The sequence below is a fragment of the Pseudopodoces humilis genome, chromosome 1, assembly GCF_049639895.1.
Source record: "Pseudopodoces humilis isolate 2021_Gansu_Grassland_sample_001 chromosome 1, ASM4963989v1, whole genome shotgun sequence".
Lineage (NCBI taxonomy): Eukaryota > Metazoa > Chordata > Aves > Passeriformes > Paridae > Pseudopodoces > Pseudopodoces humilis.
In genome coordinates this window covers 147,581,198-147,692,537 of record NC_142200.1, presented here as the reverse complement: position 1 = coordinate 147,692,537, position 111,340 = coordinate 147,581,198, and the positions used below count along the sequence as shown (strand labels likewise).

The window sequence follows — 111,340 nt, the reverse complement described above, 5'->3', positions numbered from 1 at the left end:
CTCTCCTGCAGAAGTGGAGACAGCTGCTTGCCTCGGGCTTTCTGCATAATGGTTAAATGTTAATTATAGGAGAGCTTCAGGAGGCTGCTTGATCCCCAGGCACTCCGGGGGCACAATGAATTCTCATACTCTGGAGAGTCTGTAAACATAATTATGGGTCATTACTCGCAGGACCGAACCGGATTCCTCCTGCCTGGAGATCTGGAAGGGCTCTGCTGGCTCGTTCGGGGGAGCTGAGGCAGAGGAGCCCGTGCTCTGGACGCTAGAGGGAGGCCATGGCCCACGCTGGCACCCTGCGAGGGAATCGGGTGGGATGGGGAGACACGGCCGGGATGGGCCAGCAGGGCACTGACCGCTGCCTGGCATGGAAAAAACACAAGTGGGTTCTCCTCCTCTTCCCCTTCCTCCCTCTTCTGAGCAAGGTATACCAAAACCAGCAAGAATTTTGGCAGCTTGAACCTCTTGCAATGTGTTCTGAGTCCTGACGGTTTGGGACTTGGCATGTTCCATATGAGGGGAAAATAACAGTAGGAAAAATGATGTTTGTAATAGATGATTTGGTGATTTCCCAACAGGGAAAGTGCTGGTTCTGGAAGGGAAAGCAAACAGAGGAGCTGAATTTCTAAATTTTTTGAGTTGCAATAGATAAAAGCCATATTCCAGTTAGTGGTGAAAGATATTGGAATTGTTATTACCCTGGTTGTGGGGCCCTGGCCCTTTCTCTCTGCTTGGCTTGGATGCTGAGAGAAAGGGCCTCTAAAATAATTATTTTGGGGTAAAGTGAGGTAAATGCCCTAAAACATAAAATATGCTTTAAATATGTATCCTCTTTTATGTAAACCCCAGAGTTTATGCACTTTTACACTTTTATATCAGCCTTGTCACAATAACTTCAATTGTGACATTGTGAATTATACAAAATGTGGTTGTGAACCATTTGCCCATTTCAGTAGCATTTGGGGTTTCCTCCCCTCTTTCATGCCCAGTGGAAGGTCAAAATTTTTGAACACCTTTAAAAAAGGGATTTATAAAATTGTGATGTCACAGTTTTTTTGCTATTTTGTCTCTGTCCCTCTCTGAAATTCTTTTTGTTGAATCTGTTAGTCCCAAAACATTTATTTTTATATACATACATATATATTTATAATAATTTTGTGTCCTGATACGAAGGGGGAAAGCATCTGTCTTTATAGGCATTCTGAGAATAGACAATGTTCTTGTTTTTCTCCTCAAAAATCCAAACTTTTGCTACTTGTGAAAACATTTTAAAATAAATAATGAAAACCCAGCAGGCTGAATCTGCTTTGTGGGCATCGAAGAACAAAACTGTGTCTCAGAATGGAGTTTAAGTGAGGAATGATATGGGACAGTTATTTTCTTTTCATGTTTTCTCTAAGTAACTTCATCAGAGGGGTGGTTGGTTGTGCCTGGGAGAGAGAGAAATAGAGTTGTGTCATACCAGGAGGAAAATTTATCAAGGAATTGTACTTCAGACATGTGTTTCCTTTCCAGGTCTTGTTTTTTGTTTTGTGATCTGTGTTGCCATCCTGGATTTCTTCAGCCCTGGTGCCCATGAGGCTGGAGGGGACGGAGCCAGAGCTCTGCTGGGATGCTGCTCCTGTTCCACACCCTCTCTGGAGGCCCCAGCAGGGATTAGGACAGTGCAGTGATCCGGGGGATTCTGCCAGCTTTATTTCCTTTGGCTCACAGTCAGTCCAAGCCAGGGAAATAACTTAGAAACCCAGCAGCTGTTGGGCCAAGGCCCTGCTACAGGAAAAGACAAAGGATCACTGAATCACGGAAGTGTTGGTTGGAAGGAATTCCTGGAGGTCAAGGCTGAGCTGCTTTTCCCCATAGGAGGGGTCATACCCTAAGCCACTTGCAGGGCCATGTTCCCTATAGAGCATATGAAGTCGTGTCTCTGCTATGGCTACTATGAACATATGGACAGCAGTATGGAAATGATCCCTGGATAGAATATTCTAGACGGAAACTACAAGAGCAGTCTGCCAGGAGGGTCCCATTCCCTGGAAGTGCTGGCATCCCATCACTCCCAGTGCAGCTTTACACGCTCCCCTGCTCTGTGGTTTGGAGCAGTAAATGATTCTTGCCTGTATTTGAGCCTGAGCTCTGATTCAGGTGGGGTTGAGGGGTCCAGCAGCTGCGGCTCTTTTCCAGCTGTCATTCCTGTTGTGCTAAAGAAATATTCCCAGTCTTCTGTTTTACTTTGGTGCAAGAATGTTGGTGCCATTTCTTCATTTACTGGAGGACAGCATTTACCTGGTGAAACTGCTCCAGAATGTTCTCAGCTTCAGAAAGAGAGGGTGAGAGGTCAAGTATTGACCTCGATGGATCAAATTCCATTCTTCATTTCCACCAATGTGACAAGAGTTGTGTTACCATGAGGGAAGCACTGTTTGGTCCAGAGGGCACATTTACTGGAATAAAATTAGCATAGGGAAGAAAGTGTAATCATGCATAAAAAATAGCTGGAAAAATGTTGCTTGAGCATCCTGAAAACAGTTTTTAATAAAGCAATAAAATCAAACCCCCTAAGGTTCATACTGCTGGGAAACATGCTCAGAGAACTTATTATAGAGCACCTCTGTCAGACCATTTGGGGCTTTACAACATATGCTGTGTACAAATATTCACTAAAGGTAATTTTCTCTAGGTGTTACAACCATTTTCATATCCCCACTAGGACTTTGAGATGACTTTGAACCCAACCCAACCTCTTGATCAGCACTATCAAGCCCATCCCTGGAAAAACTTGTTTATTTTGCAACAAAATCTGCAGTCAGGGACTGAATAGTGTTGTATTCACTCTGGGGTTGTGTTGCACTGCGAAAGTTTAATTAATTGAAGCTGTGTTTAAGTCTTAAGCAGTTCCAAAGTCTGATTTACAAACAATGCATTTTCTGTTGTAGGGCAGAACCCAGCTTAGCAGAGCCTTCTCCTCCTATTCCCAGTGATAAAGCTGCTCATGCCATGGCAGAGGTTGGGGCTGTCCTTGCCCACCAGACAGCCTGATCCTTCTATCTCAGCTGGATAGATCATTCCCACAAAGGCAGGGGACACATCCCTGCAGTTCAGAACATGAAGGTTGTATCAGCTGCACATGGAGTTTCTCCTGCCTGGCAGCCAGCAGAAAGATTTTGATTCTTATTTCCCCAATTCCTAGTCTTGCTTAGGATTTGGGTGGGGCTAGACAGGAAGGACAGAATGAACATACCTCTGTTGTCCATGAAATACTTAACTAAGGCTCTCTACATAAGGTTCCTTGGAACTTTTTCTTCCTCCTGTTTCCACACGCTTCCCCACTGCCTTGGAGGGTGGGACAATGTGCAGTGTGTCCGGCTGAGCCCAAGGACAGCACAGCTGTTTCATTCTGTGTTTCCGAGCCTCCCCTTCCCAGCAAACACAGAGAACCCCTAGTGAGGAGGCAGGTGGCAGATGGCTGAGAGCACAGAGGCACTGGAACATGCCAGCATTTCCTCAACAGTCAAGCATCCAAACTCTCCCCCGACCAGACAGATTTTGCACAGCACAGTCCTTCTGTGCATTCCCGCAGGGAAAGAGCAAAGCAGCGTGTCTGGCTGGGTGCCAGCCTGCAGGAAAAGATGCATTGGGTCCTGCTGGCTCCTGAGGGGAGTGGCTGCTTATTCACCTGTGCCAAAGAGCAGGAGGGCTCTGCAGAGGAGGCAGTGACATGATGCAAGACCATGAGGAGAACTCTTGCTCCAAGCCCAGTGAGAACATGGCAGCTCAGTGCTACCAGACTTCTGTGGTTTCTTAATGAAGTCAAAGTCATGAGGTGATAAAATAGGTCTTTATCCACTGTTTAGAATGCCAGTCAGGAACTCACAGGGAATATGTTCAGGCAAATGTGGGGTTACCATGAAGTGAACTTTCACAAAGTTTTTGCAATATTTTTCTGGCTCTGATCTTCAGCAGTGTCTGCCTTCTGTCTGTGTCAGCAGAATGAGATGTATGAGCTGCAAGACCTGAGGTGTTTAACTGCTCATGTGCCATTTCTGAAGCTGTTGCCTCAGAAACAAATACAACTCAGGAAGGGAAAAACTGGGAAAGCAAACCTGGAGTTCCACGTGCTCTTTCCTGTCCTGCTGAGGTCATGGCAGACCCTGCTGTCAGCTTTACAGTGACATTTTCAAAAGTATTCAAAAATCTGTGTGACAGATTTAAAACTATGGAATCATGGAAGATTTAGTGTTTGATTTTTGGTAGCACTTGACAAAGAGACCCCCGACCCCTCCTCCCCGCAATGAAATATACAGGGAAATGAGATTTCAAGTGCTTTGAGCCAAGGAATAAATTGGACACTGGCCTTGAAATATCACTGTCTCAGTATCTCTAAAACCTTGCACAGGTATGTAAAGACCATAATAATTTTTCAGTATCAGTAAAGGGCTTTTGAGATCTTCAGAAAGGCAAAGAAAAGCATCACATTTTTTACTTTAAATCTATTTAGTCTTAAAATTAATATTCCCTGCTTTTCCTAACAGTTATTCTCTAGACTCTTTGGTGCCTTCACTTTTCCTAGCACTGCACCTGGCATCTGCTCAGCTGTGTTGTGTTTGTGAGCATCAGGAGTGGAAGCTTTTCAGGTTCCCTCTCAGAATCTCGCCTCATCAGCATGCTGCTCTTGCCAGATGGGCTTGTCTTCAGCTCCAAGACATGCATATTGATCAGTCATTTCCTTTTGTTACCTTGCATCCTGCCATTGATTTTAATTTTTCCCTACTGAAGAGGAAGCATTCAGTACACACAGAATTACCAACGATGAAATTTTTGCTTTCCACACCTTTTGCCAGGTGGTGCCTGTGCTCAGCTCTCCAGAGCTGTGGATCTCTCTCCCTCTCAGCCAGCAGCAATCTGCACAAATCATGCAGCAGTCAATTTGTGTCTATTAAATCAATTTCTGATTCTCTGTGACAGCTTTCCCTGCTGCATGATTTCACACTTCAGTGGTTTGTTTCTGAGGTGCCATGTGGGTTTTTTTCTTTTTTGAAGGGGTGATGGTGATAATCCATTTTGTTTGCAGATACCTTACTCATGTCTTCTCAGGTCCTCTTTCCTGCTGCTCCTTACGGGAGTTGTACAACTTCAAATGACTCCTCATGTGGCTCCTCTTTGGCCACAGGGCTGTTCCTGGGCAGTTCCCTGGAGCTTCCTGCTGCTAAAGTGGAACAGCTTCTCCAAGACAAAGCTGAAGCTTGGTCCTGTACCTCCCACCACTATGGTGCAAAATACCAAAGCTGGGAACTGCTGTGATTAATTAATTCCTCTCCTTCTTCTTTCCAAAATACCTTCTTAGATTGTTTCCATCTTTTAAAAACATTCCTGCCTCTCAGAGGGCTTTCATTACAAATATTTCCCGAAGGCCCTATATGGAAGGACCTTGGTCCCCTCCCATTGTCTCTCTGATTCTAGGTTTTCCTTTAGATACACAGAAAGGATCCTATTTTTAGCAGCTAGCAGTCAATGGCACAGGAATTCATGAGTAGGGAGGAAAGGATGTGAACTATCCAAATATATTTTTTTTTAAATGAGATCTCATTACATTCCTATCGCCACAGTAATAAGCCATGAGTCAGTGTTACACTGAACTACTAGACCACTATTGTAAACTCATGTCACTAGAATCTGCTAATGTGAGCCATAAACCTTGCCTGCCTTCTGCTTTGCTGGGTTTGAGAAGATATTGGCCATTTATACGGATAAGAACAGTATTCCCTCACAAATTTTATTCCCAGATGGCAAGAAGTGAATGAAATCTTATTCAACCCTATCTTTCTATTCCTAGGGTTTCTTTTCTCATTGCCCTTTCAGAGAACTCCTCTTACTTCACTGTAAAATTACAAAAGAAGTTTTATTTGATTTCTTCAAAGTTTGCCAGCTGTAAATTGGGTCCAAGCACTCCCAGGTGAGAGAGTGTCCATGCTGTACCACCTGGGAGCAGCAGTGTCACCTCCAAAAGCTGCTTTCTGTGCTCAGTCCTGCCATGGCTTCTACCAGGCTTATTTTGCATTTTCAAGAACCAGGGGAAAATCTCTGAAACACATTCTCATCCCTGTCCTGGTCAGCTGCTTAGAAAATGCTTTATGATGGAGATTTACCCACCACAGAAGAGGCTGGTGGGAAAACCTTTCTGTCCTCAGAAGCTGTGGAATTCCCAGGGTGAAAAGAGGCATGTGAAGTGTCTTTCATTGGCTTCTGTAAGACAAAGAGGTATGAAGAAAGCATTATTGTAAACCAGAGCAGAGCAAGGGCTGATTATTAAATGATGGCTCAGGTATGTGCTAATCAAGATCCTGTTATAATTATTTCTCAAGCCCAGCATTAATTTTATATTAGATTGGAAGGAGGAAGCAAAGCTTTAATTTGTTACAGAGAGGGTTAAATGGCTTTCAATTAATATACTAAAAAATTCATAAACTTAGAAGAGTAAGAAGAAAAATACTTGTCTTGGTCATAAACTCTTCGCTTGTTCCCTGGATCTTAAAATCTGGGATATATTTTCAGTGAAGGAAGTAAGAGAGCAGCACAGAGTTTCTGTTGAGAGGCAGGGTGCTGGGATGAGAAGTGTGTTTGCAGAGCAAAAGCTGGTTTCAGTAAACACCCTGTGAGAACCAGAATTCACCTGTAAGAACTGGGCCTTCAGCTACTTGACTTCAAAGTGACCTCAGAGCTGAATTTAAAATGGCTCAGTGATGAGGTGGAGATACAGGGTAGCACATGGGATCACTTAGGAAAACCTGCTGGTGTGGTTTAGACTGGAATTCAGCTTGTGGTTTGAAAACAGCTATTATTAAAAGCTTGCACCAGTTGGAGGGTTTGAAATCACTGCTCTTTCCTCTACTGCAGGGTCCTCACCTCATTTCTCCAAAGCAAAGCTGCCAGGAGAAACCCCTGGAGATCAAGTGCAGTGCCTGCTTTTGCTGGAGAGGAAACTGCCTTGTACTTCGTTTAGTAATCAGCTACAGTTTGATAGAGTAAGCTCCCTTCAATAAACCTGGAAGTGTTTCCATGAAGAGAGAACAGCAGGCAAATTCTGCAGTGGAACAAGGTCAGGCATTCTGCTCGAGGACACGGGCTTGCCCAGCTCCAAAGGCAATAAAACAGGCATTGTTGGGCTTCCCGCAGCCCAGGCCTGTACCAGGCAGCTCCACAGGCACATTAACTGCCATTGTTTGCACCAGCCCTGGGAGCCACTGCACTTACACACAGAAGTTTATGGTGCCTTAAAGACCCTTAAACCATAAACATGTCAACAAATGCCACGGCCCCGAACACCGCTGAACTGTGACAGCAAATGTCTGCATGGCTGTACTGAAAGAGAACTTTGACTTAAAGTCTAACAAGAAGAAAATTAAATATCTGAGAGGCTACATGACTAGAAAGATGAAATCTGCAGAGCCTCAGTACACAAAATGGAGTTTAAATTAGTTTTCTGCAACCCAAGCATAAATGAAGTTGTGATGATGATCATAGAATCATAAAATAGTTTGAGTTGGAAGGGACCTTTAAAGGTCACCCAGCCCAACCTCCCTGTAATGAGCAGGGACATCTTCCACTAGAACAGATGGTCAGAGCCCCATCCAACCTGGCCTTGAATATTTGCAGGAATGGGGCATTACCACCTCTCTGGGCAATCTGTGCCGGTGCCTCACCACCCTTATGATAAAAAACTTCTTTCTGATATCTCATCTAAACTGACAGTCCTTCAGTTTAAAGTCATTCCCCCTTGTCCTTTTGCAACCCTTTTTTTTTGCAGGCCCTGCTAAAAGGTTTGTTCCCATTTTTGTTACAGCAGAGGTGCTCCAGCATCTTTGTGGCCTCCTCTGGATTCACTCCAACAGCTCCACATCCTTCCTGTGCTGGAACCCTAGAGCTGGATGCAGCTCTGGAGGTGGGATCTCACCAGACTGGAGTAGAGAGGCAGAATCACCTCCCTTGACCTGCTGACAAAACCCATCAAGGACCCTTCCCAGGTGCTAAAGGTAGCAATGTCTGTGTGCTGAGCATCAAGAACCAACCTGGGAATTAAACATCATTTTTACAATATTACATGGATGGAAAAACCAAGCTAAGAGCTGGACAGTGCCAGTAAGTTTCACTGAAACAATAAGTAATTGGCCCAGAAAGGCAGGAAACCATGTGCCTTACGAGAAGGGGAGCATTTTGTGTGAGAGCATGCTTTGTGTGCCTGGTGTGCCAAGGCTTTGGCAGTGGAACACCAGCCCCAGGATATCAGTGAAATGCAGGAGTCAGGAGAAAGCCTCCACTCTGCTGCAGAATCAGTGGAGGACGAGGGCCCTGCCTGCACTGATCTGTGGCATTTTACTGGAAGTCAAAATATTCAGGAAACACAGCTCTGGAATTTATGTTTTTTCTCTGGGATTTTTATTTTTTTTTCTCAGGCTGCAGCCTTCCCACCTGAAAGACATCTGAAGTTTTTCCACTTCTCAGTCTCCCCTAAAGCCCAGTCCAGAGTGGAGGTGGATAAACCAGGAAGCTGCTTTACCACTTCAGATTTCCACTAAAATTTCTTGTTATTACAAAAGAGCACTTGATTCAGCAGCACCACTTCTCAGTTTTTTCCTAAATAGAAGCATTGCCTCTGTCCTGAGGAGCTCGCAGCCTACACGAGACAGGCAAAATACAGCAAATCAGGAAACAGAGGATGAGCAGAAGTGATGAAAGAGAAGGTGCTGCTTGGAGGTCTGAAGCTCGCTAAGGAATAAGAGCTTTGTGGAATCCAGCTTCATGTTTTCATCCCCCAGCAGACTCAGGTTGGAACAACCCACTAAATGAATGAGTGCAACAGCAAACCCTGACTTTTGAGAGACTCAAAATGCTGAGTTCATTTTAAAAAATAATGCAAAATTTATGAGACTTTGAGTTTATGAGTGAATGGGAGATCTGGGTTTAAAAATATGGAAATGCATTTTTTATGGCAGAGCTGGAAAACTAAAATGTAGCACTCATCTCTCTGTGCTCACGTGGCCACTAGTGGTCTTGCCAGTGAACATTTTAAATTTTAATTTTGATCAAAGCCTGTGGTTATCCCTAAAGAACATGTGCCCTAAGGCACATTGTGGACCTAATACTACCCCAGTGGTCTAAAGCAGTAAGAGATTTAGCATTGCCTTCAGGGAGAAGATTTTCAACCCAGAATAAGAGAATCCAAAAGATAGTTCTGAATTTAAAAGCATGTGGTAAAATTACATGTATAAGTCTCTTTTTGTTGGTGGTGCCTGGCTCAGATCCATTTTTAACATGCTGTTAGCTATCAGAAATACGACACTGGCTACCCAGGTGCCTGCTCTGGGGTAAAACCTGTTTTTAATTGCTATATAAACTCATTTTATAACATGGTTAAAAGATCACAGAGAAGGTTCCGAGCAGTAATTAAGGAATATTTAGCAAATATTAAAAATGGCTCAGCAGGGGAATGTTTAACACAGACAAGCAGGAAAACAAACAGCTTTTCAGTTGGAGGTTCTGCCTTATGACAGAGTTGTGGAGTGCCTGCACAGCAGTGAGCGAGATGGGGCTTTGGCACTTTTTGTAGAACACAAAAAAGAGTAGAAGGAAGGAGCTAGTGTCCTGCATTAGGGCATGAGTGAAAGCACTGTGGTCAGACCATGCCTTTGGCAGTGGCCCTCTACAAAGCCTGGTTCACCAGAGGCATCTCAGGAATTTGTCCTAATAAACTAAAAATACATACAACTGATGTTCTTTGACCCACAGAAGGGCCTGACATCAAGCCACGAGAACAGTGACCAGCAAAGAGGGATGAAACCTGATACTGAGATTCCAGTCGGTTCTCCTAATGGTTAGTCTTGCATTTTAACAGTCAGTGTTTTATCTATTTTCATGTTGGAGAAAAACAGTAATCCTCAAACTACAAAAAATGTAAATTCATATATTTAAAGAGACATCAGCCTTTGTGAGTGCACGGTGCCACTCACCCTTGCATTCCTTACGCTTTTAAATTTCAATTTGTTTTCCTCAATGACCACCAGATGTACTCCTGAATTCATCCAGATAAAAAAAGCTCAGGGTGCGAGGCCTTAAACCATAGGATGAGCGTGCAGGACATCTCCATGAGGCTGTTGGACATACCCACGAACGCTGGAACTGCAGCGTGGCGCGGAGAATTGCCCATCCTCAGGGGCTGCGAGAATACCAGGCCTCCTGATGCCTCACACCCACAAACTATTTTTAAGCGCGGAATGTGCATCCCTGGAGGGCCTGGGCCAGGCCCCGCTCCCGCCCGCAGCCTCTGCGTCCCCTCACGGCAGGATCAGGCCGGGCCCCGCGGGCACAGGGACCCGGGAAACGCCAGCGCATGATTGACAGCCGCTCGACCAATAGAACTGGCGGATCCGGCAGATGGCAGCCAATCGTTGCACTCGCTGCTCTTAAATCGGCTCCCGCTCCCGCCTTATGCCTGAGGGCGGGGACGATGTTCGCAGCCGCCATCTTGTGTGTGGCATCCCCGCCCTTTCCTTAGGGGCTCCTCCTCCGTCCTTCGCTTTGGAATCCTCCCTTACCGGCCCGTCCCCTGAGGCCGGTGGTGATAACCGAGCAAAATGTGGCGTAGTCGCTTTCTGGCGCCGGGCAGGGAGTCGCCACGCCGCGCTCAAGATGGCGGCGGGAGGCGCCCTGCCGTGGCGGGCGGGGCGCACGCGGGTGACGTTAGCGCTCCGGGCATGGGCAGGTGCAGGAGGTGGCGGCGGCCGGAGTTGGGCCGGCGGTAGCGGCGGGAGAGGAGGAGGCGGAGGAGGAGGGGGCTCGGGCTTGGCCGGGGTTCGGGGACAGCCGGGACACCGCAGCGCCTCCTCTCCGCTCCCTCGCCCCTCGGGGACGCTCCCCCTCGCGGCGCGGAGGGCGGCGGGCGCGGCGCGGCCATGGCCGAGGAGCCCAGCGCGCTGCCCTGGTCCATCAACAAGGATGACTACGAGCTGCAGGAGGTCATCGGTGAGCGGTCATCGGGGTGGGGAGGGGAGGTGCAGGGCGCCCCTCGGATGTGGGGATGTGAGTCCGCTGAGGGAAGGGGGGTTCGACCCCCCTCAGCTGAGGGGGATCCTGTCACACGCCGCGCAAAGGAGTAGGACTGTGTGGCTTCCCCCTCCCTCAGCCATGTGAGGGTGTGAGAGGGTTCGTTCCCCCACAATGAGGTCTGAAGGTCTGGGGGACCCTTCATTTGAGGGGGTCTCCCCCCCCACTCTGAGGGCTGTGAGGGTTTGGGGTGCCTCTCAGCTGGAGGGGGGTCCCGTCGCACACCCCCCGTCACGGACTGGGACTGTGTGACCACCTCCCTCTCCTCCAGCCACGTATGTCGGAAGGATGTGAGAGGATTTGTTCCCCCGCCTTGCGAGGGGCTCTGAGGGGCGTAAGGGTCTGTGGGACCCCTCTGCTGAGGCTGCTGCCCCTCCTCATCTGTGTGTGGGGCCCACGGAAGGGGATGCGGGTCTGCCCCATCCCAGGAGAGGATTGTGGTGGTCGCGGGGATACCTCCCTGGCAGGGGGCTCGTCCCTGGCCTCTGCTCGCTCCTTGGGCAGCGTCTGTGTCTCCTTGTGTCAGGACGGGAAAAGCCTTGCCGGGGCTTTTCTTCCCACCACGGTGTGGTTTGGGATGTGCGGGGCGTGAGGTGGTCAGCGGGAGTGAACTCCAGAGCTTGCGTGGGCTCTCTCCTTCTAGGGCACCGCGTTCATTTTTGGGAGACCCCACCTCTCAGCAGTTTCGGAGCCCCGCGCTGCTTTGGTCATTGCACGGAGGGTTTGCTAGAGCCGCCGAACGAGCCTTTTACCCTGGGATTTTGCTGCTGCCGTGCGTTTTCATTCATTGTCCTCAGCTCGAGGCCGCAGCCCTTGGTCTATCCATTAAATGATTTTTTATTTTTTTTTCCTTCTTCGCTCTATCTTGGCATTAAACTGGCTAGTTACTGAAAGCCTCCCGCTGTACTGATTTATTAGTTGTCTCGACCATTTTGTTGGGGTGTGTTTGAGGGATATATTGCTCTAGGGCAAGTGTGTGACACATCATAGGTGGTGCCACAGGTGACTCTAAGGTCAGTGCCTCCCGTCTCACCCTCCGGAGGCTCGGAATGAATTAGGAGAGTGGCAGGGCAGGCTCCCGGCCAAAGGGTTTTAGGAAGGAGGTTAATTCTTTGAGTAATCTTTGTGGAGTGCTTATATTTGAAGTTTCTGGATGACGTAGCACTGTCACTGTCAGGCTTTCCATCTCTGCCTCGTGGGGAGGCTTGTTTTCTGTTGAGGGTGGAAGAGTTAGTGAAAATGCTGTTTTAAGAGATTAAATTCTTCACATTGTTTAAAAGTAGGAAGGAACTGAAGTTGTGGAGTGGGGGAAATCTTTCTGGAAATCCCTGTTTCTCTGTGGGATCAGGCTTTGTCTTCTCCCTCTGCTCAGAGGAAGCAGCAGTGCTTTAGGAAGGAGACCAGTGCCCTGTAAAGACTGAGAAGATGTAATCCTACAGACCAACCCTTTAAATCTCTTCTGGAAAATGTGCCCTGGGGAGGAGGATGTTCAGCCTCCCTGAGGAGCAGGAGATACAGGTGTGGGGAGGAAGTGGGAGAACATGCCACCCGTTTCCTGGGGAAAGAACTGAATTTCTCTGTGTGGGAAATACTTCCTTTTCTTTTGAGAGCCTGCAAAGGGGTGCTTTGTGGTGGCACAAAGAAAGGATTTGGACCTGAGTAATCAAGGATAGGAGCGAATGCCTCTTTGTAGCTGGGGAGTGGGGTGGGATGGGAATGAAAGGGAATGTAAATACACTTCTGCTCTTGGGAGAATTTACTCTGGAGACGCACATCCCACAGCCTCAGACTACTGGGAGGAGCACAGAGATGTGTTGTCTCATGTTAACTGACAGAACTTGGGGAGAAATCTGGAAAAAGTGTTTAATTTCTTCTGTATCTTTTCCCAGTCCCTCTGCAAACTGAGTTTCTGGATGTTGCCTGCTCACTGAAAGATTGTGTTGGCATTTTGGCATGTGATGGAGTGTACACTGAGATGTGTATATTGCAAACATATGGTTTCTCTTTTTAACTTTCCTGTCCCCTGCCCCCCCTTTACTCGTTTCAAACACTGGTGTGTCTGCCAGCGGCCTGGATGGAGATGTGACGCAAGTTTCCTAGCACGTATATGATTTGTGGGACAAAATGTCACTGTGTTAACTGAGCTGGACTGCCTTGCCTCCTGCTTCATGTCTTCTGTAAACCTCAAGGGTTTTTTGGTTGGTTTTTTTTTTTGTTTTTTTTTTTTTCTTTGAGCTCACTTTATAACTGAAGTGCTGTAAAGGTTCTTCAGCAAGGAACAAAGAGATGTTCTGGTGTGGAAAGAGATGAACCTTGTACCGGTGCTTTTAAAGGATTTAACTTGTTTCCTGATGGAAAAAAGCATTACTCTTAAAATTTAGAGTAAATTTTGAGATTACCAGCTCAGCTGTTTTTCACATGGAATAATGGAAATCCATTTGTAATCCAGTTCTTTACTTTGTACTGGTTTTGCCTGAAAATAGCCATATGTGGCTTTTATTAGATGTGGATGGTTCCATACCACTCAAGTGCAGTAATAGAAAAAGCAAGTTTCCTACCTGCAAAGAGAACCTCAATAGTAAAACTACCTCCCTGATTCTGGCTAATACTATATATAAATAAAAAAGGATTACTCAGCATTGAGATGACTCATGCCATTATGAAGGTGTGGATTAATACCCATGTTAATTATGCTTGGTTAGTGTTAATAACTGCTGAGTAGCCTCCTTAGGCTTAAATAACTCCTGATACACTGAATCAAGGAACTTTGATCAGATGAGAACCTGATTTCATTTTAAAAAAGGATAAAATGCAGGTGGGTTAGAGGAAGCAATTTAAAAAGCATTTCAGTGAAATGTACTCCCAGAGTAGCGAGAGTTCTGCAGGTGAATAGGGCCTCTGGAGATGCTGCATTTTTTATCTAAAAAGCAGAATATAGTCTGTGCCGCGGTTGTGAAGGTGGTTGGTCTTCTGAGCGTGAATTGCATATAAATTACTGCAGTCTTCTTTTTGAAGCCTGAAAAAAATTCGACCTCATGCTGCTTGTGCTGATCAGATACTCACACATGTGAGTTCCCTTGGATCTCAAAATTCCTCTTGGAAATGCTGGTAGCAGGAGTGAAGTTGGTTGGAACTGGGTCATTCTCGTTTTGCTACTTTTTTGGAAAGATGAGAGCCGTGCTGACTGTGGCTGTTTGATTTAGGAGCATCCCCTTTGCTGCAAACAGCCCGTGCCAGAAAGCGGTGATAAATTAGTGGTGGGAGTGCTCCCGGGCTCTGTTCCTGTGCCCTCTCTCCCCTGACAGATTCCTTTGCAGCGTTGAGGACAGCACAGGCTGCATGAACAGATGTGGTGGGAGTTTCTTATCCCATCAGAAATCAAGCCTAAATTGAAAATTGAAGTCACCATTTAAGGAATGATTAGTTTTGTTAATGACTGTTTGAGTAGCTTTGGAGTTGGGCTTTGCCTGTGAACATGTTGATCTTTTGGTGCTGAATGTTTAGATTTTTATCTGTGTTCATCCCAGCCCTGTGTGGGAGAACTTTTTTTTGTGGGTAGAGAAGAACTTAAAATTAAGGTATCTGCTTTCCCAAATTTTATCAAAGTGTCTGTGGTCATCTGTTTGGTGCTTGTGTAGGAGTCTCATGTGCTGAGAAATCACAGCCATTGAAGAAGTGCAGCCTGGAGGTGCTGACCAGGAGCGATCAGGGTCTTTGGATGTAAAAACCAGACTGGTATGGGAGGCTTTTGTCCAATGATAACTTTAGGGGCTGGGGTTTTGTTGGTTTTTTTTTTTGGATTATGGTGTTCATTGCTAGCTGGCTGCAGCCAGTTTCACACGCCTGATACTTAAAACCCATTCAAGAAAAATGTTACACTGTACAAAATAGAACTGCCTGAGCTCTAAATGGAGTGTTTAGGATTCAGTCTTGATGCCATATGTTTTGTTTTAGCATTTCCTCATGGATTCCCACTCTTCCCCCCCAGCTTTGCTGAGCAAAATTGATTCCTACAATGTATTCCCAGAATTCAGGCTGGTTAATTCATTTGAAGACTTTCTTTGTGCGCTCATTTTTTCCACATGAAGTTGGTGGAAAAGCCTTAGTTGATTTATGTTATGTTAAAACTTACATTAAATTAACTTTGGGCAAATGTAGATAAGTAAAAAAAAATGAGTGGTCATTCATAGTACTTGGTCTGCTTGGGAATTGAATGTGAGATGCTCAGTACCAGTTTCTCTGCTGCTTGGAGGTGGACAGATATATCTTGTGTGATCCTGAGTGCAACAGAATATCCAAGCTGATCTAGGTTACCTTTCCTTTGGATACTTGACACATCTCATTTCTTTAAGACCTTTGATACTATTGCCCTGCTAGAATCTGAGCTGAATTGAGTCTCTTTTCACCTCTGGGGAAGTGAAAGCAAAAGGTGTTTGGTTGTGCATGTGCCTTTTTTTAGTGCCTCTGTTGTGTGTGCCCTGATAGGAAGGAGGATAAAATGCACAAGGTAACAAAATGAGGGCTTACAAAGCCAAGCAGTGATGAAGGAGGCTGGCTGGGAAGAATACGTGGTTGTTAGTCTTGCCTGCTGGTTGGAGGGGAGAACAGAGACAGATCCCACTGCTTTCAGCTATTCCGGGGTATTAGGAAAAAAACAGCATGCAGGGTGTTTCATGTGGAAGAGTTCACACTTTCCTGGGTTTGGTTTCTATGTAGCAGTTGCTTTCAGTACTGTTAGGTACCTGGACCCATTAATGTTTAACACTTCCATTTCTCAAGAATCTATTTAAATAGTTTCAATTTAATGCAAATATCTTGGTTGGGGCTGGGTAGTGTGGCTGTGCTGTGCTCCTGAGCACACCTGAGGGCTGTGCATGCTGCCTGACAAATGTATGCCTGGGAGGCTTCTTGCTTCCGCAGCTGATGAAATCTTGAGAATCAACTCTTCCCCAGAACGTTTGTCTGTTTAAACTTGGCAGCATCTCTTTTCTTTCTGAGTGTTAGCAGCTTGCCCATTAAGCCAGAGTCTAGAGATGTAATCTTTTCATAAAAGATGGAGCTCTTTAAAATGATGGCAATAACACTTATTGCTAATTGTATTGGTGCCCTGCAACAAACTGTGTCTTGGTCAGATTTTCTTGGAAGATTTCCCCAAAAATGGATAATATTCATCGTAAAGCTCTGCAGCAATAAATTTAGCTGTGGACATCCTAATGGAGTGCTTGTAAACTTGATGTTATTAAACTTTCTTAATAGGGAGAGACAGGCTTGAGAGCTTTGTGGGTGTAGAAGAATAGCTGTTGGAGCAGTGGAATTTGGCATTGCAAAATCTCTGAAATATCAGGATGCTGGGGCTTTCCAGACAAGTTCAGCCTATTATCCTGCATTCCCTTTAAAATCAAACAACTAAGATGCAGATATGAAGGACTTGGCTCTCAAAGTTGCTGCAGTTTCCTGTGACTTCACCTAAGGGAGTTGAGCCTTGACATTTCTAAAAAACACGTGAAACTCCGTCTCTCTTCCTGGCAGCCACACGGGAAAGTCTTGGAGACAGGGTTAGGTCCCTGGCTGACAGGCAGTCCAGGCTCTTAATCAGAAGGTCATAGCTCTTGGTGTGTGAGAAAAGATGGGGTACGTCTGGTGGGCAAAATAATGCATATACTAATGAAGGGAGCCAGACTAAGAACAAAATCCAACTTGTCTGGCTTGAGTGAGACAGGATCACTTTAGCAAATGGTGTAATTACAGCTGAATGGCAGCAGGGATACAGGTGCCTGACTGGGTCCACAGTACTGAGTGATAATTTCTCATGTTCCTCATGTGCATGAACATAAATAAAGGGACTAACCTTAGTGTGGGGTTCTGTCAGCCCTAAGTTTGATCCCTTAACTTGTTTGAGCATGTTGTTTTCCTTGAATCACTGCTCATGAGTGGGGTTTTCATGTTAATCATCACTGCCTGCATATTGCTTGTTTTTAACCATATTAGGTGGTCCTGTTGCACTGTACAAGCAGGTAGGGATTTGTGGTGATACAAGTGACCAAACAAAAAATCCAGTACTTCTTTTCACAACTACTCAACAGCTACAGCAACCAGCAAAGTTTTTTTCCCCAAGTCATTTCTCTCACCACTCCCTGAGGTTCTTAAAGATTGTTGTTTCTTGGTGTGCACCACTGCACGCAAAATTTTTGCTTAACATGAACTTTCTTGTAATTAAAAGAAATTCCATCCTGGAAAAAAATACTTGGTTATGTATCAACCTCCATCAAACTGGAGTCTATTGTGCCTTGCCAGGGTTTCTGAGACCTCTTTGGTTCTACACATTGGTAAGTCTGCAGGTGATGATTATCTTCCACTCTTAAATGCTTCACAGATCCCATCTGTGAATGAAGTACAGAGTAAATTCAGAGCACTGATTCACTTTCTCACCAAATTTCCATATTAGGCAAATCTTACTTTCACCTCCCATCCCTTAGTTTTATACAGCTTGTACTGCATGCATGTGAAACGACACCTTCAAAGTCTGGTAACTCAGTCAAATTAAAATGCATTTGTGAGGGAATACAGAAAAGCTTTTCTGAATGAGGTTTTAATTTTTTGCCAGATTTCAATTTTCTGCTCCAACTGCCTTATCTTGAGAGTTTGGGGCGGGGGAGAGGAAAAATTCTTGTTTTCTTTCATTTCACTGTTCTGTGCTAGACTGACTTTATAGCATTCTCCCCAATGGATATTTCCTTTGGGCAGGAAATGAGCCTATGTAAATTCATTCTGGAAAGAAAAGGTACAAGCAGCTGTTAAGGAATAGTGTGAATTGAAATACTTCCGTGATCATCTCTTACTGTAGTAAATTCTCCTTGGGTTTTGCTGAAGTTTTACTGGTTTATAGTCATGAATGGTAATTTAAGGACAAACTTTACTCTTATTGCTAGCACCTTGCTATTAATAAAGCTGTGTGGGAGGATAGTGTTCCCATTTCATCCATCCACAGAGTTGAATTAAGTTAAAACTGCAGAGTGAAAATTTGACCTTGAGTAACCACCTCACTTCTGGTGAGATCTGACTGAGCATGTGGCTTGTCCAGTGGTATCCTCTGCTGGCTTGTTGTGTGGAAGAATTGAAGTTGTCTTTTGCCTTAGAGCAGAGCTAATTGACAAATTTTACAGTTCATTAGAGGAGAGGGTGTTGTCCGGAAGGAAAATGTCTAAAAAACTAATTGTGAATGTGGAATTGTGTTGAGGTACTTGTGGCAGGGTGTGAGATTATTGCATCTTGGGGCAGTTCAACACATGCTTTCTAAAACTGAAGGTTTACTAAATATTGGATGAAAGCTCCATAGTTACTGTTGGACAGGTTGTGCATTTTCAATTTTGATTCTCTCCAAGTTAAGCTCTTGTTCATTTTCAGTCTTCAGGGGATTTAAGTCCATTTCCTTAGGTTCTGGGGTTCATTCCAGCTCTTCTGAAAAGGAAGCCTTGAAAACAGTGCAGAGGGTATTGGAAAATGATGGTATTTGAAAAGTGAGAGAGCACATTAATGGCTGTGGGATGAGAGCACTTACAGAATATTTTTCTTAACAAAATTATCGGCTCGGCTGTGCCCTGAGCTGATACCTGTTGAGGTAAGTGGGGTAACTGAAACTGTAGTTGGGAATTTCAGGCTGTCTCCAGCTTCAGAAAGGCAACACAATATTGGATTATCTTGATGCCTTGAAAATTCGTCAATTAAAGACAATACTTCTTGTTGTGGAGTAAACACCTTTCCTGCAAAATCCACAGAGATGGATTTTGTGATGTCAATTTTCAGACCAAAACCAGAAAGCTCCTGTCACTTATGTTCCTGAGACACAGAACTAGTGTGGACTCCCTGGGTTGTGGCACTCAGCCCCCTGCTCTGGCTGATGCTAAATTGTATAATCCCTATACGGAATTAATGAATGCTTGTGCTGGAAATGGCACATGGGGGAATTACCGACACACGTTCTGTTAAACACTCAAACCTCCCTGTGACCCTGTCATTGCTGGATGAAGCAGCTGCTTAATGGATTCCCCAGGACAGTGGGAAATAACAATGCCTTGTATTTCATGGCATGTGGCTGAGGCTTGATGCTTTTCTTAGAGTACTTGCTTTATGTTCAGGCTGTATCTGCAAGGACAATTCCCTTTGAAGGTGCAGAACCTTAGCATTTGTGCTGTCTCCAGACCTTAAAAGTATTGATACAAATGTCTCCAGTTTGTGATTCCTCATGATCTACCAATGGAAATGGAATTCTTTGGAAACTTGATGTGTTACGTCTTTACTTCCTAGGCCACTTCTTTGTGAACCTTTCTGTCTCTCACCATGTGGGGTAGTCATAAAATCATAGGGTCGTGGGATCATTAAGATTGGAAAAGACCTTTAAGATCATCAAGTCCAGTCAATTACCTTGTACCACTGTGTTCACCACTAAACCCTGTCCCCAAGTGCCACATCCAGTGTTTTTTTAACATTGCCAGGTGTGGTGATTCCACCACTTTCCTGGGCAGCGTGTTCCAATGCCTCACTGTCCTTTCAGAGAAGGTGGTTTTCCTAATATCTGATATAAACCTCCTGTGGTGCAACTTGAGGCCATTGCCTCTCATCCTGTCACTTGTTACCTGGGAGAAGAGACTGACTCCCACCTTGCTACAGCCTCCTTTGAGGGAGTTGTAGAGATCAGCAAGGTCCCCCTCAGGAGCAGCAAGCAAGTTGAAAGGTGAGTCCATAAGTTCCATCCTTTCACTAAAGTAAAAATAGTCATTGAGGATGCCAATTGCTGTCTAATAAATAGCTTGGTATTAACAGCTAATAAATACCTTGGTATTGACTTGCAGCAAGCTGTACTTCACTGGAAAAAGCATCTTGAGTATGAACAGTTTTCCTGTTGAACGACTCACCAATGCAAATCTTATTTGGACAGCTGAGAGGCCTGATGAACTGGCAACCTCAGCTCAGTTATTTGTCCAGATCCTAAGGCTCAGGATGGTTCTCATTACTCTTGGTTAAAGAATGTAATTCTTAACTAGTGGGCTAATTGTGTGTGCTGAACAGACTAGTAGAAGCAGAAAATATTTACTAGATCAAGATATTTTCTAAAAAGAAAGGATAATAGCCTTTGAGAGTGGATATATCTGATACTTAAAAGCTTATTTACCTAAAATAACCCTGGTACTATCAAACATCTGCACTGTAAGCAGACAGATTGTTCTGTTAAGTGGAAACCCGGCCAAATAAAATATCCTCTACAGCTGACAATTACATTTGAGACAGAGTTCAGAGATAAAGATTGGGAGGGAAGAAAGGAGAACACTGGCTTGGCTACTGTACCAGTGCTGGGTTTTGAGCCTTGGTAATACCTGATGACAGCCAGCATGATATTTACATTGCTGCATATACCATAAAGGCAACTGACAGTGATTAAAAGGGAAGGATGAAGCTTCTCCACTAAAGTTGCTGTGCTTGGAAACGAGATGTTTGAGCCTGCTTTCCATCGTGTAGAATTAACACTGCATAGCTGCAGTGCCCTTTAAATTAACCAGAGATGTTGGCACAAAATCAAATAAATATAATTGGTTTCAAACTAAAAATCTAATTTAGGCATGCTAATAGCATCTTAAGTAAATGTGGCAGGTCACGCAGAACTTGTGTAACTGGCCCTCGGAGCTTACTGTAGTTACTGCCATGGGGAAAATAGTCTCAGAGGTGTTCCCCAAATCACCTGGGTACCTTGGACAGCTGGAGGGTGTTTTATTAAAAGCATGATGGAATGTCTACAAGTCTGGACTGATTTGGGATATCATGAGGGCTCTGGGAGGTTAGGCATACAGCCAAGAGCAGCACCCTCTGCCACCCTCTCTTCGTGCTTTGGTGTTTGCAGTGGAAATTTTGGAGGAATATCAGATGGGCTGATACTCCTCCCTTGTAATCCTCCTTTCTGTTGATACCTTATGTGGCCAGTGGCTTTTCCCCTGGTCTTTTTTTTCCTTACATCTCTTGCCCTGGTGTGGAGTCTGGTGCTGGGTGGCTGCAGCTCTTTGTCACAGGGAGGGAGTGGAAAGCTCACCTTGGCTGCCTGTGTGTGGGCTGGTGACTCCAGATGAAATCAAACAGCAAAGTGACCCGGTGACAACTTTGTCACATATCTTGCTGACATGCTTTGCATGGCCAACGCTATTCCTCGCCCTCTGCTCCAGTCCTGGCCTGTTTAATATTGACAGGCTGACTGTTTTCTCACCAAGCCTTTCATTTCCCTGCTTAGTCTGTGAGGATTCTCAACCTGAATGTTTGCTGAAGGTGGAAAACAGATGACATCTTTCTGTGTTCAGGGCCTAAGAGATACTGAAAGATTTTTGAGAGAACAATGCAGTGTGGGGTGGGGTGAAAATTTCCATAAGACTTCCCTTCCTTTCTGCAGAAACTTTGGTGTTGTGTCGTTTAGATTACAGTAGCTAACCTCACTCCAGCATAGAATGTCATTTATTTATCTATAATTTAGACTTCAGTGGGGCCATGGGGAGATGTACCTTGCTTGGGATATTGCCCATCAGTTGCTGATGGCTCTGAAAATAATACCAGACTTCTTACAAGTGATTTGATTTGGGTTTAAATTCCTTCTTCTGAGTCCAAGACGTGAATTAAAGACTTGGGCAATAAGTCTGCAGCATCGAGTGTTTCTGTATTGATGGACCACTGGAGGGGAAACATGTTTAAGCAAGTGCTGGCACCACTGTGTGATTTTTGCTGGCTTATCATCCTTCTCCACTGTTCATGGAGCACTAGGAATCTTGAGAAATACCTTGTCTTACATGGGCAGAAACCTCTGAGTTCTGGACATGATTTTCAGTGTGGTTTTCAGTGGTATTCTCAACTGCAAGAGCTCTTGTCAAGATGGTGAATAGCTAACTGTCAGCAAGTTTATGTGCTGTTCAAATGTTTTGGCTCTATTTCTAATTGGACAGCAGACTTCCAGAATATGCTTCTCCTTATTTTCTGAACTTCCTTGAGCATGCTTGATTAATACTGGAATATCAGTTGTCTGTTGGACACTGCAGGTGCTGAACATAAATTGAGCAAAGACTCTCAGGCTTTAAGAAAGGCACATAATGGTGTCTAAATAACAGAAATCCCTTGTATTGTGAGTACTGTTTGAAATCTTTGGCCTCGCAACTTGCACAGAACCTCAAACTATTTGAGCTCTGGCTGTACTGGAATAAATTATCAGAGAGCATTGCAAAGTGATACACCTGGAATTTAAATGAAACAAACAGGAATTCATGAGCAAAAACTGCTTTTTCCTATTCCTCCTTCCAATTCTTCAGAAAAAGGTCTAGACTTTTTTTTCTAGTCATCAGATATGCTGATGTGAAATGGAAATCATTTGTATTTAAGTCTTAATTCTCTGCCTGGACTTGTTACCTCCCTATTCTTGCCCTTTCTCAGGGTGTTGTCCAGTACATGCCCTGTATCTTACTGTACCTGCAGCCACCTTTGGCTTGAACCCAGCTGAATGTTCCCAGCATTGGGCTGTGCTCAAGGTGAGCCTGAACTGGGAATGAACCTGCTGCTTGCAGTGATGCGAGTTAGGCTGAACTGAAGGGCAGGACGACATTTTGACATTGACCACATGGAAATGCAAAGTTTTAAAATGATTTATTTAAACCAGGGTTGAGCTGTTGTTCCTAAAGCCTTTTCATCATAAGTACAAGGCTAGCCACTGTCTTGTAAATGTGAGAGTTCAGCTGTTATGCTGCCTGCAGGGCTGTTGCTTGCACGTAGTGCAGATGTCTATATGTAGTGTGTACTTATGCTGTGAAATGTAGTCTGTGGGGATTGCTGGTTTTCCTCCACCCCCCCATATAGGCTTTAAATTTGGCTCCCTCACAACTTTGCAGTTAAATCTGCTTTTGCTTTCTGCCTTTGCTTATTCTTCTCTGATTTATTTCTTTCCTGCACTGTATTAGCAAGTGTTTCTCTCCCTCTTCTCTATACGGTATCTTTCCATTTCTGCTGTTGATCAAACACTGCATGACTCGAATTAAGAGAAGGTGCACCAAGTTAAACCTGGCCTCTTACTACATCTACCAAGGTTTTAAATAGGTGCTTGTGCTGTTGATGTGGCATCCTTTATCTTGTAAAGGAATGTAAAGCCTTGGTTCTTCTCTTCATAGGCAATGCTATTCACAGTAAGTTTTAAGGGAATTAATTGTGGAAAGGTATCTGGGAGTGAATGTGGCTGTGTTGGCCCAGCTCTGGGAGCTTCCTGGGGATGGGTGCATGTCTGCACTCCCATGTTACTGGTGGGAGAGGAGCTGTGCTCACTCCTGTGCTTTTGTAACTTTTTTGTGTCTTGGCTATGGATTATTGCTCTGCTGCTGCTTCAGTTTACCACAGGCCTCCCAACCAGGCACAGAGCAAACCCAGCTGAATTCTCCCTTACTGGTTTTGCTGCTGCTCCCGATGTCTCTAACAGCATTACTCAGAGCCAACTTGCTGTTTGAGCTTACTCTGGGCAGTGCTAGAAGCACCCAAGTGATATTTTTGCTGGTTTGGGGCTGTAACTCCACTTTTGGAATTGTTAACACTCTTCCTCCAGTCCCATGCTGAGTAGATCATACTTTGCTGTCAAAGCTTTTTCCTCTCCACAGGTAAGCAGACCTTTTGTCCCCTCTGTGGCAATATTAAGAGTATGTCTGAATCCTGTTACGAATTCCCTTTGGCTTTTTCAATGTTATTTGCAACTGTTACTGTAGATTGCATCTTCCATTTTGTAGTAAGAATGTGACATGCAGTGGGAAGATGGCTTGAAAAATATATTGAAGGACTATTAACATTGCATTACTTCACTTTTCCTGAATCATGGGGCTTGTGCCAGTGAGATTTTGACATTCAGTGGACTCCTGTTACCAAGTCCTGCTTGGGGAAAGGAGTATTCCCACCACATGCTGAGTTGGCTGGAAATTTGAGAGTAGGCTTCTTTTTTTTTGGCTTTTTTTTTTGCTCACTTGTTTTTAGAAGCAGTCCATTCTCTGCAAGAGGACTCTTCTCACCAGAAGCCTCAAATGAGGTGCAGAAAATAGAGGCATCACTTTGCCTTTGTAGAAAATGGACCAAACAATGCAAGATCGGTCTGAATTTGCAATATGGTATTTAATTCCCGGTTTAATTAGATCTGTATTTGCCCTGTGCTCTGTAAGAATGCATAAGAAGTTGTATTCTCAGTCTTGTAGCTTCTTGTTTTATTGCTGTATTGTCCTTGGAATGAGTAATCAGAACAGGGCTCCCACAGCTCTTTGGCATGAGGCTGTCAAAGGGTTGAAGCATCCGGAGATGGAATGAGCCTGCAGACACACGAATACCAGGCCTGGGTTGTAAAGCATTAAAGGTCTCCTGGGCTTTGGGGTACCTGGAACCTGAAAGTCATTGCTTGGTCCAGAGCAGCCTTGCTGGGAAGTGTTTTGTGTGCATTGTTCATAAGAGGAAAACCCGGGGGCACAATTATAAACAGAGCCTGCGTCACGAGCGGCTTTCTGGCACCACACTCCAGATAGTGGAGGATGGATTCCAGATCTCGCTTAAAAATAGAGAGGTCGTGTGTGTGGCAGGGAAGGGTGGAAGCACTGGGCAGGGCTGTGCAGAGGTGTTCAGCTGAGCATTGCCCCGTTGCGAAGGAGACTTGGGAATGTGACTTACCATGGCAGGTGTGGAGAGTGGGATTTCTCCAGCCTTAAAAGAGTTGTTGCTGTCCTCAGCTGTCTAGTAGGAAGTTCTAGAGGAGATGAAGCTGAATTGTACAGAGGTGCATGGTAGAAGACCAAGGTTGGGAGCAAAACTGGGAGATCTGATTAGTAGTTAGCAAGGGGATAAAAGGTTTACCATGTGGGTGGTCAAACACAGAAACAGCCAAGAAGATTGTAGAAATATCTCCTGTTAAAGAAAATCCAAATTAGAGTGAATTCAATACTGAGGAACCTGATCTAAGTTGAGATCCTTCCAGCAGGAGAATGGACTAAAGGTTTCTTCAAGTGTAAATGGTTTGTAATATTCATTTGACCCTGGGAAGGAATATTTCCTCTGCAGACGGGATTTGATACTGCAGTAGGATAGAGACTGATGCTCCAAGACTGTCATGGAGCACATCCTCTGTTGATTGTAACAGATTTGTGAGCAACTGAGTTACAGTGAAGGGAAACTTTCACATCTCTGAGGGTGCCTAAAGTAAATTTAAAGCTTGGGCAGCACTGTTTTGAGAGTCCTCCTTCAATTAACTACTTCAAATTGCTATTGCACGTGGTAGGAGAATACTATCCTTGAGCCAGGATTTGATGTTTGTCTTGTGACCATTTGGCATGAGTGTTCCATTGCTTAAGCAGATTTCTCTGCCAAGAGGATCTCTGGCTTCAATTGCATTTGCCTGGGAAGAGGCATCAGTGCAATTCATCCCAGTCTTACTGGGAGAGATGCAATGTCCTTATGTGGCTGCAGAGATTCAGTTAAATTGGAGACAAAGTGTGTAGGAACATGCTGTGTCCCCTGATAAGTCCCCTGTCTTTCCACTCCTCCAATTAGCCTTGAAATAATTGGTTTCCATTAACTTCAGCTGAGATTTCAGAGGGTTTGTCTTTATTTTCAAAAACAGAAGCTTCATGTAAATTGTGGAACTGTAGAAGAGATGGGATTCAGCATCCTTTGAAAGCTGATGCTGGGCTTTCATGGGGAGTTTGTTTCAGCTTAAGGAGTTTAGGCTGGAACTGTGGGTGCTGAAGGTATAGGGACCGGGGGTCCAGAGGAGATAACCTGGAAAATCAGGTTTCAGTAATTGAGTGCTTGGGGACTTTCTTATTTGGGTTATTTTAATCCTTTCAGGGGTTAGTTTTATTTCAGAAAGAGCCATTTAATCGTAGAAACATGAAAGAAGCAGGGGTTAGAAAGGGTATGTTTTCCTCTTAAGGCAGTGTTTTCTAAAGTGGGTCTTGACCCTCTTATGCAGGAATTTTGCAGCTGCTATCCTAAGGGTTGGAACTATATCTGAGAGCCTACAGAGGCAAAAGCAGGGGGTATTAAGCAGATCCTAATACCCATTTGGGGTCTCTTTCCTCCCCATCATCCTTCAACAAAATGATCTCCTGCTTTTCAGGAATAAAGCAGCAAGCATTTGGCTGTGCCTGTGTTTCATTGTTTTGCTAAGCCGTTGTGTTGGAAGAGATTAACCAGGGAGCAAATTTTCTCCGAAAGCTGATCTTGAGAGAGGCGGAGGGAAGAGCCTCAGCACTGACCTTGATCAGAGTGTCTTGAGGTGGGGAGTGAGTGGGAACCCAGCGCAGGAACATTAACCCTGTGCTGCCCACATCGTTGAGACTGCAGTTGGCTCTGATCGCAGCAGATCTGAGACTGCTGGGAGAGTTGGTTTGTCCAAGTTGTGCTACCCTGGCACAAGCTGCCCTTGGGGTTTTTCCTCATTGAAGGTTGTTCATAGCAGCCCAGGAAATCTCTTCCCTCTGTTGCTCATGTATTTGTTACCTGCTCTTAAACTTCACAAAACTTCATCTATGAGCTTTTGCTTTGTCTCTCTCTTGGTGTCATCTCTCCCTGTGCTTGTTTTCACTTAGGAATGTGTTCAGCATCCTCGCTGCAGCTTCTCTCCTTCCTTTGTCTTGCCACCCTGCCATTTAATAAGCAAACCGTGTGGCTGCAAAGCCTGAAGTGCCCATGTTGCCATGTTTTCTGAACTCTCCAAAGATGCATGGAAACCTGTCTTTGTTTGGTCCCAGAAGCACGGCATGCTGCTGCTGCCACCAAAGAGCAGCTTGCTTGTGGCACATTGTGCTGCAGCTTGGCTTAATCCTCGCTTGATACGCTTTTGAGATTTCATTGTTTCTCTATAATTAGTGCTACAGAGGAGCTGAAAGAAATGACGAATTAGCAGGAGAGGGGGGAGTGGGAAGAGCAGGTGGTGATCGAGCTAAAGAGAGCTGCCAGAAAAGTAGGAGCAGCAGGGAATTAAATGGGAGGAGTTTCGAGTTCAGATGATTCCCTGCCATGTGCCCAGAAGGATTTAGTTTGGGATTTCGTTACTGTTCAAATAATGCCATACACTCATAACAGATCAGGTCCCTGTAGGCCAAGGCATTGTCCAGCACTTAGTGAAAAGCAGTTTTTGCCCTGAAGTCCTAGTGAGCATTGATCGCATAGACTTGAGGACTGGAAAGGAGCTGTATCATGAGTGGTCCTGCTTTTAGTTAGGCTGCATCCATTGTTTCTGGTAATAACATCCAAAAAGAATAAAACACAAAGCTATTCTTTGTGTGGTGACTTATTTAAAGCCCTGGACTTCATCTTGCAAAGGATTTGGTTCACAGTAATGATGTTGCATCTGGATTGTAAGAAGAACCTGTCAGTCATGCTTACACAAACTGGGTTTAACTGGCACAGAAATCCTGGGATGTCATGATGTGGGGGGATGCAGGAGTATGCTGACGCTATTGAGTGTCTGAGATATCCAGAAAGAGTCTTTGAACACAGATACCTGTTCTGATGAGGACAGGTAGCTTTAGAGTTAAAAATACACACTGAGAAACCAACTGGGGAGTGAAAAGGGTTGTGTGACAGGACAGTCCTCTGAGGTGCACAGTCATATATTACAGCATCTGGCTTGTGTTTTCAGCCTCTATTACTATGCACCAAGACATCCAAAGAAAGAAATCATAGTACTGGTGTTTTGCATGTGTCAGCAGTAACATTACTTCTAGGATCTAACTCTTTCCAAAGAACTGATACAGTGTTTGTTTTTTGTTGACTTCCGAAAGGCTATTGCTGTAGGGAGACCAGCAGTGCTAGGAAGTGCAAACTCACTTCTGCCTTTTGTCACCACTTCTGTGTGTGCTGCTCTCTTTGTCTTGAGCCTTTGTGTGTTTACTTTTTTTTTTCCCCCACCAAAGAAGCAGCAGAAACAAAACAAGAGAAAAAACAAGAAGGTTTCTTGGGTGGAGAGGAGTAGGTCAGTGCTGCCCAGGATTCCCAGTGAGCGGGAATTCATTTGTGCTGGGACTACTGCTTTCATCCTGGATTCCTGCACCTGCTGAGCAGAGTGACTACAGGGAGTGTATGTGGAAGTTTGCTTTTGGGATGTTTGTCCTGTGCTTAATGTTGTGTATTTCACCTCTGCTATTTCACCTCTGCTTATGGCAATCTAACTAAACAAACTCTGCTGTCAAAACCTCCCCCCTTTGCTCTTTCTGAGCACTTTCTGTTAAATATCTGCATAGACCTATCCATCATCTGTCATTTGCTCAAGCACCTGCTTACAGTGCTCAAATGTTGTTTTCAAAGCCCCTTGTAAATATTCTTGCTGTTATTGCTGTCCTTTTCCTAATAACTTTGTTTTGCCTTGTGCTATGAATAGTCTCTGAAAAACAATATGTGAGCAAGTAATAAATGGCCTCAGTCTTGAACTTCTTAAAAACCCATTTGCCTTAGGAAATAATAAAGCTTTAGCAACCTTAGCAATTTGTGTTCTGCACACTTCTGCGTTTTGCCATTAAAATGTAAACTCCTGAGTACAGGGAGTCCTGGCAAGCTGATGCTGATGTCCAGGGTGCACTGGCCATGCCATATAAAGTGAAGTCAAAGTCCTGTAGCTCCTGTGTAGTAGGTGCTGGTTGAAGATTAGAGGAGCAGAGTCTCACACTTTAGGGCTTTTTAATTTCAGTGTGACTTGGAATGGAGCAGTTTTCCTCTTTCAGGGCTGGGTTTCAAGCTCTTTCCCTCACCTGGAATTTTATTTGGGTTGGTGCAACTTGGTGTGAGAAGACTCTTGATGGTGATTGTAGGGAGCTTCAGTAGCCTTTGTTTGAAAATGGAAGTTTTTGCCCCCGGTTTATGTGAATGTACTAGAAAAAAACCACAAAGATTGCAAAAATGTGCTCTACCTGAATTTCATAATCTGGAAGTAATTTTCATAGTGTTAAAAATAGGAGGATCTGCTAAAGTAGGTGTGTTACACCAAAATGCACAATAGTTGTTTTAGTTTCTCTTTATTTTTTATTAGCATTTTTTAGGTATTTGCAATAGGAACCTTTGAGTTATTTTCCACATATCCTACCCCCTTTTTCATTAGATTAGGTTTTACTCCTTTCTAGTGAAGTGTGCAAATGTTGGGAAATGATGAAGGTAGAAAGTAAAGCAACAAGGTGTCCTATTGATGAGGTGAATGTTGCAACAGCTTCTGGAGGTCAGCAAAAATGAGCTTAACATCAAATAGATTTGAAGTCTCACTATTGCGAAGTCCTTTTCATGTCAAAGGATATGATGTTGCTGAGTACTTTAAATCCAGAACTCCCCACTTGTAGCAGTTTGAAGGACTGTATGTTAAAATGTGGTATTTTTTTCCCTATTGTGGCTGCTATTTTCAACCCAGAAACTGAGGCAGTGTGAGAGCTGGAGCTGAACCTGTTCAAACAAAATCCACCTCGTGTCTTTGCATAAAATGAGGAGAGATGAGAACATCAATTAGTGCATAAAAATATTTGAGAAATCTCATTAGTGTCGGTAGCAAAGAGTGGCTTGTTTTGACACTTTGGGTGAACACATCAGGTTAAAAGTCTGTGTGACCTCAGCGGCATATCTTTCAAAAGTACATGAATAGAATCACTCTTTTATAAGGAAGCTGGAGTCTGGAGAGGGTTTTTGGTCTGCAGAGCTGTAATGATTCCTGGAAGGGATCATAAAGATCCACTTGTTTTTCTTCAGTATCCCAACACCTGGATATGGTGGCTGAGCCAGCCCATGGAGCTGCACAGTGGGGAGAGAGCTTTCACTGGGCTTCTACCTGGCTCTGCTGTCTTTACTATCTGGCACTCAGAATTTTGTTGTCTGGCCTCCCTCCCTTCCTGCTGAAGTCCGTAAGGTGTTGGTAACTCTCTCTTTTTCCCCCCAGGGAGTGGAGCGACTGCGGTGGTCCAGGCAGCCTTCTGCGCTCCGAAGAAGGAGAAGGTGGCGATTAAACGGATCAATCTTGAGAAGTGTCAGACAAGCATGGATGAACTCCTGGTATGCAATCAGAATTGTCTGGGGAGTTGTATTTCAGTTATTTATGAAGTATCCCTTTGCCAAGTGCCCTTAAAACTTCTTGAGGTGGGGTGAAGGTGAGGGAACTCAACTGACTTTGTTGAGCTCAGTTATTCTGGCTGTGGGACATGGTACTTAAAATGTTAAAAAGATCAGCTGTTGGAAAACTTCAGACTGTTTGTTTAGAGCTCAGCACTTTGTATAATCCCTTTGTTTTGAACTGAGTTAATGTGCAAGTGTGAAGCTCTGCTGTACCCACAAGAGCTCTGAAGTTTGAGGGGGATGCAGAGCTACATGCTTTCAGAACATTTAAAATTTAAGGGAATGGCCTTGCTTTCTTTTCCTTTCCTGAAGTTCTTTACATTTTTTCCCTTCACCTGTAAAGAGAAGAACAGAATTAATTAGCCGTTGTTCCTAATCACTTTCTGCTACTGATGCCAGCTAAAGGGATCACTGGCATATTGCAGGCTGCCATATGGAAATCCCAGTAATTCTGAGTTCAGGACAGGAGACAGAGTCCTTTCGAGCTGTAGTGCTGTAATTTTCTGCTGCTCTGTGCCTATTTTCTCAAGGTTGTCTCAATGAAAAACAGATTTTTGCAGTAGCTGTGGTAACTGAAATTTCCCTTTTCTCATCTGGGTCCTGTATTGATGGGCTTGGTTTTCTTCTGTTTGTGTGTGTGAGCTGGTGCCTCTGCAGTGCAGTGGTTGTCTCATTCACCTCACATCTGGAACAGCCCTGAATTTAAGCCAGGCAGACACAGACATTCTTGTGAACATTGAGGTGTCTCCACTAGAATGAGAAAGCTCCTGGGACAAAACTTTCCATAGTAAATGTTGGCATTATAGAGATAAGGCCTGGTATCATCTTTTCTTCTGATGCATCTCACTAGGATTTTTATAATCCTGCGTTGACTTTCTGTCCCCTTGAATCTCGACAGTTTCTGTAGTTTACCTCAGGCATTTGTTTTGGTGCTTGCAATTAAAAGGTAGAACAGAAACAGAGTTTGGGAGTCCTGCTACCTCTACATTTGTAAAATCTTCAGCAAATCACCTAAACCACAGTTTCAGTTTCCACCTAGTGTCTAGTGGTATTTTTGTCATTATGGGTATCTGCAAATCTGCCCTGGTTAAGAGGAAAGGCCCCATTCAGTTTGTCAGTGCTCCTGTGGAGGGTTGCGTGTAGGACTCAGGATGGTCTGTGTTCAAATCCTCTTATGGCTCATGCTAGTGTAGGAGTTCAAGATCTCAGTTTGTCCTTTTGTCCTTATACCAGCTCTTGGTATCCTTTTCAAGCCTTTTGTGTGGCTTACCCATACTACCCTGCCTCAGTGGTATTCCTGACTGCATTATCAGGATGTAGTAATTGACACTCTGATTCTTTGAGTAATTGCCAATTCTGGCTAAAAACATTAGGTTCAGAGACACTGCAGAGACTTGATGTGTAATTTTAGGTAAGTACTTCTAATTGCACATTTTAAGTCTCTAGCTGACCCATTCCTCACAATGATTTTTCCTGTTATGGGTGGGCCTGTGATGTATTGCTGTTGTCAGCTCTCCAGGGTTTCCAGTTTTGTGACTGGATCTGGTGTGAGTCCTTCTCTGGGCTTAAGTATGCAGCTGTAAGTATTCTTGAATTTAAAAATCATAGAGGGGTGGAGGGGCACAAAGATTGTTCTGGTCTGTAGCAGCTTCCAGGGGCAGGGGTTGCTGAGGTAGATGTGTTGTGTGAAAAAGTGTTTTCCCTGGGTTTGTTCTGAATTTGTCAGTCTGCTGGATCACCAGTGTTGTTTCTCAGTGCAAGAGCCAAAAGAATGGAAGTTCCTGATTTCCCAGCTCTGTATGCTCTTATCTTCACTTCTTTTTGTCTTGTTTCCATATCTTCTTCTACCCTAAAGCAAATATTCTCAAGTTTTATGGTCTTGCAGTCTCCCTTCTTGGCAGTTTTCCCAATTAAGTTTAATTAACTTTTCTGAGCAACTACTTTGTATTGCAGGGTTGTGCCTTCCCCACCAAAAAAACAAAAAAAATAACTGTAGATGGTTGGTTACAGGTTACAGTTGTTTTAAGAAGCAAATGCAAAGACAAATATGATGAGTTCACACTGGAGTATGTTATGCCCCCGCCTTGCTTTCTCATCTCCCCCAGTGCAGTTAAAATCACAAACTGGAGCTTTTGTGAGCTTCATTATCCTTCTGTTGCTCTGAGGCCATTTTTGCACAGCAGTTATGGTGAACTCTGCTTTCCTGCCTGGGGTCAGGAGGGTGCTCTTGGGTTACAGCACTGCCCACTCATTGGGCAGTGTGGTAGCAAAGGGAAAATTTTGCTTAAATTATTTTATAAATATTTTTCTGCCGTACCTCAGACCTGTAGGCTTCTCTACTGAAGCAAGCTTTCTTATTCCCAGAAGCTGCATAGCCAAGAGGGTAGAACAGTCTCACATTGCTTGGGAGAGGGTAGGGAGACCAGCAAACAGTACTGCCATCCTTAAAAAGGATGGTTTGGTTTTTGTGCACTTTTTTCAATGTCTGTGCTGCTTAGTGGCTTGCACTTGTAGTTCTTGGGATGGAGAAGAGGAAGGTTAGTATGGAATGGGAATTGCCAAGTAAGTGGCTCTATCACCAGCTGGATGGATGAGTGTCCTTGAGCTTCCTTTAAGCCTAGCTGGTGTCCAGGGGCCAGGAAATCTGGGACCACGTCCTTGCTTTGGAGATGGTCTGCTTAGAGTAAGTAAGTGTATGACTTGGCTCATTAAAGGTATTGATCTTGATCCTTTTGTCTCAATATACATTTGAGCTGTGTGGGTGGTCAGGAATAAACTGCACATTTTGCATATACTGTATGACATTCTAGGTTAATGCACTAGATTTATTTATTGCTGATATGGGATATGGAAAATGCAGGAAGGGCCAGTTTTGTTGAATCATGAGCAAGCCAAGTCAAGGGCATTCAGCTCTTCAGCAGAACTGCTAATTGCTGTAAAGAATGTAGACAGCAGGAGCAATGCTGGGCAGAGATGGGCCTCTTTCCTAACCGAGCTACTGAATCAGATGATGTTTGTCAGGAATTTATTTCCATGCTCCATGTTTATCTTTTTTTTTTTCCATGAACGTTTTTGAATGCTCACAGATCTTTCCTAGACTGCACGTGGGATTCAGCTGACAAAGAAGCGCAACGTAGCTTATAATGATTCTTGCTCAGGGATGTGACTGGGAGTGGAGTATAAGGAGAGGTGGTCAAATACAGTGATGTCTACAAATGATCTTGGACTTCTTGATTTATTTTACTGAAGTTCCACTTTTTATTTGTCTTGCAACCCACAGTAGTTAACAACCACACTGGTGTGGGTTTGCAAACAGTCTGCTTGCTCATGTGTTGTATTTCACAGCTGCGCACCATTCAGAGCTGTGTTTTGCTCTGACTCTTTTCCATTGCTGGTTACTTTGCTGCTGTTGCCAATTGTTGAAACACTGATGTAACATCTGCCTCAAAATAACCATGTCTCCAGCCTTTTTCTTGTATAAGTGTTTTCTTGTTTTAAAGAATTACTGATCTAAAAGGCCTTAAATCCCCTCTCTGTCCTACAAACTCTACTTCATTTTCATGCAATTAAAGCTGCATTTTCTTTCATCCAGATGGAGACTTCTTTCTTCATGAGTAGCAGATGACGTGGGTTGTCAGCTTAGCAGTTACCAGGAATGTTGAACAGCAGAGAGGGAAACATAAGCTATGGGATATTTCACATTGGGCTTTCCCAGCTAGGGGGAAATGCTGCCTGTTTATTCCCTAGGATGATTCAACAGGAGACAGGCTCAGGAAGGAGCATGGGAGATGTGGTGCTGCTGTTCCTAGAAAGATTCCAAATTCTTCCTACTCCAAAGACTGATTGCCCTGGGCCTGACAGGTTACACACAAGTGAAGGTACTATTTCAGTGCTATGGCCAGAGGGCAGTTAGGAAGGCTGAGGGAACAAGTTGAACTGCAGTTAAACAGAAATGTCCTTTAGAATTTCATGGAAATAACCCAGGAAACTTGCTGCCAATAACATGGAGATCAAACATTGTGTGAGATTAAATAAATCAGCCTATAGTTGAGAAGGTTAAATTAGATAGGATTTAAAAAAAGGATTATGAACTCCCCTGGTTTAAAGCATAAGCCAACTGTTAACTGCCCAGGCTTAGTCAGAAATCTACCCTATGGGCAGATAATTGTGTAACTGCTTGTTATAGGGTTTTTACACCTTCTTTTGAAGACTTGGACAGGATATTGAACTGCCTTTGATCTGACGGAGCATTTCCTACAAGTGGATTAACCAGACTAGAAGGTTGTTGGGAACAAAGCAGCAGATTGCTGTGGAAGTAGTACAGATGTTTCATCCATGCCTGTCATCTGATGAGAATTGCTGTTATAATTCCATTTCCAGCCCTGAGGACCTTCATAGTTGCTCCAGGGAAAAGAAGTCCCCAAGTGTCAGTGCCAGGGAGTCTGATAAATTATATATGGTTTCTGTATGGTTATTTGAACTGCTGTGTTACATGTTCCTTGCATGTTGGGATTGCAATTTAAGATTTAAACCTATGCTGGGTACAGCTTGGTTGTATTGTTTATCAAAGCAGCAACAACAGAAGTCTAAATTACTGGACTGGTTTAGGTTTTGTTTTGGGTTTTTTTTGTGTGTAAAGGTCACTGTGAACATCAGAATTAATGGTGGGTGAAGTCCTGAACATCGAATGTCATCCTTCACTTGGACTGAATGAGCACAAGATGGTGCATGTAAAGAGCTTTAGAGAATTTGCAGCTGTCTGTGGCCACTGATCACATTGAAAGCATTGCTGAGCTGTAAGAACTGGTATTGATATGAACAACTGTGAGGGTCATTGATAGGTTAGTTGGGGATGTGGATAAAGCTGGCTTGCTTGTATCTATGAGAGGAGGCAGTCACTCACCCATTTGCTTTTTGGCTGAAACCAATAAAAATCACCATACAGGAATTGCTACACCACAACAGTTCAGAAACACCTGCTTCCTTCAGTACATTTTCACTAATGCTGAAGAGTTTGAAAGAGGGAATGACCACTGAATGAGGCTGAAGGGTAGTCATTAAAATGGGCAACTGCTGAATGATTTGCATGGAACTGCTTTGTTCCCATCACTGAAGATTACTTAATGGATGAAGTGTGTTTCTACCTTTCAGAATTGTTGTTCTAGGGCTAATCTAACCCCTCCTTACTCATACCAGTTTAGCTCCTGTAGCCACTTGAGGCAAGGAGTTGAACTAGATAATCCAAGGAGTAGGAGTTGAATCAGAATATCTGATTTTGTCTTTTTCCCTCACCTTTTAAAAAAGTGTCTCATTAATTTTGGTAGAACATATTTGGTTTTATTTTTTATTTTTAGTTATTTTGCTGCCTCAAAAGGCAAATGAATTATTATTCTGAATTTTACAACATTTTAACGTTAAAAATTTCTCTTGGAGCAGAATGTGAATGGTTATGGCTGCTTGTAGGACTGGAGCTCTAAATCCTGCTTTAAAAGGATGAAGAGCAGCTTTAATGCCTTATCTCTCAGCTGAAATCTCATGGTATAAGATCTTTGCCAGCCATAGTTGAAGCACTGATGTTTTCAAGGGGTGATCACATCTGACCTGCTTTGATTTCTACCTCAGCCATGCTTTCCCTCCCCACTTCTCTTATGGTTGTGATTCCCTTCAAACAGGGTAGCTATGTTGGTAGCTCTCTGGACCCCTGAAGCTGCAGGTAGACACTTGAAAGCACTCTGCTGCTGTGCTATATCTCCCGAGTCCATGTCAACATGTAGGAAATAAAACTAAATAAAGCACAATTTTTTTCCTGGTATTTGAGAGCAAGTGCCTCTGAAGCAAGCCTCAGGGGCAGATAAACACAGGGTAAAGGGTGGTGATGTGAAAAGAAAATACTATTAAGAAACTTGAGCTGGTAGCTAAAACACAGCCTTACCTGTTCCTATTAATTCAAACTTCAGTTGTGTGTCACTGGGCAAATAAGCCCTCATCTAAAATAGCTGATCTCCAGAAGTATGTCTGACTTACAGGAGACCAATAGGTTGCTTATGATTCTAGATTGTATGTCACTGCAGTTTTATTACTGTTTTGCAAGTCTTGAAATCTTTCTTTTATTGCCTGTAGAAGTACTAGGAACATTTGTCAGAACTCTTAATGGAAGCTATGGAGGCATTTAGAGCTAATCCCAGTCTATTTGCTTTTGGTATTTGACAATACAGGTATTTTTAATATCTTGCCCAGGGTGACCGTGTAACCATTTCCAAGCCATTGCCTGTGTCTAGACATGTTTTTATCGGGAATTCATTCTCCGTAGCTGAGCAGAAAGCAGAGCAATTTATGGGAATTGGCAGGAAGGCTGTCTCTCATCACTGAAGCCATGGAGTGTCAGGGGTGTTGGGTGGAAGAGCTGCTTATCACTCACTGCATCTGTGGATGGCGTGGGGGTCTGTATCAAATGGATGTTGGCAGAGAGGGAATAAAGCAACTTTTCCACCTTAAAACTTGTATGAAGCAGCCAAAATAAGTTCTTACAGAGGTGTGGAAATGATGAGATTTTTATTAGCAGTCTTCCAGTATAGTTTTGATGCTGGGGAATATATGGGAAGCACAGTTGTAACTCTGTTATCTGGGAATAGCAGTCTTATTAGGGAGGTAGGAAGAGGAAACCTTTACCTGCTGTGACTTTGTTGTGTTTGAAGAGCCGCAAACTCTCCCCAAAGCTTTGGGAGTAGTAAAGCTGAGCTTACTACACACAAAGTGGCTGTTGCTACATTTTATCCCTTCCTACTGTAAATACGCTTTTGAGCAGAGTTGCCCAGTGATCCTTGAGTGGGATTCCTGCTTTAGCTACCTCCCTTCAGCCCCTGCACTTATACTGCTGGAGCAGACTGTGAATGTATGACAGAATTGGCTTGGTTTCAGTTATGCCAGGAAGCATTTTAACCACAAAGCCCCTGTGATTTGCCACTATCACTTAAAACAATTGTATGGGTTGAGCTTTCAGGATGTTGGTACCCTCTTTGGGAGAGAACAGGAACCAAGCTTTGATGTAGCCAGTGTGAGATTTGCCTAGAAAACTGCTGAAAATGAAATGGGGGTTTGTGGGTGGGAGGGAAAGTCTGCCTGGCTGCTGCTCCTTCTGATTGGTAATAATGTAAAAACACTGAAAATCGTGGGCTGTGATGCAATTAATTATTCAGAGCTGTGCTACACTGTGTGAGAAATGGATTAATCTGCCTCTATTATATGTCCACTGGCTAACAGAGGTGTTTAATTGCACAGATCAGGTTTGTGATTATTTATTTTTCTTCTTTATGCTTTGGTGCACATGACAGATTTGAATTTTTTTTGCTGTGTTTCCCAGCCCAGAGAGCAGATTGTGGTAGTGAATGAGAGAGGAAGGTCTTTGAAAATAATAATAAAATGGTAACTGTCACCAAATGCCTGAAAAATTCTGTAGTACAGGGCTGCTCAAATGGCAAAAATCTGATCTAGGTCTAGGATCTTAAATAAACTTGGTCCAGACTTTGTCTTATTGCCTTCTGTAGTCCAGTAGCATACACAAATATATATTGAATATGCAGTGTTTGTATACATTTCTCATATTACTCTCTCGATCTCCCAGGGAACTGCTTCAAAATACTTTGGCCAGTCTAGCTGAGAAAATATAAGGCCAACTCCTCTAAATACTTTTTGAGAGTGGTGGATTTGGGGCAGGTCTGGTTCATGAGATGGATTACCAGTCCTGCTTGTTGCTTTCCACCTTGTTTTCTTCTGGTACCACTTGATCTTCTGTAGTATATTTTAATTGTCAGAGAGAACTACCAAGAACCACAGAAAAACTCCACAGTTGCTGATTTATTTCCTTTGTGAAAAGTGACTTGACACAAGTGAAAGTTTGCAAGGAAGGGAGCTGGAGCTGTCAGAGTAAGAAAAATATATTGTTTTAGGCTATATTTGTTTTCACAGAGTTTTTTTTAGTCAGAGTATGCTACATGGAGATGAATAGCTTATTCCCCACTCTTCAAGTATCCTTTCCTGTTTAGAAGGATTCTCCTTTAATCTGCTTGTTAAGTTTCCTGGAAAGCTGGTGCCTCTCCTGGGGAAACAGAAAGAGGAACCAATTGCTTTGGATTCCTCAAATGCACCTACTCCCTGAAAAGCAGTGCTAAGTGGATAAATCAACATGAGCCTATTCCTTTGGAGCTGTGATTGCCAGCTCAGGCTTTGCCAAGGAGAAGCAGTGGCTTTACTCTGAACTCGGTCACAAGCAGAGCTCTGTACAGGAGCAGAAGGAAAATGTGCTGCATTTGTGGGGTGTCCTGGGCACAAGTGAATTCTTCTCAGAGCTCTCCCTTAAGTACTTCAGTACCAGGGAAGTTTTGTGCTTAGAAGGAGGGAAGGATCAGGGGGTGGAGGGCCCTTGCTGTCCTCCTTGATTGTGTCCCGTGCAGGAATGCTGTAATTGAGAGCAGAAGTTCAGGGTATGAGGGGATGAGTGTCTGGGGTGGGTACAATTTGTCAGGTTGGGGACTTGGCTGAAGCACAAAGGCTCAGCTGGATGCAGTGCAGGGTGCCAGGCTTGGCTCAGTGGATGGCATTTGTCTATGGACAGCCAAGAAACTGAGTCTTTTTGTCCAAACTGGTGATTTGTGCTTGCATAATGAAATTGGTCAGTGTTTTCTGTGGTGTTATTCTCTCCATAACCTGGAAAACCTCAACCCATAACCAAAACTAAGACTAAGCACAGTCAAAACTGAAAAACAATTTAATATCTCAACATATTATTGTCCATATCATATTGTCCTCGACTGCTAATAGCTACTGACTTTGTAATGTCAAAGTGATCTCTCTCCTTGTCCAGTGTGACAAAGGATATGGCTGTCCTTTGTGCCTTCAACCTAATTGAGCTTACCCATCTGCTTTCTTGTTGGGAAGAAACATTAGGAATGAGAGGCCTTTTATCCCCAGAGGCCAATATTTCCCTTTCTCATCCAAGTGATAGTCTTCAACAGATTAAGCATCTGTTGCATAGTGTTTTACTGAGAGAAGAAGTCAGCATGAACTTCCTAGGTCACAAACCAGGTTGAATTTTTGGGAATACTCAGCTCTAGTATGATGCAGCCTGAGTGTTTAGCGTATTTCTGGATTTTCTACATTTACCTTCTAGGTATCCTTTTTCTTTGCACCTTCTTTGTGTCTTGAGAAAGATAACTTCTGTGCCCAAGGAGCAATTATTGCTGTGTCCAACTGCTAATGTTTTATTTTTCTCTACAGAAAGAAATTCAAGCCATGAGTCAGTGCCACCACCCCAACATTGTATCTTACTACACATCGTTTGTGGTGAAAGATGAGCTTTGGCTGGTGATGAAGTTACTTAGTGGAGGTGAGTGGCCCAATTTCTTTACCCTAAAGACAACTTAAAAACCTGTCCTCTCTCCTTCTCTCCCTTCTTTACCTCTTAAGGTTCCCACCCGTGAATTAAAACATTTTGTAGAATTGTAGCATTGTTTAGGTTGGAGAAGGCCTCTAGGGTCAGAAGGTCCAACCATGACTCCAGCACTGCTAAGCTGGTAAAACCCTGTCCCCAAGTGTCACATCCACACGTCTTTTAAACACCTGCAGGGATGGTGACTCCACCACCTCCTCAGACAGCCTGTTCCAATGCTGAACAACCCTTGCTATGAAGAAAGGTTTCCATATCTGCCACTACCCTAAAGTAAATATTCTCAAGTTTTATGGTCTTCTAGGTGAAGAAATGTTTCCTACTATCCAATCCAAACCTTCCTCGGTGCAACTTGAGGCAGCTTCCTCTTGACCTACTGCTTGTTCCCTGGGAGCAGAGCTCAACCCCCATCTGGCTGTCCCCTCCTGGCAGGGAGTTGTGCAGAGCCAGAAGGTCCCCCCTGAGCCTCCTTTCTGCCAGGCTGAGCCCCTTTCCCCTCAGCTCCCTCAGCTGCTCCTGCTGCTCCAGACCCTTCCTCAGCTCTGTTCCCTTCCCTGGACTCTCTCCAGCCCCTCAATGTCTTTCTTGTCACCAAGCACCCAAAAGTGACTCCAGGATTTGAGTGCTGTGAGTACAGGGGACAATCCCTGCCCTGGTCCTGCTGCCACACCATTGCTGACCCAGGCCAGGCCCTCTGGCCACACTCTGGCTCATGTTTAGACACCGTCACCAGCACCCCCAGGTCCCTTCCCACCAGGCATCTTGCCAGCCATTCTTGTAAGAATAGTAATATTTGATTTCAACCCATTGAGCTCAGAAAGAGCTTCTTGTGTTATGTCCATCTTCACTAACACCTAACTGGCTTTTGAAAATCACTGCCTGGTTAACACAGAGCCAAGGAAACTTCCCTTTTCTGGATTTTTTTTCTCAGACACCGGAGAAACAGCTTTTTTTGAGAGAGTGAGTTTGAAAATTTTGTATCAGTAATGTTTTATTTGAAGTCATAATATTTTCCAGGATCTCTGTTTAAATTACAGTTGAAACAAGAAATGGAGTCGAGTTCTGGATGATAACACAAAGGGCTGTTGCTAAATCCTGGGCCTGTCTTTAGGAAGACTTCATTTTCCTGGCACTGCAGTGAAAAAGAGTTGAAAACTGAAGAAAAAAATAATAAAAAAAAATCCCTATTTTCTTGCTTTTAAAAAAACCTCAACCTGGCTTCTCTGTTCTTGGCTTAATTTTGTGGACTATAAAATGCCAGGAGATGATGTGGAAAAATCTGGCTAAACCTGTTTGCATTTTGCACAAGAGCTCAACAATGACTATAAAACATGTCTCTTTGAAAGTGTTCCTTAGAGAATTTTAGCAGTTCTGTTGGGGGAAATCAAATTCCATGCCAACCTGAAATCTGTCTTAAAGGGTTTTCAATGTTCCATGTGCTCATGTGTCATTAAGCAATACCCTCTGTTTTCTTAGAGAAACATGTAACAGGTCATTAAAGATGTGTTGAAAAGAATCCCCTGCCAGCTTATAGCAAGCATGTTGCTGTGTATATAAAAAGTGTATCTATGGGAAAGTTTCCACAACACGAGGAAATGGCATTTCAGGGGTGCTGGAGAGGCAGCAGCAATGGGTTTGGCCTTTTCCAGGAGAGTACACAACCTCTGAAGAAAATGCACAGCTGCCTCTGTCAGTTCACAGCAGTTTTCTGTCAGAATCGAGTCATGAGGAGACTCATCCTTGAACCTCCAAGTGTTGTCTCTGTTCTCAATTCTGTGTGGAGGTGGGTTTTTTTGTGTAAAGCTGGCGAAAAGTCAGACCATCATTATCAAGGCACCACAGATGTAAAGGCTACACTGGAAAATTTCTGGAAAAATAATTATTGCTTCAGAACCAGCCTCTTGCTGGTGTGAATGATGACCTGCTTCTCATTTAATATTCCCTTTGAATGGGCTTTTATATTCTTCAGCCTGATAATTGACCCTTGTGCAGCTCTGGCATTTAGTGGGGGACTTGCAGTAAGGCAGTGCTAGGAAATGTTCCTGCTTCTTATTCTGTTGCATATGTTGAAAAGTAGGGTCATACAGTAGAAGACAGACCAGTAAGAGTGTAATTCTTCCCTATCCTCAACATTTCTGTGAGTCAGTGTTAAATTTTCTCACTTAAAAGGAATCATTTGAAGGCTGGAGGAATTGCTAAAGGAAATAGAAAGCCCTTGAGAATGACCTGTCACTTCTAAGCAGGAGGATATCTTATGAGGTATTTTTCAGCTGCTTTCCTTTATATATTTTTTCTTTCGTATTTTTTTAGATCTGCACTTCAGGAATGTCTTATTAGATCTCATAGGCAAATTCTACAGCACAATCTTAAGGATGGAGGAAGAAACTTGTGATTGGAGCTTTCTGACTGAAGAGCTTTTTCATTCACTTTTAATGAGACTATTTTCAGTTGTTCTTAGGCTGAGTGATTTATGTAACAAGAGACACTTCTAAAACTGCCTCTCATTCCTCTGAGCTTAGTTCTTATCAGTAATAAAGTGGCTTGTTTTGCGGTCATCTGTCAGCCAGTGGGAAAAATAATGATCTGGGTTTCTCAACAGGAAAAAACTTTGAGCTGGTTTTTAAACCAGAAAACAAAAGCAAAGAAAAAACCTTCCAAAACAAAACCAAAAATAAACAAGCAAACAAAAAGTCCTTCAGCAAAACAGAGTACAGCCTAGCACTTTAATTTTGTTTAGCTGTTCAAAAAGATTTGTACATCCCAATATGTATGTATGAAATACATACTGATATCCATTCTGTGTCTTGATCACAGCTTTTGTACTTGAGAATTTATTCTGGGTAAAGTTCAGCATTTTATTGCCTCTTTTCTGTCAGTGTATGCTGGTGTGTGGTTTCAGGCTGAAGCTAGTTTTAATTTCACCCTACAAAGGCTGACCTTATTAATTTGATAAACAGCCCAATCTGTAATGCAAGCCTTTTTTGTTGTTGTAAAGTGCAATTTAAGTTATTTTCCAGCTGCAGTCTTCTGTTAAAATCCTAACGTGGTCATACATGCAAGTGTTTTAGAAATGTCTCTAAGGGAAAATGCTTTAAATCCACAAATTGCTGTTGTCTAACAGTGCCTTGCTCCCCTGACAAACAGAGGGTGCATTCAAAGGTGCCTTAATTACCTGACTGACATTGTCACTGAAACAGAACTATTTGTCTCCAAAAGTACTCTGTTGAGGGGAGATTTCTATATTTGAAAGTTGTCAGCAGTCAGGAGCTAACGTTGGGGAGCTGATGTGCATCAGAGCCCAGGCAGGCTGGTGGGAGCCGCTGCTCAGAGCCCAAAGCAGGTGTGGAGTTGCTGATGGCAGAAATGTGGCTGTGATGAGATGCAGACAAGGGGTGCTGGTGTGTCCAGTTACTGACAGCCTCTTTCAGGTCTGGTGATGTGTGTCTGTGTCAGGTTTGTGAAGTGTCTGCTGTTTCTGTTCCCTTCAGCAGAAATTGCAAACCCTTTTCTCTAATGATGGAAGATGTCTAGGGTTCTAAGCTTAGCAGTGTGAACTCAACACCCCAGCCTTTGAGTCCAGTGTTACTCCAAACTAAAATCCAATGGCTATTTCTAGACAACTGCTGACCTGCTCTTTGCCTCCCTGGCATTCTCTTGTCATGAATTTTACTCGTGCCTTTTTAAAGCCTGCTGAAGCCCAGTCCTGCTCTCACACTCCTGTGGCTTTTTGGTAGGAAGAGAAGCAGCTGTGCTTTTGTTCTTGTTCTTTTGCTGGTTGTGACCTGCTTGCTCTTCTAAATTCTCTTTTGCTTTTAACAAGAGCTCTCGTTTCACAGGTGACCCATGGCTGTAGATAACTCTATAAAAGAGTTGCTCCTATGAAACAGCTGGCTCTGGTGACTTGCTGCATCACAGAACAGTCTTTCCTGTCCTAGCCTGCAGCAGATGAAACCTCCAAAATATTTTTAAACTGTGCAAATCCTTTAAATACTGAAACATTTCCAGATAGGGCTCTTGGGTATTCTGCCCTTTTCAAGGCTCCTGATGAAAGCTGCTAAGGAGATTGCTGTATTGAAGTAGTTAAACCTTTTATTTTCTGAAAGTTTTTAAGATTAGCTAATCAACTTCTTACTTCAACCTTTGATCTGAGGTTCAGAATGCCAGACCAAAAGAGGTAGGCAAGTCTTGGTTCTCTACCAGGGAGTTGGGACATCTTGTTCTGCTTCTGCTGTCTTAATCTCTGATCTGCCCCTTCCTAATTCCAACAGAGAGTTATGATCAAAGCATAAACCACAGGTCCTTAGAAATCTTCATGTTTATGTTGAATTATTTTCTTAGGAGAGAGATATGCTATTTTTAATTCATCTGGAGGGGTTTTGATTTTATTTGTAGAAACACAATTTAATTTCTAACAATTAAGGATGGGATAAGTCAGAAGCAGGGGATGGCAGGGATTGTATGATTGCAGAATGTAAAGTGTGTAGATACATTGCCATTCCTAACTGTAATAAGAAAAGCATGAAAAATTAGTTTATCTTCAGATTTTCTTCTATAAATGCCTTGATCACAACAGCAATAGGCTGTTTTGCTCCCTTTATTGTATTATCTTGTTTTCTGCCTTAATCTTTCTATATTTCTTCTGCGTCCATGCACATGCCCTGGGGGAAGGAGGCAAGAAGTGGATGTTTCCTTACTTAGCTTTCCCTCTTTGGAGGTTTAACCAGGGTTAATGTCTCTTCCTTTGTTTTGTATAACTTGTTTCCTTTACTTTGCTACTTTCTAGCTGTATATGTATTTCTCAGTCCTAGAAGTCCTGAATCCCAGGAGTTCTTCCTTCTTGAAGCATTTTCTTCATCTGTTTGCCAGAGACTGACAAGGTGCAGAGTTAATTCTTGGCTCCAATGACAGCCAGGCTCACTGGAACCACTGGCTAATGCTGAGATGTCTTGAAAGAAGCAGCAGAGAATCTGCCAACTCCCCCTTCTCAAAGGTTCAGTTCAGCCTGTTCAGCATCAGTGTTTGTGAGGTTTGGGGCAGATTTTGGTTCTCACAAAGTTGTGTGATGATTCCCAGCAGTGTTTTCAAGCCTATTTTTGCCAGGCCTCTAAATGTCCAATCAATGCAGGTACTGTTACCTGCTTTTTTTCCTTTCTTTTTTTTATAGGTTGGAATCAGAGAATTAAAATTTCCCATTCTGCTTTCCAGACAAAGTTAAATGAGGAATTTTCTTTGCATTTAACTTAAAGTTTATCTTGGTTCTGTCACTTAAGTTATAATATAACATGCAAGATATGGTTCCCATAGCAACCAGCTCTGCTGTACATTTTTTCTTCCTCTGGGGGCATGTAAAATTCCAGCTGGAATACTCCTGCATTTATCTGTAATCTTGTTCCAAAGAAGCTTGCCTTTCTGCTCATGCCCTTCTCTGCTTCAGCCCCAATGTGCTGAAGCACTAAGCAGTGTCACTGATGACTGTGGATGTTTTCTTCCTCTGCAGAGGAGAAACGTCAGAAACAGGCTTCCTAAATGCCATTTCACAGGCTTGCTGGTGTAGGTGAGGTCAAGGAATCATGCTCTGGATTTGGAACAGGAAGCCTCACTGTTTATGGTAGTTTGCTGTTGAAAGTGAATCAGTGGAACAATTAGGACTTCTTGCCCCGAGGGTGTGATTACACAGAAGTTTTCTTCAGCAGCAAAGCTGGTTTAAGGAGTTCCGGGCTCTTTGGTCTCCACCCTGCCTGGAAAACTGGATTTCCAGTTACTGCAGTGATCCCTTTTTATAGTATGGCTTGGTAAGTGGGTGCAGGGGCACAATGGTGAGGTGGTGAACCGTGGAACTTTAATCTTTTTTTGTTGCTGTAGGTATCTTTGGAGTAGCACAGAATGGTGTTGAAAGAGTCCGTTTTACTGATTATGTGTGGGGTGCAAGTCAGGACTGCTTTTGCTGGGATCCAAAACTGTTCACTGCAAGTTGTCTGCCTGGTGTCAATATCCAAAACCTGAACATCTTTCTCTTACAAGTAGTTACAGGTTGGGCTCTTTCAGCTGAAGCTAAGTCTGTGTACAGGTTCCTTCTGACTTGTGCTGTCCTTAGGAGCTACTGCATTAGCAGCTTTTGGAGCAGACTTGGAAGCTTGTGTGTTTGAGCAGAAAACCACTTCCCCCTCAACTTCTGTGCACTTTGCACTGAGAAGTTCACTACTTCACTATGTAGGTGCATTTCCATGACCATTGGTATCAGAGTAGACTGAGACACTTGGATGATGAATGACAAGTCATGAAAAATGCTTTATCAGATTGCACAGTATCTCGTAGGCTTCCTGTTGATGTGCTGCACAGTGTATATTTGATGGGCAGGAATTTGTTTTAGCAGCATTTTTTCCATATCAATCACTAAATGTCTCCTTTCGTTTGTCTTCTGTTGGGCTTTGAGATCAGTTGCTCATCACCAGATTTCTTTAAACATCCTTGTTAATGACAGCATTATTTATATTTATGGTTAGACTCCAGTTCTGACCCTATTCTGCATCTTGTTTTGTCTTTTCTTGGTATGTGGCCCTTCTGGGCTTGGAAGAGCTTTCCAGTCAGCCTCAGCCAAACTTAATTTCTTTTTTTTTCTTTCTCTGACTTAGGGTTCACCTTCCTGTAGTGTGAGTCCGTACTTGCTACTTGTGAATTTTTATTAAGAAAAATCAGGAGGGAATTGTTGTAATTAAGCCTAATGCCACGTATAATACACACCAGAGTCCTTCATAGCATTATCTAAAATAGAGGTTTTATTGTAGGAAGGAGTCAAAGATATTTTGTCGTGGATTTGTTTTCTTCTTGAAAATCTTGTATCTGTTAATACAGAGCAGGATACCTTATTTCCAGTGTGAACTTCATCCTCTGGTCACTAGGTTGTGTCTTACAGTGAGATTGAGCAATTTGCACATGGAGCACAAATCCATAGTGAAACTGCATTTAAGCAGAGATCCAGCTGTGTTTGGATGTGCTCTTTCTTCCCCAGTTACTCCTGAACTGGTCTGAAGCTGGCTTAGAAGCTGGCAGTCTCTGCAGTCATGCTGGTGTCTCCCAGCAGTGTGGTCAGTTTGTTAAGCACATCTTCTGGTGTGGTTTAGGCCCCGGTTCCAGTGCAGCTGAATTAGTTTCCAGTTAATTTTAGCAGTTATTGTATTGCTGGATTGAGAACAGGCCACTGTGCAAAACAGTAATTTTCCCCTTTAGGTTCTGATGCCCTGATCTCTTGGTCCAGTATCCTGGAGTTGGTGTGGGAATTTGTATCCTGAGACAGTGGAGGTCTTACCCTAGTGCGTGTGTCACATACGTAACTGAGACCCCTGGGATCAACTTTGCATTGAATTTATCAGCCTAATGCTGTAATCCAGTCCTGGCCTTCTCACAGGAGGTGTTTTCCTTGACAGTGATATTCCCATGACTTCTTCTTTCAAAGTAGCTCCTGCCTTGGCTGTGGGTTTCTGTTTGGGGATTTGGTTATTCTGTAGCTCCATGCCAGGCTTCCTGAGCCAGAATGCTGGAACGCTGCATGGAGCAGTGCTGGGAAATGCACCTTGGCTTTGTTGTTTGTATTCCCTGGTGCTGTGCTTAATGAAGTTGTAGTTGAGTTGTGAGTCAGAACCAACTCCCCAAACTTACTGATTTGTGAGTTGGAAAAATCACAGCTTTGTGGTGCTGTGCGAGTGGTCAAGCCCTGAGTAGACAGAGAGGGATGATGCTAAGAATACTTTCTCCAGCAGAAAGGTGGCTCTTGGGTAGCTTTTCCTCTGTTTCCTGCAGTGGGCATTTTGCTGATCCCTTTTTGCTGTTCTCCTTTCTGTGGAGGACTGACAAATTCCCCCACTTCTATGAACATCTCAATGTGAAAGTAGTTTTAAAATAAATGTGCTTAAAAAGTGTCAGGCAGGACTGGGAGCAGATATAGCTTGGGTGTGAATCAGTCTTTTCACAACCGGGCTGGCTCCATGCATGCCCTCTTGTCTGTCTACCTTCCACCCCCCTTTCAGGGTTAAATACAACCTCTAACTTGGCTAAATAGAGGATTTTTTGACCAAATGAATTTGAGCACCATATGATCTGCCTCCTCATGTTCCCTGAGCCCTTTGCAGGAGAAGGGAAATGTTTGTGAACAAAGTCTGCTAACGGAGTCGTGGGTGGAAAGAGGACAAAACGAGTACGTGAAGAACTACATATTTTCACTGGACTTCTAAAACAAGTGACAGTTTGTTCTCCGGATTAAGGCACATTTCAGAGGAAAAACCTGGACAGTGGATGTGGAGGGGCTTTTTTGGTAGTTTGTTTTTTTGTTTTGATTGTCCAAATTCTTGTCCAGAGCAAGAATCCTCAAAGTTAGTCAGCACGTACTCTATAAATGTGAAAATATGGTAGGCTGAAGGCCAGGTGAGTCCTCATAACACACAACAGAAGATCCTTTTCTCAGAACATAAAGGTGAGATTTCAGTGAATCTCCAACATCTGAAATCTTAGCTTTCTTCAGTAAAGATTCTCTTGCTCTGATGCAGGGAGTCCAACATGACAAAACAACCTGGCTTACGTCCGGGTGAAAACTGTGGCTGAGACCCATGTCAAAATCCACCAAACATGAGTGTGTTTCTCTGCTTGGGTAGGGTAAAGGAGGGCTGAACACTGAGTATTCTTGCTTAAAATATTGGGGTGATGTTATCTAACTTCATTAATGGGTTTGTGGTTTTTTTTCATTTTCATCTGGGTTTTTTTTCTATATTTGTTAGTCTTCTGTGTTAAGATTGTCTCCTCTACAAATATTTTGAACTAAGCAAATATTTTTTTGGTAAGAGGAAGCTGAAGGTGCCATTCAGGGCAACAAATTTATCCCTCAATTTATTTCCTCTGGGTTTACTGGATGTCTTGGTGCCCAGGTGAAGGTGGTGCCAGTGGGCCAGAGGAGATGGAAAGTGAGAAAGAGTGGCTCTGCTGGCTACATCAAACTTTTAGATGAGCTCAGCATATACAGCTTCTCCCAATCTAAGGGACACTGTGCACCCATGTAATTTTTTCCTGTGCAGTTTGAATTGTGCAAAATGATCCTTTCCACATGGTGCTTGTATTCAGACCTTGCAGCCTCTGCTTTTGTAGGAGAGTCCAAAAGGAAAATACTCTCCTAAGTGAAAGCTGATCTGCACAATTGTTTTGGTGTAGAAATTCAATAGGGATAGTTAATAAAATAAAGAGGAAGGGTTTTTTTGTGTACCTGAACCTGAAGGGTGTGAATAAAATCAAACTAAAAACATCCCCACTGTATTTTTCACTTGCTTCAGGAATTTACAAGGTGAAACTTCTAATTCTCCCATGAACCAAATTCATAAGAGTTTCTGTTCTTCAGGTCCAAAAATAATTTTCTCTTACTTTATTGATTGTGAGTTAGGAAGAATGAACTTCTCTAAACTTTTCTAAAACTGAACTCAGCTTTTCTAAACTAGCTGAGCTAGTTCTGCGATGTTCTTTCCCTGTACATTTCCTGTTCAAAGACAAGCAAAGCTGCAATTTGTGCTCTCCAGTTGTGTCTGCTTTTCTCATTCTTTAAAACTTCCCAGTACGGCTGACATTGTGTTGTGCTCGTAGCTGTAAAAACCCTAGCAGTCCCTATCCAATCATTAAACCATAGAAACACAAGTTTGAAGAGACTAAATGGCACAGGCTTTGGAAAAGAGACTTGACCATCCCATGCTATAAAAATAAAAAGCAATAAAAAGTTCTGAGAAGTATCTTCAGTGCAGATGTAAATACAAAGGACAAACTGAGTATCTATGAAAAGCAGGGCCTTGCACAAGAGGCCTGGTGCGAGTCACTGGTTCCGTTTATTCCTGGGTGCAGTTTGAAGAAGTGGTTTGCTGTCTAAAGCCTGGTTTGTTGTGGAAGATGATGTAATTCACACCATGCTTGGGAGAGAGACTAAACATGCTTCTAGGGAAGGATTTAAGCTATGCCAGTTTTGTACACAGTGAAGAAGGGACTTATTGTCAGAATTCAGCCTCATTTGTTCTCTATTTAATGATTTCCACTTTTTTCCCTGTTAGGGTTGTACCAGCTCTTAGCAGATGAAATTTTTCCTGCTATTCCTCTGCACAGACTTAGTAGGAGCTGAAAAAGAGTGCCTAATTTTATCAAACTTGTTGCCTTCAGCTTGTGAGTCCTGGCAGCCCCCTGCTTTTTCCATTTCCCCCTTCAGCATCTCCAGTACTCAGCACTAAGCCAGCTGTAGCATCAATACTACTTAAAAACCTTTCAAGAGTCCTGTGTGTGTACATTTTACATTTTGGCTTGTTCAAATAGCTTCTCAGTTGCTTGTGTTCACAGGGGTTTTACAGCCCAAATTGAGGCTCTGCCCCCAGGGATGGATTGTTGCCTCTGCCTTCCTGCAGCAGAAGCTTCAACCTCTGAGTCTGATCATGACCATCACCAGTGAATTTCTTGTATATTAAACTATGATAAATTACACTTAACTGTGAATCAGTTCTTCTAGTTTAAACTAAGATGTTTAACTTTTCTCTAGGCTCTGTTTTGGATATTATCAAGCACATCGTGGCCAAAGGAGAACACAAGACTGGTGTCCTGGATGAAGCCTGTATAGCCACAATCCTTAAAGAGGTGCTGGAGGGACTGGACTACCTGCATAAAAATGGGCAAATCCACAGGTATTTTGTGTTTTTCTCACTTTGTGATAAAATGTTATTGAATCAGAGCAGCTGAGCACAGAGTCTTATCCTGTAACTTGCTAAGGGCAAAAAAGAGAGGAAAGTAAAGGTGGGAGCTTAATTAAAATGCAGAATTCAAATATCTATATTCTGGATACTATGTCTATATTCAATGACTAGGCCGAATATGGGTGAATTTTTGGGTGTTGAAAGTTCTAATGTAGGGAATCTTTTTCCAAATGTCAACATTCAGCTGCAGAGTGTACTTGATGGAAAGCTGGAAAACTTCCACTGGTTTTGTTTCTTGCAGAGCTACAAATTACCAAGAGCACTGCAAAGGCAGAGTTGAGCAATTGAATAAAAAGTCCTTCTAGCTCTGATTTTTTTTTTTTTTTTGAGGTTAACTGCAAGATCAACATAATTAAAATTGAATTTGAGTAATTTCATTAAAAAAAAAAAAAAGAAGAAATAAAAATAATGTAAAAAACTTCTGTAGGCAAAGCCCAGCTAACTAACAGCCTGTGATTTGACAGATCACTGAAATTCATGGGTTTCTGTGCTACTGTCTTGTTTGGGTTGTGTTTTTAAATCACATTTTCCTCTCTTCTGGCGTCAAGGTGTGGTGTAGTTCAGTAGGAGAAGATGCTGAGTTGGTCTGTTCTGCGTTAAAAAGACTGGGATTTTCAATCCTAAATATGTGCTGAAAATAGAATATACTGCTTGTGGGTAATATACACAGTCCCAGCCACAGACTGCTACTGGAACAGCCTCTTCTTTCTTGGGAATTTTGTGAGCTTGGTTCTCTTCTGGTACAATGCCATTATAAGCATTGCTGCTGCTGTGCTGGAGTAAGTTTCTGTCCTCTTATAGCTGCATATGAAGAGGTAATTTTTTTGCCAAAACCTTATTTTAATTAGAAAATACAAGAAGTATTCATAGTTTCAATCAAACTGACTGGCTTTTGTAGGTTATTTTGGATTAAAAGGAAAGAAACAGTTGGAAATAATTCAGGTGGAATTCTTCTCCCTAAGAGAAATCTCAAATTTCAGTTTCCAGTCTCAACTAAAATTCTGATTTAACAAGAATCATTGTCTTCATTGGAGACAGCTTTGATTTCATAGCTGGTTGCTTATTGCTTAACTTTGTGTTTTGAGATAACACTTGAGGCAGCTGTGGGGATTTAGAGTAAAGTCAAAAACCAACTTACTTGCCAGTTACATGGTAACTTTTCACTTTGACATAAGTAATTGACAGAACTGTGTTCATCTGTGACCTGCAGATGGTATGTTTGGCCGATTTAGTTATCTTCTGGTCTAGTGAAATTGAAATATATATTAAAGCAGCAGAAACTTGTTAAATCTCAGTTTCTCAGAAGAATACTGCATAATGTTTTATGTACTGAAGAGAGGTGGTTCTCCATTTGGCTGGCTGGAGTGGAAAAACAAAACTACTAAATGTGGTAAAGATTAGAGAGAATATATTTATGTGTGTGGTGTGAGTTTGGTTTTTTTTTTACTGCACTCAGCAAAAATACCGTGTTCACAAAATTCAAACTGCTGGTCTGAAGAAAATATGATTCATATTGAATCATTTGGAAGTGAACTGGATCAAACCTGCTTTGACCATTCTCATCCTGCTCATTGAAGCATTTTGCCCATACTTCAGCAAAGAAATCAGAGCTGTGTCATTGCTGCAGCTTAAGGTTGTGGTTGTGTATCAGCCCCTTTACATGTGTTTCATCCCTATATTTTGGGACTGTTCCAAAAATTGTGTAATATTTTATCATAGAAAAGGGTTTGGATTATCTCATTGTGCTGGGCACAGCGGTCTGGAAAATTTGGAGAAGTGGGATAGAGACGGAAAGTTGTGTGGTTTCCTACCTGTGATGCAAAGCTGTTTTGGCTGTTGGCAGAAGGCAAGCTGACATGCCTTTGAGGGATAAAACATGTTTCCTTAGTGGAGTTCATCATGCTGTGTTCCATTTTATCCAGATGTGTGTGTGCTGCTGAGGAAAACACGGTTTAAAGTTGTAGTGCAGCTGGGGCCTTTCCTCATCCGTAGGAATATCTGTATGGTTTTCTCATTTTGCTTAATGCTAGGGGTCATAATATTGGTCATGCCTGATGGGAAAGGCAGGTGGAAATCTTGCAGCCATGCCTGAGATGATCTGAGAGGAAGTGTTTAAAATAACTGAACTTTGGTCCCCTGGGTCAGCTTAAAGTATCTGGCTCTAAAGGAAAGCACATCAAGCTGATGGCTGAACTGCAGATACTGTGTCTGTAGCGTGGGGCAGCTGTACTTGGGGTGAACTTCGGGCCAGAGCAAGATCAGCTGTGAAGGGTCAAAATTGAAGTGCCTTAGTTAAGACCTGGAACAGCTAGCCCAAAGCAAGCAGCCATCCAGCAGAAAAAATGTTCAGCTGGTTGTGCTAAATATCCAAACTCTGCTCATGTTATGCCTTGGAGAAAACAACTTGATAAAATTAGAGACACAGTATGAGTGAATGACTGTAATTAGCACATCTGAAGTTGGACAGCCAGGCTGGTGGCACAGCCTGAAGGATGAATATTGGGTCCCAAATGTAATTTTGTGGGCGCTGTAGACCAGAAGTGGGGCTGTAAATCACCAGTGAGATCAGAGAACATATTTCTGTCAGTGAAGCTGCTCAATACTTCTAAATTATGCATCATCTTAAATGGGTAAATGAAGTTAACACGTGAAAAACTGGCTTGATGAAATTTTGCTGCTGCTGAATCTTTCTCTGCCTATGCCTGCCTTGAACTTAATGCCACTTCCAATTAAGGTTTGGGGAGCTGGCTTGGTGTGGAAGTGTAAATCCCTGCTTTGGACAGGAGAGGAGTTTGACAGTATTCTCTAGAGGAGATTAGAAAGCCAAATATCTAGTGAAGACTTAAATTATAATTTTTTTTCTTGTTTACTTTCCTAATTAACAGCCAGAGTGAGTCTGAAACTTGAATAGACACCATTGTTCAGGAATAAATGCTGAAGTCTCCCACATCGCCCAAAGTGATGTGGTTATTTTTTTGCTTTCATCTTGCAAGGGCTGATGGGAAGTGTCTGAGGCCTTATGGCAAAGACAAAGGAGAAGACAAAATCAATTTTATTGTCATGAACACTCTATACCACAGTAACAATTGACTACAAATGGTCCCCATATTCCTCCAAAATCACGAGTGCCTGCCTTATCTGGCCGTTGGCGGCTCCCTGCCTTCGCTGCCCTGTGCCTGTTCCTGTCCCTGGCTGCCTCTCCTATGCCAGCTGCTACTGTCCCTGTTGTGGTTTCCTGCGTAGCACGGTGATCCCAGGGAGGATTTGAAATCCCAGTGATCCGGCTCATGTTAAGTGAGTTAAGGACCTGGGCACCAGCCAGAGCGCTGAGGACAGAGGGCCAGACTCGGAAGCCCTGGGATGAAGCTGTCCTGGAAGAATCTGCTTGGGCACTTTTCTTTATGGAAGTCGAACAAGACTGACGTGCTGTGAGGGGTCGCTGCCAGGCTAATCTGGGCTGGGTGACACTCAGGGTATGTTGTACCTCTTCCCCATTTGGACTCTGATTCCTCTGTGTTTTTCGGGATTAGCAGGAGTTTGATGAATGACTTAGAAATAAAACTAAAGCAAAACCAACCCAAGAGGTTTTATTGCTTAAGAAAATTTATTGGAGGGAACTTCAAGGCTTTCTTTTTCAGGTGGTGCTGCGTATGGCAGGCTGACAAATGAATCATGCTGATTAACTGTTACAAGGTCTCTCTGTCTTTCTCCCTATTTTTATCTCTGAGCTTATCTTCTGTTCACGATTAGCTGTTGTGTAACTGAATATTTTAGTTAGTCCAGGTGAAATAATACACTGCTCAAATATAACCAGATTCTCCTATTGCAGCACAATAAATGTGATACTGTCCTGTTTTTTTGTAAAAACAAAAAAAGCCTGGGAAGTGGTTTAGAGTTGCATGCACTTGAACTATTGGCATGGCAGCAATCCAACTATTAGTTTGTTTGCTGCTCTACTTCTTACAGGGTGAGAGAAGCAGCAACATGTTTTATATGCTGAGTTAGATCAGCCTGTGCTGCCATACACAATGTCGGGGGGTTTTTGATGTCTTTACGAAATCAGAATGTGGGCAGCAGGGTGCTGGGACAGCTGTTTAAATGTGGCTTTGAAGAGACCTTGGAAACAATATTCTTTTTGTGCTTTTATGCCAGATAGGTTCAGTTTTTTGTTTTGTTTTTATTTTTTAGGTTATTTTTTGAACCTTAGGATGGTTTTGACAGGGAAGCAAAGCTTAATTCTTTGCCTTTTTACCCATACTAAGAGTAAATAACTTCTGAAAAATGAGTATCTATTTTTCTGTCTCTCTGCACATACACATCACCAATTCTTGCATGTGGCAATTTGCAGGAGCTCACCTCCAGTAGCAAGTTTTTGATTTAAGATCAAGGAGCTGATGGATATATTTTGGCAGAACTTGACTGTCCTACAGAATGCAAGCTTAATTTTCATGTAGCTGATTAATGCATTGATAGCCATGCTGGCAGGTATTGTGGTTAAACTGGATTCCAGTATGCCCCTGAAATACTGTACTTTCATGTTTCTGTAGGAATACTGAGGGAGAACTTCAAGCCCTCCTCTCTACAGTGCTGTGATCTTGCTTTGGGGAATGTGTTTTGGAAGTGAACTTTGGTAGGGGAGGATTGAGGAATGGGTAATAGGATGTGGAGCCTTTCCACCTCTAATAGGCAGTTTGATTTTAAGTCAGGACACCAGTAATTTGAAAGCTGGCTATTGTTTAGCTGTGGGAAATGCAATTTTTTGTTCAGAAGTATACTTTGGTCTCTTCTCTCTTATAGTATGGGATGGGTAGAAATAACCTTTAGAGCTGGTAGTTAACAGAAATTCTAGAGCTTTAATTTGTAAACAATTCAGAAGCCAGAAGAACAGAAATGTTATTCTGTACAAGAGGCTGCTCTAGATTGTACTGGGTGATTTGTTCCCCAAATGGACACCTTGCTGTGCAGTGTTAAGGGCCCAAGGACCACGGAGTCCCCACTCTATACAGTCAGACTGGGGTGTATTGTGGTGGTTAGCCAAACCAGCATGTTTTCCTGGTGGCTGTTTCTTCCACTGCATCATCCAGAAATTCATTGTTTAAAAAAAAAAGAAAATTCCCTGTGGTTGTAGGGAGATAATACAAACCAGATGTAAATCCCAAATCTGCAGTCAGCCAGAAACAATAACTCCTGTGGAAACAGATTTCCTCAAAGTGGATAAAGACAGTGTTTGCTCTGAAGTCTAAAAACCTGGGATTTCAACCTCTGATGGTAAATATCCTTGCTGCTGAAATCCCAGGGGTGCTGGGGCCCCTGCAGTGGCTGCAGGTAATGTCACAGCTCTTGGGAACTCCCTGCAGTGCAAGAGTGCAGGTGGGCTCCAGGGTGATGCCTGAAGGTGTGGCTGCTGCAACCAGGTGTTTGTCCCCCTGACATTTCCCTTGCACCCAGGAGCTACCTCTGACCTTTGTCACTGGGTGTCCTGCAGTTACTTACTCAAAGTAACTTTGGTTTTCCTTTGGACTAAACCAAACCATTTGGTAGAATTACACTGGCCTTTTATAAAAGGGTTTTTTAAAAAGGTTTTTCTCTCTGCTTTGCTACATGGACATGAGAGGCAGGAAAAATATGATGAAGAGTGGAAAATAGAGGTTGGGTGATCTCCTAAAGGTTCAACAGCAGTGACAGGTTTTGGTCAGTGATCTGTGATGGAGTTGTACACTCAAATAGTGGTGGTTTCTTGCAATTCTCAAATTGTCAGGAGTATTTGAATTTGATTTGTTTCCAGGGGGAATAATCATTCACTGTCTGCAGCATTAAATGTATTAAGTGACAATGTAACAGTTTCTTAGCTTGTAGTCTGAAGACACTGAGCACCTTTCACACATGTACAGCACTGTTTGTGACATCTTTCTCATGTCACTGCCTTTATCTGGTGTAGATTGCTGAGACTAGGTCACCCAATATAGGCTCTTGCAGCACCTCTCCAGCAGCAAAGTAATTGTTTAAATTGTCTTCTTCATCTGTCCTACTGTGATGATACATGACATGAATATAACTCACTTCAAGAAGGTGGGTTTGAATATTGTTCCCTGTTTTGGTGCACCAGAATTTCTGGCCTTCATAGATCCTAAAAGCTGCTTATGTAGAGGTGCTTTAAGTATTTATTCAGACCACTGCAGTCTTTTCATTCATGTCTTGTGCTAAAGCAGGAGAAGAATTTGTGTGGTAACATATTAAACACACTTGAAATTTTTGCAAGTCTGCAACAGAAATTATTTTTTTATATTTACTACGTTGAATTATATCTTGCCTTGCAGAGTTCTAATAAAACTTTGATACTAAAAAGTAACATGAATACTTTCAAAAACAAAAGTGAGACAAAATCCACACACATTTAGGCCAACAAAGAACTGCCACAGAGAAATCTATCTCTTCATGGTAGCCTGGAAAGCATCACCAAGTGAGACTGGGAGTGCAGAGAGGACTTATTTCCATTGTACAGATTTTATAACTGCTTTCTCTATTTTATGGGAATAACTGGATGAAATAGAGATTTTTCCTCCTATGCTGGCCATGCTTAAAACTGTCACCTTAAAGATTTTGGAGAAGGAAGTCTTTCTGACAGGTTTCTTGTGAGCCCTGGCTGTCCTGACTTTCTCCTCCTGTGTCATGTTGCAGACATGGCTGAGCAGGAGCTGTGGGTGGCTTTGTAGATAGGGACAGCTCTTGGCTGCATGGGGAATACCTTGGACCTTGTGTGTACAGAGATAGACTTACTGCTTCTCCACAACAGGGTGCATGCTGCCTTTGGCAAATGGAGACCTTTTTGAGCCCCCCTATGTCAATTTTTTGTGGCCTAATTTGATCCAAATTGGTTCTGTATTTGCCAGAATGACCTTTAGTCTTTCCATTTATGGCAGGGAGATGTGTGAATCACTGACATCCCTGTTCCTTCTGCTACCTGATGCAGCTTGTATTCAAACTGGGATGGTGTACATGTGGTTATTTTTTGGAAATTTCTATTTCTGAGTGCACTAGGAACATATTCTGAAATACAGGAGATCCTGCAGCATGGTGGTGTCCCTGGTATTGCCATGTGAAGCAAACCCACCTACTTTCACGTGAAAGAATTTGACATGAAATACTGAAATATGAAAATAAGAGCATGTTAGAAGACCACATTATAACTTGACTGTTTCCCTCTGTTACCAATGACTAAGGCAGGGTGTCCCAAAAATATCTGGGCCTCCAGGGGTAGGAAGAGACCTTGTGACTCCACAGCTCACTCTGTGTGTTGCTTTTCATGCAGCAGCTGTTAAAGGGTCTTTGTGCCCTGTCCCCACTGCAGTCCTTGGGAAGTAGGATCAGGAAATGGATGGGCTGAATAGATGAATTTGTGGAAGAAATCCTGTTACATTTTTAGCTGCTGTTCAATGTGTGGAAGCTTGATTTTAAAGCTTTTCTGGGCAGAGCCCTTTCCTTGTACAAGAAAAAAAAATGGAAGTTCTGACAGAATAGGGGAAGTTTTGAAAGTGGTGTATGAAGTCAGAGATGGAGCTTCTCTCTCTCAGTAACTGCTGAAGGTTGTCAGAAGCATGGACTGTTTGGCAAATCCTCCTTGCCATGAGCTGATGTTACAGCAGTGATGTACTTTGGGTGAATGTGTGAAGCAAAGGGCTGTGAGTATTGGTATGGTTAGATCATCTCCACGTTGGGAGGCAGGCCTAGGTGCAGTGCTTGTAGCACTGTTTCCTGGCTGAAGGAGCTGATGTGTCTGAAAGCTGGTTTTTAAGGGTTTGGATTCAGCTGGAGCAACTTGCCCCACATTGATGTGCAAGTTGAGGTTATTGAGTACTGCTTGCTGGAGGCTTGGCCATGGATGGAGGGTGGAGTCCAAGGCAGGCAGGATCTGTCCTTGAACCGTACCTCCCTTTAATCCTCTGTTAGGCTCAAACAATGTGGGAAGAGAAGGAATTAATGAGAGCACCAAACCATCAGAGACAAAGTTGGCACAGGAATGAGAAGTGTGAGCTGGACGTAATTTGCCGAGATAAAGGAAAATTGCAGGCGCTGCGATAACAGTGGCTGTGTGACAGACAGGGACACAGTGAGGGATGTGACACTGCTGCCTGTCTCACTTCATAATAGAGGCTTGCACCGAGTTAGTCCAAGGTCTGCAACTCTTTCTGTACTGCCTCAGCATCTTCCCAGCCCCTGGAGCTATTCAGACAACCAAGATGACAGTGAATTTCAGGCAGATCTCCTGCAGCTTTCTTTAGTGAGTCGTTCCTTGTCTGAGCTGCCAGAGCGACTTGACCTAAAAGAAATCAAATTTGAGTCATGGTTTCTTGGTCCCTAAACCCTCTACTTAAAGCAGCAGTCCAGTTCTGCAGCAGTGGAGGGCAAAAAATCAAGAGGGGTTGAAGCTAGAAGTGGAGCCTCTGAAAGATATTTTATGTTTTTACAGTGAAGTGCAATTTCTTATGCAGTCCTTACTGGGATTTCTGTTTGCCTATGCCAGGCAACAGGATGGAGTTATCTCTCTCCCCCAAGAGGTCTTCAGTCAGAGTGATCACCCTGGATCTTATAGATGGAGCAGGGAGAAAACAAGTACTTGCTGTACTCTTAAAGCTCTCTGTGATGGAAGCTGACAGTCCTTTCCAGTGGGCTTTGTCTTCACATGGCTTTTTGCAAAGCCACAGTCTCTGTCAGTCACTTCTGCTTCTCAAAGCCTTGCTTCAGACTGCTTAAAAAAAAACCAAACAAAAAACTTTTAAAGTTTCTGGTGACATTGGATTATTCATCTAACTTTCTCCAGCCATTAAAACAATAATTCAAAAGCCTTTAATTATTCCCACCTGTGTACCCCCCATGAAGGTGTAGCTTCAAAAATGCTTCCACCGTTTTGAGTCTTGGAGTTAATTATAAGTTGCCTTGTGCTGCTGGCTCAGCTCCTGTGCCAAGGCCGTGGTCTTTTACCACAGCTCAGCAGCTGCCAGAGCCGCATGGAGAAGAGGGAAGCAGCAGTTGCTGTGCTTCCCTGATCCTGGGCAATAAAGCATGTCACTGGGCTGGTCCCCTGCTGGAATTTATGGCAGCCTGGCTGCTGCTGCTGGGCCCGGCTGCCAGTGGCCACGGGGACCTGCTGAGAGGGCTGTGGATGAGCAGGGATGAAGCAAGCTGTGGACTTGGCCCTCTCTTCCCTCCTCTTATGCTGGGCTCAGCAGGGAGTATGGAAGCTGCTCTGCCAGCTCTCTGCCATTGGAAAACCTTCAAGCTCTGGGAGATGTTTCCGAGTCCAGCTCTGCAGTTCAGTACAGCACTGTAACCGGCAGTAATCGCACCTCACCCAAGAGTTTGGGACTTCAGGTTCAACGCTGTGGCATGAAAATGTTAGTGCACACAGCTTTTCTGAGCAGGAACAGGGGCGTGCTAATGCATAGCACTTGCAATGCAATTGCCTTGAATGCCTTCTCCTATGGTGTACTGAACGTGCTGACATTTGATGGGGTAAAAATACTGATCTGCTTGCATGCTCCAAGCCTGGTTTACATTTTGCAGCTCTGAAAGGTAAAGCTCTTGCCTGTCACCAGCTTTTTATATCTTGGCTTATAAGGCAAAGGGAAGAGGTGACACAGGTAACAGCATATTACTGAAAGGAGAGGAATGTTTAATGGTAGAGGGACAATAGCATCATTTGGTGTAAAATGTCACAGATTACCTCATATTTAAAACACTATGTAGACATACTGTCCTGGAAATATTTTACAAATTGCTCAGATCAATGTCAACTGCAGCAATTGGTTGTATTCAGAATAAATATTTTGAGTTATTCATTACCATTAAAAGAAAATAGTAATTGTTGCATCTTGCACCTTCTCTTTTTTTTTAAATGAAACTTGGCAGGACCAACTACTCCTTCCTCATGCCAAATTATGCACTATAGAGTTCAGTCCATGAAAATTTATTGTTGCAGTTGATGTAAATTGCATCTAATGGGCAAATGACTCACGGCTGTGTTTAAAGCCAGCTTTGTGTTCTAAAGGCACATGCCAGCAGGTTGGAAGCTGAGGCAGAGTAAACAGGGCTTATCTGTTTCTCCTCTTCTGTGGCAGTTTTCTTCTCACTGCTGGGCTGCAGAGCTCCTGGGGTGACACTCTTAGCTCAGATCCCTTCTATTGTGGCCCCACTCTGGGATTGAGGGCTACAGATGAGGGTAGATCTGATCATTTAGCAGGATTTTAGGGACTCTTTACAGTGGGAACAAACCACCAGAATACAGTTCATGTAGTTTCACTGTGCCCCACTGAAAAATTAATTGTGGGGAATGTGGGAACACGGCACTTAAAACTGGAGAGCATCATGTCATGGCCTTCCTGTGCTCCCAAATCTCCTGTAGCTGGAGCTCAGCTGTAATTTTGTTGTTGGGATGAGATTTGGTTGTGCAGCACCTCATGCCCAGGGCCCAGCCCCAACCTGGAGATATGAATGTGATGTAACTCTTGTCTGGTCAAACTGGGAAGCTAAAGCAGTTTGGAATGCAGATGAAGAAGGGTTTCTGCCGTGCTGTGAAACCTTTCAAGGCTGATGTGGAGAATCCAGCTCTGCACTGGAGCAAGTCCAAACTACTCTTCCCACTCTGGTTGTGAAGTACAAGGTAAATAAAAACATAATCGTTATTTTGTGGTAAGGCTCTTGAAGGCTTTAGAAGAGAGGAAGGTAACAGCTGTGAAGCAGGTGTGGCCAGAACTATTGTAGCATTTGTTAAGCTGTTGACAAGAAAGTTTACTCCAGCCTTCTGTAACTTCATTTAAAATGTGATATAATTATTGTTTACACTAAAGCTGCTTCCTGTTTCTACTACAGCAATTATGCCAGAGGCCCACCATTTATTCTGAGTGTATCAGTTCAGGATATGGTCATTACCACATTAATGGGAAGTGCCTTCAAATTGTTACACTTGGCAATAACTATATCCTGGAGTAACAAACTTCTCGCCATTCAGATCACAAGTTTATAAGCATCTCCTGATACAAATAAACAGGAAAGCATTGATTGTCTTTCCCCTGCTCCGTTGCTTCAAATGTACTTAATTTTAAATACGATTTTAGAGGAGAACCTGCTTCAAAGATGCTGCTACTGCACCAGTATATGCTAAAAGGAAGGGGTTTGTGCTCATCCAGTGTTAAGGCTGCTCTGTGTTCACCTGAGGCTGTGCTGTTACACTGGGGTGGGAAATAGGAAAGCTGGAAATTGCTTCTGTAGAACAATGAATGCTCAATGGAAACCGTGATTCCCCAAACATCTTGCTGCCCCATCAGTTTTTCTGTTCTGGGGTAGAGTGTGCCAGGCTGGCATGAGTGACCAGCCTTCACAGAGGGATGGTCACTGAGGAAGTGCCACATGAAGTGATGGTTTAATTCTGTAGTTCGACTTGGACATTTGGCAGTGCCTGTTTTGGCCTCCTGACTTATTTTAGTTTCTTGAACCAGCCTTAAGCTGACTTTTATTTCCAGTGAGAAAATATGTAAATATTAATTAATCCAAGCTGAAGTTAAAAAGAAAGCAAGCCTCTTGATTTGAGGAGGTTCAGGGCCTGGAGTCCTTTGGCCCATTTTTATTATGGGATTCAATCTGAGTGCTTGTTTTGCTACTTCTTGCGTTCCAAGCCTGTCCAGCTTGCTCTGCTGTCGTAGGATGGTTTGGTGATAGGAAATGCCTGGTGGTTTCTGGCTGCTGTTGCTATACCAGTAAAACCTGCCTGAGTTGTTTCGGATTGTGAAGTGTGTGATAGTTGAGACTTCATGCTTAGTTTTGCTTAAAATCTTCCCTGGCGCTTCCTTTATGGCTGAGTGTGGTCTGTTGTGGGGGCTTGGTGAGCCACACATGCAGTTCTGCCAGAGGGTAAGTTTGGAAAGGCTGTACAATACTGCATGGCCCAGCTTACTGGAGAAATGCTCCAGCATCCTGGGCTGCCTTGGAGTACAGGTGGAAGAGGAAATTACTCTTACTCCAGTAAGAGAATTAATAACTTCAACAGACAACACTCATGCATGCTGTTCCTTTCCCTATAACCTGGAACTGGCAGGAACTGTGCATCCTGGCTGTTACAGGAGAATCAGCTGTGGGTAAACATTTCCAGTAGGATTGGAGAGTTTCCTGAACACCCTGTATTCCCTCTGAATTAGTGCTGCTGTGCAGGGGGATTCCTGGAGGTGGCTGTGCCTGTGCCAAGCACATTTCACACCATGTGAGCAAGCTCCTTACCTGGGACACAGCAGACTTGGGTGCTGCGCTCTCGTGGCTCTGTGTGCTCCTGGGGCTGGATCCCAAAGGCATCTTCTACCTAAATTCTGGCAGGAGCTTTTCCATTCCTCCTTGTTATGGACCATGAGCAGTTTGTGGGAGTGCCGGTTTGTGTCTCTCATGGCAATTAACTCAACAGCACAAATAATATTGGATTTGACCAATGGATGCTAAGGGGGCAGTGTAGCCACTACGTTTGGCATGACTTGAAATATCAGTGTGAAGGCTAAAGGTGCTGTCAGCTGCAGTTTGCTGTTCATCTTTAGTGGGACTGTCTTATGGACAGTTTTTGTTCTGCTTGTGTGCTGGGGAAAAGCCTTGCCATGTCACTGTCCTAGACTGGATATTGGGAAGAGTCTGATAAATGCTAGTGCTGGACAGGATGTGTTTAAAATTATCCTGGCCTGGAACTGGCAGTGGCCCAGCCTCCTCTTCAGAATAGCAAAGCCAGGAAGGAGATTTCCAGGGCCTGACTGGGGCTCTTTGGCCAGGCCATCACACCAGTTCTGTTCTCATGATGCACTAGGGAGGAGAGGAAAAAATAGCTTTGGAGTTCTTTCTGTATGTGAAAGGATTTGGAATATTTGCCAAAGGCAGTGGAGGGAAAATCTGCTTGTTTTGGGTTTGTTTTCATCTTTTTGCTCCTGTTCCATGTGGGTTTCTGGGCAGTACAAACTTAGCAGCCGTGCTGATGAACAGGGGTGTCAACTATGAAGTGCTTCTCTTGGCTTGTCATGTGGAGCAGTCTGTGAAAATAAACTGGAAAACTTCAAAGTGTTTGCAGTGAAAGTAATGTTCCCCTCAAAGATGGAGAAGTGTTGCTGTTAACCTGGAAACCAGAGCTTTTGGCAAAAAGAGGATAGTACAAAACATTCATAGCACATGCTGGATGTTCTTGTATGTTTGTTCATTAAAAAAAAAATAACAGGGAGATTTTTTTTCACTGACCAGGCTCAGTAAGCCAAGAGCAAACAATGTTTTTCTGCTCTCTGGATTTTCATGAGTCTATGGGGCTAAATTGATTGCCTGAGAAAGCATGGACACTTCTCCAGGGCTGGCAAGCAGTGAGATGTAGGGCTGGGAGAAAACCAGATCAACTCATTGTCTCTTGAAGTCTGTCCCCCTAAAGGGGTACATGAGTATCTAACCAGTGCTAGGTTCACTATAAACCTTTGTAACTAACTCTAAGGACCTGGGACAAAACACTTTCCTTGCATGTTTAAGGGCACCTTCTGCAAAGTTTTAATTTTTCTTCTCAGTGTGTAATACCTAAGATATCAATCATACAAATCCTACTTAGTGCCTGTCTACTGAAGTTACAATTAAGTCCCTATTTCTACATGATTTGAGGCAAGAAATACTAATATAATAAAGTATAAGAAATAATAACCTTTTAATTTTTTTTGTTGGTTGAAGTAAAGATTTAATGACTTCCTCTTATTGTTGCTTTATCTTTCTGCAGGGATGTGAAAGCAGGAAATATTCTTCTTGGAGAAGATGGCTCAGTGCAAATTGCAGGTAACTTTTGTGGTAGCTTTGAGTAAACAGTAGGCATAAATGCATATCCAAAGAAATAGTTTAATGATCAAGGATGAACCTGCATGAAAACATAAGCTTCAAAAAGCCCCACAGTACATAAAACAAACAAAAAACTCCAACAATAAACCAGCCCCAAACCAAAATGAAAAGCCCTGACCCAGAGTTTATTATGTCTTATTATCTTAAAATACTGTTACTTGGAATAATGACAATCAGCAGATATAAATCATTTGATTGTGAAGTCCTCAGAATCAATAGATCAGATAAAGTTCTTGGCATAAGCTAGTCAGATTCTTACATCAGCAAGTTTATAGGCTTGGAAGTGGAGTGCACAGACCTCACCGATTTATCATTGACATGTGAGGTGGTTTTCCACAGGTCTCTGGTCCAGGGTGGACAGATCCATCAGAAGGAAATGAGCATATCTGATGGTAAAAGTCATTTAAGGAAAGATCAGCCAATCAAACTGCTCACGTGGATGCTCCCTGCTCTGCTTCAGTTGAGCTGGATGGCAGAGAGGGTGTTTAAGTGGCTGCCCTGGCCCAGCCCAAACTAGGGTGAGCTGGAAGTCTTGGAAGCAGTCATGCAAAGAAAAACTGTGAAGACAGTTGCTTTAGCTAGTACAGATGTGCCTGGAGATGCCTGCTGCAGTCACTGCTGACATGAGCTGCAGCAACAGAGCTGTGCTGGAAACAGCCCTGGGTGGGGATAGACCATGGGGAAAAGGGTATTGTGTGGAGTGCTTTGCCCCCTGATCCTCTTCTGATATTTTCCTACAGACTTCACCCATCTTTCCAGAAATTAAGATTTATGCCCCATCCCTGAAAACATTCAAGGTTGAATGGGGCTCTGAGCAACCTGTTCTGGTTGAAGGTGTCCCTGGCCATGGCAGGGGGTTGGACAAGATGACCATTAAAGGTCCCTTCCAACCCAAACTATTTTGTGTTTTTGATTATTATTATTATTATTGCAGACTATTAAGTAAGCCAAGATTTTTGGAGAGTACATTTAGAACCTGTGATATTTGTTTTTCCTTCTCTTCCCAGCATACTGTTTTCCTATCCTGAATACAATTTTTCTCCAATTCTTCTCACAGAAGTACTGTGTTCTTCCCATGGGTCTTGTAGTGCCTTTCCAGTCCTAGTGCCACCTCTAGCTGGGGAGCAGAGCTTGTGTCCCATCCTGCCAGCTTGGCAAACATCCCTGTACATGTGTAACATTTTCAATCCCATATTTAATTGGGAAGAGCCATATCTGTGTGTGACAAGGTCTCTTCTTGAGTGCCCTGTCCTGCTGGTAGAATACAGCAGTGGGTCAGGACAGTGTGCTGAGAGTTTAGGGACAAGGGACTGTTGTGTGAGGGAGAAGTGCCTGTAGCATTATTTATTCCTTATTATTTATATCTATGCCTGGTTTTGTATCTTGGAATGAAAAGTGTCAATTTCCCACCAGGAAGTAAAACATCTTGCAGTGCAGTTTTTTATAGGTAGCTCTCCTCTCTGCAGAGGACAGTAAGCCTTTTCACAGGACATAACACCTCTTTCTGTTTAAAACCTGAAGTATCTTTGTTTTCTAAGTCTTCTGGTGCCCTTAATGCCTGCTGTTATATTTCAAATGAGGTGTAGATAATTCAGTTATGTGGCAGCTGATGGAAGATAGGGAGTGGCTTCTAAAACACTCAAAGGAACAAACTTTATACAGTGAAATCCTACAGGTTTGTTCCATAATGAGACCAAGATATAATACGTTGGATTTGTAATTGCATGGAGCTTTTGATGCTGTTTTGGGAGAGGCTGCAAAATGCTGTAACTCCAGGTGTTTCTGCCAGCCTAGAGAGAGCTTCTTGTGTTTCTCTTCCACAAGGCTGTCAGGGCTTGGCTTTTTTGTCTTAATGCATGCTGGCAATAGGTACCTGTTTATGTATTTTTTCTGCTGAGCAATTTTTAGTTGATAAATAGATTTAAGGTTGACTGGTCTAAACTCTGTATTTCAGAGGACTAATTTTGTCAGTAATTATACGTGTTCCCTAGACTGAGCTACTCGTGGTTTATATGTGCAACACCTAAATGATGAAATTCATCTCTCTGCATATCCTGTGAAAGCAGCACTGAGAGATGTGCAAAGTTCCCTCTTTACAAATTCTTTCTTTGAACATGCAGAAGGACCAACCCTGCCACCTTTCATCAGCCGCAGCAGGGCCACTAAACCAAGGTCAGAGGGTTCACTGCAGTGGCAGGAAGCTCTTTCGTTTTTGTGGAGGCAGCTGATGACTTGAAAGAAATGAAAATAAATGAATGAATAATAGAGAAGAGCCTGACCTGGCCATAACATGAGATTTTTGTTTCTGTGGGAATTTCTGACACTTAAACTTCCTTGCTTCCTGACCCAGGATGAAGTAGCAGAATTTCTGGGGAATTTTTTGAGGAGGAAAAAATGCCGGAAGCAAACCAATCCAAATAAAATGAGATTTGTTTCAGCGAGATCAAAGCACTTGCCTTTGACAATAATATTAATGCATATTATGAATAATTCTGGTGATTGTTGAGTGCTTCAATTATGAGCTGGATGACATCACTTCATTCCCATGAAACAAATGCTCCTAAATTTCTCTGGGAAGTTACACCATGAGATAAAAAACAAAAGATTGATCAGCTGTGGAATGTAGCCTGAGGGTTGGAGTGAATGGGGCACCTCCCTGCAAGGAGCCGGTTTGGTATACATGAAAAATTTAATTCATGTAGCAGGGAAGAAAGACTTCCATTCTTTTATAATGACTCCTTCCTTTCTGCCACTCCTCTATCCAAATTGTCTACGAACAGTTGTTAAGAAGATCTTATTCAGTCTTTGGCTTTTGTGACCTTGTGTTCCTGTGCTTTCCTAGTGCTTGACATAATTCCTGTTCCTTGTCCCAGATGAAGTGTAATTCTCAAATGTAAATGAGGAATGTACATCTCAATCTGGAAATCCTTTGAGGGGAAAAAAGCAAAGGTGCGTGTGAGATTTGAGTGGTGGAAACGTCACTGCAGGACTGCACCACCACAATGTGTCAGTGATTTAATTGCTTGAAACTTTCACTGTATGGAATTCATGCCAGTAGTTTTGCTAAAGTATTACACAGTTCTAACCAGTGAAAATTAAAGCCTCTTTTGTGAATTTTGGGCTGTGCAATTCTGCTAAGGCTGAACAGAAAAAGCAACTTGATGAAGGTGTGTCAGACTTTTCTCAGGTTCTGTTTGTAACCCTGAATTGGTATTTGTGTATATGAAGAAAGCCACTCTGGGAGTATTGTGAGTTGAGGTGGCTGCAGGTAAAGAGATAGATCTGTGAGCTTGGGGGCATCTGCTGAAAGTGGGAATTCTAAAAATTCCTCTAATGGCTTTCACAAATTCCCAGCTTGAAACTCCTCCCCAGATCTTATTTTTACTCATGGCTCTATTTTTAACTGTATCGCTCCTTTGGCTTTCAAAAAGTGCATCCACTGAACCAAGGAGAAAATTGCGTTTAACAGATCCAGCTGACCAGCGAGACCTAAAGTGAGGCAGTTTGCTTCTATCTGAACATTTCTCTTTTTTCCCCAAGGACACTGGCTCAGGCTTGTGGCTTGGCACCAAGTTTTTGGAGCCTGTTTCAATTCAGAGTGTCGCTTTCTCAGTTTGAAGTGTTCTCCTTCACACTGGTTTAATCTGTCTTCTGGAGAGAGCAGGACTCTTTCCCAGATACCGTTGTTCTGGGCTGTGCTGACAGTGGTTGCAAAGTAAATGGAGATAGCCATGTTCTTTTGTGTTCCAGCCTCTCCATGGCAATTACTTCATTTCTTTCAATCAGAGCATAAAACCTCTTTGCCCTGGCATTTATCAGCTCCCTGGAGTCTAAAAGTGCACGGATAAAAACACTCTGTCAACATAAAACTCCATCGGCACCATTATTGGTGCATAAACCAGGAGATGGCTTCTCACAGTAAGCAAGGCTTTGCATTTGTCAGTTTATTTAATTATGCAGGACCTATAAATTACTGCAAAATGAAGTGAACATCTTGATAGACTGGGAAGGGATGGGAGAGGTTGAGGAGAAACTCTCCCAGGGTACATGAGACTTGCTCAGCATGAGCCACTCTCCAGCAATGGCATGATATGAGCATCCTACTGAGACTGAATGGAGACTAAATCTCTTTTTTCCCCTCATTTTATCCACTGGGATATTAAATAATGCTGTCACACACCTCTCTGATGTTGAATGCGATGATACAAGTGTCTGCTGAAGGCTGAGAGGCGCACATCCCTCCACGTGTGGATTTTTTGGTTGTGGAGACAATAGCACAATCTCTTCAGGATTTAAAGCCAGAGAATTCTCAACACGTACTCCCGAGAGGTGCCCGCAGTGTCAGCCATGGCCTGGGCAGGCCGTGTTGCCAAGCAGTTGAAGTAGATTGAGATTTCACTAAGTCGTTCAGGACTTGCTAATTGATCCTGGGCAATTTGCCTAACCCCTCTCTCTTTATCTATTTATAAAACGGGGATAGTTAAGGCCAGGCAAAACTTGTGTAACTGAATTTGTGTAACTTTCCACAAATCCATGCCAGCTTGTCACCGGTTCGCTGTGTTCCTGACTGCTCTTAATTCATTGCACTAAAATAGCGCTCTACATAAACATAGAGCTATGATGCAGGCAGTGTCATTCCCCACTTTCCCTTAGGAAACTCTAACTTTGGGAGATTAAATTGCCTGAACAAGGGGCAAGGCACAAATCTAACTTGGGAGGGGAGTGTCAATTGCAGGGCTTACTTGAAGAGCCTATGTTCTATCATGAACACCTTGAAGCCTCTTCTCCCTTTCAAAAAAAAAAGGCCAAAAGTATTTTTCTCTTTGACTGGTGGAGACTTCTCCTGCAGCATTGAGTTGTGAAATAACTTTTTCTTTGTGTCACTTGTACTATCTGTGTTTCCTGAAGAGATGTTGTACTGTTTGATTGTTGAGACCACTTGTGAACGTCTCCGAGGGCAATGGGTGGCGTCACCCAGCCTGGGCTTTGTCATCCTGAAGTTGATTTGTGAAGTGGGAGGACAAGTGTGCATTTACAGATCCAATACCACTGTGCATCCATCTAGACTTTAAAAGGAAAGAAGCCTTTGATTCTTGTTCTCCACTAATCTTCCTTTTATCTGGTGTCCTACCACCTGCTGCGTTCTCAGCACAAAATTGCTATTTATCACTCCCTTCCTCCTCTTGCTGCCAGGTTCATTCATCTTCAGTGCTCTAAAAGCTTTAAGGTTTGCAGGAAAAGCACCAAGTAAAACTGCAGATATTTTCTGATGGTGAACAACTAACAAGAAGGAAGGTGACCAGTGAAAAAAACACCTAGTCTTCTGAAATGCTTTTTGTTTAAAGACAACTTGAAGTGATTTTGAAGTAAGGATTGAATTATTCTGTTTTTCTGCCCCTGCTGAAGTTGACAACTGCTTTAGGGTCTGATTCAAGCACACCAAACTCTGTAGGAGCCCTTCTGATATCAGCAGGTTTTGGTCCTGGCTCTTAGTGCACATTCTTCCTTTCTCTCCGTGTACCCTGTCGGTAGCTACATGCAGTAGCAGGTACTTGAGCTTTTTAGGATTAAAGTAATGTTATAATATGAAGGGGCCAAGGAGGGATTATTTTTAACAGCTGACTTCTAGATTTGGATAAAGCAATCTAGAATTTGATAGAAATGTATCTTCCTGAGAGACACACCTGTAGTGGTACCTGCTGTGATGTGGTCCTGCCACAGCATTCCTGTGTTTGCTGAGTTGTGTGTACTGGGTCTTCCTTTTCAGTTCTACATTTCTTGAGTGGCCAGAGTACTTTTTAAGTTGATGGTTTGGATACCTGAGGAATTGTTGCCTCATGGCATCCTTTTTCAAACACTACTCTGCAACTTCAATGCCACTGTAGAGTGTCCTGTAGGCTATGTGGTTTGCAACACGTGTTTCTGCTGGAAGAGACAAAATTTTTCATATTTTGTGCAGAGCTTGCATTAGCAGAATTGACATTCCCATCCTGGATTGGTTTTACTGTGATATGAGAGTCTGGAGATATACATCTTTCTTTTTTTGTTTAGTTTTCTTTTTTTAAGCAATCTTTGGTTTAAACGACTGAAACAGCTCCAACAGCTGAATCTTTTCTACATTGTTTCAGAGAATGGGAAGAGAAAAAAAAATAAAAATATCCCACCACTTCCATCCAGACACCCTGGAGACTGTTATTTGCAATCAGATTGCTGTAAGTCTGCAGTTTTTGGGCTCCTTTAGGACATCTGACAGTCGGTGGATCCCCAGCAGTGGTGGTTACTGGTACTGCAAGCCAGGTCCAACCGTTTCCAATTCCTCCCTGTCTCTGGTGATTCAGTCCTTTCCAGTTATCACCATAGTGAGCCAATATAAACGATGAGCTGCCAAGGAAGAGTACAAATGTGTAAACACTTTGGAGCTATCCTGAATTTCCTGGATTTTCCCATTTTTTAGAGTTAAATTCATTTGCAATAACCTGGTTCTGTTTTAACCTTTCTGGGAGCAGAGAGACTGAGGCACAGATGGTCCCAACTGCTCAGAAGTAGGAATTGAACCCGAACTTGTAGTAGGGGTTGTGTTTTATTGCTTTGTAGATATTTCCTGAGAGCAGGCGCATTCTTATCTGAATAGTTGGGCCTTGGATAAAGTTAGTAAGATGACATTTGAGAAGATGGTCCCGAAGTCATTCCTTACAGGGGAGTATCACAGGCTGTTTGAGCCTGTTTTAGCCCACTGGAAATGAGGGAACTTAATTGGGAAAATATTAAATAAATCAACCATGTAATGAAATAAACTTTAATTCCATTTAAGCTTTCTTCAGATGGCAGATGTAGGGGCCTGATTTCCATCTGGAATTTATAAACCCATGTTTGATGTGAGATGTGGTGAATACTGTGTGAAGGACTTGTGTTTTTACTTCTGGAATGCTTTTGCTTTGAATGGCATTTCCTTTCCCCTCAAAATGACTGCATGGAAACGAGGTAAGATAATATGTGCAAGTTCAAATACAGCACATCACAATAAAATGTTGATGGCACTTGGACAAGTTTCTGTTAGTATTATCTTATTTAAAAGGACATCTAATTGCTCTTGTGTTTAGAACAATAGATCTTGAGAGACTTCCTGTAATGAGCAGTGAAAGGCAACTTCACTCTGAGTCATTTAGGGAGCTCCTGCAGTTTCTGAGAAAAGGAAAGATGGTGGATACTCACATGGAAGATCTCAAAGTAAGGATCACTCGTGCAAAAAGTGGGTTTCCAGAGGATTCAGGTTGCAGTACCAATGGGGACATTGATCCATCTAGATGTGCTAAAACTTCAAGCATAGCAGGAAGCCAAGATACCTTTGGGAGCAGGAAAGAACAGGACAGCATGTCTGGAAGAGCTGAATTCTAATGATAGGCTTTTGTTAGTGCTGGTTTTAGTTCTGTGATTTCTATGCAACTTTCTTTAGTGTCATCTTGCAGTTACCCATACCTAGTACGTCAGTACTAAGTTCCTGTCCTGGAAGTCTCTAACTGAAGTGAGCTGGAAGCTTTCAGCATATTCTGAGTGATCACTTCAGAGGAGTTTGTCAAATACTGCAATTCTAATGAGAAGTGATTTGTTGCACTGCTGGTGTGATGCAGAGGGAGCTTGGGACAGTCCTCATATGGATACTATGACTTACTAATCGTAAGGAGGGATCTTATGTTGCAGTTGATTCTTCAATTTAGCCATGGACTAACTCTGGTTCCTTTGGCCATAGAGGCAAAAGCTTCTTCATTTTGTATTGTAAACAGAGTTTCAAGAATTTTCAAACCGGTTGTGATCAATAATGGTTTGGTGTTATGTTAAATAGCCCCAGAATTTCAGAGATTTGCCCTCCAAGTCTGTCATCAATCTCAAAAATGGCATTTGAGATTTTGACTGCTTGTATTGTGTTTAAAAAAAAAGTCTATGTGTGCATAAAGTTATGGGGAATTGGGTTGTATATTGAGTTATGGGCCCATTGCAGGCCTGTAATTCAGCAATACATAAATAGTGTAGTTTGGAGCAGATTGGGAAGAAATACTTAGAGTTCTGTGTTAACAGTTTCCCTGTCACTTGGTTTTATCTTTTTTTTTTTTTTTTCTCCCAACAAAGTGCCATCCTCTCTTGAATAACTTGGTTGCCAGATCTTTTATAATGCTCTTCTCTGAACAAATATACCTTATCCCCTTGCTATCCCTGTATGCTGCTGCTGGTAACAGATTCTCTTTTCCATTCCATTCTTAATTGCATAGAACATGAAGTTACAGCATAGTTTTCACATAAAAGAGTGATTTATTCCAAGAAATTCAACTACTAGTGAGTGCAAAGGGCGTCCATGAGCATCCTGGCTTGTGAAGGGTGTTTCAGGTGAGGTGATGCTGTGCAGGGTGTGAATCACTGTCTGTGAGGCTTCCCTGGGATGCTCGGGCTGCTCTGTGGCACATTCAGTATCATCAGGAGCCAGTCCGAGGTCCTGTTAAAGCATTGAGAATTTCAGCCATGGAGAATTATCAAATAAAGCATATTTTGGTAATAAAAAATCCGGAATAAGGGGCTGATACCTCAGTTAGAATAGTTAAATGTTTTCAAGGGACTTCTTCTGCACCCAGCTTGATTGCTGTGGATGTTAAAGGATGCTGCTTGAGGGTCAGCACAGTTATGTGTGTATGCAAATGTAAACACAGCTCTGGCTGGCAGGGCAGGTTTGTACAGCAGCAGGGCTGCTGGGGGAGTGTGGGCAGGCTCTAATGTGTCCAGTGGGCTGTAATGGGAAGTGGAATTTTCCTCTCTGCCAGCCAGAGCTGAAAGCTCTGCTGTCCCCAGGAACTGAATGGCGAACTGCTGAATGGCAGTTCGTGTACCAGCTCTCTTAGCTAACTGTTGATCATTCCTCCTTTATTAGGAAACCCCTCATGCATGACTGCACGGTCTGGTACTTAATAGGTGGCTGGGAATACAGAGGGGAAAGAAGGGACAGCCCTTCATTTTGCTCAGGATATGTTCTTAATAAATTCTGCTCTTGTTTTCTTTTCAGACTTTGGTGTTAGCGCGTTCTTGGCCACTGGTGGTGACATTACCAGGAATAAAGTCAGGAAAACCTTTGTGGGCACACCTTGCTGGATGGCACCAGAAGTTATGGAACAGGTGAATTATTTTTCCTAGTGTCCTCTGAGCTGATCTGTACCTGGAATTCCCTGCTATCAGCAATGACTATTTATTTCTAACTAGGATGATAATTTGACATCCTGAAGGGTTTTCTTAAAACCACAGGATTTTCTTTGACTTGCCTATTGCAGCCAGACTCACACTGGAGAATGTTAAGTGTTCAGTAGATTTTTGCCCCATTGCTTCTCTTCGGGCTTCTGCCTAAGGTGAGGATGAGACAGCTCAGTTGTTGCATAAAGATTAACCTGCCCCTCCCTTTTGCATGAATGTGAGGTAGAATATAAATAGTTTCACATGTGGTAAATATGCACATGCACAGCTCAGTAACATGCTCTTCTGCATCTGCAAACTAGAATTTGAGGTAGTTAGTTGTGACATGTCAGAGTGGGGAGTTTATTCAGTATAAAAATATGCATTTGACTTCATTCAGGTTTTTAACTTCTTTTGGCTTGTGAATATCTAAATGCTGAGGAATGTGTGCATCTCCCCCTTCTTTCCTCTGCTCTTTTGCTGACTAAAAGATGTCATTATTTTTCCCCTTGCATGGAGAAATGTCACTTTTTGTCCTCCACTGCTTCTAAACTAAACTGCAGAAGCTTTGTCTGTGTGACTTCTGATAAAGGACACCTGGAAACTTTGTTTAATGTAAAATTGCTGCCCATTTCAGAGCAAGATTCACAGAGCAAATTACACCATAATCTTACCAAGGCCTTTGCAGTAGCTGTCAATGGCATTGATGTTCAGTGCCATGAACATTCCAAAAATTATCCCTCATCCCCTTAAAATCAGTTTGACAGAGGCCTGGGTTTCTGACAGGTGTGCTAAGCAGAAATGTAACTGGCTATTAATGGGTTTCCATTTTTCTTTCAATTTTTTTTAAACAAAAATATTTAAGGATTTGTTTTATTAAAGTAAATCCATCCTGATGGATTTCTACTTGCTGTTGTTCCCAATACAATATTTTTAAGCTTGGGAGGATCTTGAATAAGACCCCCATGTATATCTGTATCTAAAATCAAATGCAGCTAAACACAAGTGCATTAAAATGCTTTTTTTTCCAATATCTAAAACTCCCTGAGGAATGGTGCTAATTTTGGAGTAGCGTAAATATATTATTGATGAAAGGCTTATTCAATGCTTGGCCTTTTCAGTGGCTCCCCATGGTGGCACCGAGGGGCCGGTGCATTCCAGCACTGCTGCAGCCTCGTTAGAGTGCAGGTCTAACAGGGCAGAATAAAGCCACAAGTCAGGGCTGTCTTTGCACACTTGGTTCTGAACTACTTCACTGTCATATTCTTCTGGATTTTTTTATTTAATGCTGAGTTAAAATAAATAAAAATAGAGTGTTTGGTGTTTATGAAGCTATATCAGCACTGTCTCTTGATTTTCTGTCCTGTCTGTCATGCCCAGGGCATGATCAGACAGCCTGGTCAGGACCTGATGGCACTGCTCCAAGTTCTTTGCAGCTGCAGTCCTTAGGACAAAAGGGAAAAATACCTTAAGGAAGGAGCTAAAAATGGGAAATAAAGGTTTCAGTGACAAAGTGAGGGGTGGTTCCCCACAAATATGTTTCCAAAGCAGGTAAGTTTTTATGGAGTGAAGTACCTCCACCAAGGCTGTGCACGTCTAATCAGCTGAAAATGTCATGTTAAAGCAGTATCTGGGATGCTGATGATGCTGATGTGAAATCCTTCAATGTCCATTAGATGATCTTGTTGCCTTCCAGCAGGTGTCACTCTGAGCCCTCGATCCAACCGGGAACAAGGACAGAGCCCTTCCTCTAGGTTGGCCTTTCACATGTAGATATTACCGACCCAATTCCATCTGGTTTACTTCAGCACCATTAAATTCCTTCAGAATGTTAATATTTGATTGCTCACATTGTCTTTTAATGTATGGTCACTTGACAGATTTATAGCAAAAAAAGAAGTTGATGAGAAAAATAAATGTTGATATAAACTAACTGCAGGGTGGTGACTCATGTATTGGACAGATGTCAAGATGAACTGCTGCAGACAGTTTTGAGCTTTATAGCTTTCTCTTGCAAGTAGGATTATGTGAAGTGAAATGAAATGAAAAAGTCCTCGCACTAAGCAATTAAAATCTTGTCAGGAAATGGAGAGTTGTACGGTGTATTGGTGTGCTGCAAGAGTAACTGAAAGATGGAGCTAAGAAATGCCCAAAAGTTATTCTTAAAATCTAAAAATAGTGTGAGAAGACAGAAAACTATACTTAGTGTATTTCTTCTTGTCCTGTGCTCTTTTAAATGTTACTAGATATCTGTGCTTGTTTATTTAACTGACTTGAAAACTGTTCAAAGTCATGGCATCCATAAACTGAGGCACTTCAGGAAACATTTCAGACTTTTAGGGCTCATGAAAATTGTGCTTATAGGGTGGAAGAAATCAGTGCAAGATATAAATTCCTGTCTCTATAACAAGTTTCAGTCCAGCTCTAGTATTACATGACAAATAGTGCAGGAGGGGTTTTTATTAGTTTGCCAAGGTTCAAGATCATCTTTAAGGTAGCTTGGGGAATGCTTTTTGGCTGCATCACAAGGAATGTCTTTCTGAAGCTTGTTAGGTTAGCTGAGCACAGGACCCCTGTTAGCTCTTCTCTGATTCAATTTTCATTTTTCCATAGTGTAGCGAGAAGAAACACAAACCATCCTGAGCAACCAAAACACTTTGATTTTTGGAGCTGCTCTTGAAGTTAGTACATAATGTCTCTCCCCTGCAGCAGAGAAAGCAAGTGCCAAAATATTACCTAATGATAATGAGGAAGTAACTGCTTTGGCATATGAAATATTTTTTCCTGTGCAGGAGGGGAAGTAAATGCTATAAATTTTCCTGAACAAGCCTGTGTTTAATGTCAAGTGCAGAAGCTACTGTTAATTAGTGGAGGGAAACATTAGTCTGCAGGCAGGAATGAGGGGCTTTTACTGGGCTGGTGTGTCGTGGAGGTCCAGGATGGAGCATATTTGCAGTCAGGTTGATTAAGTGGTTGACTAGAAGTGTAGTGAGGCGGGTGTCCCAAGGGGTAGCAGTCCATCTACTAACTCTGAGAGTTTTATTACACTGTGTAATGACTTTCTGTGTCTGTGTGTAGAAGTCAGAGCCTGGGTTAGCCCTCTGCCCCTTTATGCTCTGCAGTGGAGTTTATGGCAGAGTTGTTCTAGTTGTACAGTGCATAGCCATGATTTTCACCAGATAGTGACTTCTAAAACACCTCCTTGAAGTTATGAGGAGCTGGGGGGAGAGAAAGGAGAAAGTGTTTCCATTTCTATAGTACTGGTCTTTCTGAATTTGTGGGGTAATGGTGTGTGAAAGGGATGGTAGTGTAGGACAGCAAGAGGCACATGATAATATTTTATCTCTAATATTTTTCAGGTCAGAGGATATGATTTCAAGGCAGACATCTGGAGCTTTGGGATCACTGCTATTGAACTGGCCACGGGAGCAGCTCCTTACCATAAATACCCACCGATGAAGGTGAGCAGATCTCCAGATATTTGTGGAAGATAAGGGATCAGTGTGTTCTGTGGATGTTTCCAAGAATTTGGCTAGCATGTTGCACGGAAGAGTTTGTCCTCTCAACTTAGCACATTACATAGACGAGTTTGTCCTTTCAACCTGCACTTGTGGATCATGATGTTCTTGGATGTATCTTGAGTCACCTTTTAAAAATACGCCACTTCATCAACATTATCTCAAACTGCAGTTTTTATTTAGATCCTGAGTCTCACCATTCTTAAGGAAAATGCTGTATGTTTTAAACCTCTGAAGTCAGCAAATGTTTTTAGGGTTATAAAGAATGATCCAGAATGCCTTATGGGCACCCAGTGACACTTGGCTAGCCATTCTTTCTCCTGCCCTGATAATCCTTCTTAATGCCTCTCAGACATTCTCTTGATACCTCTCGTGTTACCAGTTATCCAAAAGAATGTTTAATTTTAACACTGACAATCCTGTCAATCACTGATCCAGTTCAAAGTACCACATCAGTGTGAAACTGTGGTATTGGCAACAATAGTATTTTATTGAGGTTGAGATGAAAGAAATGTTCTTATTTAAACCTTGACTCATCAAAATTATTTTTCAAATATCTTGAACCTTAGATCACCTTATAAGTTTGGCTAACTCTTTGTTTCCTGACTCTTGAACCAGGAGCTGCTTCTAACATGCTGCTCTTTCAGAGCGAGGGTACATCTCAGAGTTAAGAGTTGACACCCATCAGCTGAGGTCTGAAGCATCCTGTCCTACTGAGCTTTGAGATCTTTTTCCTTATCTCCTTTGTGATACCTGATGAGGCCTTGTCTCAATCACAAAACTTTTAAACCCCTTTGGTCCACCTCTTGAAGGCCACTTTGATTCTCCTCCTGGGATGTGTGGTCCTTTGGATCAAACATGAAAATATGGAGGGTCTGTTCCACTCCCAAGGCTCATGGTTAGAGCAATGACCTGGGATATGAGGCCTGTGGATGTCATGTCCCTCCATTGTTGGCACTGGGAGAGTGATGTTTTACACAGGCAGGTAGTGATGGGACAAAGGGGACTGGCTGTAAACTGAAAGAGGTGAGATTTAGATTAGATGTGAGTAAGGAATTCTTTACTGTGAGGGTGGTGAGGCACTGGAATATGTTACCCAGAGAAGCTGTGGATGCCCCATCCCTGGAGGTGTTCAAGGCTAGGCTGGGTGGGAATTGGGGCAACATGGGCTAGTGGAAGGTGTCCCTGTGCACAGCAGGGGTGTTGGAATTAAATGAGCTTTAAGGTCCCTTCCAACCCAACCCATCCAATGACGCTGTGGGCAAACTCCCATTTCCTAAGTTTCAACTGCTGAAGTGGTGTGGGAGTTGGGTGTTGCTTCTTCGGGGTCTGGGTGCATCCCCTCCCACACCACAATTATGATGGCATTTGGAAATCCAGCTACTCCTAACTCAGAACAGGCACATCCATGGCAAATGGATGGACTTTGCACAGGTTTAACTGGTAGAACAGAATTACTTTTAAGAATTATCATCTGTGTGCAGGGACTGTTGAGAGGCTGAGTAGTTCAGAAATGCCATTAAGTTTCCTACAATATCAGTGGCTGTGGTAGAGCAAAGAGCAGTTCAGGAGAAGGTGCTGCTGATTTAGGTGATATTTCCTTCTGGGCTGTGATTATTGTTAGCATTTTGCAGCAGCTTCTGCAAGCTGTACTTCTTTTTATTGTGGTTTGAATACACTGCATGAAGCTTTGAATACCAACATCACCTATTTAGTGATCTTGGTATTCAAACAACATATGAATATAATATATGTTTAGTATCAACAGCACCTACTTAGTGCTGTCATATGCTACATAGAACTGAGTCCCCAGTTCTGGGAGGTTTGGGTTCCAGTCATGCAGCCTGCAAGAAGACTTCTCTATTTTATTTATTGAATGTAATTGTATTGCACTGTGGATTAATTTTGTTAGGCAGCAAAATTACTCATGCATTAAGTGACCCTTCAAGGAGTGGGGAGGAAAGCAGGGAATTCTGTCATGGCCTGTATAATTTCAGCTAGATTGATGGGCTTTTGCTGCCCTAAGCAATATAGCTGTTGAAAGCTATTTAAATGTGCTATGTGCTGTTTCCTTTTCTAAAAATAGATATTCATCTGTATGTAGGTGACAAGTGGAAATGGAAATGAGTAATTTTCTTCCTTTCCTTCAGAATATTTAAGTGATGTGAGGGGAAAGAATCAGTTTGGCTTGATGGGTGCTTATGTGAGGAATGTCTTCACCTGCTGTCACACTGGTACATGGAAATGAACTCGTGTATTTTTATATGTTGCCCCTCTGTCTTTAATTTGATTTCTAGCTAAGAAATACCTCAGAGAGGTACTTTGAATCAAAAGCCTTAAACAACTGCTCATCTGGAATGAGGAAAACTGGTGAAAGTTCTGCTCTGCTTGTGCTTTTATTCTCACAAAACAGACCTGAAAACAGATTCCAGCCTTGTGTTTGGCCCATAGACTGCAGTGTGGACCAAGAGATGGGATGGAAAGCAGTAACTTAAATTGTGGGTCTTTATTGTTAACACATCCTTGTTGACTCAGATGCTTGATGAAAGTACTTGTATAAAATACGTTTTCCCTAAGATCTGTCTCTAACAAAGCTCAAGGAAAATCTCATTGCCAATAGCAATAATTATTTCAGGTTTTAATGCTGACACTACAAAACGATCCTCCATCTTTGGAAACTGGCGTGCAAGATAAGGAGATGCTGAAGAAATATGGGAAATCATTTAGGAAGATGATTTCATCGTGCCTACAAAAAGACCCTGAAAAAAGGTAAGAATGGATCACACCAAAATGAATTAAATATAAATTAAAACAAACAAGCAAACAACAAAACCCCATACTCACAAACATCATTATGTTCCCTATTTTTGAAGTTGGTATACTCTGCCCCTCTAACCTTTCAGTCACAAGGAACACAGCAATCTTGCTGTGTGGCAACAAATTCTCTTGGCTGTCCTTACTTTTATGGATAAATGTCTGGCACTGTGCCTGGCCAGGGCACACATTTTCCATTTAGGTTAATGAGAGTGCATCCCAGTCCACTGCCTGGGCAGGGCCATTTTCCCTTGGCCACCTCCAGCAGGTGACTTCAGTTCATGTTTTGTTCCCAGTCAAAACTACTTTGTGTTTAAAAATCAGAAATTGCAGGTTGGGCAATATGTATTTACTTGCAAAACTACATAAATAAACTTTTTGAAATCTGCCAGTGCAGAGAAGGCTTTGAGTGTAGTTTTGACTTGTTTAATTATATGTAATATTTGGTTTGGATGGAAAATCAGGAAAAACACTGGCAAATTTTACCAACATGTTTTCATCAATGCAGATTGCTTAAGTGACCTGATGACACTTCCAGCCTTCCTTGAACAGTATCTTGACTACTCAGTGACGTAGGAAATATTACCAAGGGGATGGTGTGTGTGCTGTGCCATTTTTTAATGCCTCTTAGCTTGTTTTTTTTCTTTTCCTCCTCAGTAAGCAGACATGATTCTGGGAAGGAAAAAGTGCTTTCATAAAATAATAATAATGAAGACATTTTTCAGTTCCCTCTTGTGTCAGACCCAGGAACACAGGCTTCTCACGCACTGTGCAATGAGTCTCTCTCTGCTAACAAGCATTACACTTGAAATGCGTAATGAATCCTGTGGAGTGCTTGATAAAAGTTGATAGCTGGGGTTTTTTTTCCCAGCATGACATTTTTTCGCCTTTCTAAAGCGTATCCTATCCTTGCAGGTTAGGATGTGTGCTGATCAGATTAAACAAAATCACTGAATTTTGGCACACCCCTCCTCTCTCCTCAAGCACTTCTGGCAGACACTGGCATCATCCTGTCTGTGGAAGCAGGGGGTTGGCATATTGCATGGGAAGAGAATTTAGTGCAGTTGCTTTTTCATTATTTTAGGGGCTTTCTTCCTCTAAGGTGGATGCCTTTTGTTGGAGTAGTCTGTGATGAAATAAACCCTGTGATGAATGGCCTTTACAAGTCACTGATTAAACTCTGTTACTATTTAAGCACTGTTTGCAGTGTGGAAAATGCTGTAAGCTGACACTTTCTTATGTAGGCATGAGTATTTAGCAAATTTCTCCTAAACCAACCAAGGGATGTCTTTTGCTTTCCAGTATTTATTCTGAAGTCTGACTTAAAGTGGAAAATAGTTTATACTTGCTCATGTTCTTTTAGACCAAGATTGATCATCCTGCCTGTGTTTAATAGAACTAATTACACACATTTAATGAGGTATCTCTGAAATAACTGTTGTTTGCACAGGGTGATCACCACACTCCAGTGATGATTTTGTGATTGCCATTTTGAATAGATTTTTTTCTGTGATCCTGTTGTTATCTAAGAGTCTCAAGTTCAGCATCAAAATGGTAGCAAATTCTCCCACCAGTCCCAAGTTATTCATTGCTTTTGAACAGAATAGGCCTTGTTCAGAATACACTGAGTAATTTAAAAGATTGCTGGTGTAAAATTTACTTGGAATACATTGATTTTAGGGGAATTATACAGGAGAAGCTGATGCCCTCACGAGATGCCAACAAGCTGCAGCAGCCTGGAAGACCGTTGGGTTGAAAGGGAGCATTTATAATTGTCTTTTCTACATCTGTTTTTATTGACAGACCAACAGCAGCAGAACTCCTAAGACACAAATTTTTCACAAAAGCAAAGGTAAGAAAACACTTCCTAAACTGATTTGTGTAGAGGCTGTAGAAAGGACTTTTCAGAAGCACGATAGGTGTGGGTGACAGCTTTACTGGCAGGAGTGTGGGCTCTTTCACTTGGAGCCAGCAGAGCTGAGTGAATTGAATGGGTCATTGTGAAGGAGCAGAATAAAATCCCTCTTCTGTATCTCCTCTGTATGCTGTTGGTAACAGAAATTATCTAGGAATTCTTGAGCTTTTAAATGTCTTTCAGTGCCTTTTGTGCTTGTTCTTCCCTTGTAATGGTGCCGTTCTGGCTGCCTGTCCAACCATAAAGGTTTCTGCTGCCATGAGTGTAACTTAGATTTTCATAAACTCTATAATCAGTCTGTGTGCAAGGGGCTGAATGAGGCCCACTGTGCAAGAGCTACCTAAAGATATTTCACCCTGTGTTGCCTTATGGAAAGTGAAGATCCTGTGATACGAAACAGTGGGAAACTCCCATTTCTAGCCTTGCAGTGAACTGCCAGCGAGCATTATGTAATTACTGCCTGGAGATTAGTGCATATGCAACGTGCAAGGTCTTCCTGCGGGAGACAGACAGCAGTGACACAGGGCAGGATTTGCATTTCCATGGGCATGGGGAATGTTTTCTGTTTGCTTATTTTTGTGATCAAAGTGCATGGGATTTATAGCAGAATACAGATTAAACCATCAGAAAGAGACTGCATACTTGGCATAGCACAGCAGCATCACAAATTAATCAGAGTAGTTTTCAACTCCTGGATTAAGATGCTTAAATGGAATTGGCCACACCAGGTATCAGTACAGAAGCTGGATGCCCTATTAAAGCTGACAGAAATCTTAACAGGTGCAACTCAGGGGGAGTTCATGAGTTCCTCTTAATGAGGAGAAGCACAGGGACAGGTGCTGATCTCTTTAGTGACTAAGGACCTGAAGGAATGGCCTGAAGCTGTGTCAGGGGATGTTTAGTTTGGATATGAGGGGGAGGTTCTTCACCCAGAGGGTGGTGGGGCACTGAACAGGCTCCCCAGGAAATGCTCATGGCCTCAAGGCTGCCAGAGCTCCAGGAGCATTTGGACAACACTTTAAGGTGGGATTGCTGGGGTGTCCTGTGTAGGGCCAGGAGTTGGACTCAATCCTTGTGGGTCCCCTCTGACTCAGGGTATTATGTGATTCGATAATTCTATGAACCAGGGAAGTCTGGAGGGTGATCAAGTTGATGAAATGCAGAATTTTGCTTTAGGGCAAGTTTAATTAATATCTGGGCTCTTGACAGTATTAACAGGGGTTTCACTGTCCATAGTGGGATTTTAGGCAGCTGCTTAGACTGCATCTGTATGCTGGATGCACATTTGGTGTCCAAAGTGACAAGATGGTTTACACATTGCTGACCTTTCTCCATTTGGTTCTGTGAGTTCTGGGTCATGTTACACAATTCATTGTGTGTTAAATCTCCTTTGTGCTTTTATTAAGCTGCTGGAGAGTAACATATTAGCATGGGTGGTGATAGAAAATTAACATGATTGTAAATGAGGCAGTGCTTAACCCAGCACCTGAAGTGCAAACATGTGCCAGTTCACATTTGGGGTTAAATTACTGTCACACATCAGCCACTGCCAAACTGACAGCTGGAATTTGAGGGCTGAGAAGTGCAGCTTCTATACATCTATACTGAGTCATATATTTAAATACCATCTAGGTTATGTAAAAGTATGGTTTGATAATGCTGAGAGCCACTTACCAGGAATGACAGAGTGTGTCTTGAGACTCTCCATCCTGCCAGCAAGCAGCCATCCTGGGGGAGTTCTGGGAGCTCTGCGTGGGCAGGGACAGCAGAGCTTTCCAATTGCACTGGTGTGATGTGGAATACCCAGCCAAATACCAGGGTGCCAGCCTCAACTGCCCTGCTTCCCCTGCTGCCACAAGTTTGGCCCCACAGTTCAGCAGTGAGAAAATTGTATTCTCAGGAGCCCGCATTGGCCAGCTTGGATCTCTGGAGCAGCCTTGCTGAAGAGGAAATTTAATACAATAAAGTATCACAGCAGTCCCCCAGTATTCAGCCTGTTGTGATCACTGCATGTACTTCCTCTCTAAACATAAATGCTGTACGTTTCTTCAGCCACTTTAAATCTTGCTGCCCCAATTTCTCTTTACTCCAGAACAGAGGGATTCGTGCATCCCATTCTCTGAGGTTTGCCTTTGACAGTTGGACAGGCATAAATTTAGGAGTAAGATAAAGGAAATGGGTTGGATCCAGGTGGTGTAGATCTGCAGGTGGAAGAATGCCAAATGCCTCAGCAGGGTATCAGATACTGCAGTATAATATGTATATTTCCAAATAAATCAGAACAATATCCAGCTCCTCAGTTGTTAATTCCATGTCACTTTGCATAAGGAAAGTGCCACTGTAAACTGAAAAGGTTTTTAGGATTAAATATCACATACTGCAACCCCAAGTAAGGGAGTGGTTAATATCCTTGGGGTAATGGGGATGAAACATGTAAACCACTTTCTGCTAGAAACAGCTTAACAGTTACTTTATTAGAGACAGTGAAGGCATCAAAGGTCATTTTCAGCAATGCAAATGTTTGGTATTCTTTTCTTTGCAGAATAAAGAGTTTTTACAAGAGAAGATGTTGCAGAGAGCACCAACAATCACTGAAAGATCCAAAAAGGTACCGAAAACCTCCTGGGCTCTTGCTGTTACAGTTGTACTATTTTTTGTGCTTGTATTTACATTTTTAATGATAACTACTGCAGTACAGCTTTTTTTAGTTAGAACTATTTATTTCAATAAAATAATCAGACACCATGGCAGGTGATGGAACCTGAAGATGTTCTGGTGCTATTTCTTCTAAAATCAGCTGTAGAAACTGTTTGCTTGAGATTTAAGTTCTGTGTCCTTGTGCTGAGCAGGTCCGGAGAGTCCCAGGCTCCAGTGGGCGTCTTCATAAGACTGAAGATGGTGGCTGGGAATGGAGTGATGATGAGCTTGATGAAGAAAGTGAGGAAGGCAGAGCAGCAATTTCACAGCTCAGGGTGGGTCCTCAAACTCCGCTGTCTCTGGTTTTGCAGTTGTGGTAGGTCTAAAAATATTTGGGGAGCACTTGGCCTTAAGCATGATGCACAGCAAGCTGTAATCCCTTCCCTCGAGTTGGGAGCCGAAGCAAAGAAAGCAGACTGAAGGTTGAAGACATCATATTGATCTTTTGGAAATGTTAATTCAGACAGCCTGCTCCAGTTCAGCATACTAATACACTGCAGCTAGGATATTCCCTTTAAGGGTGCTGACTGCTTGAGATGCTTTCTTCTGTAAGTGTCAGAAGAGGTTTTATCCTACTGCCCTCTCCAGGATGGAACTGATCAATAGGGCTTCTTCTTGTGGCTGATTCCTGAAACATGTAAGGCCTGGTTCTGCCCCCACAGTTACACTGGAATCGATTAATCCTGGTAGAAAACCTCACAGCATCCCTGAAGTCACAGGAGTGATTAGTCTTATGCTTGAAAACCCTCAAGAAAACACCACTTTCCCCTCTCCCAACACATACACAAACCCCCAACAACTCAGAGGAGTAATGCATAATGATCAGATGAAAAATTACAATGAATTTTCAGGTTGTCTTCCCCCAGCAGTCACCTGTGTGGATTTTGACTATAATGGTTTGCCTGGTCCCTTTTCACTACAGCAGGTGGCTGGATGTGGATTCTGTGTTTTAATCATCCTGTAATTGAATTAGTGAGACAGTGAAGGATTTTTAGAGAAAGCATTTCAGTATGAAGGGGAAAAAACATTGGTTTGAAGCATCTATTCCTTTACAACTTCTGTCATTTCTCTTTCATTAGTCTGGCTTCTGTTGCTGTTGTGAATAGACACTTAAATATTAAATGCAAGATTTTGTATCTTTTCAGCTTCTTTTGAAATGCTTGGGTTTTTAAAAACCACTTGATACAGTAAATTCATTATTTGTGACAGCAGCTCTTGTGACTTCTTAAAGAGCTTATTGTGTCCAGCTTCATATTATGCATGATCAAGGAAAATCTCTTGGTACAAGGTGGCTACTGCTGAAAGTCTTTGATGCTTTATAATCTGAATTCTTCTAAATTTCTTTTGTAGGCTAGAATATGATCAAATTTTAGGGGGCAATATTGTCAAAGACCTTAATACTGTTTCAGAGATTATTTAGAACTTGGTGTATCTTGTCTCAAAGCTCAGGATACCACAACTTAGCACTGTTTACTGTGTTTTGAACAGTGCTTACTTGTTTCATTCCTCTTAGGCAGGAAAAAACAGATTGACACACATGTTTACAAGCTCCTTTTCAAGACAGTTTTTCCTTGATGCTTTGATATATTTTCCTTGTACTTATGCTGCCTGTCCCAATCACTCTCATTTGGTTTGTGCTTAGCCATTACTTGTAGGTCTCCCATTCAGCAAACCTTTAGGATGGATGTTGGAGTGGTAGGTCTTAATTCAGTCACCTCCCTGTAGAGGTGTATTATCGTTTTGGAGGCACCCCATGTGTAACACAGCACTCTGGAGCCACCTGTATGTTTCAGGCTCTCAGGAAGAGCACTGTGGCACCTCAGACCTCACCACATGTCTGCCTGGGTACTTGAATTTGATTCCTTTCCAAGCAGTCCAAGACTTGTATCCAAACTGCCAGGTTTTGCCATGAATACAGTGCTGTTATTGAGGCTTAGTGTTTATCCTGTGTTTTTGGTCATATTTCAAACACTTGGTATCAATCTTGCCTGTCTGTAAATCCCTCTGGAATTTTAACCAAGCTGTTGGATAGAATAATTTTTGTTAACTAGGTGGCAGCTTTTTTTCCTGCCCATTGCAATGGGAATGGAGTAGAGAATTTTTAAAGGTCCTTTCCAACCCAAAACATTTTGTGATTCTATGATTCCATCTGTTACCTGCATTTTACTGCTGTCAGCCACAAAGTAAAAGGAGGCCCTGTGGACTGACTTAATGTGCCAAAATACTGAAGTATTAACCTGCATAAAATCACCTATATAAATGAAAAGTGTTGGTATTTTTTACTTGTTTCCACTTTACAGAAAAAATAGGGTGAATTTAGTATGTGCAAACATGTATTTTACAAGTTGCTTCCTAGGACTGTACCTGAAAGCAAGCAAATATTTATTATATCAAGAGCAAGAAATATCTTTTCAATTCACTAAATATAGTAACTTGCTGGGTCAACATTACCTTTTGGATATAAAGACCTTCTGAACTTCCTCTCTGTATTTAAGACCTTGAATTCAAATTAAAGCAGTTGTGCTCTGTGAGCCTTTAAATTGTGCACCTTCTGTTACCCAATAAATCTGTGCAGTGGTGGGTTGTGTGGTCAAATTTTTCTGCTTACTCACATCGTCTTTGATTACACAAGCAAAAAATTAGTTAAGAACTAATCCCCAAAGGCATCCTATTTGTGCCTTAGGTAAATGTTTTTTAATGTTTGTCCTGTTTTCTTTCTGTCCGTGTGTTTCATAAAATCATAGTATTGTTAAGGTGTTGGAAAAGACCTCCAGGATTGTTGACTCCAACTGATAGCCCAGAACCACTGTGCTCACCCTGTTCCAAGTGCCACCTCTTCATGTTTTCTGAACACCTCCAGAGGTGGTGACTGTACCACTTCCCTGGGCACCCTTTCAGTGAAGAAATCTTTTCTAATATCCAATCTAAACCTCCTCTGGTGCCACTAAAGCCATTTCTTCTATTCACTTGTTACCTGGGAAAAGAGCCTGATCCATACCTGGCTGCCCCCTCCTGTCAGGGAGTTGTGGAGATTGAGAAGGTCCCCCCTGAGCCTCCTTTCCTCCAGGCTGAGCTCTCCCAGCTCCCTCAGCTGTTCCTGGTGCTCCAGAGCCATTCCCAGCTCTGTTCCCTCTCTGGACTCGCTCCAGCCCCTCAATGTCCTGCTGGTGAGGGGCCCAAAACTGAACACAGCACTCAAGGTGCCTCAGCAGTGCTGGGTACAAGGGACAGTCACTGCCCTGGTCCTGCTGGCCACACTGTTCCTGACTTGGGCCAGGTGCCATTGGCCCTCTTGGCCACCTGGGCAATTGCTGGCTCACATTCGGCTGGCTCTCACCACTTCTGTTTGACATTTATCTGGATCAGTTGTCAGCTGAGGGGCAGGGCCAAGTTTCCATATTCATCTGTACAGTGCTTAGCACACTGATCTTTCAGACAAGTTCCTTTTATGTAATTCTTTGAGGTATCCAGGTACTCTTGGATATGAGCTTTGTTCCTAGAAGAACACTCCAGCAGCTGTAGCCTGCAGATGTGGATCAGGGCTATTTCTCTGGCAGCAATGCCATGTTTTTCATCCCACCTGGTAACTGTCATGTGAAGGCTGAGCACACTGGGATGGATTTCAGGCTTTACCTTTCTGGCTGTGTAACTTTTTCCCTGACACTGCCTACACATAGTCATGCTGAGGGATCTGTTCCTTCTCCCCCTATCCAGAGGCATTTTTGAAACTTGCTGTTCTGAGAGTAAGACTTAAACTTTTCTCACAAGAATCCTCTGAGTCATATGTTACAAATTGCTTGATCTGCACTCATTAAGGTAGTAGCCTCTATTAGTGGAGAAACTCTCTCAGAGTAGGGGCATGATGAGCATTAATGTTCTGCTGTCCAGCTTGTACTGTCCTAAACAGCAACCTGTTAGACCATTATGTAGAGAAGGAACAGGATTTTTTTTATTCCCAACATGGACCAAACCATCCCACCTATCTCCCACATTGTAATTGGACTTGTTGGAAGTCAAAGTTGCAGGCTCTCTTAATTGCAGGGCGTTACAAGAGTACTTGGTAATTCCTCCCTGCTCATGTGAAACAGGTGGTACAGTGTTGTTTGTTTTACTGATAAGCAAAAGTTGGTCGTGTTGCTTTGCCTGCACTTTCCCCTTTGTTCCACTGGCCTCTTTGTTTCACTGCTAAGTGTACACCTACCTGTCAGTTCTCTGCTTTCTCTCACAAAGAGCACAGCAGAATGCAGGGTCCAAGGGCAGGGAGAGAGCAGGCCAAGGATTTCCTTCTAAAAAGCAGCGCAAAAGCAGGGCTTATTCCCCACTTCCACCCTACAAAGGTTCTGTATGTTTTAAGCAAGTTGATTGGGAAACTACCTCCCTGAGTAAGCAAAGGGAACTTGTTTTGTGGCAGAATTCTTTCTGCCAGGCTTGAGTAGCTTAAAATGGATTTTCCTGTCTTGATGCTTAAGTAATTTGATCCAATCTGAGTGATCTTCAAGAGTCCTGGATTTTGCTAATGGCTAACAGTGATAACAACTTAGGGTATTGTGTGCCACTGTGAAAATACTGACTGCAGGGTCTGAAACGTGTCTGTGCTGCTGGGTGGGACAACATGACAACAAATTGTGCGGTGTCTCTTTTATCTTGCATCCTAATACATGTGTGACTTGAAACAATTATGTAGGTTTCTCATGTTCACTATGGTTCTGACAAGTCCTCCTAGTCAGTAAGCTTCACTGTGGTCTAGGCAATAACATCTTTTTCTCTGTTTTTTTAGTCTCCCAGAGTGAAAGAACCTGTACAGAATTCCGAGGTAAGTTATAACTGCAAATGGCTTCTTGAAAAGATGACTCCTAGTTATTGCTGTTGTTTCAAGGTACATGCTTTATTAGCCTTTGAAAGCAGTATTGTGTGAAGTAGAAGCCAGTATCTAGTTGAGCTGTTTGAAGAGCTCCCTATAAAAGGAATCCTTGGTGTGTAATGCCAAGAGCTCTTCTTGAGGTAAGTTTGTTGTATGTCTTGTTAGCTTGCTGTGGCAAAAGTCTGTTTGTTGCAAGGTAATGAATTGGTCACAAGACTAATCTAAGCAAAACAACTGTCTTCTTGTTTCCTCCTTTAGAAAAAGCCCAACTAAACTACACAAACCCAACAGAACACAACTTTAGGATGTCTGATTTGCATTGTCTAATTCTCTGGTTTGGAACCCTGCTCAGAACCATGAAAGAATTCTGTAGCAATATTTAATAGCAAACACAACTTCAGTTGCAATTTATCATCTTTCTTCAGTTCTGAACTTTCTTCCATTAGGAATATTAGTATGTCTCATCTTTCAGTGATAGGGACAGCTTATCTGCCAGAGACTGTGCTATGTCTGTCTTTTCCCTACCCATGTTGAAAGATAAACAGAGCTGTCTCTTAGAAATTTGTCTTGGGTTGGGCTGTCTTGTTCTTCATTTGTTTCCAAGAAGTGTTTGTAAAGGGAGATTTTGAGGAACACCACGGTTCTGACACTGTAATTTGACATAAATGCTAAATTAAAAAAAACCCTGAAAACCAGAATCCCTTTGGAATGAATTTTCCCACTGGAGGTCTCCTGTCCATGTTTCCAGTGTTGAAGGTGATTTATATTTCCTACAACCTGTCAGAGTAAGCTGGAGGGCACACTGAAGTGCCATCAAGCTGACAGTTTTTTGGCTCCCATGCCAAAATTGGTTTCTCTGTACTGAATAAGAAAAGGTAAAAAATAGATTAAACTTCCATTTAGCTCTTTTTCCCACCCTCAAATTAATTTCATATGCATTTTTTTTTTTTGGTTGGTTCATGGTTTCGTTTTTTGCAAGAGACCAAAGTCCAATCCAAATCTTCTCTAGTGTGATTTGAAGAACTCTGAATTCACTTTCCATTGATACCCAAATTACTCTGACAATTGCTTGGTGAAAGGCTCAGTTGTCAGTAGTTATCTCATTGCTTTGCTGAGGTTCCTTCTCTGAAAGGAATAAGTCAAAGCAGGGTGCTTGGCTCTGAGAGCATGGCTACTTGGAAATACAAGTACGACTCAGATTCCAGGAAAGAGGGAGACTGAAGGATAGGGTGCTCTCATCCCATCTGGATAGATCTGTGTACATGCAGCCTTTCACAGAGTGTAATCTTTGTCCAAGATCCACAGCCATGCTGATATCTTGGTTTACTGATGAGTAAAACTTGCAAATGTCAGGTCAGAATGGGTCCCTGAACATAATGACACATTAAACCCCTGAACACCAACTTGGGATCAGCATTAATGTCCTGGAGGCCTGGGAATGCTCTTAGCACTGAACTCTAAGTGATTTATGTGGCAGAGAAGCACTTCTGGGAATGCTGGTGCTTGAATCAGAACTCTTGAGTTCCTTTTCTCACTAAAACTTCTTTTTGCTTGCAGCTGTTTCCATCAGCTGAGCCTCCAGGTCCTTCACTCAATGCTCCAGCACAAGCACCTACTGAACTACCTCAGGCAGCAGGACAAGCACCTGCACAACCTCCAACTGCTGTACCTCCACCCAGCCAGGCTCCTCCAGCAGCCCCAGCAGCAGCAGCAGCCCCAGCAGCAGCAACAACCCCAGCAGTAGCCCAGGTAAGAGCAGACACCCTCCCTGCCAGCTTTCAGGTTTGCCCGTAGCTGTTCTATTCCAGATGTGCTACAACAATCTGAAACAGTGGAAGTTTGACATATTCTTGGTGATATTAAAGTAACTTCAATACTTAAATCAACCCCCTTCAAATCTCTTTAAAAAGGCCAGTATTTAATCCCTGAATTTTATCCAGCAGTTGAAAGACCAGCAGCAGTGAAGGCTAGAGCAGTGTTGGTGTCAGTGACACTTGGGATATGCACTAGCAGAATATCTGCCACTAGTGCTCAATACCTTATTTATTGGTAGCTTGTCCTAAGCTGAATTTCATGAACTTGTGTCAGTGTGTTCTTCTCTATAGCTCTTAGTGTCAATGTGCTCTATTTTATAGCTCTACATATGTTCTTCCTGACAGCTCTGTGTGAGTGTGTTGTTCTTTATGGCCCTCCTCTGGTTCTTGTTGCTCACTGGTCTGTTTTGCAGAGCTCTGGGTTTCTCCATGAACCCTTGTTCATTTTCACTGACTTGGCAGTTTTCAGCTTCAACAGAAACCAGGTTGTGATCAGAAGCCCTGAGCTGCATTGCTGGAGCAAAAACACCTTGGAGTAAAATGCTAGTCTTAAACAAAGGCTTATTTTCTTTTTCTCTTGTGAAAAAACAAGTGATCTAGATTGAGAATGCTGGGTCAAGGCTTCTATGCTTAAATGATCGGCCTGGTGTTGTGTCTGTCTTGTTCCTGCAGGTATAAAACCCTTGCCTCAGCATGGGCAGTACAGGTGACTGACCCCTCTCTGTTTTATTTGGGTTTTTTTGGTGGAGAGTGAATAAGACTTAGGTCTGTACTGGAAATATCACAAGTGCAGGGCAACTTCTGGATCGTCCCTACTGGAAATCTGCTGCTAACCAATACGAAATTATTTGATTACATGTTCCAATAATTACTCAGAAATAATTTAGAATTGAGAATAGGTAGCTATAAAATTGCTGCTAGATGCTCTTTAAAGGCTTTGATTTCAGTGGAAAAAAAAGGTAACTGAAAGTACATGCTAATCTGCCAATTAAATTTTTTCCTGATACAGTTGTGTCAGGTTTTTAAATCAGATGTTTGGGGCAGGGATTAAAACATAGGAGGTCTTGAAGCTGTCATGAATATCCAAAAACCTTAAGTTTTAATGCAAAACAAGTAATCTTTTTACATTTTGCACTTCTGAAGTCTCCTGCCATTTTGGTATTTCTCAAAGTTTTGCAGCTTTTGCTCTTTTCAAGGCAATTGCAGAGACTCTGCTGTTTAAGTATGAAGTTTTCCTGGTTCATTGGTCTGTCGTCTTTCTCACTGTAGTGCCGTGATTCCAAAGATGAGTTAAACTTTTACTTGTATATATAGTTGATCAAGGTTATCTCTAGTTTTAAAACCAGAGCAAGGAATTGCTAACCTGCTTAAAATGATATAATCCCATTGCAGGCCCCACCTACAGCCCCTGCTGCAGCTCCGGTACAGGAAGATGTGAGAGTCCCCATCAACCTTGTATTAAGGTTAAGGTAAGGACACAAAACTGACCTGTTCTGTTAACATGAGCCTTTGTAGAGAGGCCCACTAGCACTCTTCTGTGCCTTTTCATTAACAGGGTGGTGGTTAAGTGCCTGTCAGCTTGGATTTCATCTGCTCTTCTGAAACCATGACTTGGAAATGCATTCACTTCAGTTTGGCAAAATCTGTGTATTGAAAGAGGTTTTGATATTTGTGCAAACATTGCTAATCTCTCATGGAGAGGAAGGAGGAGGAGCTGGGTTCCCTAAAAGGATTCAGGGATCCAGGGATTCTGGCCCTATGCTGGATCATCTTAATCTTCACACACAACTTCAGATTTCAGCCAGTTCTGAGTGAAGAGCTTTTACCCAGTTCAGAGAGTGGATTCTGGTCTGTGTCACTAGAAACAGGCAGAAACACTCATTACACATGCTGCTGTTTCTCATTAAAAGAACCTGCCTCTCATCTCTGGAGGCATCCTCGTTGGTTGGCGTTGGAGTGGGGATTCTGAGCTTCATTTCCGTAATGTGTGTGTATCTGCAGCCAGTGAGCACTTCCCTCCTCTGAACATGTGCTCCAAGGGCATCTCTGCTGAGGGATGAGTTGCTGAGACAGTGGAACAACATGGCCTTGTACCAGAGAGGTGGCACTCATCCTGGACTGGCCCAGGCTCTGTCAGCCTGGGAGGCAGACTGTGCTGCTTCCACATGCACATCCAAGTGATGAGTTTCTGCCTTTGAGGGGGTAGAATGCAGTGAATTCAAAGACTGATTATTCATTGACAGCACTCTCCTTTGGCTATCATGTCATGAAATAGTCTCTTTTATATAAAATTCTCTTTTTTCCACAGGAATTCAAATAAAGAGCTCCATGATATTCGGTTTGAATTCACCCCAGGGAAAGGTGAGCTGGTGGGAAACTGCAGTGTGTGAAGGGGAAGTTTGGTGTTGTGCTGTTGTGTGAGTGTCTGTCCACAGTGCCTTCCTAAAGGACTTCTTGTGGTTGGGCTTGGAGCACTCCTGTAGAACTCAAATGGATATGGCTAAAGTGAAACCCTTCAGTGAATTCCAGAGAGTTCACAGCACCTGGTGTGCACCATGGTATCTATCTTTTGTAAAGAACACTTCTGCTATTTGGTTTGTACAAGCTCCTTTAGGTTTCTCTGTGGTGCCTTCACCAGCTGGACAATTTCTGCTCTGTGGTGATGCCTCTTGGTTTTTCCTCAACAGATACTGCAGATGGTGTGTCTCAGGAGCTCATTTCAGCAGGTCTTGTTGATGGCAGAGATTTGGTAATAGGTAATTACAAATTATTTTTTCTGCTCTAACTTTTTCAGTCATTTTTTGCATTTAAAAATGACCTGATTAGTGGGTGATAAGAAAATTTCCTCTGGCCTTGATTCTTTACCCCAGTGGCCCTGCACAACTGCTGTCAATTCTGGTGACAGTTCTGTGCCAACATGTAGGCAACCTCCAGTTCACAAGAAGATGATTTAGTTGGTAACATTGTGAAGCAAATGTTCCTTGTAATGCAGAATGAAGTCTAATTGATTCATTAGCCAGATCATTATCATCTAAAAGAGATGCATCACCATACTGCTGCACAAGCCTGTCCTGCTCACAGGTCCTGTGCAAGAGAGCTGTGGGACTGGAATCAGCCAAGCTTTTTGGGTTTGATTAGGGCTGTGAAAGGAAGTGTGAGGTGCACATGGCCTGGGGCAGCAGCATGAATTGTGTGGGGAGGAACAGCTGCCTCAAACAGCAGTTTGCTAAGTAAATGTATCCTCCTGTGCAGCAGGTGAGACTTAACGGTCAGCACTGCCTGTGTATTCCAACTGCAGCAAGCACAGCTGTTCCTTGTACACAGGAAAGCTGCTAGTGCAGAATTAACTGGATTTCCAGATGCAGTTGGGCATTATTACTATTGATCCCATCACATCCTGGGGAAAATAACTACCTCTGAAAGACTAATGTAGTAACAATAACAGCGTTTTCACAGTTCAAAGCTTTAGGTTTAAGTAGACTGAGTCTAATTAAGTCTTAAACCTTTCCTTATCAGTGTAAATTTCAAAGTTTGTTAAGTAATAGAAAGAGAACTAATGAGTTCGTAATGTTTTTCTACAGCCTGTCCTAATATTTTCCCATTTTCTTTGTGTCTGTGTGATTTCAGTTGCAGCTAATTTGCAGAAAATTGTGGAAGAGCCCCAGGCAAACAGATCCATCACTTTCAGACTGGTATTTATTGCTGTTCCCTAATTGATCAAGTTGTCCCTTGAAAGGAGAAGGAATTGCATGTAGATGTTTACTGCAGGCACCTGATGTATGCACTCTAAATCCTCCCTTCTTTCCCAAAGCTTCTTACTGGTTGTATAACTGTAGGCACTGCAGGCTCCCTGCTTGTATCCTCTGAGCAGCACCTGGGATAAATAAGCATGAGATGATGTGCTAATTAATGTATATAAATGCTGCAAAGGGGTATTTTTGGGGCTTGGGATTTGCACTTGCAGAAATATTTCAAGGCATGTGGATGGGCTAAGAATTGCCACAGATTCCTTTCCTGGAGGAAGAGAATGAGGGAGAGTCCAGATACATTGTCCCTGAGGAGGAAATGGGGAAATGAAGAAGAAAAAAGGAAAATAAAAGAGTAGTGGGCCAAAGGAGAGAGCCAAAACTGAGAGTAGAGCAGGTGAATCTTTCAGAGGTGGTGAAATTTAGGGGGGTTACAGTGGCAAAGTGAGGGCATAACCAGTTATTGGGAGTGAAGCAGTAAGTGCTCTTATTTCTTATTCTTCCTGTAAAGAGTTTTCACTTCTTTTGCCCCAGTTATTTCAAATATAATCATACAATGTCCAGTTGGAGCAGACACTGGCAGAACTTCAGTCCCAGCCCTACAGAGTTTCAAAAATAAAAAAAAAGGGCAAAAATCCAAAAGCACTCAGTTTTAACTTTGGGTAGTGCGAGCTGCTGAATACAGTGCAAAGCTGTCCTGTGTCTGTTTCCTTCCCCCACCCTGTCTGATACACCTGCCTGTGGCTTCTGCTGGAAGGTAGAACATGTGTGTTGCTATTTAGATTTCTGTTCCTTGTTTCAGGCATCTGGTGTTGACGGCTCAGAAATTCCGGATGATGGCAAACTTATAGGATTTGCACAGCTCAGCATCAGCTAAACATTGGTCCCAGGAGATGCTTCCCAACAGAGAACCCACATGTGCATATTCGTAATGCTTCTGTTAGCCTAAAAAAAAAAACCACTACTGCCAAAGAATTGAACTACAGCCCCCTTCCTAGAAGCTTTAACATTTTCCTTAATAGGATCACAAACCTTCCTGAAATTACCGATGACGTTTACACCTTTTGTAAACAACTCTCATGTTTTTGTATCTGTCATCTCAAACATGCAGACCCAACACGTCATTGCCTGCATGTTCGTTTTATTATTGCCTTACTTTAAAGAAAAATACTACTGAGTACGAAGCAGGGGGTTCCACTGCTCTGATGATCTTGCCTAAGTGTTTGCTTACATGTGGTTTCATTTTTTTTTCACTTGCTATTTTTGCACAAGTTTTAATACTGAACGGATTTTTTTTTTTTTTTTTTTTGTTCTTTACCTGCTTCTCCTTCTGTCTGAAACACCAATGTACATGTTGTTTGGGTCACCTGGAGTGCTGAGAAATCTGCTTCTCTTTGGCTGTGTGTTTTAAAACTGCTGGTTTGAATGCTTGCAACTGAGAATGCAAGCGGAGTCTTAACTCGCAGGAGGGAGAACTGCCTTCCCTTGTGTTTCTGTTTTTGAGAAGTTCTTTGAGGTGTTAGAAGTCAGCTTCCCTTTGTAAACTGCCTTAATTTTTTTTTTTTTCTTTATCATTTTGGTTCTCTCCACATGAGTGCCAGGCATGGCATGAGGGCTGAACCTTTTAATTTACATTCAGCAGTCCTTCCTGCTGCTTTCATTCTGCATCTTAGACGTAGTCTGTTCTTGAAGCAGACCAGGGAGGCATTGCTGCCTGGAAACTGGTCTTTCAGACGATGAACACAGTATCCACGCTCACAGGGAGAGGTGATCTATGTCACTCTGCCTTTGGAACAGATGCACTTCCAAGTGTCCCTGAAACCCAGTTTGGTCATGCCTGGCTGGCCTCCCAACGTGTTCCCCAGTCCTTTGCAAGCTGGTACCCATGGAACCATCCCTGTCGTGTTTTACAGCAATAAAGAATCACCAGTAGAGTGGCTGTACTGGGCAAAAGCGGGCGCTGGGTTTGTCCCTCCTGCACTAAATCCCTTGGGTCGTCGGGCTGCGCGCCAGCCCAAGCCTCGACGTTTGATCAGGATGTCACTGCACCCCTGTCACACACCTATTTAGCTTTTCTTTCCATGTGGTGTTGAAGTTGAGTTTCTACATGAATAATATAAATTATGCTCTGAGTTTGATAAGAGACACTTGTAATGCAATATGTGAATAATAAATGGTGTTGACTCTTTTTTTTTCCTACTGTTTCACAGTTGGCCTTTGTAACTGCTCTTGGCTCTGGAGTGTTTTCTACACAGAAATTGTAAGTCTGTAATTTAACACGCAGATGGAAACGTGCTTTGTTTCCATCAGACACAAACAATGCAGAAACAGAGCGGAATGACTAGGTTCAATTAGGACTTTTGTTCTGTTGGTCTTTTTTTTTTTTTTTTGTAATTTCCATGTCTTCAGATGAACAATCTGTATTTATATCTTGTTCTCTATGAGCAGCTGTGGAAGCTTCCTGAATTGTGCATGTTCTTTTTTTACCGCCCCTGTTGCTTGTAGCCTCTGGGTGGATATTGGGTGTGTCCCCATGGGCTGTTTGCAGCCCCATGGCTGGATGAGTGTGAAGGGGAGGGAGAGTAAGATGAGGATTTGGGAGTGAAATCATCCCAGGGTGCTGAGCTGATGCTCTCCAGAGCCCAGGAAGCGAGTGCCCGATAGCAGGGAGTTGGTGGTGGCCAGATTGGCCAAGTGTGTGTTGGCACCATTCCCTGTTGCCTGACACAAAGCACTCCCTACGGTGTCCCCTATTGAGCTTGTTGGCTTGGGAAGAGCAGGCTGGCACCTTGATTTTCCCATCACCCTGTGCTCAGTGTGGATGTGTTGGGAGCCTTTAGGATACAGAGACAAGGTAGTTGTGGTACAGTATTATTTTTCCTCTGCCTGCATGCCCTGGGGACCTCCTCGTTCATTTGTGTACTGGTGCTGAGGAAGGTTAGGACTCAAACTGCTCAAATGGAACAATGCAGCATCTATTTATTGTTACTCCCCATTTTCCCAAAGCCAAGACTAAGAGAGCTTGAGCTCATGCTAACCCAAGGTTCCGTAGTTCTTTAATGGAGAAAATAAGCGGGTTTTGCTCTATAGATCTCCAGATCTTTTGGGTAGGGATCCAAAATATTTACTTGGGCTATTACAGTGCTAGACAACTGTCTTTTCTGATGTTGTTCCAGTAAGTGCCAATGCTGTTCATAATTGTTTTCCAGTGTCATTAAGAATTTGGTTTTTGTGCAAATTTCTGATCAGAACCTGGAAGCAGGTGGTAATTTTCAGTTAGTTCCTACTTTTAAGGACAATGCTCTGTTAATGAAAACGGATCCTCTTCACAACTTTGGTGTATTGTAGATTATAATGAAAGATGTAAAATAGTCAGGCTTTTTTTCCTTTTTTGGACTTTGTATTTTACTGCATGTGTCTAATTTTTAATCAATAAAGAACAAATTGTCCATTGCCAGCTGTTTGATGTGTGGTTTGCTTTTCAATGGGTTGGATGGTGTGTCTTGAGGAAAGGGTTTGGCTGAGTGGTGTCTACAACCGCTGGGGCATTTCTGTTTGGGGTGGTAGGAGGTTTCACAGCCCCCAGGAAGACTCAGTGGGGAAAGGGAGATTAAGTCCAGTCTAGATGGGGCTCTGAGTAACGTGGTCTGGTGGGAGGTGTCCCTGCCCATGGCAGGGGGTTGGAACTGGATGAACTTTAAGGTGCCTTCCAACCCAAACCATTCCCATGAGTGCATCTCTGCAGGAGTTGTGTGCAGAAATGGTGCCAGGAGGGCACTCAGGATGGTGTCCTGAGAGTTTGTCTCCAGCTGAGGTTTGCTCCAAGCTCTACATGCCCTGTGCAGCAGGGAATGAGTTTCCCCTGTCCAGGAATGCCTCAGGATGACACAGGCTGGTGTGAAAGTGGGAGGATTTATACCCTGACAAGCAGTGAGAGCATGAACTGTTCTATCTCCTCTCCACAATGATTGTTTTTTGTGGGTGCCCTGGTCAACCCCAGTGGGGCATCCATGGTCTGTTTTCCAGTGTGCTTTACAATGCCCTTATTATGGATCTGTGGGCAGAAGGAGTAACCAGGTGGCTCATGGACATCTCAAAGGGGCCCCAGGCAAATGCTTTTCCTACATGAGGGATGGGCTGAGCAGTGCTGGACTCAGTTCCCGATGATCATTTTAGGCATTTGGGTCTCAAGCACCATTGCCCTGTGTCAAATTTCTCCCATCTCTTTACCCCATCTCCAAGTCCTCCCTGCATTTACCCCCAGCAGCCTGCAGGGTGGCCCACAATTGGTGGGAATGGGGGACATCCTGTGCCTGGTTTGCTTGTGTTGCACAGGGAAGATGCAAAATGTAAAGGAAATGGCAGCTCCCGTCCCCTGGCATCACAATGAACTGGCTGCTTTTCCTCATCTCTGGTTCTGCCCACCATTTACATAATTCCCTTTATTCCTCTGGGCCATTCCCAGCTCTGTATCATGCTGGGCTTGTTTTGGCCCCTCTGAACCTTGCTTTCCTGAGTGGTTCAGCAAATGTAGCTGTTGCAGTCACTGTGGAGAAATCTGTTCCCTGTCCATTCACCTGGCCCTGGCAGAGGAGGTGGCTGAGATTCCCTGAAACAGGGGTCCTTCTGCTCCAGCCAGCCCTGGCTGTTTGTGGGTGGCACAGGGATGATTAATATATTACATGGTGTACTTCTAGTGACTGCCTATGAGTGCAGAGCTTATCTGAGGTTTAAACATTAATTCCAGCCCTCTGGGAAGTCTGTCCCGGCACTGTCCTGTCCCAAACACAGCCACCAATGTCAGGTGTCGGGGAAATTTTGAAAGCAATTGGTGATTTTGGGCGATTTCAGAAATGCTTGGTGTTGCTTTCTGTGATCCCCTGCCTCAGTGTGGCTTTCCACCAGTTTTGCCAGCTTTTCATGGTCCCGTTTGTGCCTCACCACTGTGACACCAGCTGGATCCGCGCCGTCGGCCCCAACCTGACGGAGGAAGAGCAGCTGAACCTCACCCTGCCCCGGGGCACGGACGGGGAGTTTGAGCAGTGCTCCATGTACTCCCCAGTGGACTGGGACCTCCATTCCATTGTGGCCTATGGGCTGAATGACACCGAGAAGTGCATCAATGGCTGGGTGTACCCCTCAGACCAGCCACCATCCCTGCTCACCGAGGTCTGTATTTGCTGTTTGATGTGCTGGGATGTGGAAGGGATGGGACACCCAAATGGCCACAGTTCCCCCAGAGCTGGTGCCTGACCACGGTGCGGTTGGGATTTACAGCAGGTGTGGCTTGGCTCTGCCACACAGGCCCCAGGTGTAGTCCTGGACAGGTCTAGGCTCTGACAGATGTGCCAGTGGGGAGATGAATCACTCCTGGAGAGACCTCCTGCCCCTGGGTTTCCCCATCCCTCTCCATTTGGGGGTTAACCTTTCCAACTTAGTATCATGGAATGGTTTGGCTCAGAAGGCTCGTTTAAAAGTCATCTAATCCAAGACAACATCATAATTGTTAGCTGAGAAAGATGCTAAATTAAGATAAAGGAGAGTTGGTTTAGATTAAATACTAGGAAGAAATTCTTTGCTGTGAGGGTGGTGAAGCCCTAGCACAGGTTGCCCAGAGAAGCTGTGGCTGTTCCATCCCTACAAGTGTTCAAGGCCAGGTTGGATGGGGCTCTAATCTGCCTGGGATAGTGTAAGGTGCCCTGCCCATGGCAAGAGAGTTCAAATTATATGATCTTTAATCCCCTTCCAACCCAAATCATTTTATGGTTCTATGATCCTTCCTATGTCTCTCTTTCCACTGATGTCCTCTGGATGCTGGCAATTGCAGGACATCTCTTTAACAGGAACTGTCCCGGGAATCAGCACTGCATCCATTCTTTCTCCTCTGGGAGGTCAGGTGGTCTGGCAGGAAGGAAGCTGCTGCTTCTATCCCCAGGCCCACCTAAAGCAAAATTTTCTGACCAGGAGGCTCCCATGGGTTGGTTGGGCTGGACGAGGGGGACTCCAGCAGGTCCCAGTGCACAGGAGAGGGACCCCACTGAGTGCCCCAAGGGTTTGTCCCACTTCTGACTTGTGTGCCCTGTGCATGCTATGGGGATTCACATCCTCGGAAGACGGGATACCAAAGCATCTGTTTCTCCTTTCTCCAGTTTGACCTGGTGTGTGACAGGAAGGACCTGAATGACATTGCCCAGGCCATCTACATGGCAGGGCTGCTCCTGGGATCCATGATCTTTGGGCCTCTAAGTGACAGGTGAGGAGCCACAACCCCCCCTGCCCTGGATCTGTGCAAAGCCAGCACAGCACAGACCAGGTGGTGTGAGCCTGTCTGGACTGTGTACCCTGTGCATTTTGTCACCACTTCTCACTGACAGGGACCCTGACCAAAGTCCTCAGGTCCCATGAGGGCACAGCCACACAGGGAGGGGAAGGGAGAGAGACACAACATGTGTGTGCAGTGCTTCACTTGTCACCCCACAGTCTATTCTGAGCCTTATCAGGGTGATAAAAATCACTGCATAACCTGCTGGGTTCCTTGCCATCCCCATAGGGTGTCTCCATTGTGTCTTCCCTGTTTCTCTCCAGGATTGGCCGCCGCCTGGTCATTCTGATCTCTGTCTTCCTCCAGGGCCTGTTTGGCCTGGGAATTGCCTTTGTGCCCCATTTCTATGTGTACATGGCCTTCAGGTGTGTCGTGGGGGCCTCCGTGTCAGGGATCACCATGACAATACTGGCCTTAGGTGAGTAGGATGCCCTTGGCCTGGGGCATTCCAAGATGCAATAGAAAATCTTCAAAGAAATAAAAACATTCATGTTTGACTAGAAAAACACACTGATGAGGACAGGTCTTGATCTTCACTGTCCTTTGGTACTTTGGCAACTTCTCAGGCCTCAGTAAGAGCTTTGGGGAGCATCTCTCCCCAGCCAGTGCTCAGAGGAGGGCAAGGGGACAGTGTCCCAGCACAGGAGGTCAGTTTAATCCTCACCTGCATAACAATTCTTCAGGGAAAGACCCTGTTTGCCTCAAGGGAAATCATTTGGATGACTCTGAGCCTTCTTTCTTCCTTTCAGCTACAGAATGGATCGGTGTCTCCTCCCGGCCAAAGGCAGTGCTCACTTCTCACTGCTGTTTCGCCATGGGGCAGATGATTTTGGCTGGTTTGAGTTATGGGATTCGCAACTGGAGGCTGCTGGAAATTGCAGGATCTGTTCCTATATTTGCCTTTTTCTTCTTCATTGGGTAAGTAGAATGTGGCCAGAGCTCATGCAGATATGACAGCAGTGTGAGGGGTGGGAATGAGGAGGTGGCAGCAGCTCAGAACCAAGCTGGGCCTTTCCCATTGGAGTGCAGGTGCTGGAGGAGCTGCTGCAGAGCTCAGCACATCTCCCTGGGCACTGCACTGCTGAGAGCAGCAGCTGCTTTGCTTCAGGTCTTCAAATGTAGAGCCTAAATTTAAACTTTACCCTAAATACATTTTGGGTATTTAGACCCATTGATCCTATGGGCCATCCACTTTAGAGTTGGGCTTGATGATCCTCGTGGGTCCCTTCCAACGCTGAAGATTCTGGGTCTGATTCTGTGGTGGCCAAGGCTTGCTGGACATGGTCCCAGAGAAAGGGGCTGTGGGGGGACTCAGCAGGACACAGCAGCATGTCCTGGCCTCCTCCTGGCAGGGTGCTCCCAGAGTCAGCTCGCTGGCTGGTGACCAAAGGCAGAATCGAGGAAGCCAAGAAGGTTCTGCAGAAGGCGGCAGCCATCAACAAGCGCAGCCTCCCACCAGAGCTCCTGGAGCAGGTACTGGGGGTTCCTGTGCTCAGACACTGCCCTGCGCCTTGCAGCAGCCCCTGGAGCTCAGCTCATCCCACAAACGTCTCTCTGTTCCCACCGGGGATGCTCTGGCCATGGGCTGCAAGGGACTCCAGCTCCTGCTGCATCACACGGGGACGAGGTCAGGGAAGAGGCCCAGCTTCTGCTGAGGCTCAGCCTGGAGCTTTCTGGGGTCGCCCTGGGCATGTGGGAAGGACTGAAATGCTTCCCTTGGCTTCTCTCCTCTCAGGGTTCCAAGAGTGTGACTGATGAGCACAGAGTGTCTCTTTAGTCTCAGGGTTTCCATGCAGAAGTGCCTGAAGGGGAGGGAGTTCCCTCCTTGCCCACCCCAAGGGTCCTACACTGGGGAAATGTTCATCCTGAGGAACCTCTCAGTCACCACCCCTGTTCTGGGCACCCAGAGCACAGAGGCACGAGCCCAGCCCCACTGGGCTGCTCTCCCTCCTGGAGCTCTGGGGGTCACAGGCCTCTCCATGAGGCTTTCCATGGTCTGCAGGTGGCAAAGGAGCTGGACATGGCTTTCCTTTTCCTGCTCTGACTCTTTGACTTCCTGTGTTTTGAAGCTGAAGCCTGAGAAAGAGGTCAAGTCTGGAAGTTTCCTGGATCTCTTTCGGAAGAAGCACCTGCGGAAGGTGACTTTAATCATGTCATGTGCCTGGTAAGACATTCCCTGATGCATTCTTCCCAAACTTCTAGCTGAAAGAAAAGAAGGGATTCACCTTGTGGGTTTTTGAGTGTTATTTGATGGATGTTTCTGCTTCTGGCTGTTTAAGATGCTTTCTGGGAAACGTTATAGGATTTCCAGCTTTGGCAGGCCTGTGGCATTCATCTGGTTTTACATCTCCTTGGAAATGCTGTAGCTTAATCATTGGAGATCAGTGCTACATTCCCTCATGGCTGACACCTGCTCAGTGCCACCCTGCCTGCCTTTCAGGTTTGTGAACAGCTTTGTCTACTATGGTCTGAGTCTGAACGTGACAAATTTTGGCCTGGACATCTACCTGACTCAGCTGGCCTTTGGAGCAGTGGAAATCCCAGCCCGTGTTGGTTGTATCTTCATTCTGCAGAGGTTTGGGAGGAGGAAAACACAGGCCGTTCTCCTGGTGCTGAGTGGCCTGGTGTGTCTGATCATCACCGGCATCCCTGAAGGTGAACAACCTTGTCCCATATGGAGAGGACATCCACTGGGACAGGGAGGCACAGAGCCCAACCTTTCCCTTGCTGGTCCTGTCCTCCCAGCCAGGGTGGCTCACACCCCTCTAGGCCTGAGCTGACCCTGGCCACAGGGGCCTGGCTGAACCCAAAGGGCCCATTCCAAAAAACAAAAACTTTTCTTGCTGATAGTGATAGTGGAGAGCAGAGCTGAGCCCCTGTCAAAAGAGCTGTGCTCTGGGAAAATCAATACCTGGGGAGGTGAGGTGGTGGATGCAGAGTGCAGTGAAAGTGGCCACCAGGCCAGAGCGGCCTGGTCCATGCTCAGACGCTGTCAGAGGAGGTGGCTCCCTGCAGGTGACACAGATGTCCCAGTCTCCATCTGTGAGCGGTTTTGAGCCCTCTCCCATCCCATAGCAGCCATCTCCTCCTCCCCTCAGACCAGCCCATGGCAACCACCGTCCTGGCCACCATTGGCAAGTTTGCTGCCTCAGCCTCCTTCTCCACCTCCTACGTCTATGCTGCCGAGCTCTTCCCCACGGTCGTCAGGTGAGCTCTCCCCACACATCGAGCTCCCCTCTGCCGTGGCTGGCAGCGGTGACGGGGCAGGAGCCCGGCTGTCCCCATGGCCACGCTCAGCCCCGTGGTGGCCTGGGGTGCTGAGCGCTGCCCACACCTCCTGTGGCCCCACAGGCAGACGGGCGTGGGGCTGTGCTCCATGGCTGCACGGGTGGCCGCGATCCTGGCCCCGCTGGTTCGTCTCCTGGGGCAGCACCACCGGGCCATCCCCATGGGCATCTTCGGGAGCGCCCCCGTGCTGGGGGGGCTGCTCTGTGTCCTGCTACCCGAGACCTGCGGCACCGACCTGGCAGATGGCACAGGGGACGGCCACCCCCCGGCTGAGGTGGGTCCTGGGGCTGCCTCTGGGATGGGGATGTGGGGATCCAGTACTGGGAGGACCCCTTGGCCTTGCATGTGCTGGGGTTTCTTTGGGGGTTAAAGAGGTGGGAGGGCATGGAGTGGAGCTGTCCCACTGTGGAGAGAGGGGAGGAGTCCCCATAATCCTTCCTGTGGAGGTCATCCCTTCATTCCTGCCCTGGAATAGAACAGCCAGTGCTCCGCTCTCCTTCCTCTGCCCTCCCCAGGGAAGCGCTGGGGCTTTCTAGCAACATTCTCTGGCTTTTACCCTCTCATAGCTCCCAGCCCCCATTCCCCATGGAACCAGGTGGAATTGCATCTTAATACTTTTGTTGTCTTGCTGGGAGAAGGTGCCCACAGGAACAGCAGGGAATGGGATCCAGGCTGCTGAAGGCTGCCTGTCGCAGGGACAGCTGCTGTCAGCTCATTGCACACCTTTCCCTGCTTTTACACCCTTTTCCTTTCATCAGGTCTGCGAAAATGCCACCAGCAGTTCTCAGAATGGGGAGGTGAAAGGAAAAGGTGGTGGCCAAGACAATGAGAGCACGAAGACCACGTACCTCTAGATGGGTCTGCAGGTGGTTGTGGATAAAGGCAGCCCAGTGCTGTGGGCACTGAGGACAGGCAGGGTCTCTTCACCACAGGATACCACCATTGCTTAGGCTATCACTGCCAATTCTTGGGTTTCCTTGTCTCTTTTGCCTTCCTGTATCTCCCTCTGTAGCCTGTCTTCAGGCACTGCAGGCTGTCACTGGTGTCCAATAGGGCTCTCACCAGAGCAAACTGGGTGCTTTTTCCTTGAGGGAAAAAAGAAAGAAATCAAGAATTAGAATGAGGCACTTCCTCTTCATTTTTCCTGTTACGTCTCCAGGACGATGAGACTGTAAACTTTGTCCAGTGAGGCACCCACCTCTTGCAAGAATGAACTTGCAAGAAAGAACTGGGCTGACTAACAGGAGAGCTGGAGCAGATGCAGCACTGAAAGCAATCTCACACCTGCAAGGAGTGATTTATCATGACTGTCTAGCAAGATCATCCCATTCTCATTAAAAACACTCCTTTTTCCTTTTCCTTTTCCTTTTCCTTTTCCTTTTCCTTTTCCTTTTCCTTTTCCTTTTCCTTTTCCTTTTCCTTTTCCTTTTCCTTTTCCTTTTCCTTTTCCTTTTCCTTTTCCTTTTCCTTTTCCTTTTCCTTTTCCTTTTCCTTTTCCTTTTCCTTTTCCTTTTCCTTTTCCTTTTCCTTTTCTCTTTTCCTTTTCTCTTTTCCTTTTCTTTTTTTTCTTTTTTTTATTTGCGATACTCCGCTGAGAAAAAAAAAAGATGTGATCATCTAACAAGCAGCAGAATTTTCTCTTTAGTGCTGGTGGCTTGGAATTGACGCCTGTCATGATACTTTGGGCATGGAAAATGGTGCTGTTAGGCTGCAGTGTGGGACCAAATGGATTTGTCCATTCCAGGAAACTGAGGGATGCTGTGACGGTTTGTTAGAAAAAAGTACAAATCTTTCTGGGAAATGTCAATTCTTTTCTACTCTCTCCTAATCTATTCATTTTTTGCTGGATCCATTTTTCTTTAAAAGATTTAGGACCACTTTTGTCTTATACTGTGAAGAAAAAATATGTTTTTCTTGTGCTTCCCTTCATATTATCTCATGTCCCTCAGTCCAACTTATGTTTCCCACTGGATGGGTATAGACGAAGCCTGGTTCATCATGGTGGTTCTTTATCTTTGACTGTAAAGCTCAAAGGTTTTTTTATTTCTAGTAGTGTCAAGAAATGTTAAACCAGAGTATTTCTTCTCTCTGTTGTCATGCCTACATGTTTTCCATGGACCAAAGTACCTCATGGACATTCAGTTTGATCAGAGTTTTGGATAAAACCAGTGCCATGTGACAATGTCCTGCCAGGAGGGGCTGGCTGTGGTGCCATTTTCTCTCTGAAACTGCTTTCCAGAGGATTTTCTGTGGTGCTCCTCTTCAGTACCCTGAGAACAGAGGAGCTCAGTCCTTTGTCTTTTCCTTGGAAAAGGCTGGGGAGTGCCTCCTTCAGGCTTTTATGGAAAACAAGACATTGAGAGTAAAGGCTGAAGGAAGAGCTTGGAACCAAATGTACGGTTATTGAAGGAACCACTTTGGAAATTGTACTCTGAGACTCTGTTTTAGCTCATTTCATAAATAAAGGCATCCAAGCACAGCTGATGTACTTCTGCTTCCAGCTCATTTGTGCCTCCAGTGGGCTGAAAATCCATTTCATGGGATCTTGGTGTGGTTTGGGTGGGAAAGGGACCTTAAAGATCTTATTCCAGTCCCTCCTGCCACATGCAGAGACACCTTTCACTATCCCAGGTTGCTCCAAACACCATCCATCCTGGCCTTAGACACTTCCAGAGATCCAGGGGCAGCCACAGCTTCTCTGGGCAACCTGTGCCAGTGCCTCACTACCCTCACAGAGAAGAATTTCTTCCTAACATCTAATCTGTATCTCCCCTCTGTCAGTTATAAGCCATTCCACCTTGTCCTGTCACTCCATGCTCTTGTCCCAGGTCCCTTTCCAGGATCTGAGCTGAGCTCTGCTGAGCTCTTCTGAGCCAGAGGTTCAGCAGATTCCCTTTAGGCAATGGAAGGGGCTCTAAGGTCTCCTTGGGGCCTTCTCTTCTTCATGCAGAACAACCCAAACTCTCTCAGCCTTTCCTCATAAGAAGGTTCTTCAATCCCTCTAATCATCTTTGTGGCCTCCTCTGGACTCACTCCAACAGCTCTGTATTATATTTTATCTGCTTCTCTCTGGATCACTGAACAGTGTCAGTTTGAATACCCCTGAAGAAGAGCACCTGAATAGCTTAACTCATATTTTGCCCAGCTCAGCACAAGTGGGAGGATGTCCAATGTTTTTCCAGTGCCAGTGGCCTTGCACTGTGATGAGTAGAGGTGACAGCACAAAGTGGAGCCAGGAGTGCTGGAGCAGCATGTGGGAATGCAAACATGAACCTGTGGGAATGCAAATAGACTTCTGCATGCATACAGTGGGGTGTTCTGGGCTCTCATGATTGTGAGGTCATGGGCAAAGGATAAAATGTGACCTAAGGGATAACTAAGGCAAAGAGGATGATTCCATATTAAAGGAATTCAGTAAGCCAAAAGACTGGTGAGGTGATGAGGACAAAATGGAGTAGAGAGGTTTAGCTGGGAAAAGCAGGTTGTCTCATTTGAGAGACAAATTTAGGAGAAAATGCTTTGGAATGAGTGTTTCTGCTAAAGAAAAAGTGCTTCAGTAATGCCTTTTTCTGTCACTGAGAAAATGGATATCAGTGGATGAAAGTGAAAAAAAAGTATTTATTGACAAAGTTCCCACATGGCAAAGTGGAAAAAAAAATCAAATAAACTCTAGTTATTGAACCATCAGAACCTTACCTCCAGTGCACACCCACTGCAGAACAAAAAAGCCCAAAATGCCAGGGAAAGAAATAACAGTCCAGCTGTGTGGCAAAATGGCACTGGCTTTTTTGTCTCAGGGAAGGGGAAAAAAGTTCATGTAGCAGCTTGGGCAAAACAGATGGGAACCTGTGGAACTTCTGGCGCTGATCTCCTCCCCACAGAAAATGAAGCTGGTGGATTTTGGTGTCTTTTCTCTTATTCAGTTTTTCCCAAGGTCTTGGGTCAGGCAGAGCAGCCCCTGAATTCCTGCCTGATAGGCTCCTGGTGATTGTCTGATCTTAGACCAAAACAAAGCTGAACAGTTCAAGAAAAAAAGCAAAAACCAGCAAAGGTTTGCTGCTGCAGTCTCTTCAAGCCAGGAAAAGGGGAAAAAAGAACCTTCTTGCTTAAGCTAACCAAAAAAACAAGCTAGCTAAGCAACTGCCTTGGGGTGATTTTATGATGATGCTCTACTCCCTAATTGTCTGCTTTATGCCCAGAAATGGCTGCTGTGACTTTATGATGGATCTGGAGGGAGGGCTGGGAGCCCCAGACTGGGTTTTGATCAAAGACTCACCCCAGATGTGCTCGGTGCAGTGTGCTGGACATTGGCAGTCACTTTGTTGCTTGACTAACTTTTTTTTTGGTAGCTTAAGCACGAAGTTTCTTGTTTTCTTTCCCCACCTTTTCCCCTGACCTGCAGCAGTGATCCTCCAGATTTTTTTCTTGATCTCTTTCATCTTCGTTTTTGGTCCAAAATCAGACAATTGCTGAGATGGACCAGGACATGCAGGGGACCAGAGAGAGCTGCTCCAAGCCTGACACCTTGGAAAAAAAAAAGCTGAACCAAGAGAAAGGACAACAAAATCCACCAGCTTCATCTGCTGTGAGGAGGAGAGCAACCCCAGAGGTTCAGCAGGTTCCCATTGTTTTGCTCAAGCTGCTATGTGAACTCTTTTCTTTTCCCCTTCCCTGAGACAAAAGGCCACTGCCATTTTTGTCTTCCCAGCCATGCAGCCAGCCAGCTTGTTTACTTTTTCCCTGGGTATTTTGAGGTTTTTTTGTTGGGTGGGGGGTAAGGTCCTCAAAAGAAATATCTAGCATTTATTCAGTCTTTTTCTGTGCCTTGTGGGCACCTTGCTTTGTAATAAACAGGTTTTTTTCATTTTCACCCAGTGGTATTAATTTCTCCCATTGGCAAAAGGCATTACTGAAGTCCTTCTCTTTGGAAGAAACATTAATTCCAGAGCATTTTCTCCTGAATTTGTCTCTAAACCAAGACAGCAGCAAAGTAACATCCACTCTGTGCTGCACCCAGCATACCCTGGAGTGAGTCTTTGAGCAAAGCCTGTGCAGGAACCCCCAAGACTCACACCCATCCCCCAGACCAACCTTAAAGTACAGCAGCCATTTCTGGACATAAAGGAGATGATCAGGAATAGAGTGTCATCATAAAATTGCCCCAAGATGTTGGAGTCAGAGGCACAGAGAGTGTGCCCTTATCTCTGATACCTGGCTTTGACATCCAAGAAAACTCTGAATTTCATATCACACCCTGAAAACAACTGTTAAAGTTAAATAGAAAAGCTAAAAGTGTGTGTAGATTAGAATGTTTTCTTAAATCACTGGGTGAAAAAGTTAAAGTTTGGAGTTTAAACTAGTTTAGAGAACAGAAGACAAGTTGGAGGATTCCGGGTGTTCTCTCTTGTCCTTGTCCTTTTTTCTTCTTCATCCTCTTCTTCCAGAGGTTTTTGGGTAGTAATAAGTGATTGGATAGAGAATGTCACAGTGCAGCACACAGGTGTTGGGTCATTGGGTCACCAAGAAAAATAATTTACTTGGCATTTGTTAATTGGGTAAATAAAAATATAAAAGACCTTGAAGAAGATCTTTGTTAGCCATTTTTCACCTTTCTATCTTAGTGCATGTAGCTACTTGTACTCTGTAAATATGTAATATAGATAAAAGAAGAATAAACAACCAAGTCCAAACAAGAGAAAACTGCCTCTCTCTCAGCAATCTCAGTCCAAGGGGGAAAAAGAACCCAACCACGAATGTCCTATCAAATCACCAAGACACAGAGGCAGGGCCGAGACAGCTCCTGTTGTCAGAGGAGCCCCACAGGGACCACTGAGGTAATTGGCACATTTTCAGTGTCAGAGACACCAACAAGCTATGCTGAAATCCTGGCTGTGGGGCAGAGGTATCAGGACCCTGGACCTTCCCCTTTACCTAAAGGACATCACCCTCTCCTTTTACCTGACCCCATGCTGGGAAGCCCCAGGTCCATGAGAAGAGCAAAGCTTGCAAAAGGGACCCAGCAGGGAATGGCTGAGGAGGTGAGGAGATGAGCATTAAAGCTGCTCTCCTGGCTGTGCAAGGAGCCATAGAATCATTGGTTCATTTAGGGTGGAAAAGACCTCTAAGACCACTAACTCCAGCCATCAGCCCAGCACTGCCAGTCCCACCACAAAACCACATCCCTAAATGACACAGCTATGTGTCTGTTAGATACCCCCGAGGGTGGTTATTCCACCAGTGGACAAGGCAGCCTGTTCCAGTGTTGGACAACCCTTGTGGAGAAGAAATTTTCCCAAGTATACAATCTAAACCTCCCATGGTGCAACTTGGGGCCATTTCCACTTGTCCTGTCATTTGTACTTGGGAGAAGAAACCAACCCCTACCTGGCTGCATCCTCCTGTCAGGGATTTGTAGAGAGTGAGAGTCCCCCCTGAGCCTCCTTTTCTCCAGGCTGAGCTCACCCAGCTCCCTCAGCTGCTCCAGGTGCTCCAGCCCCTTCCCCACTTCTGTTCCACTCAGAGCCAAAGCCCAGATCATGCAAACTCCCTATCCCATCTCCAGCCATGGCCACGTTCCACATGACTGGGGTGATTTTGTGCACCAAAGCCAAAGCCCAAAATGAATATCAGCTCCAGGCACATCTGGCCTGGACTTGGGATGCCCCAGCCCTCAAAACACTATTTACTAGAGCACAAAGAGATTGGAAACCACAGGGTGCAGCAAATCTGAGTGAACAGCCTTCTACTTATTTAAGAATAGTGATGTACTTGAGGAGATGGATGCATTGGAGGCCACTGAAATACATCCTCTGCTGGCAAACAAATTATCAGACAAGAAGAAGCCACCGTTCTCTTGCATGAC

The 111,340-nt window shown here is 43.6% G+C and overlaps 2 protein-coding genes across 3 annotated transcripts; both read left to right on the top strand.

Annotated features, from left to right (window-relative positions):
* The first annotated feature begins 10,840 nt into the window (after positions 1 to 10,840).
* OXSR1 (oxidative stress responsive kinase 1) lies at positions 10,841 to 98,325 on the top strand. Its single transcript, XM_005527767.3, has 18 exons — positions 10,841 to 11,010; positions 30,038 to 30,150; positions 39,484 to 39,592; positions 50,202 to 50,343; positions 64,181 to 64,236; positions 73,343 to 73,452; positions 76,863 to 76,964; positions 79,657 to 79,790; positions 81,639 to 81,687; positions 84,293 to 84,358; positions 84,600 to 84,722; positions 89,225 to 89,260; positions 90,866 to 91,057; positions 92,515 to 92,591; positions 93,431 to 93,483; positions 93,810 to 93,878; positions 94,750 to 94,814; positions 95,671 to 98,325. The coding sequence occupies exons 1-18, from the start codon at positions 10,941 to 10,943 to the stop codon at positions 95,743 to 95,745; spliced, it is 1,641 nt and encodes a 546-aa protein (XP_005527824.2). The 5' UTR covers positions 10,841 to 10,940; the 3' UTR covers positions 95,746 to 98,325.
* A 1,314-nt stretch (positions 98,326 to 99,639) lies between these two features.
* LOC102100370 (solute carrier family 22 member 13) lies at positions 99,640 to 105,920 on the top strand. 2 transcript variants are annotated; one of them, XM_005527809.3, is made up of 10 exons: positions 99,640 to 100,037; positions 101,018 to 101,121; positions 101,454 to 101,608; positions 101,940 to 102,108; positions 102,543 to 102,663; positions 103,260 to 103,354; positions 103,631 to 103,845; positions 104,289 to 104,397; positions 104,542 to 104,752; positions 105,237 to 105,920. In XM_005527809.3, exons 1-10 carry the CDS (start codon positions 99,666 to 99,668, stop codon positions 105,330 to 105,332), a joined length of 1,647 nt encoding a protein of 548 aa, XP_005527866.2. In that variant the 5' UTR covers positions 99,640 to 99,665; the 3' UTR covers positions 105,333 to 105,920. The 2 variants fall into 2 exon arrangements, with proteins under 2 accessions (XP_005527866.2, XP_014112202.2); XM_014256727.2 differs by lacking the exons at positions 101,454 to 101,608; positions 102,543 to 102,663.
* The last annotated feature ends 5,420 nt before the right edge of the window (positions 105,921 to 111,340 follow it).

Bases quoted from the DNA above. Each gene is read 5' to 3' on its own strand.
- OXSR1 (XM_005527767.3), top strand. From the start codon at position 10,941: ATGGCCGAGGAGCCCAGCGCGCTGCCCTGGTCCATCAACAAGGATGAC. The intron at 64,237-73,342 runs GTAACTTTTGTG...TTTTCTTTTCAG, and splicing joins TGGCTCAGTGCAAATTGCAG to ACTTTGGTGTTAGCGCGTTC. The intron at 94,815-95,670 runs GTATTTATTGCT...TCCTTGTTTCAG, and splicing joins GATCCATCACTTTCAGACTG to GCATCTGGTGTTGACGGCTC.
- LOC102100370 (XM_005527809.3), top strand. From the start codon at position 99,666: ATGTCAGGTGTCGGGGAAATTTTGAAAGCAATTGGTGATTTTGGGCGA. The intron at 101,609-101,939 runs GTGAGTAGGATG...TCTTCCTTTCAG, and splicing joins CATGACAATACTGGCCTTAG to CTACAGAATGGATCGGTGTC. The intron at 102,664-103,259 runs GTACTGGGGGTT...TGTGTTTTGAAG, and splicing joins CACCAGAGCTCCTGGAGCAG to CTGAAGCCTGAGAAAGAGGT.